Below are 144,179 nucleotides of genomic sequence, written 5' to 3'. Positions count from 1 at the left end.
GATTGTGCCGTAGACCACCCACGTCAGGGCCCGAGAGGGTTAACCCTATTACAATGGTTACTGAACATTCCGGAATGTGGGCGGAGTCAGGCTTGGGGGTGGGGTCTGTGTGGCTCCAGGCCCTTTGGGTGACACCCCAGTGTGGCCCCTGTTCACCCTCCAAGAGCAGTAACTTACTTTTTGGCCCTTCTGAGCCGTAGCGGGGGGCTGGGGGGCTCATCGCCACCATCTACGGAGCAGCGCGCTCTTGCTCACCTTCCTCCCTTGCATTTATGTCAGCATGGTGGGGTCACCGCCTCGCCATCCAGCCACAGGGCAGCAGGAGCGCCACGGTCACCCGCACATTCATGACCGCAGCTCCGGCAGTGACCGCAGCTCGTGGCCAGTCCTTAGTGTCTGTTCACACTCACCAGACGGCGTTCACACGGACTTGTTTACTCGCCAACTCTGAGCAGAAAGAAAATGGAGACTCATGAGGCCGTAACACCGCACTATACAGCTCCGCGTAATGTCGCCCTAGGGTGGCGGGTGACACCAGGGGTAACACTAACTAACCCTCATCAGATCTCCGGCCATCACTCACCCAGCGCCGCACACCTGGTTAGATGGTCCACCGCAGACTTGGACATACAGTAAGCGAGGACCCCGGGGAACTGCAAGATAAGGACAGCTAATCACATCCAAGTCTGATCCTCCAGTCACCCCCAGAGCTGCGGTCACTATCCTGCTGGTACATCATGTCTTATGCTCCAGTCACCTCCAGAGCTGCGCTCACTATTCTGCTCTTACATCGTGTCTCATCCTCCAGTCACCTCCAGAGCTGTGCTCACTATTCTGCTCTTACATCGTGTCTCATCCTCCAGAGCTGCACTCATTATTCTGCTATTACATCATGTCTTATCCTCCAGTCACCTCCAGAGCTGCACTCACTATTCTGCTGTTACATCATGTCTTATCCGCCAGTCACTTTTCCACTTCATCAGCTTTCTTGACTGGACCAGCCTCCTCAGAACATAAGAGCCCATTCGTAGAACCCTCAGGGGTCAGCGAGAACCCCCTAACACTCACCGATCTCTGCCCGGTCACGCTGGAGACATTGATGATGTTCCCTTTGGTCTTACTGAGATGTGGCACGGCCAGCTGGGTCAGGTAGAACAGGGACCTGTGGGAACAGGGGAGAATTAATGATCGCACCCACTTCCTGCTTCACCTGAAGCCATGAGAAGCCCAGGAAATGCCGGCCCCTCAGAGATGAGGAACAATATAGGGGGTCCCTTCCAGAACTAGTAAGGAAACACCTGGGGGACCGCACCCTCAGTGATCAGCAATGGAGTGGGCATCAGGGACACCATCGATTGATGCTGCCCCCTCACCGGGCCGTGTGTCACACGACGGCGGCCTCCCCCTCACCGGGCCGTGTGTCACACGACGGCGGCCCCCCCCTCACCGGGCCGTGTGTCACACGACGGCGGCCCCCCCCTCACCGGGCCGTGTGTCACACGACGGCGGCCCCCCCCTCACCGGGCCGTGTGTCACACGACGGCGGCCCCCCCTCACCGGGCCGTGTGTCACACGACGGCGGCCCCCCCCCTCACCGGGCCGTGTGTCACACGACGGCGGCCCCCCCCCTCACCGGGCCGTGTGTCACACGACGGCGGCCCCCCCCCCTCACCGGGCCGTGTGTCACACGACGGCGGCCCCCCCCCCTCACCGGGCCGTGTGTCACATGACGGCGGCCCCCCCTCACCGGGCCGTGTGTCACATGACGGCGGCCCCCCCCTCACCGGGCCGTGTGTCACATGACGGCGGCCCCCCCTCACCGGGCCGTGTGTCACATGACGGCGGCCCCCCCTCACCGGGCCGTGTGTCACATGACGGCGGCCCCCCTCTCACCGGGCCGTGTGTCACATGACGGCGGCCCCCCTCACACCGGGCCGTGTGTCACATGACGGCGGCCCCCCTCACACCGGGCCGTGTGTCACATGACGGCGGCCCCCCTCACACCGGGACGTGTGTCACATGACGGCGGCCCCCCTCACCGGGCCGTGTGTCACATGACGGCGGCCCCCCTCACCGGGCCGTGTGTCACATGACGGCGGCCCCCCTCACCGGGCCGTGTGTCACATGACGGCGCCCCCCCTCACCGGGCCGTGTGTCACATGACGGCGGCCCCCCTCACCGGGCCGTGTGTCACATGACGGCGGCCCCCCTCACCGGGCCGTGTGTCACATGACGGCGCCCCCCCTCACCGGGCCGTGTGTCACATGACGGCGCCCCTCCTCACCGGGCCGTGTGTCACATGACGGCGCCCCCCCTCACCGGGCCGTGTGTCACATGACGGCGCCCCCCCCTCACCGGGCCGTGTGGCACATGACGACGCCCCCCCCTCACCGGGTGTTCACGTTCATCACATGGTCATAGTCCTGCAGACTCGTGGTCTCTATCGTCCCCATGGCCAATATCCCTCCACTGTTCACCAGCACGTCCAGCTGCCCAAAGTGCGCTACCGTCCGCTCTACCATCCCCCGGAGCAGCGCCTCATCTGTCAGGTCTCCCGGCACCAGCAGAGGCTGCAGACAAGGAAGGGTTAATATCCTGCACAGGACGCACCTTGTAATACCACCTACTGCCACCAAGGAAACCAAGGTTTACCATAGAAATTAATGTAACAGCGCCCCCAGCCATGAAATATCCGAGAAAAACATCAGATAACGGGACAATTAAAAACGAAAAAATACAGTACAGACCAAAAGTTTGGACACACCTTCTCATTCAAAGAGTTTTCTTTATTTTCATGACCATGAAAATTGTAGATTCACTCTGAAGGCATCAAAACTATGAATTACCACATGTGGAATTATATAATTAACAAAAAAGTGTGAAACAACTGAAAATATGTCTTATATTTTAGGTTCTTCAAAGTAGCCACCTTTTGCTTTGATTACTGCTTTGCACACTCTTGGCATTCTCTTGATGAGCTTCAAGAGGTAGTCACCGGAAATGGTCTTCCAACAGTCTTGAAGGAGTTCCCAGAGATGCTTAGCACTTGTTGGCCCTTTTGCCTTCACTCTGCGGTCCAGCTCACCCCAAACCATCTCGATTGGGTTCAGGTCTGGTGACTGTGGAGGCCAGGTCATATGGAGTAGCACCCCATCAACTCTCCTTCTTGGTCACATAGCCCTTACACAGCCTGGAGGTTTTGTTTGGGGTCATTGTCCTGTTGAAAAATAAATGATGGTCCAACTAAACACAAACCGGATGGAATAGCATGCTGCTGCAAGATGCTGTGGTAGCCATGCTGCTTCAGTATGCCTTCAATTTGGAATAAATCCCCAACAGTGTCACCAGCAAAGCACCCGCACACCATCACACCTCCTCCTCCATGCTTCACGGTGGGAACCAGGCATGTAGAGTCCATCCGTTCACCTTTTCTGCGTCGCACAAAGACACGGTGGTTGGAACCAAAGATCTCAAATTTGGACTCATCAGACCAAAGCACAGATTTCCACTGGTCTAATGTCCATTCCTTGTGTTCTTCAGCCCAAACAAGTCTCTTCTGCTTGTTGCCTGTCCTTAGCAGTGGTTTCCTAGCAGCTATTTTACCATGAAGGCCTGCTGCACAAAGTCTCCTCTTAACAGTTGTTGTAGAGATGTGTCTGCTGCTAGAACTCTGGTGGCATTGACCTGGTCTCTAATCTGAGCTGCTGTTAACCTGCGATTTCTGAGGCTGGTGACTCGGATGAACTTATCCTCCGCAGCAGAGGTGACTCTTGGTCTTCCTTTCCTGGGGTGGTCCTCATGTGAGCCAGTTTCTTTGTAGTGCTTGATGGTTTTTGCCAATGCACTTGGGGACACTTTCAAAGTTTTCCCAATTTTTCGGACTGACTGACCTTCATTTCTTAAAGTAATGATGGCCGCTCGTTTTTCTTTACTTAGCTGCTTTTATCTTGCCATAATACAAATTCTAACAGTCTATTCAGTAGGACTATCAGCTGTGTATCCACCAGACTTCTACACAACACAACTGATGGTCCCAACCCCATTTATAAGGTGAGAAATCCCACTTATTAAACCTGACAGGGCACACCTGTGAAGTGAAATCCATTTCCGGTGACTACCTCTTGAAGCTCATCAAGTGAATGCCAAGAGTGTGCAAAGCAGTAATCAAAGCAAAAGGTGGCTACTTTGAAGAACCTAGAATATAAGACAGATTTTCAGTTGTTTCACACTTTTTGGTTAATTATATAATTCCACATGTGTTAATTCATAGTTTTGATGCCTTCAGAGTGAATCTACAATTTTCATAGTCAGGAAAATAAAGAAAACGCTTTGATTGAGGTGTGTCCAAACTTTTGGTCTGTACTGTATGAGTCCCCCATGTAATAGAACTGCAAGGATGTAACCACTACTATTATGGAAAGGAACTGTCCCTCTACTCTGCCCCTGTGATCAGGATTGGGCTCAGTGACTACAGACACTGTCAGGTCAGCGCTGATCCCAGGACTGGAGACCTCATTACAGAGCGCAGCTCTGGATGTCTTCACCTTCTGGTCACAGAACTCCTCACAGCCCCGAGCCGTCTGCATCAGCTTTTCTTCATTTCTTCCATTAAGGGCCAACCGGGCCCCTAGACGGGCAAAAAGCAACGCGGTGCCGGCACCGATCCCAGAGCTGGCCCCGGTCACAAGACAAACCTTCCCCCGAAGAGACACCACCTGGAGGGTAGAGGAGCGGGGTCAGACAAGAGGACGTCACCGATATCTACCGCCTGAGGGGTCAAACGGACCGCCGGTGTCCAGCATGTGTGCAAGTCCCCCATCCACCGCAGACCCTCAGACATCCCCCCGTGTCCTCCATACACCCCCCGTGTCCTCCATACACCGCAGCCCCTCATACACCCCCCGTGTCCTCCATACACCGCAGCCCCTCATACCCCCCCCCCGTGTCCTCCATACACCGCAGCCCCTCATACACCCCCCGTGTCCTCCATACACCGCAGCCCCTCATACACCCCCCGTGTCCTCCATACACCGCAGCCCCTCATACACCCCCCCGTGTCCTCCACACACCGCAGCCCCTCATACATCCCCCCGTGTCCTCCACACACCGCAGCCCCTCATACATCCCCCCGTGTCCTCCACACACCGCAGCCCCTCATACATCCCCCCGTGTCCTCCATACACCGCAGCCCCTCATACACCCCCCCGTGTCCTCCATACACCGCAGCCCCTCATACATCCCCCGTGTCCTCCATACACCGCAGCCCCTCATACACCCCCCGTGTCCTCCATACACCGCAGCCCCTCATACACCCCCCGTGTCCTCCACACACCGCAGCCCCTCATACACCCCCCGTGTCCTCCACACACCGCAGCCCCTCATACACCCCCGTGTCCTCCATACACCCCCCGTGTCCTCCATACACCGCAGCCCCTCATACACCCCCCGTGTCCTCCATACACCGCAGCCCCTCATACACCCCCGTGTCCTCCATACACCGCAGCCCCTCATACACCCCCGTGTCCTCCATACACCGCAGCCCCTCATACACCCCCCGTGTCCTCCATACACCGCAGCCCCTCATACACCCCCCCGTGTCCTCCATACACCGCAGCCCCTCATACACCCCCCCGTGTCCTCCATACACCGCAGCCCCTCATACACCCCCCGTGTCCTCCATACACCGCAGCCCCTCATACACCCCCCGTGTCCTCCACACACCGCAGCCCCTCATACATCCCCCCGTGTCCTCCATACACCGCAGCCCCTCAGACATCCCCCCGTGTCCTCCATACACCCCCCGTGTCCTCCATACACCGCAGCCCCTCATACACCCCCCGTGTCCTCCACACACCGCAGCCCCTCATACACCCCCCCCGTGTCCTCCATACACCGCAGCCCCTCATACACCCCCGTGTCCTCCATACACCCCCCGTGTCCTCCATACACCGCAGCCCCTCATACACCCCCCGTGTCCTCCACACACCGCAGCCCCTCATACACCCCCCGTGTCCTCCACACACCGCAGCCCCTCATACACCCCCGTGTCCTCCATACACCGCAGCCCCTCAGACATCCCCCCGTGTCCTCCATACACCCCCCGTGTCCTCCATACACCGCAGCCCCTCATACACCCCCCGTGTCCTCCACACACCGCAGCCCCTCATACACCCCCCGTGTCCTCCACACACCGCAGCCCCTCATACACCCCCCGTGTCCTCCACACACCGCAGCCCCTCATACACCCCCCGTGTCCTCCATACACCGCAGCCCCTCATACACCCCCCCCGTGTCCTCCATACACCGCAGCCCCTCATACACCCCCCCCGTGTCCTCCATACACCGCAGCCCCTCATACACCCCCCGTGTCCTCCATACACCGCAGCCCCTCATACACCCCCCCGTGTCCTCCATACACCGCAGCCCCTCATACACCCCCCCGTGTCCTCCATACACCGCAGCCCCTCATACACCCCCCGTGTCCTCCATACACCGCAGCCCCTCATACATCCCCCGTGTCCTCCATACACCGCAGCCCCTCATACACCCCCGTGTCCTCCATACACCGCAGCCCCTCATACACCCCCCGTGTCCTCCACACACCGCAGCCCCTCATACACCCCCCGTGTCCTCCATACACCGCAGCCCCTCATACACCCCCCCGTGTCCTCCATACACCGCAGCCCCTCATACACCCCCCGTGTCCTCCATACACCGCAGCCCCTCATACACCCCCCGTGTCCTCCATACACCGCAGCCCCTCATACACCCCCCGTGTCCTCCATACACCGCAGCCCCTCATACACCCCCCCGTGTCCTCCATACACCGCAGCCCCTCATACACCCCCCCGTGTCCTCCATACACCGCAGCCCCTCATACACCCCCCGTGTCCTCCATACACCGCAGCCCCTCATACACCCCCGTGTCCTCCATACACCGCAGCCCCTCATACACCCCCGTGTCCTCCATACACCGCAGCCCCTCATACACCCCCCCGTGTCCTCCATACACCGCAGCCCCTCATACACCCCCCCGTGTCCTCCATACACCGCAGCCCCTCATACATCCCCCGTGTCCTCCATACACCGCAGCCCCTCATACACCCCCGTGTCCTCCATACACCGCAGCCCCTCATACACCCCCGTGTCCTCCATACACCGCAGCCCCTCATACACCCCCGTGTCCTCCATACACCGCAGCCCCTCATACACCCCCCCGTGTCCTCCATACACCGCAGCCCCTCATACACCCCCCCGTGTCCTCCATACACCGCAGCCCCTCATACATCCCGGCAGCTGCTGCACTTTCTCCCCTCACTTCCTCCGGGTGTCCGGCGTCCGCCATGCTTTGCTCGGCTTCTCTCCTCGACGCCCCCTGCTGGACGCCCATGCGCCATTCATCTGGTTGCAGGTTAACCCCTCACAGAACAGGCGGATTTTTGCTTTTTTTCCTCCTTTGGGGGCCTATTTTAGATTATTATTATTATTATTATTATTATTATTATTATTATTATTATTCTGTGGTCCTTTACTGTTCCCTGACCCGTCGGCTTTCACCAGAATTAACCCCTGGTGGTCTCTCAGTGTCTGTCAGCGCCGGGGGACCCTCCTGCAGGGAGTAACGGGGGCAGATTTAGGCTGGGCGCACACGTAGCCATTTTAAAGCGTTTCCAGGGCGTTTTTTAACGCGCGATTCTGTAAAATAAGCGTGTCATGCATTTGTAATAGAAAACGCGCATGTTGTGCCAATGGTGCGACTTCTACCGCTGCGGAATCACCCGCGATTCCACATACCATCAATTATATGAGCGAAGACGCGTGTCAAATAGCGCATGCGATTTCCCTGGCCAGGGCATGCGTTTCTGCGTATGCTTCACTTATCGTGAGTCCGATGCTTGTCCCTTCCTCAGAGATGAAGCCGGCCGGTGCTGGGGTCTTCAGGCTTCCCTCTTCTGGCAGCAACAGGTGCTCACCGGTCTGACCCGATGACCCCCAGTCCATGACGCTGCTCTGCAATCGGGAGTCCCGCACAACAATCTCCCGCTCTGCAGTCAGGAGTCCCGCACAACAATCTCCTGCTCGACGTGCTCTGCAGTCAGGAGTCCCGCACAACAATCTCCCGCTCGACGTGCTCTGCAGTCAGGAGTCTCACACAACAATCTCCCGCTCGGCGTGCTCTGCAATCGGGAGTCCCGCACAACAATCTCCCGCTCGGCGTGCTCTGCAATCAGGAGTCTCACACAACAATCTCCCGCTCGGCGTGCTCTGCAATCAGGAGTCCCGCACAACAATCTCCCGCTCGGCGTGCTCTGCAATCAGGAGTCCCGCACAACAATCTCCCGCTCGACGTGCTCTGCAGTCAGGAGTCTCACACAACAATCTCCCGCTCGGCGTGCTCTGCAATCGGGAGTCCCGCACAACAATCTCCCGCTCGGCGTGCTCTGCAATCAGGAGTCCCGCACAACAATCTCCCGCTCGGCGTGCTCTGCAATCAGGAGTCCCGCACAACAATCTCCCGCTCGACGTGCTCTGCAGTCAGGAGTCTCACACAACAATCTCCCGCTCGGCGTGCTCTGCAATCGGGAGTCCCGCACAACAATCTCCTGCTCGACGTGCTCTGCAGTCAGGAGTCCCGCACAACAATCTCCTGCTCGACGTGCTCTGCAGTCAGGAGTCTCACACAACAATCTCACGCTCGGCGTGCTCTGCAATCGGGAGTCCCGCACAACAATCTCCCGCTCGACGTGCTCTGCAGTCAGGAGTCCCGCACAACAATCTCCTGCTCGACGTGCTCTGCAGTCAGGAGTCCCGCACAACAATCTCCCGCTCGACGTGCTCTGCAGTCAGGAGTCTCACACAACAATCTCCCGCTCGGCGTGCTCTGCAATCGGGAGTCCCGCACAACAATCTCCCGCTCGACGTGCTCTGCAGTCAGGAGTCCCGCACAACAATCTCCTGCTCGACGTGCTCTGCAGTCAGGAGTCTCACACAACAATCTCCCGCTCGGCGTGCTCTGCAATCGGGAGTCCCGCACAACAATCTCCCGCTCGGCGTGCTCTGCAATCAAGAGTCCCGCACAACAATCTCCCGCTCGGCGTGCTCTGCAATCAGGAGTCTCGCACAACAATCTCCCGCTCGGCGTGCTCTGCAATCGGGAGTCCCGCACAACAATCTCCCACTCGGCGTGCTCTGCAATCGGGAGTCCCGCACAACAATCTCCCGCTCGGCGTGCTCTGCAATCGGGAGTCCCGCACAACAATCTCCCGCTCGGCGTGCTCTGCAGTCGGGAGTCCCGCACAACAATCTCCCGCTCGGCGTGCTCTGCAATCGGGAGTCCCGCACAACAATCTCCCGCTCGGCGTGCTCTGCAGTCGGGAGTCCCGCACAACAATCTCCCGATCGGCGTGCTCTGCAGTCGGGAGTCCCGCACAACAATCTCCCGCTCGACGTGCTCTGCAGTCAGGAGTCCCGCACAACAGTCTCCCGCTCGACGTGCTCTGCAATCGGGAGTCCCGCACAACAATCTTCCACTCAACGTGCTCTGCAATCGGGAGTCCCGCACAACAATCTCCCGATCGGCGTGCTCTGCAGTCGGGAGTCCCGCACAACAATCTCCCGCTCGACGTGCTCTGCAGTCAGGAGTCCCGCACAACAGTCTCCCGCTCAACGTGCTCTGCAGTCAGGAGTCCCGCACAACAGTCTCCCGCTCGACGTGCTCTGCAGTCAGGAGTCCCGCACAACAGTCTCCCGCTCAACGTGCTCTGCAATCGGGAGTCCCGCACAACAATCTTCCACTCAACGTGCTCTGCAATCGGGAGTCCAGCACAACAATCTCCCGCTCGACGTGCTCTGCAGTCAGGAGTCCCGCACAACAATCTCCCGCTCAACGTGCTCTGCAATCGTGAGTCCAGCACAACAATCTCCCGCTCTACGTGCTCTGCAATCGGGAGTCCCGCACAACAATCTTCCACTCGGCATGCTCTGCAATCGGGAGTCCCGCACAACAATCTCCCGCTCGGCGTGCTCTGCAATCGGGAGTCCCGCACAACAATCTCCCGCTCAGCATGCTCTGCAATCGGGAGTCCCGCACAACAATCTCCCGGTCGGCGTGCTCTGCAATCAGGAGTCCCGCACAACAATCTCCCGCTCGGCGTGCTCTGCAATCGGGAGTCCCGCACAACAATCTCCCACTCGGCGTGCTCTGCAATCGGGAGTCCCGCACAACAATCTCCCGGTCGGCGTGCTCTGCAATCGGGAGTCTCGCACAACAATCTCCCGCTCGGCGTGCTCTGCAATCGGGAGTCCCGCACAACAATCTCCCACTCGGCGTGCTCTGCAATCGGGAGTCCCGCACAACAATCTCCTGCTCGGCGTGCTCTGCAATCGGGAGTCCCGCACAACAATCTCCCACTCGGCATGCTCTGCAATCGGGAGTCCAGCACAGCAATCTCCCGCTCGGCGTGGTCTGCAATCAGGAGTCCCACACAACAATCTCCCGCTCGGCGTGCTCTGCAATCAGGAGTCCCGCACAACAATCTCCCGCTCGGCGTGCTCTGCAATCAGGAGTCTCGCACAACAATCTCCCGCTCGGCGTGCTCTGCAATCGGGAGTCCCGCACAACAATCTCCCACTCGGCGTGCTCTGCAATCGGGAGTCCCGCACAACAATCTCCCGCTCGGCGTGCTCTGCAATCGGGAGTCCCGCACAACAATCTCCCGCTCGGCGTGCTCTGCAGTCGGGAGTCCCGCACAACAATCTCCCGATCGGCGTGCTCTGCAATCGGGAGTCCCGCACAACAATCTCCCGCTCGGCGTGCTCTGCAGTCGGGAGTCCCGCACAACAATCTCCCGATCGGCGTGCTCTGCAGTCGGGAGTCCCGCACAACAATCTCCCGCTCGACGTGCTCTGCAGTCCGGAGTCCCGCACAACAGTCTCCCGCTCAACGTGCTCTGCAATCGGGAGTCCCGCACAACAATCTTCCACTCAACGTGCTCTGCAATCGGGAGTCCAGCACAACAATCTCCCGCTCGACGTGCTCTGCAGTCAGGAGTCCCGCACAACAATCTCCCGCTCAACGTGCTCTGCAATCGTGAGTCCAGCACAACAATCTCCCGCTCTACGTGCTCTGCAATCGGGAGTCCCGCACAACAATCTTCCACTCGGCATGCTCTGCAATTGGGAGTCCTGCACAACAATCTCCCGCTTGGCGTGCTCTGCAATCAGGAGTCCCGCACAACAATCTCCCGCTTGGCGTGCTCTGCAATCAGGAGTCCCGCACAACAATCTCCCGCTTGGCGTGCTCTGCAATCAGGAGTCTCGCACAACAATCTCCTGCTCGACGTGCTCTGCAGTCGGGAGTCCCGCACAACAATCTGCTCGACGTGCTCTACAATCGGGAGTCCCACACAACAATCTGCTCGACGTGCTCTGCAATCGGGAGTCCAGCACAACAATCTCCCGCTCGGTGTGCTCTGCAGTCAGGAGTCCCACACAACAATCTCCCGCTCGGCGTGCTCTGCAATCGGGAGTCCCGCACAACAATCTCCTGCTCGGTGTGCTCTAACCTGCATACTCGGCGGCGCTCCCCTGTCCTTCCTGCACTTGTCCTCCTTTGCTGCCGTGCGGCCTAATGCTACCCGCAGCACGACGCTGGTCTGCACTCTCGTTTCTCGCTGGCGGGGACCCTCTCTCACTTCCCGCGCAAACAATCCTTATCCCCCTCTGGCTCAGCACGCCCCCTCTCTGCAGGTCATGGGTCTCCTCCATCCTCAGTTTCCTTCCCCCCTGCAACAAGAGGCGCGGCCCCAGCAGTTCTGGACCCGGTGCCCTGTCAGCACCTACAGCCCGGTCTTCTTCCTTACACCCCTGTTCTTTAACTCGCCATTCCACAGGCAAGAGCTCCTTCACCAGACGTTCACGTTCTTTCACTTCTTGGATGATTCGTTGCCAACTAAACTGATCTTGCTCATAGCAGGTAGGGAGCATTCCTGTCATTGTTCTCTCATATCGGCATAATCCAGGTTGACTGACAGGAGGTGAAGAACTACTTTGATCTGATGAGTCCACTACGCCTGTAGCTTCAGGCATTGGCGCTTCAGTGCTCACTTCCCTTGGGGCGGTAGACAGTGAACCCCATTGAGATCTGGTGGTGAGGCCGGCATCTCTTCTTCGTCAAAGTCGAGAACCATCGATGTGGGCGCCTTGATGACTTTTGGCTATTCTTTTCCATCCTCGGGCTCTTTGGACAGGCAGGGACGCAACATGCTTTGGTGAACAACCCGGGTAGGCGCTCCCTCTACCCGTTACTATGTACCGGCCCTTCAGAGCCAACTCAGTGTGTCACTCGATGCGGGGTCCTCTGCCATCGGTTTTCTAGTTTTCCTCGGGCCGCTTGTTTCGAATGAACACCCGGTCTCCTGATCTCAGAGCTGTCCCTCGAGTAGTCGCCGCTTCATGATGCCTGAGATCTTAAAACTTCGTCTGTACCAGTCGGCGCAGAGTCTGCATCCAATGTCAGTGCTCTCGAACCCAGGAAGACACCCCCGTCCGTGGGTAGTCCTCTTCTGGGTCCAACTCCAACTCGGTGATCTCTCGTCCTTTTCGCCCGAACAGTAAGGTATACAGAGTGAACCCCGTTGTACTGTGCACTCAATTGTTGTACACCCACACTAATTCAGCCACAAACTCAGGCCACCGTATCTTCCGATCTTCCTCTAACGTTCGAAGCATCTGGATCAACGTCCGATTAAAGCGTTCACAGTCCCCATTCCCTGAGGATGATACAGAGTAGTTCTTGATTTCTCAATGTGGTATAACATAGTAACATAGTTTTGAAGGCTGAAGGAAGACCTTATGTCCATCTAGTTCAGCCTATTTTTAGTGCAGCTGTTCTGCATTGTTGATCCTGGGGAAGGCAAAAAACCCACAGAGTAGAAGCCAATTTTCTCCATAGGGAAAAAAATTCCTTCCCCTAAGCTGGGTCACCCATCTACCTATAATATTCTGTTATTCGTAACCTTCTATACTGTTACTCACAAGAAAAGCCTCCATTCCTTTCTTACATTCATTCAGTGAGTTGTCCATCACCACCTTCTCAGGAAGAGAATCCCAGAGCCTCACTGCTCTTACCGTGAAGAACCCTCTTCTATGCCGGTGGAGAAATTGTCTTTCCTCCAAACGAAGAGAATGCCCCCTTGTTCTTGTCACAGTCCTTGGTACAAACAGTTCATTGGAGAGATCTCTGTGTTGCCCTCTGATATACTTGTACATATATATTAAGTCTCCCCTAAGTCTTCTCTTTTCTAGAGTAAATAGACCTAATTTTGATAACCTTTCTGGGTATTGTAGTGAACCAACTCCATTTATCATTTTAGTAGCCCGCCTTTGAACCCTTTCAAGTTCGGTAATGTCTTTCTTAAGCACCGGCGTCCAAAATTGCACACAATCCTCCAAGTGTGGTCTGACGAGTGATTTGTACAGAGGGAGAATTATGTTTTCATCTCGTGTCCCCAGACCTCTTCTAATGCATCCCATCACCCTATTTGCTTTGGTGGCAGCTGCCTGACGCTGGGCACTCCAATTTAGCTTCTTATTGACTAAGATGCCTAAGTCTTTTTCCATGTCTGATTTCCCCAGCAGTTTCCCATTTAGTCAGTAATTGTAGCATCTGTTTCTCCTTCCCATGTGCATAACCTTACACTTATCTGTGCTAAACCTCATTTGCATTTTTACAGCCCAATTCTCCAATTTACTCAAATCTGTCTGTAGTTGCAAAGTGTCCTCCTTTGTGGTAACTACCTTACATAGTTTTGTATCATCTGCAAATACTCATATTTTACTGTGTAAGCCATCCACTAGATCATTAAAAAATATATTAAATAGTAGGGGGCCCAATACAGACCCCTGTGGTCCCCCATTAGTAACCCTGGCCCAATCTGAGGATGCCCCATTAATAACTACTCTTTGTTTTCTATCACTAATCCAGCTACCTACCCATCTACACATATTTTCCCCTAGCCCAAGCTTTCTCCTCTTACTTACCAATCTTTTATGTGGGACAGTGTAACGATGTAACTCTTCCATCACTTGACCTTGGAAACAGGCGCCCTGGTCGGAGTGGCAACCATACACCTGGATGAAGTCTAGGCAGATGGCCTGTGCAGATGATTCAGCAGTCTGTTCTCGGGTCGTAGTCACTACAGCAAATTTGGTGAAATGGTCAGTCATCACCAATGTTCATACCCGAGATGCGCCGGGCCTACCATTATGTAATCGATCATCAAAACCTCCAAAGGGGCAGAAGTCACAATGGTAAGTATCGGGGCCCTATGTTCTGGTGATTTGGTTAGCTCACAGCTCTGACATTTTTGGCAGACCTCTTCCACCACAGTGCTCAATCAGGGGTGATACACCATCTTCTACAACCACTGAAATGTCTTCTCTGGACCGAATTGAGCTTCCCCCATGAGCACTACTTGCCAAGTGACCCCAATTCTTATAGCAGCAGCTCTCTTTGGGATAGCAACCCATTTCCAACTGAAGACTCTCCCACTGTCTCAGAATCCGCAGAGCCCCCGAGACAGAGCATCACTCTCTCTCTCTCTCTCTTTCGCCTGCTGGGAAGTCACTTCAGGGCCACCCACTGTCGCAGCTGAGCGAGTTCCCTGTTTGTTGAAGTCACACCCGGTCATCCTGGGTCTCCCCAGCACCTGCTCTTCAGATGCCTCTCCGATCTGTCCCTGCGTCGCCAAAAATGATTTGACAAAGTCACGAAAAACAGGAATCTCTTCTGCCTCCAGCTCCTCATCTCGGTCACGTTCGGGTCGCTCATGAGTTACCCTCGAGAGGGCATCAGTATGGGTGTTCTCAGCCCTGGCCTGGTAAGCGATCTTGTAAAAATATTTCGACATGCGGGCCACCCATCGTTGTTATAAGGCCCCAACTTTGCATTTTCGATGTGGGCTAGGGGGTTATTATCCCTCTGCACAAGAACATCTGACCCAGACAAGTAGTCTGAAAACTTTTCAGTCATCGCCCACACCAATACTAATAGTTCCAACTTTCAGCGACTATAATTGTCTGGGTTCCGCTCTGAGTCGTGACGAGACCGGCTCGCTTAGGCTATCACTCGTTCTTTCCCTCCCTGCATCTGTGATAGGACTGCCCCTAGCCCATGTAGACTTCCATCAGTGTGGAGGATGAAGGGCTGCGAGAAATCCACATACGCGAGTATTGAGGATTCTGTCAAGGCCATTTTCAAGGCTCTGAAGGCTTCTTCCTGACTGCTTTCCCATTGAATAGTTTGGTTCTTCGAGACAGATGGCACTCCTTTTAGCCGATCTAATAAAGGTTTGGTGATGAAGGTGAAATCTTTTACGAATCTTCAGTAGTACCCAGTAAGCCCCAAGAAGGCCCAAATGTCTTTCACTGTTGTTGGGGTGGGCCACTCTTGCACGGCTGCTACCTTGTCGCTCACAGGCTTCACTCCTTCACTGGATACAACGTGCCCCAGATACTTAATTTGCTTGCGGAAGAGGTTACGTTTTCCTTCAAGCTATGACTCTGCAGACTACCTAGCACTTTTTCCAGCCATTGAAGATGTTCTTCGAAGGTGGCCGCATAGACGATGATGTCGTCGAGATAAATAAGTTTTGCTTCAAAATTCAAGTCCCCCAGGCATCTCTCCATCAACCGCTGAAACGTCCTTGGGGCATTGGTCAGGCCAAAGGGCATCCGGTTAAGCTCAAACAGTCCCATGGACTATATGAACGCCATCTACGGTCGGTTGTGTCCAACCATGGGCACCTGCCAATACCCACTGGCCAGATCAAGGGACAAAAAGTACTTTGCCACTTTGCCTTTCCCAAGGCGGATAGGGATTCCTCAATTCTAGGCAACGGATAGGAACCTGCACTGTGCAAACATTCAGTCATCTGTAATCAACGCAGAAACGCAAGGTTCCGTCTTTTTTCCGTACTAAAATAATGGGAGCCGCCCGCTGACTCTGTCTTTCCCGTATTACTCCGCTCTGCAATGTGAGCTAGCATCTCCTTCACTTCTTTGTACATGTGAGGAGGCATCTGCCGATATGTTTTGCAAACTGGTGCAGCACATCCCTCAGGGATTTCAAGGGTGATGGCCTGAGTGCATCCAAAGTTATCTTCATGGCGGGCAAAGGCCTCCTGGTAGCATTCTAACACGACTTCCACTTGTTGCACCTGCTGAGGTAAGAGTCCCGTCAATTCAGCCCGCATCTGCTCCAAGATCCGACGACCCTCCTTCATGCTTCCAGATGAGTGTTCCAGTGCTATTGTGACGGCTAGAGTCCTGGGGTTTCCTTGCATTACTGCCAATTGTACGGCGTCAGGTTGTATCAATTTTTCCGGCATTTCCAGGACCTGAGCCACTTCACTCTTAGGCTAGAGGGTAAGGCTATCTTCTCCCACATTGACGCACCGCACTACAACATTATCGTCATGGACTGTGGCTAGTGTCCGGGCTATGAGGAGTCCCGGGGGTATCTGATCCACCGATGTTGGTTCTGTCTGCACCTCCACCCACTCAAGGGGCGTACAAGCTTGTACCGGCAACGTGAGCACCATCTGACTTGGCGGTAGTGTAAGTTTAGTAGCTGCAGGAACCATCACCTTCCCTAGGACTTTCCTTTCCCTTGAACCTGGCAAGCTCAAATCAATTGCTGGAACACCTTTCGTTGGGGAGTTCACAGGCTCCACTGGTTCAAAGAGGCCTCTTGTGGCTCACTGATCAGGAGACATCCAATCTCTCTCAGTACATTCATTCCGAGAGTCATTATGGGACCGCTGCCAACATCCCCAGCGACGAATGCGACCCCTTTTCGGCAAACATCCTTTCTGCATACTCTGATCTCCATCCACACCACCCCTGCGACCGGGATCGGCAACTGGTTGGCTGCTGTCAATCTGATTACCGGCCCCCTCTCTGGCCGCGACACTTCTGGGAAATAACGTCTAAAATAACCTTCTGGCATGGTGGTCACTTGCGACCCAGTATCAATTAGACTTCAGCCCGGATGGTAGGGCTCGTAGGGACTCTCGTCTCTCTTCCTTGGTCTTTCGGGCTCCTGGTTGCGTCCCCTAGCCACGGAGCCCACTAGTTTAACGGCTGCCATGGTAGAGACTGTCCTTGTCTCGCACAGCCTCGGGCGTAGTGTCCAGTGTTCCCACACCTGTAGCAAGTCGGATCCCATTCTCACTGGGTTGTCTCGTTCACTGGCGAGGCTCGATGGACAAACGGGCCTTGGAATCTCCTTTATCTCTCGATGTGGGGGCCGCTCTTGATGCATCTTGGGCCAGAGTAGGGATTCTTCTAAAGCTGGACCATTCTTCCCGCATTTCTTGTATTTGTCTCTGGATTTCCCGGGCCCACTCTGGCTCAGCTGCGGGTGTGGTGGGTACCTCATTTCTCCAGACCATCCCTGCCAGGGCCGTCATCCCGTTCCTGCTCTCTCACGCATGCCTCACCCCTATTTCTAAGAAAGTCATACGCGGGCTAGTATGCAGGCGCTCTCGCAAAGCCTGTTTAAGGGGCGCATCCCTGAGACCCTACACAAACTGATCCCTCAGTATCACATTAGCGGGTCCCACTCCGATAGCCCCCACATAATCCTGCAACATGATGCGTTCCCGTGTGGTCAGCGGGCACGTCAAAACGCCGCATGCAGACGCATCCGCATGCAACGCATGTCCCTGCATACCAAATGTTAAAGATAGGTACGCAGGACGTATGCGGAAGCAAGCAGAGCTTAATGGAGGACGTACGCAGCCATCCGCAGACCAGCCAATCGCAAATGTGAACTTAGCCTTAGAGATGCCCTTAATCTGGTTGACTGGGAAAATGTCCCCAGAAATAAGAATACAGATAATAAATGGGAAGTAAGAGGAGCGATTACCAGTAAGAAGAAAGCATTTACACTACTAAAGCAGGACGGCCCCGCTGAAGATCTAACAACTACAGGGAGGAAAATACTTCATCTAAAAAACTAATTAAAGCTGCCAAAAAGGAGACAGAGAAGCACAAAGGAGAGTAACACTAATCCCAAACTGTTCTATAATTGTATCAATAGTAAGAGAATCATAAGTGACAGTGTAGGAACCTTAAAGAAAGGTTGTAGATGACAAGGAAAAAGCGAATATATTACCCACCTTCTTCTCCACGGTGGAAAATGAAATGCCGAGAGACAAGAAAACCCGATATTAAGGGTCACCAATCTAACCCAAGAAGAGGCGCGAAACCGGCTAAGTAAGATTACAATAGATAAATCTCCGGGTCCGGATGGCATACACCCACGAGTACTAAGAGAGCTAAGTAATGTAATAGACAAACCATTATTTCTTATATTTAGGGACTCTATAGCGACGGGGTCTGTTACACAGGACTGGCGCATAGCAAATGTGGTACCAATATTCATAAAGGCTCTAAAAGTGACCTGGAAATTATAGGCCAGTAAGTCTAACCTCTATTGTTGGTGAGATATGTGAAGGGTTTCTGAGGGACGTTATTCTGGATGATCTCACTGAGAATAACTGTGTAACGCCACATCAGCATGGGGTTATGAGGAATCGCTCCGGTCACACCAATCTAAGCCGCTTTTATGAAGAGGTAAGCTATAGACTGGACCAAGGTGAGTCATTGGATGTGGTATATCTGGATTTTACCAAAGCGTTTGATCCCGTGCCACACAAGAGGTTGGTACACAAAATGAGAATGCCGGGTCTGGGGGAAATGTGTGTAATGGGTAACTGGCATAGGCTAGGTTGACGTTAGCATTTGAGTCCGCAGCGTATCATCCGCATGCAAAACACATGTTTACGCAGTGGTTTTTATGCGTGTCATCTTACGCATGGCGGGGAAAAAACGCTGCGTGTGCATGCGCTTTTGCATTTGTTTGCGTTGTTTATGCGCATGTGTTCGATATGACTCCAGACAAAAATGGGTGTGTCTCATGGGATTTCTATATGTATTTTGAATAACGCATGCGTATCGAACGCATGCGTACCAATACGATCCTATAGACAGTAATGCTTTTTTTTTTTACGCACTCATGCGCATGCCTGCGCATATTTGACAGATTTTTGACGCCTCAAAAAATGCAACATGTTGCGTTCGCCGGACACTAACGATCTGGTAGAAGGTTTACACAGTAAAATATCGATATTTGCAGATGATACAAAACTATGTAAAGCAGTCAATACAAGAGAAGATAGTATTCTGCTACAGATGGATCTGGATAAGTTGGAAACTTGGGCCGAAAGGTGGCAGATGGGGTTTTTAGCAATGATAAATATAAGGTTATACACATGGGAAGAAGAAATCAATATCACCATTACACACTGAACGGGAAACCACTGGGTATATCTGACCTGGAGAAGGACTTGGGGATCCTAGTTAATGATAATCTTACCTGGAGCAGCCAGTGCCAGGCAGCGGCTGCCAAGGCAAACAGGATCATGGGGTGCATTAAAAGAGGTCTGGATCCACATGATGAGAGCATTATACTGCCTCTGTACAAATCCCTGGTTACACCGCACATGGAGTACTGTGTACAGTTTTGGGCACCGGTGCTCAGGAAGGATATAATGGAACTAGAGCGAGTTAAAAGGAGGGCAACAAAATTAATAAAGGGGATGGGGGGGGACTACAATACCCAGAGAGATTAGCAAAATTGGGATTATTTAGTCTAGAAAAAAAGACAACTGAGAGGCGATCTAATAACCATGTATAAGTATATAAGGGGACAATACAAATGTCTCTCCGTGGATCTGTTTATACCAAGGAAGGTGATGGTCACAAGGGGGCATTCTCTGCGTCTGGAGGAGAGAAGGTTTCTCCACCAACATAGAAGAGGATTCTTTACTGTTAGGGCAGTGAGAATCTGGAATTCCCTGCCTGAGGAGGTGGTGATGTGAACTCAGCCGAGGGGTTCAGGAGAGGCCTGGATGTCTTCCTGGAGCGTAACAAGATTGTATCTTACAGTGATTAGGTTCTTTAGTAGGACGGAGATCTGGGGATTTATTCTGACGGAATATAGGCTGAACTGGATGGACACGTGACTTTTACCGGCCTTGATAACTATGTTACTATGTTGGCCTCTTCCCATCCGAGGAGTCTCTGTAACGTTCAGCGAAAACGATTGGAGAACTCCACCTCCACAACTGACAGCGGCGAGGAGACGGCCTCCTCCTTCAAATAAAACCTATCTATCCTAGACCTGCACTACCTCTAAAAAAGGTGAATCCCGTGTTGCCCGTGTTGTGCCGGATGTGGACATCTACCAGGCGTGCCTCACTTACTATCCTGTTTAGCGCGACGCAGTCGTAAGTCAGCCGGTCCCCGGAACCTCCTCTATCACAGGGTCTCGTGACGTTGTTGAAATCCCCTCCAAAGACCACCTGCCGACTCGAAAATAAGAAAGGTTTGATCTTCATGAAGAGACATTTGCGGTCCCACTTGGATTGGGGACCGTAGATGTTAATGACCCGAAGCTCCTGACCCCCCCATGGAGACATCTAGGATCAAGCATCTCCCCATTTCTAATTCAATTAATCCTCTTCATTCAATCGCTGTGGTCTTAAAAATGACCGCTACCCCGCTATGCAGCTCGGCCGCAAGAGACCAGTAGGAGGGCCCATGCCTCCACTCCCACCTTGCTTTATGCATGGTTGATAGGTCAGTCATGGTTAGTGTCAACAGGGTGGGTACTGCCGTCATGATTGACTGAATTAGATAGCCTTTTTCTTCCCACCCCTGACAATGATGAGCTTTCAGTGCGCTTAAGACACACAGATTCATCCATTCTCTCCTTACATTCTGTTACGGACTCAGCTCCTGCTGAGCCCATCTTTTGAGTGGACCCTCTGGGTCGTGGCACCCACCCACCTAGGGCGAGCTTACCTTGTGAGAAACCACCCCCTATACAGGGAGCGTCAGGGGCAAGACCAAGGGGGTGAGCCACCGCGACTGCTGGCACCAGACGGCCGGCTCAGGGGACACTAGACGAGTGTCTGAAGACAAGGACGAGCAGGAAGCAAGACGAGACGTAGGTGCAAGGTATCTTCATTAGGATAACTCAGGATCACATACAGTGCAAAAACTTGAGAAAGCAAACACGGAAAGGTGCGTGCATGGGCACGCCAAGGTCCATAGCATGGTACGTGCCAGGTGGCAAGCCTAGGTACAGGTAACAGCACGATGGCATCGGACTCCGGACTGCTGGCAACGATCGACATCATCAAGGCATCAGGCTGCGGACGTCAGGCCGCAGTCATCCAGCTCATGATCTCTGGCAGCGATCGGCAGGTTCCGGGCATCCGGCAGGCAAACCAGGTTTCAGGCAAGGAGGCACGACAGATATCCAGGCATGGTGCGTGTTAGGGAACACGCCAAGGTCCAAGGCTAGGTGCAAGGCAGGGTGCGTGTGTAGGGGACACGCCAGGGTTCAAGGCTAGGTGCGTGTGTAGGGGACATGCCAGGGTTCACAAAACAAGACAGGGTGCACGAGACAGAGTGCATGTGTAGACACGCCAAGGCACAAGACAGAGTCCTGAGCGTGCAAAGGGGCACGCCAGGGTCCAGGCGAGACAGAGGCCTGCACGTGCAGAGAGGCATGCCAGGGACAGGGTTCAAGGACCAGGTTAGGACCTGTGCGTGCAAGAGGGCACGACAGGGTACATGGCCAAACCTGCACGTACTTTTACAGAAGCACGGGGAGGTATGCCATGGGCAGGCGAGGGCCTGCGCGTGCTTTAGAGAGCACGCAGAGCACAGTGCGGAAACAGCATGAAGTGCAAGGGAGCACAGAGGGCACGGCTGGGGCACTGGCTAGCTGATCGGGCTGTGGCACTGACAGACGGGCAAGACTCCAGCGAGCCCGGCTGAGGCATGGCAGGCGACACAGCTGTCACTGACCGACGAGCACGGCTGAGGCACAAGCAGGCGGGCACGGCTAGGGTGGGCACGGCTGAGGCACAAACAGGAGGCTAGGAAGGCCAGGCGCATGCAAAGGGCACACGAAGAAACAGAGCAAGGGAAGACAAGACGAGAAACAAGGCAGAGCTTAAGCAGAGTAAAGAACCAGGAATGGAAGCATAGGCAGAAACACGGAATCAAGAACAGAGCTAGCAGCGTAGCGTAGGCCGAAGCCCAGAGCCGAGCCAAGGGAGAACCTTGGGACTGGCCTAGAAACGTGCAAGAGAGCATAATAGGAAAGAGTCTAGCAGTGGAGCGTAGGCGAAGCCCAGAGCCGGGCCAAGGCAGAGCCTTGGGACTAGACATGGAAAAGAACATGAAAGGAAAGAGAGGAGGGATGGTGCGTGAGCCAGGGAGCCCTACAGAGCACCATAGGAGAGAGCGAGGCAGAGCAAGCAAAGACTGAGACCATAGGGAGGAACAAGGCATAGCGAAAACAGGCAAGGCAGAGAATAACAGAAGGACTACAAGTCCAAGCAGGACAAAGACGAACATGGCACAACGGACAAACATAAGACAAGGCACGGGACAAGAGATGGAGTACGAGCACGGAGCGTGTGCAGAGACGCACGACAGAGCAGAGTGCAAGGGCACAGAATAGAGGGAGCGCCCCACCGACCAAGCAGCCATGCAGGGACACCACACAATACTCAGGCCCAGAGCATAGGAAGGGGCGGCCTGATATAGGGATAGCACCTCCTCTTCCAGGTCAGGACCATGGGAGAACTTCCGGGTTCAGATCCACAGGATAACAGAGCACAGTCACATGACCAGAGTTCCAGACATGACGAGACGACTGCAGATCCAGTGCTGAAACCTAGACAGGTCACATGATCAGCGTTTCAGACATGACGAGATGATTGCAGAACCAGATAGTGCAGGATCCAGGCAGGAACACATGATCAGGAATCCTAGACATGACGAGAAGATCACAGAAGGCAGAGCAGAAACGCAGGCATCCTGCAGCTCAGACATGAGGTGAGTGTGCACACTGCTCTAGGGAACATGCAGGACAGCAGACAAGATATGCACATGCACATCGCTCCAGGAGTTCTTGAGACAAAACAGACATGGCAGACATGACAAACATGGTGGACATGACACATACACTCTGGCCCTTGTCTGGTGGTCCTGAGGTAGTTAACCCCCCCCAAGAGGGCCCTTTATTTGCCCTCTGAGAGGAAGACCCAGTGACCTCCTGAGCCCCAACAACCTTGTCCGCAACCTCCAGCTCCGGGTTCCCGTCCTCCCCCTCTGGAGGGGAGTCCTGGAGGGCCCCGAACCGGTTGGAGAGATCCACCAGAGGGGGGGCGGCTGGACCTTCCAATGGCACCTGGATCAGGGCTAGAGAATCAGAGGGGTCGCACTCCAGAGCGGAGGCTCGAGACCCGGACCCACTCCTACCCTTGGTTGTTTTCCGGTTACCCTTTTCCCTTTGTTGTGACCATTCCCCCTCTCCCTCATCCAGACTGTCACCGGATGAGGGTTCCTGGGAGGACATGGCGTCCGCCTGCTCCTCCCTTTCAAGTCTCCTGACTTCTTCGCTCAATTCGCTGTCTTTAGGATCCTCAGCTGCGAGTGAAGTACCTGGGTCAGGGTTTAGGGTCATTACTCCCTGCCCCCTGTTCCCATGGCGTTGCTCCTGCCGCCTGATGTTGGATGGCGGCAGCTTGCTCCTCACCGGTTCCCTGCCTCCTCCGCCCCTACTGGTCCCTTCACCGGCAAGATTAGTCCCGGCTTTCGCCTGTCCCGCACTCGCCGCTTTCAGGACTGCATTAGCAAAGGAACGCGGACAGCGACTGAATGGATGACCGAGGTCACCACACAAGTTACACCTAATCCTGCCACAGGTAGCAGCGAGATGGCCAAGGTCCCCACACAGTGCGCATTTCTGGGTGGTGCACTGCGCACTGAAGTGTGTGGGGCTGCCGCACCTGTGACCGAGCTTAGGCCATGCCGGCCTCCCAGGAAGCCTGCCTCTCCCTGGGGAGAAGTAGACTCTGGTCCTCCTCCTGGAAGTGCCGGAGCTCCTGAGGCAGGTGCTGCTCCCAGCAGGAAGGAATAGACTGAGCTTCCCCTTACTGTCCTGTGATGGGTGATAATGGTTGGGTGGTGTTCTGACTGGGCAGCAGTAGTTTAGCAGGTTGCAGGCAGGGAAGAGGATGGGTGTGATCCTCCTCCCCTCCTCCAGCCTCTCCTCTCCTTTCACTTTCACTATGACTCTTATATCAAGTCTGCAGAGTAAAAGGGGTTAATGTACAAGAGTCACCAGAGACGGCTGGAGAGAAAACGAGGTAACGAGGTGCGGACCCCAAATTAGATGAGACATAGGCTAAAGAGACAGAAAAGGGAGGAGAGAGACAGAGACAGCAGGAGAAGGAAAGAGATAGAAACAGAGAAGAGGCAGAGGAGAGAAAAGAACAGAGGAAGGGGGAGCAGAGGGAGAAGACAGAACAGAGAAAGAGGGGAGCAGAGGGAGAACAGAGACAGAAGAAGACAGAGAACAGAGAGACAGGGAGAACAGAGGAGCAGAGAGCGCAAAACAAAGAGACAGAGAGAGGAAACCGTAGAGACAGAGACAGACTTCCTGCCTTCCCGCTCTCTTCTGTATATGATCTATACGAGGACTGCGGCCAGATTGTTATTTTCCCATCTCAGGAGGTGAAGGCACCCGATGCCCCTCAGCCCTCGCCCGGGGGTCCTGCAGTCCATACTCCGCCCCTCGGGATGTGGAGGATACATTAGTTACAAATATTAGTAAGCGTTGTATCAGTGTAACAATTTTCTGTAACTGCTGAGCTCCGTCTCCTCCTATTTCCTGCTGCAGGAAGAGGTGAGAAGTAACAAAGGCCTCCTCACCCCTCAGCCACCGCTGTCAGCCACCGCAGGAACAGCAGTGTACAAGCAAAATTTCTTATGTTACATTTGTTATACTCCAGAGCTGCAGTCACTATTCTGCTGTTACATCGTGTCTTATCCTCCAGTCACCTCCAGAGCTGCACTCACTATTCTGCTGTTACATTCTGTCTTACCCTCCAGAGCTGCACTCACTATTCTGCTGTTACATCCTGTCTTACCCTCCAGAGCTGCACTCACTATTCTGCTGTTACATCATGTCTTATTCTCCAGAGCTGCACTCACTATTCTGCTGTTACATCCTGTCTTACCCTCCAGAGCTGCACTCACTATTCTGCTGTTACATCCTGTCTTACCCTCCAGAGCTGCACTCACTATTCTGCTGTTACATCGTGTCTTATCCTCCAGTCACCTCCAGAGCTGCACTCACTATTCTGCTGTTACATCCTGTCTTACCCTCCAGAGCTACACTCACTATTCTGCTGTTACATCCTGTCTTACCCTCCAGAGCTGCACACACTATTCTGCTATTACATCATGTCTTATCCTCCAGTCACCTCCAGAGCTGCACTCACTATTCTGCTGTTACATCGTGTCTTATCCTCCAGTCACCTCCAGAGCTGCACTCACTATTCTGCTATTACATCGTGTCTTATTCTCCAGAGCTGCACTCACTATTCTGCTGTTACATCCTGTCTTACCCTGCAGGGCTGCACTCACTATTCTGCTGTAACATCCTGTCTTATCCTCCAGTCACCTCCAGAGCTGCACTCACTATTCTGCTGTTACATCGTGTCTTATCCTCCAGTCACCTCCAGAGCTGCACTCACTATTCTGCTTTTACATCATGTCTTATTCTCCAGAGCTGCACTCACTATTCTGCTGTTACATCATGTCTTACCCTCCAGAGCTGCACTCACTACTCTGCTGTTACATCCTGTCTTACCCTCCAGAGCTGCACTCACTATTCTGCTATTACATCATGTCTTATTCTCCAGAGCTGCACTCACTATTCTGATGTTACATCATGTCTTACTCTCCAGAGCTGCACTCACTATTCTGCTATTACATCATGTCTTATTCTCCAGAGCTGCACTCACTATTCTGATGTTACATCATGTCTTACTCTCCAGAGCTGCACTCACTATTCTGCTATTACATCATGTCTTATTCTCCAGAGCTGCACTCACTATTCTGATGTTACATCATGTCGTACTCTCCAGAGCTGCACTCACTATTCTGCTGTTACATCATGTCTTACCCTCCAGAGCTGCACTCACTATTCTGCTGTTACATCATGTCTTACCCTCCAGAGCTGCACTCACTATTCTGCTGTTACATCATTACTCTCCAGAGCTGCACTCACTATTCTGCTGTTACATCCTGTCTTATCCTCCAGTCACCTCCAGAGCTGCACTCACTATTCTGCTGTTACATTATGTCTTACTCTCCAGAGCTGCACTCACTATTCTGCTCTTATATCATGTCTTACTCTCCAGAGCTGCACTCGCTATTCTGCTCTTACATTGGGTCTTCTAATGCAGTCATGTTATTTGCTTGTCTTACAGATCCGCACAGCAACATGGACGCTCTAGCAGATCAGATCGGGAGAGGTAATAGTGGAGATCCGAGCAGTGGAGAATCTAACGAGTCCTCGGGGTTAGGGGGATAATGAGGAGGGGATGATGGATGATGGCGACCAGACAGACTTATAATCATTGGTTTAATTTTTTTTTTTTTGCAGTAAAATTCGGCCCCGTCCCCCTGACATTTGTAAGTGTCCGACGTTATTATTACTACTGGTGATAACAGGATTTGTCATATTTCTATTATGATGAGTGAAGGTTCTGCTGATACCAGGAGTAAGTGTATTACTAGCGGGGGTAAATTATAGTATTAGTGACTGTAGTGTTGGGAGTAAGTGTATTACTAGTGGGCGTAATTTATAGTATTAGTGACTGTAGTGTTGGGAGTAAGTGTATTACTAGCGGGGGTAATTTATAGTATTAGTGACTGTAGTGTTGGGAGTAAGTGTATTACTAGTGGGCGTAATTTATAGTATTAGTGACTGTAGTGTTGGGAGTAAGTGTATTACTAGCGGGGGTAATTTATAGTATTAGTGACTGTAGTGTTGGGAGTAAGTGTATTACTAGCGGGGGTAATTTATAGTATTAGTGACTGTAGTGTTGGGAGTAAGTGTATTACTAGTGGGCGTAATTTATAGTATTAGTGACTGTAGTGTTGGGAGTAAGTGTATTACTAGCGGGGGTAATTTATAGTATTAGTGACTGTAGTGTTGGGAGTAAGTGTATTACTAGCGGGGGTAATTTATAGTATTAGTGACTGTAGTGTTGGGAGTAAGTGTATTACTAGCGGGGGTAATTTATAGTATTAGTGACTGTAGTGTTGGGAGTAAGTGTATTACTAGTGGGTGTAATTTATAGTATTAGTGACTGTAGTGTTGGGAGTAAGTGTGTTACTAGCGGGGGTAATTTATAGTATTAGTGACTGTAGTGTTGGGAGTAAGTGTATTACTAGTGGGCGTAATTTATAGTATTAGTGACTGTAGTGTTGGGAGTAAGTGTATTACTAGCGGGGGTAATTTATAGTATTAGTGACTGTAGTGTTGGGAGTAAGTGTATTACTAGCGGGGGTAATTTATAGTATTAGTGACTGTAGTGTTGGGAGTAAGTGTATTACTAGCGGGGGTAATTTATAGTATTAGTGACTGTAGTGTTGGGAGTAAGTGTATTACTAGTGGGTGTAATTTATAGTATTAGTGACTGTAGTGTTGGGAGTAAGTGTGTTACTAGCGGGGGTAATTTATAGTATTAGTGACTGTAGTGTTGGGAGTAAGTGTATTACTAGCGGGGGTAAATTATAGTATTAGTGACTGTAGTGTTGGGAGTAAGTGTATTACTAGCGGGGGTAATTTATAGTATTAGTGACTGTAGTGTTGGGAGTAAGTGTATTACTAGCGGGGGTAATTTATAGTATTAGTGACTGTAGTGTTGTTTTTTCACTGTTAGTCTTAATGCTGTGGTCGTAGTGGTGGTAATGTCCCTTTCATTAGTAATAGTGATAGTACCATTTATATTACTAGTAGTGCTGGTAATGGCAGCAGTTTCTATAATGACCAATAGTTGTAGTATTATTATTATTAGTGGTAGTATTATTAGTATTATTAGTGGTAGTGTTATTAGTATTATTAGTGGTAGTGTTATTAGTATTAAAAGTGGTAGTATTATTAGTGGTAGTAGTATTATTAGTATTATTAGTGGTAGTAGTATTATTTGTATTATTAGTGGTAGTATTATTAGTATTAGTGGTAGTGGTTTCTATAATGACCATTAGTTGTAGTATTAGTATTATTAGTGGTAGTATTATTAGTATTATTAGTGGTAGTGTTATTAGTATTATTAGTGGTAGTGTTATTAGTATTAAAAGTGGTAGTATTATTAGTATTATTAGTGGTAGTAGTATTATTAGTATTATTAGTGGTAGTAGTATTATTTGTATTATTAGTGGTAGTATTATTAGTATTAGTGGTAGCGGTTTCTATAATGACCATTAGTTGTAGTATTATTAGTATTAGTGGTAGTAGTATTATTAGTGGTAGTAGTATTATTAGTATTAGTGTTATTAGTATTATTAGTGGTAGTAGTATTATTAGTATTAGTGGTAGTAGTATTATTAGTATTAGTGTTATTAGTATTATTAGTGGTAGTAGTATTATTAGTATTATTAGTGGTAGTAGTATTATTAGTATTAATAGTGGTAGTAGTATTATTAGTATTAGTGGCAGCAGTTTCTATAATGACCATTAGTTGTAGTATTAGTATTAGTGGTAGTAGTATTATTAGTATTATTAGTGGCAGTATTATTAGTGGTAGTAGTATTATTAGTATTATTAGTGGCAGTATTATTAGTGGTAGTAGTATTATTAGTATTATTAGTGGTAGTATTAGTGGCAGCAGTTTCTATAATAACCATTATTGGTAGTATTATTAGTGGTAGTATTATTAGTATTAGTGGTAGTGGTTTCTATAATGACCATTATTTGTAGTATTATTAGTATTAGTGGTAGTATTATTAGTATTATTAGTGGCAGTATTATTAGTGGTAGTAGTATTATTAGTATTAGTTGTAGTATTATTAGTATTAGTGGTAGTAGTATTATTAGTGGTAGTATTAGTATTAGTGGCAGCAGTTTCTATAATGACCATTATTGGTAGTATTCTTAGAGTCTCCATTATCAGCACTACCTTCTTCTGTTGATCTCTCAGATCTTCTGCGTCGTGCTCGTTCCCCTGTGGACGTCGTTCTCCAGCTATGACACCTCCTTGTTGTTTTCGGTAAGTATTACTTTTGGTGTTTTGGATAATGATGACATCATGGTGCACTTGGGTTCAGACCCGCCCCCGAGGAGCAGAGGATGCTCCTGGCCCCATGTCTGACACCAATGAGCACACTACAGGTTGACTGATAATTTAGGGGGACCTGGTCTGAGCTCTGGGTCTTCTCTCGTCTCTTCCTGCAGATGTTGATTGATTTTTTCCTTCTAGATGTTCGTGATCTTCACAGTCATAGTGAAAGGTTCTCTGCTCTCGTGCTGGATCCTGATCAGGACGGTGAGTGAGCGGTCACTGCTGACACATCAGGGCTCCAACATATGGAGCTCTGCTCATCCAGAGTCTCCTGGTGCATAGCGTAGGGGGATGATGTGACTCTGCTTAGGTGACACGCTGCGGAGTGTCCACCACCCCTTTCCCACCATGTGTGGCCTGGTGACACTGCGTTACTCCAGGGCTGATATCTTTCTCATTTCTCGGTTGCAGACGTCATGGATCCTGCAGGTGACCTCGGTGTTGGGTGTGATGATCGCTCAGATGTTTCTCCTTCAGTTCAGTCTTCACGCTTCTCTGTTCTCCGTAGTGAGTATGAGACACAGATCTGACCAAGCCGAGTAACATATAATCTCCGGCTCTGTAATAACGGCCTACTCTCTCATGTTTCCTCCTGAAGGTCGTCCTCGTTCCTCCATCCACCTTCACCGGGATCTGTGTCTGTAAATTACATCTATGTGGCCAGGGAGATGACAAGCAGGAGGTGAGCAATGAGCTGACGAACGTGACCGTGAGGAGGGCGGACGAGTGTGACGTTGAGAATCATGGACAGGTGTATCGTTGAGGAGGGTGGATGAGTGTGACGTTGAGAATCATGGACAGGTGTATCGTTGAGGAGGGTGGATGAGTGTGACGTTGAGGTTGGTCAACAACTATGGCGGTGAGGGTGACCGATGACTGTGAAGGTAAGGGGGCTATAGACTGACAGTGAGGGGACTATGAGTGTGGCAATAAGGGGGCCAATGACTGACGGATACAGGGACCCATGACTGTCGGTTAGGGGGACAGATGACTGTGTTAGTTAGCAGGATTGCTAAGTTCAACGGTTAGGAGAACCAATGATTGTGACTATGAGTAGTCTGACGACAGTGGCAGTGAGGGGGTTAGACCAGTGTGACAGTGAGAGGGTCGGATGAGTGTGCCGGTGAGGAACATGGACAGTGGACAGGTATAACGTTGAGGAGGGTAGATTGTTGTGACATTGAGGGGGTCAACAACTGTGGTGGTGAGGGTGACAGATGACTGTGAAGGCAAAGGGATCTATTGACTGACTGTGAGGGGACCGATGAGTGTGACAATAAGAGGGCAAATGACTGTGATGGTGAGGGGCATCCATGACGTGTTAGTTAGGGGGACCAACAAGGTCAACAGTTAGGCGGACCAATGATTGTGACTATGAGTAGACCGATGACTGTGGCGGTGAGGGGGTTAGACCAGTGTGACAGTGAGGTCAGGCGTCTGACAGTGAGGGAGACCGAGGACTGTGGCAGTGAGGGGGCTAACGAGTGTGGGAGACATACTGCGCACAAGAACCTTCATGAGATAGACAGCCAAACCCACCACTGGTCATCCATTTTTGGGATTCCCTAACTGTCTTCCTACAATAGATGTTGATTGACAGAAAGGGGTCTAGCAGATGTGTGGAGATAATCCACCATCAGAAGTGTCCGACAGTGGGTAAAGCTGGACATAAACTTCCTACCTTATACACAAAACTCCTTACACTTATACTCCCCTCTCCTCACTTAGATCGAGCGGCCGTGCTGACCATGGTCATGTGCGGGGGATGGTAGGGACAGCTGACCGCGATCTATTAAGTGCAGGCACCTCAACCTCACATCATGCAGCAGCATTGCTGACCCCAAAATATATCAGCAAAAAAGTCCATTCTAAACCCATTGAGTCTCCTCTGGAGGGATCATCAAGCTCGAGAAACCATCATTAGATAGATATAGCTCCGGAAAGGTGCCCCGACTGGTAGACATCACCATCAGTCTCAGTGTAAAGTATCAGAGGGCGGTAGCCGCGGACGAGCTGCTGCTCCATGAGCCCCCGGCGCTCTACAGGAGCATCGTGTCCCAGTCTCAATGTGCAGTCAGGTGTGGGGTGAATCAGACTCACTTGTAGGCCACAGGCCTCCACCATTTCCAGGCCTCCATCTTCATGGGCCGCAGCACACAACTCGGGGAACACGCAGTTCGCATTAACAAACAAAACTTTGCTGAACAGTTCCAGTTCACCAGATTGTAGCATCGGTTACAACACTTCTTGCTTCTCGCCCCATTAGTACAGTACGTTCTCAGCTTTACGGTCCGTTCCTCCTGGACTGCCTCTACATTTGTGGTTTCTGTCGGCCCAGGGATTTCCCGTCCAGTTCCGCAGTGTATCTAGGATCCTTTACCTTCCTTTTACGCGGTTCCACGTCCATCATCCCCTATGTGCCAGAGGATAAGGGTTAGGGTTAGAGATCTGGACTTTGCAGGAATATCTGCAGGGATTCCAGTAAGGCCTCCCACTGCCCCGAACGATAAGTCCTTGCTGCCGCCAGCAGCTCACTGCGCTTGAATTTCACCTTCATTACTGTACTTCCCTATCTAAACCCTACCACGAAATAGTCCCCTTTCCACTGGGGCTTGTCCTTCCCACTATGGGCTAGTCCTAAACTTTAACTACGTACTATCTACACTATAGAGAATTCCTGTCACATACTATGAATATTGTACTAACGACACTTATCACACTCTATGCACTAAACATATTACACTTACAATGCTTACCCTATAGTCACTAGAGGAAGCACAGTCCGGAAGTGGAACTGGTGGGACCCAGAACATGGCCACTAACAAACCTCAACTTGGATGGTACTGACTTTGTGGTCACCACATGGACTTTACTCTGTTTCTGATCAGCCATCTCCCTGGATGTTAGCTGTACTGGCACCCCCCATCTATGGAATATCTGTTCCCTCTTCACTTTTTCTCCAGGTCATGTTGCTTCATCTTGAGTTTTCTCATTTCATTCCAGGATCCTGTTCCCAGCCCCCGGAGCAGAGCGGTAATCGGGATATTCTCCCGGAATGCGCAGGAGGAGTACTCCTGGCTGGCCTCCATGCTGAGCAGAGCGGGGAGAGTAGTACCTTTCGGTATCACAAACTCCAATGCTCATCAGTTCAACCATCAGGTGTCTCAGTGCACGTTTGCCATATTGTATCACTCAAAGACGCGAGGACGTGTCAACATCACCGACGTTACGGACTCTCTGTACGATGAAGAGCTGAGCTTCATGTCAAAGGTGCTCGGTAAGAGGAATAAAAGTGCAATGCCAATCACAGCAGCCAATCAGGCCTTCTCTTCTGGTTATTCACATTTCCATATACACTGCCGGGCTTTGTTAAGGTGTCATGGGCATCTCCAGTGGGCATCTCCTGTGGGCATCTCCAGTGGGCATCTCTACTCGGAATCTTCTCTTGGGATCTCCACTAGGCATTTTGACTGGGTATCTCTACTGTGCATCTTCACATAGCATGTCCCTTGTGCATCTTCTCTTGGCTTCTTCTATGGGTATCTCTACTGCGCATGTCCATTGGACATCACCAGTGGGCGTCTACATTTGTATTCGACAATGAGCGTCCCCATTAGACTTCACTTGGTATCTCCATTAGGCTTCGCCACTGGTCATCTCTGGGCATCACTAACAGGATTCACACACAATGCATTGGTTACTGGTTTCTCCTAGAAGATCTTCACTGTTAGAACAAAAGGTCAGTACTGGGCTGTGTCTGGTCCTTTAAGGCAAGTGTAGATGGACTATCTACTCTGGAAGGCTGAAATATTTTCTTCCACATATTGAAGAAGAGCAGCACCATGGAAAATCTTGCCCCCATGCATTTTTCTCCTATTATATGCCAGTTTCATAAGATTCTGCACAGTTGACTCCACTCTTCTCATCTTTTGTAGTAGAGAATGGTGGACGCTTCTTCTGATTCTCCATTATTACACTCACTCTCTTTGATCATCAATGATTCCTTGGTCTTACTGGTCAAAGTTGAAGAGTTGAAGAGCCAACGGCCTGTCTGAAAGATATTTACATTGGAGAAAGTAGATCTGTGACAGAGTCGTCACATCCAAGGACCATTCTAATAGAAGGGGTTTCTTGGATTCGACAAACATATCTACTTTTTGCCCAAAACAGCACCCTCCCACTCCATGGGTCTTGTCCGGCACTGAGCTGTTTTTGGAAGACATCTGACAACTTTTTCTTCAAGGGATGGCCTCTTAAACCTGACATTACACATTCTCTGTACTATTAGGTCCATTTCATCCAAGATCTAGCCACATCGGGCTGGACAACCCTTGGAGGCAGGAGTTTTGCTTTCTGTGTCATATTGACTGTTTTCTGTCAATGACTTTGGGAGCTGTGGTCCAGCAGGAATGTGGAGTCTTCTCTGTTCCTCATATTCCCCCTCTTCTCCATTTGTAATTTATCTCATTCATCTCTATCGCCCTTAGGTAAGAGTAACGTGATTGTCGTGGCTGATGACATGGATGACAGCAGCCCCAGGGCAGCACAGAACATCTTGACTAAGCAGCCGTCCATTGCTCAGCTGACCAGCGGTGTCTATCTGTTTACCACCAAGGAGAAAATGGACAATGAACTGATAAAAGACAAAGTTCAGCCAATATATAATAAATTATCCAAAGGTATAAGTGGGGTGTTGGTCTAGAGACTACACGGTGGTGGTGCTGGTGGTGGGGGGAGAGGGCAGCCACAGAAGTGAATTCATATCGCTGTGCGGAACATTAGAATGTCATTGTGGTCAAGATCCAAGCATGACCTTCAACATGAAAACCTTTGGGGTTCACTGCATTCCTTTACAAAATGTCTCTGCTTTATTTGCTTCACTCTAGCCAAGGATTCATAGCTGTATTCAACCATGTAGATGAGATGCCAAAACAAGGTGGAGAATTCCCCAGTGATTGTACAAGTAGACAAGTCTCCACCCTACATGGTATCAATAAGAATCACTAAGATTAGTATCGATAAGAAGGATCAGAATGGTGGGATCACTTCTTTAATCATAGGGTTCTTCTTCCCGGGATCCTTGTAGAGTCACCCATGATTCTCCATTGAATTTTCGTCCTGACTCTGATCAGAGAATGATCCAGCTCATGTGAATCTGTCCGCTCTTTATTAAACATACATTAAAGCTGATTTTGATCTGAGCTCATGGTTTGGAATTTTCTGGCGACGGCCAAACTCTTGACTCTGTCCCTTAATGAAGCGTCTCCACACATGGCAAATCATCGAATGTCTTGTCTCCATGAATGCAAATGTCCTTTACAAAGTGGAAGGTGTAAGGTGTTGGTTGGCATGGTATTGATGAGGTTGGATGATAAATATAGACTGGTGATATTTCCACCATCTTCTACTCTACAAAACACAACCATTGATGACTATGTATAACTATATTCATATCGTCTGTGGTACCAGTATGGTAGAGTCTCTTCAACTGGGTCAATCTTTGTGTCTTCTTTGGTCATTGACCCTTAATGTCTAATTATTGGGATATTGGCGGCATCATCTACAATGAATGGACTATGTGCTCTGGGGTCAATTGTGGAAAATCAACGAGTAGGTAAGGATGGATGCTTGGAGGAGTACTGCATGGCACTTCATCGAGTACGTAAGGCTGGATGCTTGGAGGAGTACTGCATGGCACTTCATCGAGTAGGTAAGGCTGGATGCTTGGAGGAGTACTGCATGGCACTTCATCGAGTAGGTAAGGCTGGATGCTTGGAGGAGTACTGCATGGCACTTCATCGAGTAGGTAAGCATGGATGCATGGAGGAGTACTGCATGGCACTTCATCGAGTAGGTAAGGCTGGATGCTTTGTGACTACTGTATGGCACTTCATCGAGTAGGTAAGGATGGATGCATGGAGGAGTACTGCATGGCACTTCATCGAGTAGGTAAGGCTGGATGCTTGGAGGAGTACTGCATGGCACTTCATCGAGTAGGTAAGGATAGATGCTTGGAGGAATACTGCATGGCACTTCATTGAGTAGGTAAGCATGGATGCATGGAGGAGTACTGCATGGCACTTCATCGAGTAGGTAAGGCTGGATGCTTTGTGACTACTGTATGGCACTTCATCGAGTAGGTAAGGATGGATGCTTGGAGGAGTACTGAATGGCACTTCATCGAGTAGGTAAGGCTGGATGCTTGTGACTACTGCATGGCACTTCATCGAGTAGGTAAGGATGGATGCTTGGAGGAGTACTGAATGGCACTTCATCGAGTAGGTAAGGCTGGATGCTTTGTGACTACTGTATGGCACTTCATTGAGTAGGTAAGGATGGATGCTTGGTGGAGTACTTCAAGGAACATTAATGAGGAGGTAAGGCTGGATGATTTATGAGTACTATATGACACTTTGAGGAGGTAAGGTTGTATTCTTTGATTTAGTATACCCTCAGCAGGGAAGGCTTGGCGGATTAAAATTAGAAGTGAACACATCTCCACAAAGTTGTTTTGGGTAGATTTACTCATGTACAGACTGCAGGTATGGTTTAGTCAAAATAAATTTGCTCACTTCTAATAATACATCTTCACCAACTCTTCAATCCTTTCTTCTATTGCTACATTATTAGACCCTTGATTTGCCTCACGCAGTCATCTGGGGGCTCAACATGACTGCAAGAGGCCAGTTACAGGTCTCACACTGACCTTATGATGGAAAGTGTTATCATTGAGGAGGAAAAGCCGCATTCTTGGTGGAGTATGACACTTCCCCGAGGAGGAAAGAATGGATGATTGGTGGAGTATTATACTTACTGGAGGAGGTAAGACTCAATGCTTGGTGGATTATGGTACTTTTTCAAAGAGGTAAGGCTGTATTCTAAGTGGAGTGTGTTATCTTTGAGGAGGTAAGGTTGTATTCTTGGTGGCGTATGGCACTTCCTTGAGGAGATAAGACTAGATAGCTTAGTTGGGTATGGTTCTTCCTAGAGAAGGTAAGACTGGATTCTTGGTGGAGTGTGTTTCCTTTGAGAAGGTAACGTATTTTGGGTAATGTATGGCACTTCCTCGAGAAGGTAAGCTTGGATAACTTGGTGGAGTAAGGTACTTCTTAGAGGCAGTAAAACTGGATTCTTGGTGGAGCATCTTACTTGCTCGAGGAGGTAAAGCTGGATTTGTTGTGGAGTTTCTTACTTCTTCAAGGTGTTAAGGATGGATGCTCGGCAGAGTATGGTTCTTCCTTGAGGAGGTAAGGCTGGATTCTTGGTGGAGTTTCTTCTTTTTTGAAGTGGTAAGAATGGATACTTGGCAGAATATGGTAAGGCTGGATTCTTGGTGGAGTTCCTTCCTTCTTCGAGGTGGTAAGGATGGATGCTTGGCAGAATATGGTAAGGCTGGAATCTTGGTGGAGTTTCTTCCTTCTTCGATGTGGTAAGGATGGATGCTTGGCAGAATATGGTAAGGCTGGAATCTTGGTGGAGTTTCTTCCTTCTTTGAGGTGGTAAGGATGGCTGCTTGGCAGAATATGGTAAGGCTGGAATCTTGGTAGAGTTTCTTCCTTCTTCGAGGTGGTAAGGATGGATGCTTGGTGGAGTATCGTCACATCTTGAAGATCTTTTGATGAAATAAACTGTTTTCTTTTTCCCCTCAGGGTTGGCCAGTGACATTGTAGCTGATCTAGTAAGTACATATTCATAGAGATCAGGAGCAGGTGCACAGTTGATGGTGACCTCTCGCGACGGCCTCTGTAATTTCTCACTGCTTGTTTCTTGTGCTCAGGTCTTGATCTTCTTGGTTGTTGCTCCCTGGTTGTACTTCTTCTGTGTCATCTATGATGTGAGTCAGGGGAATTGAGTGGATGACTGAAGGCGTTTGTTGTGTTTAGGGTCGTTATTATCTAGTGGACGTGTACAGTATATGCACAGATGTATTAATCCTTATATAATCATTCATTGTGGCCATCATGGTCTCAGAAATTCACGAGGAACCTGTCCCGATCACTGGGGTCACTGATCTTCTCTTCTTTTGTCGTCAGGTGTTTTTCCTAATAACAACAAACCTGAGCGGATCGTTTCTCTTGTTTTATGCCACTCATGCTTCCAATCATGTGAGTAATGAGAATAAGTACTAGAAATGATGGGTGCAGGCTCCGACGTAATGATACGTACAGATAGACTGTAAATACTTAATGTAACAATTTTATTGCCCTGGTCCTATCCCTAATCCTAATCATAATCCTAACACTAAACCGATCCATAGCCCTAAACCCAACCCTAAAAAGGGTTAGAAAAAGTGTAAATCATAAAAGAATGAAAAGTATTCATACAGTTGTCATCACTAGCTGCTCATCTGTCTTTCAGTTGCTTCTTGTGCAGAATGCAGCAGTCCAGATGGGTTTATCGGCTGCTGCACTCTGCATCAGCAGCGACTGAGAATCAAAGCTCCTTCATTACACTTAGCTACTAGGGATGAGCGGACCCCTGGAAGTTCCGGTTTTGATACTTCACCAGAACTTTATTTCAGAGTTCATATCGGGTTCCAGAACACGACCCAAACTTTAACCAGAACCCCATTAAAAACAATGAGGGCCCAAACTGAGCTGAAAAATTCTCAATCTTTCTCTGCAATGGACTGCTTCCCCCGGAACTCCGAACAATGCAACGGGTGACTGTCCGATACAAACACCAAACTTTAAACTTCGGGTTCGCTCATCTCTCGTTGCTACTTATGCAGAGCGTAGCAGCTGATGACAATCTAATCTCGCCTGCTGCGATCTTCATGAGCTCCGCTGGACGGCCACTCACTGCACAACTCCAACAAGGAGCCACTGTTGCAGGCGCCAGTCATTTAACATTAGGGCAGGCATGGGCGATAGAGCAGAGGGAAATATTGTGCCCCCTTTAACGCCCCTGGGTCACCCGCACACGACACCACTGGGTCAGGTATGAATGAGTATTGGGGGCTGCCCATGGCTGGCGCCACATGTCGGGGTCTATACTGGGGGACACATTTACTTTTTCTTTTCGTTACACTTGGTAATTTTGCCCCCAGTGTGACTCTGTGCTTCCATCTTCGTATCCCATCAAGCGGCAGAGAAACTCATCCCATTCAAGGGGCAAAAAGAAGGTAGGTTGAAAAGTGAGGATGGAAATGGTGCTGGTAAATAATTCCTCTGACCTGAAACACGCAGTTCATGGAGGAAAGTTGAGGTACTACCAATTTGCAGAATAAAGAATTTCTCCGTATTCATGTCATCTCCTGAGATTTTTTTCCATGGGTGACACTGTCACGGGGTCCTTTTCTGATATCACACAATCAACAGAGCGAAGGAAGTATGAACAATCCCAAGACCTTTATTATAGGCAAAACTAAAAGGTCCATAAACAATCCACCCCACTGAGGATACAGTAGTCCAGAACACGAATGCAGTTCAGTAACAGGATAAAATGTCCAGGGAGACGAGAGTCCAATAATCCAGCAGCCAGAGGATAAAAAGTCCATATGCTTCCCATTCTCTCTGACGTGTTGGATTCACACGATGCTCTCCACACAGAAACTAACTTCCCCCCTCCTGTCCTTTCCAGCCCCCTCCCTATGTCCAGGAGTAGTCGGATGGGTTGGGGTGGTTTTTAGGCCTCCCAGACCTGACAACGGTGCCTGGGGGATTATGACACTACAGGGGGTCATCAAGAGACATAGATACAGTCAGGCTGCAGACATACAAGGCAACAAGAAAAACACTATGAAAATCAGTGAAATAGAAAAATACACAAAATGATACCCACATAGCCTATCAAACCATCACAGACACCCCTATGGATCACATCTATCCTCGATGAGGGTCTTTTCTTTTTCAGGGAGCCCGGATGGTGGGACTAGCAGTGGTACTGGTACTGATGGCGGTGGAACTGTTTTCCTTGTACTGGACAGAATCAAGTATAAACCCGGTGAGTGCGTCTGCGCCATCAGTGCCGTCCACCAGTGCCGGCCATCGGTGCTGTCCATCGGTGCCGGCCATCGGTACCCATCTGCTCCGCACTGACACTGTTCCCTACTCCACAGGTCTTGCTCCTCGCGCAGTCACTTGGCACAGGAATCTTCATCCAGATATGCTAGGACCAGGGATCCACCAGACTTACAGACATACAGGTTCGGGGTCTTGTCTGAATCTGGGGATACCTAAAAAAAAGGAATAATAAAAAAGGTTATGAAACCTTAGAGGGTTAAATAAATGACTGAAAAGGGGACAGTGACCAATCAGATTTCAGCTCTGGAATCTTTCCATTGGAAAGTAAATGCTACGTTCTCATTGGCTGTGCTGGGAATTGATCCAATCTGAAAGTTATTCTTCTCTTCTAGCAACTTCTGTAGGAATCATCCAGAAATCAGAACACACAGGAAATGTATGAAGGACCATAAAGTGCAATACGGGCGTTCACAAGCGATAATCTCATATAAAGACGTGTGACATTCACAAGACGAAACCATCATCCCGGATATTATCAATATATCATGTTCACATGTCCTCAAAATATGTGTATAAAATGTACAACACCTGTGAGAATAAAATAAAATGTGTATTATACAGCAGTATCAAAGTCATATTGTCATCTCTAGGGGGCAGTATTATAGTAGATATATTGTACATAGGGCAGTATTATAGTAGTTATATTCTTGTACATAGGGGCAGTATTATAGTAGTTATATTCTTGTACATAGGGGCAGTATTATAGTAGTTATATTCTTGTACATAGGGGCAGTATTATAGTAGTTATATTCTTGTACATAGGGGCAGTATTATAGTAGTTATATTCTTGTACATAGGAGCAGTATTATAGTAGTTATATTCTTGTACATAGGGAGCAGTATTATAGTAGTTATATTCTTGTACATAGGGGCAGTATTATAGTAGTTATATTCTTGTACATAGGGGCAGTATTATAGTAGTTATATTCTTGTACATAGGGGCAGTATTATAGTAGTTATATTCTTGTACATAGGAGCAGTATTATAGTAGTTATATTCTTGTACATAGGAGCAGTATTATAGTAGTTATATTCTTGTACATAGTGGCAGTATTATAGTAGTTATATTCTTGTACATAGGAGCAGTATTATAGTAGTTATATTCTTGTACATAGTGGGCAGTATTATAGTAGTTATATTCTTGTACATAGGAGCAGTATTATAGTAGTTATATTCTTGTATATAGGAGCAGTATTATAGTAGTTATATTCTTGTACATAGTGGCAGTATTATAGTAGTTATATTGTTGTACATAGGGGCAGTATTATAGTAGTTATATTGTTGTACATAGGGGCAGTATTATAGTAGTTATATTCTAGTACATAGGGGCAGTATTATAGTAGTTATATTCTTGTACACAGGAGGCAGTATTATAGTAGTTATATTCTTGTACATAGGAGCAGTATTATAGTAGTTATATTCTTGTACATAGTGGCAGTATTATAGTAGTTATATTGTTGTACATAGGGGCAGTATTATAGTAGTTATATTCTTGTACATAGGGGCAGTATTATAGTAGTTATATTCTAGTACATAGGGGCAGTATTATAGTAGTTATATTCTTGTACATAGGGGCAGTATTATAGTAGTTATATTCTTGTACATAGGAGCAGTGTTATAGTAGTTATATTCTTGTACATAGTGGCAGTATTATAGTAGTTATATTCTTGTACATAGGGGCAGTATTATAGTAGTTATATTCTTGTACATAGGAGCAGTATTATAGTAGTTATATTCTAGTACATAGGGGCAGTATTATAGTAGTTATATTCTTGTACATAGGGGCAGTATTATAGTAGTTATATTCTTGTACATAGGAGCAGTGTTATAGTAGTTATATTCTTGTACATAGTGGCAGTATTATAGTAGTTATATTCTTGTACATAGGAGCAGTATTATAGTAGTTATATTCTTGTACATAGAAGCAGTATTATAGTAGTTATATTCTTGTACATAGGGGGCAGTATTATAGTAGTTATATTCTTGTATATAGGGGTAGTATTATAGTAGTTATATTCTTGTACATAGGGGGCAGTATTATAGTAGTTATATTCTTGTACATAGGAGCAGTATTATAGTAGTTATATTCTTGTACATAGGAGCAGTATTATAGTAGTTATATTCTTGTACATAGGAGCAGTATTATAGTAGTTATATTCTTGTACATAGTGGCAGTATTATAGTAGTTATATTCTTGTACATAGGAGCAGTATTATAGTAGTTATATTCTTGTACATAGGAGCAGTATTATAGTAGTTATATTCTTGTACATAGGAGCAGTATTATAGTAGTTATATTCTTGTACATAGTGGCAGTATTATAGTAGTTATCTTCTTGTACATAGGGGCAGTATTATAGTAGTTATATTCTTGAACATAGGGGCAGTATTATAGTAGTTATATTCTTGTACATAGGGGCAGTATTATAGTAGTTATATTCCTGTACATAGGAGCAGTATTATAGTAGTAATATTCTTGAACATAGGGGGCAGTATTATAGTAGTTATATTCTTGTACATAGGGGGCAGCATTATAGTAGTTATATTCTTGTACATAGTGGCAGTATTATAGTAGTTATATTCTTGTACATAGGAGCAGTATTATAGTAGTTATATTCTTGTACATAGGAGCAGTGTCAAAGTAGTTATATTCTTGTATATAGGGGTAGTATTATAGTAGTTATATTCTTGTACATAGGAGCAGTATTATAGTAGTTATATTCTTGTACATAGTGGCAGTATTATAGTAGTTATATTCTTGTACATAGGAGCAGTATTATAGTAGTTATATTCTTGTACATAGTGGCAGTATTACAGTAGTTATATTCTTGTACATAGGAGCAGTATTACAGTAGTTATATTCTTGTACATAGTGGCAGTATTATAGTAGTTATATTCTTGTACATAGGAGCAGTATTATAGTAGTTATATTCTTGTACATAGTGGCAGTATTACAGTAGTTATATTCTTGTACATAGGAGCAGTATTACAGTAGTTATATTCTTGTACATAGTGGCAGTATTATAGTAGTTATATTCTTGTACATAGGGGCAGTATTATAGTAGTTATATTCTTGTACATAGGAGCAGTATTATAGTAGTAATATTCTTGAACATAGGGGGCAGTATTATAGTAGTTATATTCTTGTACATAGGGGGCAGTATTATAGTAGTTATATTCTTGTACATAGGGGCAGTATTATAGTAGTTATATTCTTGTACATAGGGGCAGTATTATAGTAGTTATATTCTTGTACATAGGGGGGCAGTATTATAGTAGTTATATTCTTGTACATAGGGGGCAGTATTATAGTAGTTATATTCTTGTACATAGGAGCAGTATTATAGTAGTTATATTCTTGTACATAGGGGCAGTATTATAGTAGTTATATTCTTGTACATAGGAGCAGTATTAGCGTAGTTATATTCTTGTACATAGGGGCAGTATTATAGTAGTTGTATTCTTGTACATAGGGGTAGTATTATAGTAGTTATATTCTTGTACATAGGAGCAGTATTATAGTAGTTATATTCTTGTACATTGGTGACAGTATTATAGTAGTTATATTCTTGTATATAGGAGCAGTATTATAGTAGTTATATTCTTGTACATAGGAGCAGTATTATAGTAGTTATATTCTTGTATATAGGAGCAGTATTATAGTAGTTATATTCTTGTACATAGTGGCAGTATTATAGTAGTTATATTGTTGTACATAGGGGCAGTATTATAGTAGTTATATTGTTGTACATAGGGGCAGTATTATAGTAGTTATATTCTAGTACATAGGGGCAGTATTATAGTAGTTATATTCTTGTACACAGGAGGCAGTATTATAGTAGTTATATTCTTGTACATAGGAGCAGTATTATAGTAGTTATATTCTTGTACATAGTGGCAGTATTATAGTAGTTATATTGTTGTACATAGGGGCAGTATTATAGTAGTTATATTCTTGTACATAGGGGCAGTATTATAGTAGTTATATTCTAGTACATAGGGGCAGTATTATAGTAGTTATATTCTTGTACATAGGGGCAGTATTATAGTAGTTATATTCTTGTACATAGGAGCAGTGTTATAGTAGTTATATTCTTGTACATAGTGGCAGTATTATAGTAGTTATATTCTTGTACATAGGGGCAGTATTATAGTAGTTATATTCTTGTACATAGGAGCAGTATTATAGTAGTTATATTCTAGTACATAGGGGCAGTATTATAGTAGTTATATTCTTGTACATAGGGGCAGTATTATAGTAGTTATATTCTTGTACATAGGAGCAGTGTTATAGTAGTTATATTCTTGTACATAGTGGCAGTATTATAGTAGTTATATTCTTGTACATAGGAGCAGTATTATAGTAGTTATATTCTTGTACATAGAAGCAGTATTATAGTAGTTATATTCTTGTACATAGGGGGCAGTATTATAGTAGTTATATTCTTGTATATAGGGGTAGTATTATAGTAGTTATATTCTTGTACATAGGGGGCAGTATTATAGTAGTTATATTCTTGTACATAGGAGCAGTATTATAGTAGTTATATTCTTGTACATAGGAGCAGTATTATAGTAGTTATATTCTTGTACATAGGAGCAGTATTATAGTAGTTATATTCTTGTACATAGGAGCAGTATTATAGTAGTTATATTCTTGTACATAGGAGCAGTATTATAGTAGTTATATTCTTGTACATAGTGGCAGTATTATAGTAGTTATCTTCTTGTACATAGGGGCAGTATTATAGTAGTTATATTCTTGAACATAGGGGCAGTATTATAGTAGTTATATTCTTGTACATAGGGGCAGTATTATAGTAGTTATATTCCTGTACATAGGAGCAGTATTATAGTAGTAATATTCTTGAACATAGGGGGCAGTATTATAGTAGTTATATTCTTGTACATAGGGGGCAGCATTATAGTAGTTATATTCTTGTACATAGTGGCAGTATTATAGTAGTTATATTCTTGTACATAGGAGCAGTATTATAGTAGTTATATTCTTGTACATAGGAGCAGTGTCAAAGTAGTTATATTCTTGTATATAGGGGTAGTATTATAGTAGTTATATTCTTGTACATAGGAGCAGTATTATAGTAGTTATATTCTTGTACATAGTGGCAGTATTATAGTAGTTATATTCTTGTACATAGGAGCAGTATTATAGTAGTTATATTCTTGTACATAGTGGCAGTATTACAGTAGTTATATTCTTGTACATAGGAGCAGTATTACAGTAGTTATATTCTTGTACATAGTGGCAGTATTATAGTAGTTATATTCTTGTACATAGGAGCAGTATTATAGTAGTTATATTCTTGTACATAGTGGCAGTATTACAGTAGTTATATTCTTGTACATAGGAGCAGTATTACAGTAGTTATATTCTTGTACATAGTGGCAGTATTATAGTAGTTATATTCTTGTACATAGGGGCAGTATTATAGTAGTTATATTCTTGTACATAGGAGCAGTATTATAGTAGTAATATTCTTGAACATAGGGGGCAGTATTATAGTAGTTATATTCTTGTACATAGGGGGCAGTATTATAGTAGTTATATTCTTGTACATAGGGGCAGTATTATAGTAGTTATATTCTTGTACATAGGGGCAGTATTATAGTAGTTATATTCTTGTACATAGGGGGCAGTATTATAGTAGTTATATTCTTGTACATAGGGGGCAGTATTATAGTAGTTATATTCTTGTACATAGGAGCAGTATTATAGTAGTTATATTCTTGTACATAGGGGCAGTATTATAGTAGTTATATTCTTGTACATAGGAGCAGTATTAGCGTAGTTATATTCTTGTACATAGGGGCAGTATTATAGTAGTTGTATTCTTGTACATAGGGGTAGTATTATAGTAGTTATATTCTTGTACATAGGAGCAGTATTATAGTAGTTATATTCTTGTACATTGGTGACAGTATTATAGTAGTTATATTCTTGTATATAGGAGCAGTATTATAGTAGTTATATTCTTGTACATAGGGGGCAGTATTATAGTAGTTATATTCTTGTACATAGGAGCAGTATTATAGTAGTTATATTCTTGTACATAGGAGCAGTATTATAGTAGTTATATTCTTGTACATAGGAGCAGTATTATAGTAGTTATATTCTTGTACATAGGAGCAGTATTATAGTAGTTATATTCTTGTACATAGGGGCAGTATTATAGTAGTTATATTCTTGTATATAGGGGCAGTATTATAGTAGTTATATTCTTGTACATAGGGGGCAGTATTATAGTAGTTATATTCTTGTACATAGGGAGCAGTATTATAGTAGTTATATTCTTGTACATAGGAGCAGTATTATACTAGTTATATTCTTGTACATAGGGGCAGTATTATAGTAGTTATATTCTTGTACATAGGAGCAGTATTATAGTAGTTATATTCTTGTACATAGGGGCAGTATTATAGTAGCTATATTCTTGTACATAGGAGCAGTATTATAGTAGTTATATTTTTGTACATAGGAGCAGTATTATAGTAGTAATATTCTTGTACATAGGAGGCAGTATTATAGTAGTTATATTCTTGTATATAGGAGCAGTATTATAGTAGTTATATTCTTGTACATAGGGAGCAGTATTATAGTAGTTATATTCTTGTACCTAGGGAGCAGTATTATAGTAGTTATATTCTTGTACATAGGGGCAGTATTATAGTAGTTATATTCTTGTACATAGGAGCAGTATTATAGTAGTTATATTCTTGTACATAGGGGCAGTATTATAGTAGTTATATTCTTGTACATAGGGGCAGTATTATAGTAGTTATATTCTTGTACATAGGTTCAGTATTATAGTAGTTATATTCTTGTACATAGGAGCAGTATTATAGTAGTTATATTCTTCTACATAGAAGCAGTATTATAGTAGTTATATTCTTGTACATAGGGGTAGTATTATAGTAGTTATATTCTTGTACTCTCGCTCACTCAGTGAGACAAAGTCTCACTGTGCAGCAGAGAGTTCATCGCAGAACATCGGAGAAATCTCTGACCGTGAACTGCGGAGAACTCAGTGCTGCACTGAGAGACATTTTCTCATTGTGGTAGCGGTGATCACCTTAGTTAGGAGCCGGCTCACTGCAGCTCATTCTTCCTTGATTCTCAGCATTAACCGTCGCATGATTCCACCTTTCATGCTGAGCGGCACATGTTGCAGAAATGGATTATGGCGTGGACCACTATGGATTCCAGCTATCCCTTCATGAAGCCACCAGTAAATCCATCACTTATCCATCCATCAAGGCATGCCTCCATAAATAACTCCATCCATCCCTCATGCATCCAGCTATCCCTTCATCTATCCATACAGTTATCCATCCATCCCTCATCCATTCGTCCGGCAAGCCATCTCTCCATCCCACGCAGTCTCAGTGATGGGTGGTAACGTTGATGAGGTCACCACTGCTCAGTGATGCTGTGCTCGCATCTTAGCACCGTCCAGGTTGAAAACTGTTTATCCCCCAGACATGGATTATGGTTTTGTACAGAACGACCAACAGGTATGTTATATTGTTGTTTTTTATTTTAGTTTTATTACAGGAGACGAGGGCTTCGGTGGAATAGGCGTTAGATGAGTATAACTGTGTTTGTTACTTTTATTTTTTTTATTTAAAAATATATTTTGTTTTATTTCTAATAAAGGACTTTATTCTGGATGTGTCTTTATTTACCATATAACTATAGGATTAGTAATGGATAGATGTGTTATAGACGCTTCTCCATTACTAAGCCAAGGGCTTGATGTCACCAGACAATACAAAGGTGACATCAACCTCACAAATATGAACCCCATTAGCTACCGCTACAGGGCACAGTGGGAAGAGCCGGGCAAAATGCCAGAATTGGTGCATCTAATAAATGTGCCTTTTCTGGGCAGCTGCGGCTGCTGTTTTTAGGTTGGGGGCTATTATCCATGGCCCCTTGCTAGCCTGAGAATACCAGCCCCCAGCTGCCTGCTTTAGCAAGGCTGGTTGTCAAAATTGGAGTGGACCCCCTCTATTCTTGATAGCCAGCTTTGCTGAAGCTGACAGCTTAGGGTTGCAGCCCCCAGCGGTCAGTTTTACCTGGCTGGATATAATAAAATACCGGGGAACCCACGCCTCTTGTTTTTTAATTATTTATTTAGACACCAACTGATGAATACTCCCATCATCCGCTCCTGGTCTCTCTGTTCCTAGCAGTAGCAGGCATTAGGCTGTTGGGAGCTGTAGGCCCAGCTGACACCTGTGAACCGAGGTAAGCTTTAAACCTCCAATCACAGCTGAGCTCTCACGCTGTCTTTTCACATTGTGGGAACCGCGGCTCTCTGACCGGCGGGGATGATTTTACCACCGATCAGAAGCGGTGTTTTCTGCGCTGTCATACACATGGCGGAGTGACAAACACCCGGTGTTCGGGGAGCTGAACCTGAACAGTAACACAGACTACCTGGTGAAATCCATGTTTGATGTCTGTGCCTGAACAGTAGGCGTTCGGTACGGACGCCGAGCTTTAATGTTTGGGTTCGCCCATCTCCATAAACTACGTCTATGTCATTATTTTGGGCACAAGTGGCCACCGTAGCTTTTTTACAGCCACATTCAGTCTTATTAGGAGTCTATATAATGTTCTGCTTATTGAACACTTTGCTGTTACCAGTGAAGCTGACTGTGACCACAGATGGTTAATCCTTCACAGAATGCTGCCAGTCTGGTATGTGAGGGTGTGTACTCGTGTTTTGTGCCCAGGTGAGCTGGTGACAGGGCGAGAATGAAGGTGCGGGGCCCAATATTTGTATACGGGGCCCCACCAGCTGGAACATTTATGAATCCCAAATTCCAACCCCAAGATCTGACATAAAGGGAGTCCTGACCAGACATTAGTGTTACGACAAAGTGAAAGTAAAAAGGGAGGAAACAAAAGTGAATGTAAGATCACATGAAACTGAGTGAGGACGACATCCACCATGGATCACCACCAGCTGAGAAAGTACATCCAGACCTTCAGCCTGGACAGTGGTCCTCGGGGGAGTCAAGGGTACACGCGGGTTCTCCTGCAGCTCATTGGTCACATGGGACACGGTAAATCGGCCCTTGTGAACTCTTGTAGGTACGTCCTGGATGATGGAGAGTTTACAGAGCATGCAAGGTCTGGGGATAAGGAGATAACGGATGGTGCGGTGACATTGACCCGAAAGTCCTATAACCTGACCAATAACATCACCATTGTGGACAACAGAGGATATGTCACGATGGAGAACTTCGAGACAGCAGAGGTCTATACTCAGCTTGGTGAGTGTGGAGCCTTCTTTACCTTTCCTTCATCATTATCTCAACGTCTACAATGTGTGAAAGACTGAACGATTGGATCAACGATGAAAGGGTTGTCCCATAATTGGGGCATCATGAGAGTAGCGAGAGCCCAGTGCTGAAAGTTCCCTATTCTGCCTGGTATTACATGGTCGCGTCGGCGTTTTACTGGGTTTTGTGACATGTATCATGATCGCTGGTTATATCAGCTCTTAGTTACATGTTACAACAGCTTTACCCAAAGAAATCAGTTTATTTTGGGGATAAATGCTAAACATACACTTGTACTGCTCTGATAGGATAGGTAAGAGGGGGTAGGGGTTCTCTTCCCTGTCTCAATGGGATACTTTGTATCTGCACATTTTATTATTTCTTCATTAACAATAGTTACAAATAGTTTAAAAGTGAAGAATAGATAATTATTCATAATCTAACATCCAATAACACCCAAATCAGGAAAAAACCCAGATAGCACAGACTGGACATGGATGAGGAGACACGGCCGGTCATGGGATAATCGTGAGCAGCGGATGCTCTAAGGCCAGATACAGAGAAGAAAACCCCCACAATGGTATCTAGCAGAGGGAGCAGGGTATCGGGGGGACACGGCGATTGATGTTACTCTCCCTTGTTATATGTACAGACCTCCGGCCTGATTGTGGAGGTTGACACCTAAGGCCTGTTTCACACTTCCGGCTTTTGGCATCAGTCAAAATCCGCCAATTTCTGAAAAAAACGGATCCGCCAAAAAAGGGGCAGATCCCTTTTTTTCCCCCATAGACTTACATTAGTGGCGGATCTTGACTGACGGTCGTCCATCACACCCGTTTTTTGACGGATCCACCAAAATTTTACCATCTCACGGGCGGATGAGATGGACTCTGCAACGTTTTTTTTGTTGTTGACGGTCCGCTATTTTGAACTGCGCATGGCCGGAAGCTTCACACCGGGATCATTTTTAACCCTGAATGCCTTTCCAGGAAAATCTTTCTCTCTCGATCCATTTTCTGCCATTTTCACGGATTGCAACTGACATCAAAAAACGTATGTGTGAAACAGGCCTAAATAAGAACGATATTGGCGCCGCTGCTCCACGACGGCTCTCTGGATATCACTAAGTCCCTCAACTTTATAGAAAATCTCTGTAGACAATCTAAATCTGACGACTAGAAATATATATTAGATACGATGACAACTCTTAACTCAGCAACATCCATAATTGGTTGAGAGAGGTGAGTCCATAACCTAAATACATTTACCCAACCAGCAACCAGACGAGAAGTAGAGTATGGCGACTCTTGTGGAAAGAATGATGACTAGACATTATACTCTCTAAAAAAGAAGGAATGAGGGACAAAGGAATAGCTACAACCGAAGTGGAGGTGTATACGATATGTGCAAAATAATTAAGATATATATTATAGATCAATGTCAAACCCTTCACCGCACTGAGCAGGACCATGATGACCCCATGTGGACAGTCGGAACAACTTCCTCCAAGGAAACAAAAAAAGAAAAAAACGACCATGTAGTCCAATAAAATAATTTGCATTATAATTCAGGTTAAAAACAATGGAACATACAAAGCTGAATGAATTAGTATACAGCAACATGGGACATAAAACCAGGAAGAGTATATACATGTAAAGCAACATGGGACGCAAAACCAGGAAGAGTATATACATGTACAGCAACATGGGACGCAAAACCAGGAAGAGTATATACATGTACAGCAACATGGGACGCAAAACCAGGAGGAGTATATACATGTACAGCAACATGGGACATAAAACCAGGAGGAGTATATACATGTACAGCAACATGGGACGCAAAACCAGGAGGAGTATATACATGTACAGCAACATGGGATGCAAAACCAGGAGGAGTATATACATGTACAGCAACATGGGACATAAAACCAGGAAGAGTATATACATGTACAGCAACATGGGACACAAAACCAGGAGGAGTATATACATGTACAGCAACATGGGACATAAAACCAGGAACAGTATATACATGTACAGCAACATGTGACACAAACCAGGAAGAGTATATACATGTACAGTAACATGAGACGCAAAACAAGGAAGAGTATATACATGTACAGCAACATGAGATGCAAAACCAGGAGGAGTATATACATGTACAGCAACATGAGATGCAAAACCAGGAGGAGTATATACATGTACAGCAACATGGGGCACAAAACCAGGAGGAGTATATAATTCAGGTTAAAAACAATGGAACACACAAAGCTGAATGAATTAGTATACAGCAACATGAGACACAAAACCAGGAAGAGTATATACATGTACAGCAACATGGGACATAAAACCAGGAGGAGTATATACATGTACAGCAACATGGGACGCAAAACCAGGAAGAGTATATACATGTACAGCAACATGGGACGCAAAACCAGGAAGAGTATATACATGTACAGCAACATGGGACACAAAACCAGGAGGAGTATATACATGTACAGCAACATGGGACACAAAACCAGGAGGAGTATATATGCAGCAGAGAGTTCATCGCAGAACATCGGAGAAATCTCTGACCGTGAACTGCGGAGAACTCAGTGCTGCACTGAGAGATATTTTCTCATTGTGGTAGCGGTGATCACCTTAGTTAGGAGCCGGCTCACTGCAGCTCATTCTTCCTTGATTCTCAGCATTAACCGTCGCATGATTCCACCTTTCATGCTGAGCGGCACATGTTGCAGAAATGGATTATGGCGTGGACCACTATGGATTCCAGCTATCCCTTCATGAAGCCACCAGTAAATCCATCACTCATCCATCCATCAAGGCATGCCTCCATACATAACTCCATCCATCCCTCATGCATCCAGCTATCCCTTCATCTATCCATACAGTTATCCATCCATCCCTCATCCATTTGTCCGGCAAGCCATCCCTCCATCCCACGCAGTCTCAGTGATGGGTGGTAACGCTGATGAGGTCACCACTGCTCAGTGATGCTGTGCTCGCATCTTAGCACCGTCCAGGTTGAAAACTGTTTATCCCCCAGACATGGATTATGGTGTTGGACAGAACGACCAACAGGTATGTTATATTGTTGTTTTTTATTTTAGTTTTATTACAGGAGATGAGGGCTTCGTTGGAATAGGCGTTAGATGAGTATAACTGTGTTTGTTATTTTTAAATAAAAAAAATAAAAGTATATTTTGTTTTATTTCTAATAAAGGCCTTTATTCTGGCTGTGTCTTTATTTACCATATAACTATAGGATTAGTAATGGATAGATGTGTTATTGACGCTTCTCCATTACTAAGCCAAGGGGTTGATGTCACCAGAAAATACAAAGGTGACATCAACCCCACAAATATTAACCCCATTAGCTACCGCTACAGGGCACAGTGGGAAGAGCCGGGCAAAATGCCAGAATTGGTGCATCTAATAAATGTGCCTTTTCTGGGCAGCTGCGGCTGCTATTTTTAGGTTGGGGACTATTATCCATGGCCCCTTGCTAGCCTGAGAATACCAGTCCCCAGCTGTCTACTTTAGCAAGGCTGGTTGTCAAAATTAGAGTGGACCCTCTCTATTCTTTATAGCCAGCTTTGCTGAAGCTGACAGCTTAGGGTTGCAGCCCCCAGTGGTCAGTTTTGCCTGGCTGGATATAATAAAATACCAGGGAATCCACGCCTCTTGTTTTTTAATTATTTATTTAGAGCATAGGCACCAACTGATGAATACTCCCATCATCCGCTCCTGGTCTCTCTGTTCCTAGCAGTAGCAGGCATTAGGCTGTTGGGAGCTGTAGGCCCATCAGCTGACACCTGTGAACCGAGGTAAGCTTTAAACCTCCAATCACAGCTGAGCTCTCACGCTGTCTTTTCACATTGTGGGAACCGCGGCTCTCTGACCGGCGGGGATGATTTTACCACCGATCAGAAGCGGTGTTTTCTGCGCTGTCATACACATGGCGGAGTGACAAACACCCGGTGTTCGGGGAGCTGAACCTGAACAGTAACACAGACTACCTGGTGAAATCCGTGTTCGATGTCTGTGCCTGAACAGTAGGCGTTCGGTACGGACGCCGAGCTTTAATGTTTGGGTTCGCCCATCTCCATAAACTACGTCTATGTCATTATTTTGGGCACAAGTGGCCACCGTAGCTTTTTTACAGCCACATTCAGTCTTATTAGGAGTCTATATAATGTTCTGCTTATTGAACACTTTGCTGTTACCAGTGAAGCTGACTGTGACCACAGATGGTTAATCCTTCACAGAATGCTGCCAGTCTGGTATGTGAGGGTGTGTACTCGTGTTTTGTGCCCAGGTGAGCTGGTGACAGGGCGAGAATGAAGGTGCGGGGCCCTATATTTGTATACGGGGCCCCACCAGCTGGAACATTTATGAATCCCAAATTCCAACCCCAAGATCTGACATAAAGGGAGTCCTGACCAGACATTAGTGTTACGACAACGTGAAAGTAAAAAGGGAGGAAACAAAAGTGAATGTAAGATCACACGAAACTGAGTGAGGACGACATCCACCATGGATCACCACCAGCTGAGAAAGTACATCAAGACTTTCAGCCTGGACAGTGGTCCTCGGGGGAGTCAAGGGTACACGCGGGTTCTCCTGCAGCTCATTGGTCACATGGGACACGGTAAATCGGCCCTTGTGAACTCTTGTAGGTACGTCCTGGATGATGGAGAGTTTACAGAGCATGCAAGGTCTGGGGATAAGGAGATAACGGATGGTGCGGTGACATTGACCCGAAAGTCCTATAACCTGACCAATAACATCACCATTGTGGACAACAGAGGATATGTCACGATGGAGAACTTCGAGACAGCGGAGGTCTACACTCAGCTTGGTGAGTGTGGAGCCTTCTTTACCTTTCCTTCATCATTATCTCAACGTCTACAATGTGTGAAAGACTGAACGATTGGATCAATGATGAAAGGGTTGTCCCATAATTGGGGCATCATGAGAGTAGCGAGGGCCCAGCGCTGAAAGTTCCCTATTCTGCCCGGTATTACATGGTCGCGTCGGCGTTTTACTGGGTTTTGTGACATGTATCATGATCGCTGGTTATATCAGCTCTTAGTTACATGTTACAACAGCTGGACCCAAAGAAATCAGTTTATTTTGGGGATAAATGCTAAACATACACTTGTACTGCTCTGATAAGATAGGTAAGAGGGGGTAGGGGTTCTCTTCCCTGTCTCAATGGGATACTTTGTATCTGCACATTTTATTATTTCTTCATTAACAATAGTTACAAATAGTTTAAAAGTGAAGAATAGATAATTATTCATAATCTAACATCCAATAACACCCAAATCAGGAAAAAACCCAGATAGCACAGACTGGACATGGATGAGGAGACACGGCCGGTCATGGGATAATCGTGAGCAGCGGATGCTCTAAGGCCAGATACAGAGAAGAAAACCCCCACAATGGTATCTAGCAGAGGGAGCAGGGTATCGGGGGGACACGGCGATTGATGTTACTCTCCCTTGTTATATGTACAGACCTCCGGCCTGATTGTGGAGGTTGACACCTAAGGCCTGTTTCACACTTCCGGCTTTTGGCATCAGTCAAAATCCGCCAATTTCTGAAAAAAACGGATCCGCCAAAAAAGGGGCAGATCCCTTTTGTCCCCCATAGACTTACATTAGTGGCGGATCTTGACTGACAGTCGTCCATCACACCCGTTTTTTGACGGATCCACCAAAATTTTACCATCTCCCGGGCGGATGAGACGGACTCTGCAACGTTTTTTTGTTGTTGACGGTCCGCTATTTTGAACTGCGCATGGCCGGAAGCTTCACACCGGGATCATTTTTAACCCTGAATGCCTTTCCAGGAAAATCTTTCTCTCTCGATCCATTTTCTGCCATTTTCACGGATTGCAACTGACATCAAAAAACGTATGTGTGAAACAGGCCTAAATAAGAACGATATTGGCGCTGCTGCTCCACGTCGGCTCTCTGGATATCACTAAGTCCCTCAACTTTATAGAAAATCTCTGTAGACAATCTAAATCTGACGACTAGAAATATATATTAGATACGATGACAACTGTTAACTCAGCAACATCCATAATTGGTTGAGAGAGGTGAGTCCATAACCTAAATACATTTACCCAACCAGCAACCAGACGAGAAGTAGAGTATGGCGACTCTTGTGGAAAGAATGATGACTAGACATTATACTCTCTAAAAAAGAAGGAATGAGGGACAAAGGAATAGCTACAACCGAAGTGGAGGTGTATACGATATGTGCAAAATAATTAAGATATATATTATAGATCAATGTCAAACCCTTCACCGCACTGAGCAGGACCATGATGACCCCATGTGGACAGTCGGAACAACTTCCTCCAAGGAAACAAAAAAAGAAAAAAACGACCATGTAGTCCAATAAAATAATTTGCATTATAATTCAGGTTAAAAACAATGGAACATACAAAGCTGAATGAATTAGTATACAGCAACATGAGACACAAAACCAGGAAGAGTATATACATGTAAAGCAACATGGGACGCAAAACCAGGAAGAGTATATACATGTACAGCAACATGGGACGCAAAACCAGGAAGAGTATATACATGTACAGCAACATGGGACGCAAAACCAGGAGGAGTATATACATGTACAGCAACATGGGACGCAAAACCAGGAAGAGTATATACATGTACAGCAACATGGGACGCAAAACCAGGAGGAGTATATACATGTACAGCAACATGGGACGCAAAACCAGGAGGAGTATATACATGTACAGCAACATGGGACGCAAAACCAGGAAGAGTATATACATGTACAGCAACATGGGACGCAAAACCAGGAAGAGTATATACATGTACAGCAACATGGGACGCAAAACCAGGAGGAGTATATACATGTACAGCAACATGGGACATAAAACCAGGAGGAGTATATACATGTACAGCAACATGGGACGCAAAACCAGGAGGAGTATATACATGTACAGCAACATGGGATGCAAAACCAGGAGGAGTATATACATGTACAGCAACATGGGACATAAAACCAGGAAGAGTATATACATGTACAGCAACATGGGACACAAAACCAGGAGGAGTATATACATGTACAGCAACATGGGACATAAAACCAGGAAGAGTATATACATGTACAGCAACATGTGACACAAACCAGGAAGAGTATATACATGTACAGCAACATGAGATGCAAAACCAGGAGGAGTATATACATGTACAGCAACATGGGGCACAAAACCAGGAGGAGTATATAATTCAGGTTAAAAACAATGGAACACACAAAGCTGAATGAATTAGTATACAGCAACATGAGACACAAAACCAGGAAGAGTATATACATGTACAGCAACATGGGACATAAAACCAGGAGGAGTATATACATGTACAGCAACATGGGACGCAAAACCAGGAAGAGTATATACATGTACAGCAACATGGGACGCAAAACCAGGAAGAGTATATACATGTACAGCAACATGGGACACAAAACCAGGAGGAGTATATACATGTACAGCAACATGGGACACAAAACCAGGAGGAGTATATATGCAGCAGAGAGTTCATCGCAGAACATCGGAGAAATCTCTGACCGTGAACTGCGGAGAACTCAGTGCTGCACTGAGAGATATTTTCTCATTGTGGTAGCGGTGATCACCTTAGTTAGGAGCCGGCTCACTGCAGCTCATTCTTCCTTGATTCTCAGCATTAACCGTCGCATGATTCCACCTTTCATGCTGAGCGGCACATGTTGCAGAAATGGATTATGGCGTGGACCACTATGGATTCCAGCTATCCCTTCATGAAGCCACCAGTAAATCCATCACTCATCCATCCATCAAGGCATGCCTCCATACATAACTCCATCCATCCCTCATGCATCCAGCTATCCCTTCATCTATCCATACAGTTATCCATCCATCCCTCATCCATTTGTCCGGCAAGCCATCCCTCCATCCCACGCAGTCTCAGTGATGGGTGGTAACGCTGATGAGGTCACCACTGCTCAGTGATGCTGTGCTCGCATCTTAGCACCGTCCAGGTTGAAAACTGTTTATCCCCCAGACATGGATTATGGTGTTGGACAGAACGACCAACAGGTATGTTATATTGTTGTTTTTTATTTTAGTTTTATTACAGGAGATGAGGGCTTCGTTGGAATAGGCGTTAGATGAGTATAACTGTGTTTGTTATTTTTAAATAAAAAAAATAAAAGTATATTTTGTTTTATTTCTAATAAAGGCCTTTATTCTGGCTGTGTCTTTATTTACCATATAACTATAGGATTAGTAATGGATAGATGTGTTATTGACGCTTCTCCATTACTAAGCCAAGGGGTTGATGTCACCAGAAAATACAAAGGTGACATCAACCCCACAAATATTAACCCCATTAGCTACCACTACAGGGCACAGTGGGAAGAGCCGGGCAAAATGCCAGAATTGGTGCATCTAATAAATGTGCCTTTTCTGGGCAGCTGCGGCTGCTATTTTTAGGTTGGGGACTATTATCCATGGCCCCTTGCTAGCCTGAGAATACCAGTCCCCAGCTGTCTACTTTAGCAAGGCTGGTTGTCAAAATTAGAGTGGACCCTCTCTATTCTTTATAGCCAGCTTTGCTGAAGCTGACAGCTTAGGGTTGCAGCCCCCAGCGGTCAGTTTTGCCTGGCTGGATATAATAAAATACCAGGGAATCCACGCCTCTTGTTTTTTAATTATTTATTTAGAGCATAGGCACCAACTGATGAATACTCCCATCATCCGCTCCTGGTCTCTCTGTTCCTAGCAGTAGCAGGCATTACGCTGTTGGGAGCTGTAGGCCCATCAGCTGACACCTGTGAACCGAGGTAAGCTTTAAACCTCCAATCACAGCTGAGCTCTCACGCTGTCTTTTCACATTGTGGGAACCGCGGCTCTCTGACCGGCGGGGATGATTTTACCACCGATCAGAAGCGGTGTTTTCTGCGCTGTCATACACATGGCGGAGTGACAAACACCCGGTGTTCGGGGAGCTGAACCTGAACAGTAACACAGACTACCTGGTGAAATCCATGTTTGATGTCTGTTCCTGAACAGTAGGCGTTCGGTACGGACGCCGAGCTTTAATGTTTGGGTTCGCCCATCTCCATAAACTACGTCTGTGTCATTATTTTGGGCACAAGTGGCCACCGTAGCTTTTTTACAGCCACATTCAGTCTTATTAGGAGTCTATATAATGTTCTGCTTATTGAACACTTTGCTGTTACCAGTGAAGCTGACTGTGACCACAGATGGTTAATCCTTCACAGAATGCTGCCAGTCTGGTATGTGAGGGTGTGTACTCGTGTTTTGTGCCCAGGTGAGCTGGTGACAGGGCGAGAATGAAGGTGCGGGGCCCAATATTTGTATACGGGGCCCCACCAGCTGGAACATTTATGAATCCCAAATTCCAACCCCAAGATCTGACATAAAGGGAGTCCTGACCAGACATTAGTGTTACGACAACGTGAAAGTAAAAAGGGAGGAAACAAAAGTGAATGTAAGATCACATGAAACTGAGTGAGGACGACATCCACCATGGATCACCACCAGCTGAGAAAGTACATCCAGACCTTCAGCCTGGACAGTGGTCCTCGGGGGAGTCAAGGGTACACGCGGGTTCTCCTGCAGCTCATTGGTCACATGGGACACGGTAAATCGGCCCTTGTGAACTCTTGTAGGTACGTCCTGGATGATGGAGAGTTTACAGAGCATGCAAGGTCTGGGGATAAGGAGATAACGGATGGTGCGGTGACATTGACCCGAAAGTCCTATAACCTGACCAATAACATCACCATTGTGGACAACAGAGGATATGTCACGATGGAGAACTTCGAGACAGCAGAGGTCTATACTCAGCTTGGTGAGTGTGGAGCCTTCTTTACCTTTCCTTCATCATTATCTCAACGTCTACAATGTGTGAAAGACTGAACGATTGGATCAACGATGAAAGGGTTGTCCCATAATTGGGGCATCATGAGAGTAGCGAGAGCCCAGTGCTGAAAGTTCCCTATTCTGCCTGGTATTACATGGTCGCGTCGGCGTTTTACTGGGTTTTGTGACATGTATCATGATCGCTGGTTATATCAGCTCTTAGTTACATGTTACAACAGCTGGACCCAAAGAAATCAGTTTATTTTGGGGATAAATGCTAAACATACACTTGTACTGCTCTGATAGGATAGGTAAGAGGGGGTAGGGGTTCTCTTCCCTGTCTCAATGGGATACTTTGTATCTGCACATTTTATTATTTCTTCATTAACAATAGTTACAAATAGTTTAAAAGTGAAGAATAGATAATTATTCATAATCTAACATCCAATAACACCCAAATCAGGAAAAAACCCAGATAGCACAGACTGGACATGGATGAGGAGACACGGCCGGTCATGGGATAATCGTGAGCAGCGGATGCTCTAAGGCCAGATACAGAGAAGAAAACCCCCACAATGGTATCTAGCAGAGGGAGCAGGGTATCGGGGGGACACGGCGATTGATGTTACTCTCCCTTGTTATATGTACAGACCTCCGGCCTGATTGTGGAGGTTGACACCTAAGGCCTGTTTCACACTTCCGGCTTTTGGCATCAGTCAAAATCCGCCAATTTCTGAAAAAAACGGATCCGCCAAAAAAGGGGCAGATCCCTTTTGTCCCCCATAGACTTACATTAGTGGCGGATCTTGACTGACAGTCGTCCATCACACCCGTTTTTTGACGGATCCACCAAAATTTTACCATCTCCCGGGCGGATGAGACGGACTCTGCAACGTTTTTTTTGTTGTTGACGGTCCGCTATTTTGAACTGCGCATGGCCGGAAGCTTCACACCGGGATCATTTTTAACCCTGAATGTCGTTCCGGGAAAATCTCTCTCTCGATCCATTTTCTGCCATTTTCACGGATTGCAACTGACATCAAAAAACGTATGTGTGAAACAGGCCTAAATAAGAACGATATTGGCGCCGCTGCTCCACGACGGCTCTCTGGATATAACTAAGTCCCTCAACTTTATAGAAAATCTCTGTAGACAATCTAAATCTGACGACTAGAAATATATATTAGATACGATGACAACTGTTAACTCAGCAACATCCATAATTGGTTGAGAGAGGTGAGTCCATAACCTAAATACATTTACCCAACCAGCAACCAGACGAGAAGTAGAGTATGGCGACTCTTGTGGAAAGAATGATGACTAGACATTATACTCTCTAAAAAAGAAGGAATGAGGGACAAAGGAATAGCTACAACCGAAGTGGAGGTGTATACGATATGTGCAAAATAATTAAGATATATATTATAGATCAATGTCAAACCCTTCACCGCACTGAGCAGGACCATGATGACCCCATGTGGACAGTCGGAACAACTTCCTCCAAGGAAACAAAAAAAGAAAAAAACGACCATGTAGTCCAATAAAATAATTTGCATTATAATTCAGGTTAAAAACAATGGAACATACAAAGCTGAATGAATTAGTATACAGCAACATGAGACACAAAACCAGGAAGAGTATATACATGTAAAGCAACATGGGACGCAAAACCAGGAAGAGTATATACATGTACAGCAACATGGGACGCAAAACCAGGAGGAGTATATACATGTACAGCAACATGGGACATAAAACCAGGAAGAGTATATACATGTAAAGCAACATGGGACGCAAAACCAGGAAGAGTATATACATGTACAGCAACATGGGACGCAAAACCAGGAAGAGTATATACATGTACAGCAACATGGGACGCAAAACCAGGAGGAGTATATACATGTACAGCAACATGGGACATAAAACCAGGAGGAGTATATACATGTACAGCAACATGGGACGCAAAACCAGGAGGAGTATATACATGTACAGCAACATGGGATGCAAAACCAGGAGGAGTATATACATGTACAGCAACATGGGACATAAAACCAGGAAGAGTATATACATGTACAGCAACATGGGACACAAAACCAGGAGGAGTATATACATGTACAGCAACATGGGACATAAAACCAGGAACAGTATATACATGTACAGCAACATGTGACACAAACCAGGAAGAGTATATACATGTACAGTAACATGAGACGCAAAACAAGGAAGAGTATATACATGTACAGCAACATGAGATGCAAAACCAGGAGGAGTATATACATGTACAGCAACATGGGGCACAAAACCAGGAGGAGTATATAATTCAGGTTAAAAACAATGGAACACACAAAGCTGAATGAATTAGTATACAGCAACATGAGACACAAAACCAGGAAGAGTATATACATGTACAGCAACATGGGACATAAAACCAGGAGGAGTATATACATGTACAGCAACATGGGACGCAAAACCAGGAAGAGTATATACATGTACAGCAACATGGGACGCAAAACCAGGAAGAGTATATACATGTACAGCAACATGGGACACAAAACCAGGAGGAGTATATACATGTACAGCAACATGGGACACAAAACCAGGAGGAGTATATATGCAGCAGAGAGTTCATCGCAGAACATCGGAGAAATCTCTGACCGTGAACTGCGGAGAACTCAGTGCTGCACTGAGAGATATTTTCTCATTGTGGTAGCGGTGATCACCTTAGTTAGGAGCCGGCTCACTGCAGCTCATTCTTCCTTGATTCTCAGCATTAACCGTCGCATGATTCCACCTTTCATGCTGAGCGGCACATGTTGCAGAAATGGATTATGGCGTGGACCACTATGGATTCCAGCTATCCCTTCATGAAGCCACCAGTAAATCCATCACTCATCCATCCATCAAGGCATGCCTCCATACATAACTCCATCCATCCCTCATGCATCCAGCTATCCCTTCATCTATCCATACAGTTATCCATCCATCCCTCATCCATTTGTCCGGCAAGCCATCCCTCCATCCCACGCAGTCTCAGTGATGGGTGGTAACGCTGATGAGGTCACCACTGCTCAGTGATGCTGTGCTCGCATCTTAGCACCGTCCAGGTTGAAAACTGTTTATCCCCCAGACATGGATTATGGTGTTGGACAGAACGACCAACAGGTATGTTATATTGTTGTTTTTTATTTTAGTTTTATTACAGGAGATGAGGGCTTCGTTGGAATAGGCGTTAGATGAGTATAACTGTGTTTGTTATTTTTAAATAAAAAAAATAAAAGTATATTTTGTTTTATTTCTAATAAAGGCCTTTATTCTGGCTGTGTCTTTATTTACCATATAACTATAGGATTAGTAATGGATAGATGTGTTATTGACGCTTCTCCATTACTAAGCCAAGGGGTTGATGTCACCAGAAAATACAAAGGTGACATCAACCCCACAAATATTAACCCCATTAGCTACCGCTACAGGGCACAGTGGGAAGAGCCGGGCAAAATGCCAGAATTGGTGCATCTAATAAATGTGCCTTTTCTGGGCAGCTGCGGCTGCTATTTTTAGGTTGGGGACTATTATCCATGGCCCCTTGCTAGCCTGAGAATACCAGTCCCCAGCTGTCTACTTTAGCAAGGCTGGTTGTCAAAATTAGAGTGGACCCTCTCTATTCTTTATAGCCAGCTTTGCTGAAGCTGACAGCTTAGGGTTGCAGCCCCCAGCGGTCAGTTTTACCTGGCTGGATATAATAAAATACCGGGGAACCCACACCTCTTGTTTTTTAATTATTTATTTAGACACCAACTGATGAATACTCCCATCATCCGCTCCTGGTCTCTCTGTTCCTAGCAGTAGCAGGCATTACGCTGTTGGGAGCTGTAGGCCCATCAGCTGACACCTGTGAACCGAGGTAAGCTTTAAACCTCCAATCACAGCTGAGCTCTCACGCTGTCTTTTCACATTGTGGGAACCGCGGCTCTCTGACCGGCGGGGATGATTTTACCACCGATCAGAAGCGGTGTTTTCTGCGCTGTCATACACATGGCGGAGTGACAAACACCCGGTGTTCGGGGAGCTGAACCTGAACAGTAACACAGACTACCTGGTGAAATCCGTGTTCGATGTCTGTGCCTGAACAGTAGGCGTTCGGTACGGACGCCGAGCTTTAATGTTTGGGTTCGCCCATCTCCATAAACTACGTCTATGTCATTATTTTGGGCACAAGTGGCCACCGTAGCTTTTTTACAGCCACATTCAGTCTTATTAGGAGTCTATATAATGTTCTGCTTATTGAACACTTTGCTGTTACCAGTGAAGCTGACTGTGACCACAGATGGTTAATCCTTCACAGAATGCTGCCAGTCTGGTATGTGAGGGTGTGTACTCGTGTTTTGTGCCCAGGTGAGCTGGTGACAGGGCGAGAATGAAGGTGCGGGGCCCAATATTTGTATACGGGGCCCCACCAGCTGGAACATTTATGAATCCCAAATTCCAACCCCAAGATCTGACATAAAGGGAGTCCTGACCAGACATTAGTGTTACGACAACGTGAAAGTAAAAAGGGAGGAAACAAAAGTGAATGTAAGATCACATGAAACTGAGTGAGGACGACATCCACCATGGATCACCACCAGCTGAGAAAGTACATCCAGACCTTCAGCCTGGACAGTGGTCCTCGGGGGAGTCAAGGGTACACGCGGGTTCTCCTGCAGCTCATTGGTCACATGGGACACGGTAAATCGGCCCTTGTGAACTCTTGTAGGTACGTCCTGGATGATGGAGAGTTTACAGAGCATGCAAGGTCTGGGGATAAGGAGATAACGGATGGTGCGGTGACATTGACCCGAAAGTCCTATAACCTGACCAATAACATCACCATTGTGGACAACAGAGGATATGTCACGATGGAGAACTTCGAGACAGCAGAGGTCTACACTCAGCTTGGTGAGTGTGGAGCCTTCTTTACCTTTCCTTCATCATTATCTCAACGTCTACAATGTGTGAAAGACTGAACGATTGGATCAATGATGAAAGGGTTGTCCCATAATTGGGGCATCATGAGAGTAGCGAGAGCCCAGCGCTGAAAGTTCCCTATTCTGCCTGGTATTACATGGTCGCGTCGGCGTTTTACTGGGTTTTGTGACATGTATCATGATCGCTGGTTATATCAGCTCTTAGTTACATGTTACAACAGCTGGACCCAAAGAAATCAGTTTATTTTGGGGATAAATGCTAAACATACACTTGTACTGCTCTGATAAGATAGGTAAGAGGGGGTAGGGGTTCTCTTCCCTGTCTCAATGGGATACTTTGTATCTGCACATTTTATTATTTCTTCATTAACAATAGTTACAAATAGTTTAAAAGTGAAGAATAGATAATTATTCATAATCTAACATCCAATAACACTCAAATCAGGAAAAAACCCAGATAGCACAGACTGGACATGGATGAGGAGACACGGCCGGTCATGGGATAATCGTGAGCAGCGGATGCTCTAAGGCCAGATACAGAGAAGAAAACCCCCACAATGGTATCTAGCAGAGGGAGCAGGGTATCGGGGGGACACGGCGATTGATGTTACTCTCCCTTGTTATATGTACAGACCTCCGGCCTGATTGCGGAGGTTGACACCTAAGGCCTGTTTCACACTTCCGTTTTTTGGCATCAGTCAAAATCCGCCAATTTCTGAAAAAAACGGATCCGCCAAAAAAGGGGCAGATCCCTTTTGTCCCCCATAGACTTACATTAGTGGCGGATCTTGACTGACGGTCGTCCATCACACCCGTTTTTTGACGGATCCACCAAAATTTTACCATCTCCCGGGCGGATGAGACGGACTCTGCAAAGTTTTTTTGTTGTTGACGGTCCGCTATTTTGAACTGCGCATGGCCGGAAGCTTCACACCGGGATCATTTTTAACCCTGAATGCCTTTCCAGGAAAATCTTTCTCTCTCGATCCATTTTCTGCCATTTTCACGGATTGCAACTGACATCAAAAAACGTATGTGTGAAACAGGCCTAAATAAGAACGATATTGGCGCCGCTGCTCCACGACGGCTCTCTGGATATCACTAAGTCCCTCAACTTTATAGAAAATCTCTGTAGACAATCTAAATCTGACGACTAGAAATATATATTAGATACGATGACAACTGTTAACTCAGCAACATCCATAATTGGTTGAGAGAGGTGAGTCCATAACCTAAATACATTTACCCAACCAGCAACCAGACGAGAAGTAGAGTATGGCGACTCTTGTGGAAAGAATGATGACTAGACATTATACTCTCTAAAAAAGAAGGAATGAGGGACAAAGGAATAGCTACAACCGAAGTGGAGGTGTATACGATATGTGCAAAATAATTAAGATATATATTATAGATCAATGTCAAACCCTTCACCGCACTGAGCAGGACCATGATGACCCCATGTGGACAGTCGGAACAACTTCCTCCAAGGAAACAAAAAAAGAAAAAAACGACCATGTAGTCCAATAAAATAATTTGCATTATAATTCAGGTTAAAAACAATGGAACATACAAAGCTGAATGAATTAGTATACAGCAACATGGGACATAAAACCAGGAAGAGTATATACATGTAAAGCAACATGGGACGCAAAACCAGGAGGAGTATATACATGTACAGCAACATGGGACGCAAAACCAGGAAGAGTATATACATGTACAGCAACATGGGACACAAAACCAGGAAGAGTATATACATGTACAGCAACATGGGACACAAAACTAGGAAGAGTATATACATGTACAGCAACATGGGACACAAAACCAGGAAGAGTATATACATGTACAGCAACATGGGACACAAAACTAGGAAGAGTATATACATGTACAGCAACATGGGACATAAAACCAGGAGGAGTATATACATGTACAGCAACATGGGACATAAAACCAGGAAGAGTATATACATGTACAGCAACAAGGGATGCAAAACCAGGAGGAGTATATACATGTACAGCAACATGGGACGCAAAACCAGCAAGAGTATATACATGTACAGCAACAAGGGATGCAAAACCAGTAAGAGTATATACATGTACAGCAACATGGGATGCAAAACCAGGAAGAGTATATACATGTACAGCAACATGGGACGCAAAACCAGGAGGAGTATATACATGTACAGCAACATGGGACACAAAACTAGGAAGAGTATATACATGTACAGCAACATGGGATGCAAAACCAGGAAGAGTATATACATGTACAGCAACAAGGGGCACAAAACCAGGAAGAGTATATACATGTAAAGCAACATGGGACGCAAAACCAGGAGGAGTATATACATGTACAGCAACATGGGACGCAAAACCAGGAGGAGTATATACATGTACAGCAACAAGGGGCACAAAACCAGGAAGAGTATATACATGTAAAGCAACATGGGACGCAAAACCAGGAGGAGTATATACATGTACAGCAACATGGGACGCAAAACCAGGAGGAGTATATACATGTACAGCAACATGGGATGCAAAAGCGGGAGGAGTATATACATGTACAGCAACATGGGACACAAAACCAGGAAGAGTATAATCATGTACAGCAACATGGGACACAAAACTAGGAAGAGTATATACATGTACAGCAACATGGGACACAAAACCAGGAAGAGTATATACATGTACAGCAACATGGGACACAAAACTAGGAAGAGTATATACATGTACAGTAACATGGGACATAAAACCAGGAGGAGTATATACATGTACAGCAACATGGGACATAAAACCAGGAGGAGTATATACATGTACAGCAACATGGGACATAAAACCAGGAAGAGTATATACATGTACAGCAACAAGGGATGCAAAACCAGTAAGAGTATATACATGTACAGCAACATGGGATGCAAAACCAGGAAAAGTATATACATGTACAGCAACATGGGACGCAAAACCAGGAGGAGTATATACATGTACAGCAACATGGGACACAAAACTAGGAAGAGTATATACATGTACAGCAACATGGGATGCAAAACCAGGAAGAGTATATACATGTACAGCAACATGGGACACAAAACTAGGAAGAGTATATACATGTACAGCAACATGGGACACAAAACCAGGAGGAGTATATACATGTACAGCAACAAGGGACGCAAAACCAGGAGGAGTATATACATGTACAGCAACAAGGGACACAAAACCAGGAAGAGTATATACATGTACAGCAACATGGGATGCAAAACAAGGAGGAGTATATACATGTACAGCAACATGGGACGCAAAACCAGGAAGAGTATATACATGTACAGCAACATGGGACGCAAAACAAGGAGGAGTATATACATGTACAGCAACATGGGACGCAAAACCAGGAAGAGTATATACATGTACAGCAACATGGTACGCAAAATCAGGAGGAGTATATACATGTACAGCAACATGGGATGCAAAACCAGGAAGAGTATATACATGTACAACAACATGGGACATAAAACCAGAAAGAGTATATACATGTACAGCAACATGGGACGCAAAACCAGGAAGAGTATATACATGTACAGCAACATGGGACGCAAAACCAGGAAGAGTATATACATGTACAGCAACATGGTACGCAAAATCAGGAGGAGTATATACATGTACAGCAACATGGGATGCAAAACCAGGAGGAGTATATACATGTACAGCAACATGGGACGCAAAATCAGGAGGAGTATATACATGTACAGCAACATGGGACGCAAAATCAGGAGGAGTATATACATGTACAGCAACATGGGATGCAAAACCAGGAAGAGTATATACATGTACAACAACATGGGACGCAAAACCAGGAAGAGTATATACATGTACAGCAACATGGGACACAAAACCAGGAGGAGTATATACATGTACAGCAACATGGGACACAAAACCAGGAAGAGTATATACATGTACAGCAACATGGGATGCAAAACCAGGAAGAGTATATACATGTACAGCAACATGGGACGCAAAACCAGGAAGAGTATATACATGTACAACAACACGGGACATAAAACCAGAAAGAGTATATACATGTACAGCAACATGGGACGCAAAACCAGGAAGAGTATATACATGTACAGCAACATGGTACGCAAAATCAGGAGGAGTATATACATGTACAGCAACATGGGATGCAAAACCAGGAGGAGTATATACATGTACAGCAACATGGGACGCAAAATCAGGAGGAGTATATACATGTACAGCAACATGGGATGCAAAACCAGGAAGAGTATATACATGTACAATAACATGGGACGCAAAACCAGGAAGAGTATATACATGTACAGCAACATGGGATGCAAAACCAGGAGGAGTATATACAAAGTATTCTACAATATGAATATAACGAATGCTGCAAGGTGATATTACCATACATACACTCACATTAAAGTGACATGTGCAAGTGCTATACTAAAATACATTGCCAATATTCCCAGAATTTAGTAATATAGTAGTACCGTTTGCAAAGTGACTTGTGCAAGGGATTTTCCAGAAAAACATTACACCTAATGTTGTCACAACAAAGTGGCCTGTGCAATTGTTTTCTAGAAAAAATATAACAACCTATTGCTATCATGGCAATTAAATAAATAAAAAATCCAGTGCATAGATTAGTTACGTGGTATAATATCCATTGTATGAGACCAGGATTTACCTAAGGTTCGAGAGTGACAGTATCAATATTTATACAAGCAACATTCATGCTGGGAGATATATATATATATATATGCACGCAGCAAAAGCAAGTTCAAGTGAAAAATAATGTGTAAAAAGTATCAGGGAGCTCACTGGTATTATGGCACGTCTGCTCCTGGATGGCGTCCTCCCCAACGCGCGTTTCGGCACGTACATTTGTTAATTGTTATTGATGGATTTTTTGAAAAACTTATCCTTGTAAAAAAAATTTGTCTCTATAAACCCTTATAGATCTCTCTTCTTGTATCGTACTCTGATATGAGTTTATTTGTAATTATTTGAGTCAATTTTGTTCATTATTTTTTTATGTTTTTATTAATTGCTAAATACTGTTTTTTATTTTTAAATGTTGACTCTCTGGATAGAAGCTCTTCCCAATAATTGTTGTATGTCCTTTTTGTATATCGTATAAAGTATATGAGATGAATTTAATCCCAAGGCCCGAACTGTGTGGGTGACATCTGGCACCCAGTTTATATGGTGAATGTTTGCTGGCATGTGCGTTTAGCCCATAGTGCATAGTGGTGACGCAGGGGGTTAATCCCCTCTGTGGTTGCTGTCTGTGTGCTGGTACTCCGCCTCTGTCCTCTAGGGGGCATGTGGCGCTTTGCTTGTGGCTTATGCACAGCCATTGCTGTGAATGCTTTGGGTGTCCAGTTCATCACTTAATACGATCACTACACGTGCCCTGCTCCATCCAAGTATTGAGACTTATCTGTTTGGTGAATAAATGCTGGTTTTTCTTATGAAATACTGTGTGGGCAGAGTTGCCAGCACTTGTAATGGTGGAGCGGGGCGTGGCAGTGCCTAGTGAGCGTGTGCGCTCATCACTGACATCACTGCCGAGTGGCCACTCGGGAGTCTCTGATTCCTGACCTGCTCAGCGGTGCTCTGAGAACGCTGTTGTGGTGGAACTCCACCATGATGTCGGGGCCGGAGTGCTCCGGGTGATTGTAGATATCAGACAGGGGTCTCACATCTTATAATCATTGATAATCGCGCTGGATCACTGATTGGAGGTGCGGTGGGATATGATGTTTTGCTGTCTAACATGCCCCTTATATATGGTAACACCGTGGCGAAGACTCTGCTGTGAGGGTGAAACGTTGCACCACTGGGCGCTGGATGAAAGTCCACAATTCTTCCTTGATTTGGAGGCGGCCGGATTTTTTTTTATTTATATTTTGCATTGGACAATCGCATTACTCAGGAAGTATTGCACCGAAAATCTGCTCAAGTCTGTGCTGCTATCTGTCTTTACTATTTAGACAGAAAGATAGAAAGATGTATCTATAGATCTATCTATCCCATATCTATCTATCTATCTATCTATCATCTATTATCTATCTATCTATCATCTATTATCTATCTATCTATTATCTATCTATCCCATATCTATCTATCTATCATCTATTATCTATCTATCTATCATCTATTATCTATCTATCTATTATCTATCTATCCCATATCTATCTATCTATCTATCTATCATCTATTATCTATCTATCTATCATCTATTATCTATCTATCTATTATCTATCTATCCCATATCTATCTATCTATCATCTATTATCTATCTATCTATCCCATATCTATCTATCTATCATCTATTATCTATCTATCTATCATCTATTATCTATCTATCTATCATCTATTATCTATCTATCTATTATCTATCTATCCCATATCTATCTATCTATCATCTATTATCTATCTATCCCATATCTATCTATCTATCTATCATCTATTATCTATCTATCTATCATCTATTATCTATCTATCTATTATCTATCTATCCCATATCTATCTATCTATCATCTATTATCTATCTATCCCATATCTATCTATCTATCATCTATTATCTATCTATCTATCTATCTATCATCTATTATCTATCTATCTATCTATCATCTATTATCTATCTATCTATCTATCTATCTATTATCTATCTATCCCATATCTATCTATCATCTATTATCTATCTATCTATCTATCTATCTATCACCTATTATCTATCTATCTATCTATCTATTATCTATCTATCTATCATCTATTATCTATTTATCTATCTATCTATCATCTATTATCTATCTATCTATCCCATATCTATCTATCTATCTATCTATATATTATCTATCTATCTATCATCTATTATCTATCTATCCCATATCTATCTATCTATCTATCTATCTATCTATCTATCTATCTATCTATCTATCTATCCCATATTTATCTATCTATCTATCTATCTATCTATCCCATATTTATCTATCTATCTATCTGTCTATCTATCTATTATCTATCTATCCCCTATCTATCTATCTATCTATCTATTATCTATCTATCTATCATCTATTATCTATCTATCTATCCCATATCTATCTATTATCTATCCCATATTTATCTATCTGTCTATCTATCTATTATCTATCTATCCCATATCTATCCGATAGCTATCTCATATCTATCTATCTATAGATAGATAGATATGGGATAGAAAATAGATAGATGATAAATAGATAGATAGATAGATGCAATGACATAGACAGATCTATAGATAGATAGATATCTATCTATATCTATCTATAGATACATCTGTCGATCCCATATCTATCCTCTATGATCTATCTATCTATCTATCTATCTATCTATCTATCTATCTATCTATCTACTATCTATCTATTTATCTATTATCTATCTATCATTATCTATCATTATCTATCTATCAATTATCTATCTATCATCTATCTATTATGTATCTATCTATTATCTATCTATCTATCATCTATCTATTATCTATCTATTATCTATCTATCTATCCTCTATCTATCATCTATCTATCTGTTATCTATCTATCTATCTATCTATCTATCTATCTATCTATCCTCTATCTATCATCTATCTATCTATTATCTATCTATCTATCATCTATCTATCTATTATCTATCTATCTATCTATCTATCTATCTATCATCTATCTATCTATCTATCTATCTATTATCTATCTATCTATCTATCTATCTATCTGTCTATCTGTGTGTGTAATGGAGTGTGGGTTGGACAGAAATGACATCAAATCTTTTTATTTTTAAATAATAGATCTTTATTTAGCTTTCACAAACGCAGACAAATCCGCATGAAAAAAACGCAGAAAGAGTGCAGGTGACCCGCCCGTGACCTCAGGTGCAGATTTGGTGCAGATTTTACCTGCGTTAATCCTGGGCCGCTCCTGACCGTGGACACAGACCCTGAGACCCTAGACATGGTAAATCATATAAAAGTCAATACAGGCTATGTCCCTCACCAGAAAGTCCTCTGACCTGAGCGGTCCATGCAAATAAGGCACACAGCCACCCGTCTGCTGGGGGCATAAAAAAACCTACAAGAAATGGCCGAGATCAATGGCACTTCCCAAAAAAACATGAAATTCCAATGAGAGCAAGGAAGCAAAAGCCATAAAATAAAAGACCTTTATCTAGACACATATAATAAAACAGGATTAAAACCAAGATACATATCCAATGATGAGCTGCCTGCCGGGCACGTAGACCCATATATAACCCACTAATGTGACCTATCTAAGAGTGACATATATCAAAGAAAGTCATATAGGTGGAGGCTTAGATCTCAGAAATGCCCTACCACAGCTAAGCATAAGCCTCCAAATGTTAATCTATAAAGCACAACATAAACATTTATAGTGTGCAGTCAGGGGCAATCCCCTATAATAATTGCTGCTGTGGATTATTAGACTTACAAGGCATAATACCTATAACAGGGCCTAATATACTTAAGACACATAGCACCAGACAGTAGATAATATAAAGATAGGTGAAGGAAATATGACCTTAAGTAAGCAGTGCTGGTCCCCGACGCGCGTTTCATGTGTAGCTTCTTCCTTGGGGGGTTTACCATGTGCATAAATATATCCAATGAAAAAGTTTATGCTGGGTCCTTGAATTAAAAATATCCTTGTCTTTATTTGGAAATCATTAAAAGATGAGGAGGATGATAATATTTGGGGACATGGAGGATTGTGTTTTTAAGTGATTGGACCAGATTCTGTAATTTATTACAACTTGTCGAAAACGCGTCAACCAGTTACTGACTACCCTGATGTGATCTTTTAATGATTTCCAAATAAAGACAAGGACCCAGCATAATTTTTTTTCATTGGATATGTGAACCCCTTTCTGCCATATGATGTACTATCCCGTCCATGTGCCATGGAACTTAATTCCCATGGTCAGGATAGTACGCCATGGCATTTAATGCAACATTGCGACTTAAGTCTTACCTCAGGGAAGATGGCCTCGGCATCCCAGGGTCTGTCGCCGCCCTCCCGATCACTGTGATTGGCTGTTCAATTCTGAACAGCCAATCACATCCTTTCTCATTGTTTCAGCCAATCGGAGCGGCTGAAGCAATGATGTCCCAGGCTAGGATTGAGTACCGATGTACCCAATCGTAGGCCGGTGCCTGGCAACGCCAGGCACTGGCAACCCCCCCCCCGAATTGGCGCAATCACCAATCGCAGGCCACAACAGCGGTATTACCGTGTTGTGCCTACCGGTACCAGCCTGGATTGATGTTATAATAGCACCGATACTAGGCCAGAGCCTAAGACAGCCCCAGCAGGGCCTTCCCCCTTCCCCCTCTTTTTACCCCCTCCACCCCCCTTTGCGCTGCCTCCGTGCGCACATTTAGCAGCTGCCCAGCATTGATTGGTGACGCAGTTCACCGATCAACACTCATGCTCGCTTTTTTCCTCAGCCCCCTTTGCGCCAACTCCGTACACACATCCCGCAGCCGCCAAACTTTGATAAGTGACACAGTTGACTTATCAGAGCTTGTGCCTGTCGTTTTCCTTTTTTTTCACGCCCCTTTGCGCCACCTGACTACAAACGTAAGTGTTAATCCCTGATCCCTGCCCGATCTCTCTTCATCTTCCCAAATCCCACCTTCCCCCTCTTTTTACCCCCCTCCACCCCCCTTTGCACCGTCTCCGTGTGCACATTTAGCAGCCACCAAATTTTGATAAGTGACAGTTCACTTATCAGAGCTCGAGCCGGCTGTTTTCCATTTTTCTTTTTCACCTCCCTTGCGCCACACCCGTGTGCACATCCAGCAGCTGCCAAATTTTGATAAGTGACGCCGCTCACTTATCATAGCTAGGGCCTGCTGTTTTATACTTTTCTTTTCACAGGCATTTTTTTCTTCCTATTTGCTTTTTTCTTTTAGCTTTTTCTTTTCAGAATAGTTTGCACCAATCACTATCCCCCCTCACATATACACATAGTTATCAATAAACTACACACAAGCAACATATTTACAAAAAAAGTCCCACTCGTCATGCTCGCCCCAACAGCGCTTTTCAGTGGAGGAGGCATATTCTTTCTTTGCCTCCAAAACTGATAGCGAGGGAGAGGCTCCCATATTTCTTTACTTTTCCGATTCTTCATCCTCTTCCTCCTCCTCATCTTCCTCCTCAGGTCTTGCGGAACCGCCACGCAGACGCCCCAGGACAGAAGCTGAGGCAGTGCCGCCATTCCAGAATCTTAACCAGCGCACCCCATTGTGGACCCAGTGTGGACCTCGCCCCCAAAAATTATGAGCCACTGATTCCTGATTTTGTGGCGGAATCAGGAATCAAGTTTAACACCACCGGCCTCACAGAAATAGACTTTTTCAAAGTCTTTTTCTCAGGATTTTGTTAACCTCATAGTGGAGCAAACTAATTTGTACGCTCGTCAGCTTTTGGCGCAAAACTCCAGTTTATTATATTCTAATTGGTCTCCTGTAGACGCAGTTGAAATGATGCAGTTTTGGGACCTGGTCCTCCACACGAGGATCCTGAAGAAGCCGGAAATTCGGCAACATTGGAGTGTTGATATTTTGATACTCCTGTGTTCCGAATAGTCATGGCCCAGACACGTTTTGAAGCCACCCACAAATTCCTGCATTATAACGATAATGCAAAGACCGCAACTTTGGCCGTCTGTTCGATGTTTCGGCCAGTCATCGGACACTTCAACGAAAAGTTTGCTAAAGTGTACGTGCCCCAAAGGGACATCTGCGTGGATGAGTCCTTAATTCATTTTAAGGGCAGACCCAGATTCCGTCAATAACTGCCCAGCAAGAGGGCCAGGTACACAGTCAAACTCTACAAACTGTGTGACAGTACCTCAGTTTACACCCACAGGTTTAAAGTTTACGAAGGAAAGGACACCAGGATTGAACCCCATGAGAGTCCTCCTTTCCTGGGAGTGAGTGGGAAAATTGTGTGGGATTTGGTGCACCCACTGCTGGATAAAGGTTATCACCTCTACACTGATAACTTTTATACCAGCGTCCCACTCTACAAGTCCCTCTCTGCGCGAGGTACCGCATCTTGCGGTACTGTCCGCAAAAATCAGAGAGGCCTTCCGAAAACGCTACTTGGGCAGATGCTCAGAAGGGGTGACAGCAGAGCCCAATGTAGCGACCACCTTGTACAAGGACAAGAGGGATGTCCTTCTCTTGACCACCATACACGGTGATGGCAGGGCCCTCAGCACTGTACGGGGTATCTCTACACAGGTCTGCAAACCGGACTGTGTACTGGGGTAGAACAAAAACATGGGGGCATTGATCTCTCCGATCAACTCCTCCAACCGTACAATGCTTTGAGAAAGGCCAAGGTGTGGTACAAAAAGCTGGCCGTGCAAATCGCACAAATGGCAATGCTCAACGCTTTCCTGCTGTCACAATGTGCACGCCACCCCGATACATCGTACCTTCAGTTCCAGGAGGTAGTGGTTAAGACCCAGATATTTGGCACTCCGGAAGGAGCAGGCCCCAGTACTTCCGGAAGTGAAAGTGCTCGTATTGTACCAGGTCAGCATTTTCCAGGGGTGGTCCCACCAACTGGAAGAAAAGGTAAGCCGCAAAAAAGGTGCCAAGTGTGTTACAAAAGGGGAATACGCAAGGACATCATTTATCATTGTGACACCTGCCCCAAAAAACCTGGCCTGTGTATGAAGGATTGCTTCAAATTGTACCACACCTCCATGCACTACTAATTTACTTTGCAGGAAACAGATTAGTTCCAAAAAGGAGGCACATCTAGATAAGTTCCTTGGGGGGGGGTCTAGTTTCCAAAATGATGTCACTTGTGTTTTTTTTACTGTTTAGGCACATCAGGGGCTCTGCAAATGGAACATGACACCGGCAGACCATTCCACCAAAGTCTGCGTTCCAAAACGTCACTACTTCCCTTCCGAGCCCCGACGTGTGCCAAAACAGTTTGTTCCCACATATGGGGTACCAGCGTACTCAGGACAAATTGGTCAAAAACTTTTGGGTTCCAATTTATCCAGTTACCCTTGGGAAAATTAAAAATTGGGGACTAAAAGATCATTTTTGTGGGAAAAAAATTGGATTTTTTATTTTCACACCCGGGCATTATAAACTTTAGTGAAACACTTGGGGGTTCAAGGTTCTCATCACACATCTAGATAAGTTCCTTAGGGGTCTAGTTTCCAAAATGGGGTCACTTGTGGGGGATTTTCACTGTTTAGGTACATCAGGGGCTCTGCAAACGGAACATGAAGCCCGCAGACCATTCCATCAAAGTCTGCATTCCAAAACGTCACTACTTCCCTTCCGAGCCCCGACGTGTGCCCATACAGTAGCTCTCCCCCACATATGGGGTATCAGTGTGCTCAGGACAATTTGGAGAACAACTTTTTGGGTCCAATTTCTCCTGTTACCATTGGGAAAATAAAAAAATTGTTGCTAAAAAATCATTTTTGTGACTAAAAAATTATGTTCATTTTTTCCTTCCACGTTACTTTTGCTCCTGTGAAGCACCTGAAGGGTTAATAACCTTCTTGACTGTGGTTTTGAGCACCTTGAGGGGTGCAGTTTTTAGAATGGTGTCACTTTTGGATATTATCTGTCATATAGACTCCTCAAAGTGACTTCAAATGTGAGGTGGTCCCTAAGAAAATGGTTTTGTAAATTTTGTTGGAAAAATGAGAAATCGCTGGTCAACTTTTAACCCTTATAACTTCCTAACAAAATAAAAATTGTTTCCAAAATTGTGCTGATGTAAAGTAGACAGGTGGGAAATGTTATTTATTATGTTTTTTGGGTGCCATATCTCTGTGATTTACGGGCATAAAAATTCAAAGTTTGAAAATTGCAACATTTTCCAAATTTTCACCGAATTTCCCTTTTTTTCACAAATAATCGCAAGTTATATCGAAGAAATGTTACCACTAACATGAAGGACAATATGTCACGAGAAAACATTCTCAGAATCACCGGGATCCATGGAAGCTCCAGAGTTATTACCTCATAAAGGGACAGTGGCCAGAATTGTAAAAATTGGCCCGGGCATTAACCTGCAAACCACCCTCCGGGGTTAGATCATATGTATACTTTTTATCATTAGAATATTATCATTTTACAGTCCCCCTGTTGGGGATATATGTAATTATACAACCTTGTGCGCGGTGTTTTGACATGGGACTGTGTACACACCTCCCTCTGCTCTTGGCACCCTTTCTTTGAAATTGTTTCTGTATCTATTCTAAACCGTGTATGTCTGGATTACCTCGCTATTTATGTATGGTGGTCCTAAAGGAGTTGGTGGACTCTGAAACGCGTCGACAATAAATCGACATTTTTACCTGCCACTGCCTCTGTCATAACTCCAGAGAGCGCAGACACTTCCATTCCTGATGCTTTAATCTGATAATTCTACGTGAGATCTATCATACTTATCCTGCCAACGCGTTTCCTCCCATGTGCGCCACGTCTGCAGAGTATGGACTCCGTATACCAGTTTCCTGAAGGACTGGTGCCATAATTGATTAGTCCCTGAAGATCCCTGATGAATCCAGAATACAGGGTGAAACGCGCTGCAGGATGAATATGATGGTTGTATAATAGACATGTGAAGATCACTGACGCACAGGTACAAGCCAGGTAACATGGTACAAATCGTCTCTGGTTGCTTTTCCAGGTAACTTCCTCCCTCTGGATGAGCCCGTGGAGTGGCACAAGAACTTCGAGTTTCTTGTTGATAGAGTGGAGGACATGCACATCGACACCAACGTCACCGATATACTTGTTCCCATCTTTGTTTACAGGTAAATGTTATGAGTTCTCACATATTCTGTGTAATTCACAGCAAAAGTATAAACTGGGAATTAGGTATTAGATTTCCAGGTACAAGGAGGATGATGAGGATGAGCATTCGGGTACAAGGAGGATGGTAATATCCAGGTACCCGGAGGATGGTCATATGCAGGTACACGGAGGCTGGTAATATGTGGGATACAGTCAGGATGGAATAATCAAGGTATACAGGGAGGATGGCAATATTTGGGTACATAGAGGATGAGGTGAATAGTAATATCTGAGTACACAGAAAATGGTAATATCTGAGTACACAGAGGATGAGGAGGAAGGTGTTATCTGGGAACACAGAGGATGATTGGGATAGTAGTAACCGGGTATATGGAGGATGGTAATATCTGATTACATGGAGGATGAGGATGATGATATTATCCGGGAACCCTGAGGATGAGGAGGATGACAATATCCGGGTACAGCAAAAGCACAAAAAGAGGACCTGAAAATCCTCCTAAAATCTATAAAAACCACCCGGAAAAAGGCAGGGATGCTTACCTGCAGTACCTAGGCCAATTTGAGGCCTAAGCAGGTAAGCGTCTCTGCCTTTTTCCTGGTGTTTTTTATAGATTTTTGGAGGATTTTCAGGTCCTCTTTTTGTGGTTTTGCTTCTAGAGTAGGACTCACAAGCTTGAGGACCCGTGACGTGGGTTGCCAGCTTCCGTATTTTGACCATAATATCAACTAATACCTCACATATATTGCTATGTGTTTTTTGCACTTTATTTATTTTTCAGGGTGCAGTCGGGCCCAGATGGCTCTGTAAGCTGTGGCCTCTGTTCACACAGGATGCATTTTAGTTATCACTGGGCAGCCCTCCTGATCTAAGAGTATGGGCATTATTAACAGTCTGTAAGCCAGAGGCTCTGCATCTTCTGTGTGTGAACAGTGCCGCATGCAGATTGTATTTTTTGGCACTGGTGAACCAAACGGCCGTTCCCTTATTGTAGGCTGGCTGTCTCATCGGTATTGCTGCACCTGCGTAGCCGCCATCTTTATTTGGGTAATAACTGAGCACCCCGAGGATGAGGAGGAAGGTGTTCTCCGGGTACACAGAGGATGAGGTGGATGGCAATATCTGGGTACATGGAGGACGATCCTCACCTTGCCCATATATGGGTTTTGCAGCTCTGTACTTCTGACATGTGAGATGATTTTCTTTATTTACCGTCTCCTTTACCAATTCTCCTTCTCTTTTCTAGCGTCAAAACCACCATTACCGAGGACATGAAGGACAGCCTGCCGGCGTTTTTCAGGAACTGCACGGAGTTAACAGGTGGTTATGATGATATTCAGCACCTCGGACATATGACAGGTCGCAGGTGTGAGAACTAAATGACCACCTCAGTGCTGGTGTTGTTATTCTCATTTGTCCCCAATCTCATGTTTTGCAGGGTTGTCCCCCATCATCGTCCTCACACACAGGTCCGGGGGAAATTACTTTGAGCTTGAGAGGCAATTTAAGCTTCTGGGAGCGGATAATATAATCATATTGGAGAACTACACAAGAGCGGACCATATAAAGACCCGACAAAGGACCATGGACTTCCTAAACTTCATGAAACTCGCCCTTCAGAATGTCGCCTTCCGAATGGAGCAGTGCATGAACCCAAGAAGAGAAAGAGTGGAGCACAAGAAATTCCTGCTCCGATACATCCACCAGTCCGTGCTGGAGGCCAGAAAGAAGGAGGAGGAAGCGGTCCTAAGAAACAAAAAAAGATAAGTCATTGCCCAACACCTGGAGTCTAGGGAAGAGATTTTGTTTGTGGCGTTAAATCAAAGTCAACCTTCATCACGGTTGGTTATTATCCTGGGAAGACTCTGCTGTCACCTCTCAATGTTTCTTCTAAACTTAGGGTCAGCCCTAACCCTAATCGGGGGACGTCTCTGAGTTTGAAGGGTCTGGATCTGGCCGCCTTCACACGCTGAGTATTTGGTCAGTGTTTTACATCAGTATTTGGAACCAGGAGTGGAGCAATCAGAGGAGAGGTATCATAGAAACACGGGCATATTAATGAGCAGCTACTTTTATGTGAGAGCAAAGATAAAGGTTCTGAGGGTGAAAAAGTAATGTCCTCGGCTGGGGCAGAACATGGTACATGGGTTATTATGGGGACTGCCATTGATGCCGTTTGTTACTAATCCGCCTCTTGATAGAATTCCACAGAAACTCCTTATTGGAAATTATAAGACAGGATAGTTTGACATGAGACTCTCAGGTTCTAGTTGTAGATAGAAGGGCACAACTCTGTGAACAGGAATGGACTGTAGACCCTCCTGACCGATTTTATCGGATGTGGAGAATTGAATTAAAAAAAATCTTCCTTCAGTCTCGGATGTGATCTGAGTGCGGTCCGATGTTTTCCGCAGGCCAATAGACATGAACAGTCGAATGCTAGCCAATTATCGTATCCAACTCATGAGGCCTAAAGGGAAGCGCTCCCATCTGTGCAGGCTTTATTGTGCGGCGCCCCCCCGCAGTCACGGCTGCAGAGCACAGACCTGACGTTGTGCTGCTTTCATTTTTTTTCCTGTATTTATTCCATTGTACATGGACGCTGCCCACCATCGCCTTTATTCTATCTTGTAAATTATCCAAGATGAAGGATTGACAATAAAAATCATTCTTTAACTTTTAGGACAGGGTTATCCGCTTGTCACGCTACGAAACTCCTTATTTAGAGGATGGCTTGGTACAATAACACAAGCTGCTCCATTCCCTTCCACAGTTTCTACTGGTGATTGTGGAGGGTCACTTCCTGTCTGCCAGTGATTGTGGAGCCTCACTTCCTGTCTGTCAGTGATTGGGTGGGTCACTTCCTGTCTGTCAGTGATTGGGTGGGTCACTTCCTGTCTGTCAGTGATTGTGGAGGGTCACTTCCTGTCTGTCAGTGATTGTGGAGGGTCACTTCCTGTCTGTCAGTGATTGGGTGGGTCACTTCCTGTCTGTCAGTGATTGTGGAGGGTCACTCCCTGTCTTGCGGTGATTGTGGAGGGTCACTTCCTGTCTGTCAGTGATTGGGTGGGTCACTTCCTGTCTGTCAGTGATTGTGGAGGGTCACTCCCTGTCTTGCGGTGATTGTGGAGGGTCACTCCCTGTCTGTCAGTGATTGAGGAGGGTCACTCCCTGTCTGTGATTGTGGAGGGTCACTTCCTGTCTGTCAGTGATTGTGGAGGGTCACTTCCTGTCACTGATTGTGGTGGGTCACTTCCTGTCTGTCAGTGAATGCTGAGGGTCACTTCCTGTCTGTCAGTGAATTCGGAGGGTCACTTCCTGTCTGCCAGTGATTGTGGAGCATCACTTCCTGTCTGTCAGTGATTGGGTGGGTCACTTCCTGTCTGTCAGTGATTGGGTGGGTCACTTCCTGTCTGTCAGTGATTGTGGAGGGTCACTTCCTGTCTGTCAGTGATTGTGGAGGGTCACTTCCTGTCTGTCAGTGATTGGGTGGGTCACTTCCTGTCTGTCAGTGATTGTGGAGGGTCACTTCCTGTCTGTCAGTGATTGTGGAGGGTCACTTCCTGTCTGTCAGTGATTGGGTGGGTCACTTCCTGTCTGTCAGTGATTGTGGAGGGTCACTCCCTGTCTTGCGGTGATTGTGGAGGGTCACTCCCTGTCTGTCAGTGATTGAGGAGGGTCACTCCCTGTCTGTGATTGTGGAGGGTCACTTCCTGTCTGTCAGTGATTGTGGAGGGTCACTTCCTGTCACTGATTGTGGTGGGTCACTTCCTGTCTGTCAGTGAATGCTGAGGGTCACTTCCTGTCTGTCAGTGAATTCGGAGGGTCACTTCCTGTCTGTCAGTGATTGGGTGGGTCACTTCCTGTCTGTCAGTGATTGTGGAGGGTCACTTCCTGTCTGTCAGTGATTGTGGAGGGTCACTTCCTGTCTGTCAGTGATTGGGTGGGTCACTTCCTGTCTGTCAGTGATTGTGGAGGGTCACTCCCTGTCTTGCGGTGATTGTGGAGGGTCACTCCCTGTCTGTCAGTGATTGAAGAGGGTCACTCCCTGTCTGTGATTGTGGAGGGTCACTTCCTGTCTGTCAGTGATTGTGGAGGGTCACTTCCTGTCACTGATTGTGGTGGGTCACTTCCTGTCTGTCAGTGAATGCTGAGGGTTACTTCCTGTCTGTCAGTGAATTCGGAGGGTCACTTCCTGTCTGTCAGTGATTGTGGAGGGTCACTTCCTGTCTGATTTTTGCTGGTCACTTCCTGTCTGTCAATGACTATGGTAGGTCAGCTTCCTGGAGTATTGCGTGGCGGGGGTGGGTGGCACTGATCTGCAGTACCGGGCACCGCCACAGCCGCACACGTGGTGCTGTAGACAATGAAGGGGCGCCATCACAATACATCACAATACAATGTAGCAGCTGCTGTCTACAATCTTACACAACATCCTCATATCCAACAAATACGACTCGTCCAGGATATTTTGCGACATCAATTTTGAAATGTGACTTTTTGAATTTATTGATTTTGTGGAATTACAGAGAGAAATTTCTGTGCTACAACATAAAAGCTGAAATATAATGAAGCCAAACGGCGGATGTGAGCTCAGCCTGGAACGTCCGGAGATGGAGGAGGCGTCAGCGGAGAACGGCGCTATCATCACACGATCTGCAGCGCTGCCACCCATCGGCTGCTCGTCGTATCTGATATTAAATGCCTTCAGCTGCCAGGATCACCGGGGAGTGAACAGCAAACTGAGAAATTTCCTGTAAAGTCTGGGATACAAGAATCACCATCAGTACAGTAATGATATCCCGGAAGCATTGCCTCAGAGGAGGTCACCATGATCGGGGGTGGGGGCTGAGGTTTCTCCTGGAGACAGAGAAATGAGCTACCCCATACATATACTTCTCTACATACGGGATCTATACCTGCATACATAACCTGTGCACATCTCCCATACTCACAGTTTCTGCATGTGATGGCCACCACATCTTCCAGAGTGTAAGTAGCACCGGCCCGTATGGTATCAGCCTCCAGAACAGTCGGCTCTACAAGACGACAGAGACAATGTACAAGAGCGGATATGGAGATGACTACTTAACCTCAAGAATATGCAATAGAGACTCTTCACTTTCTACAAAATTACCGAAATATTATATAACACCCAGAATGTTCCACAACCACAATTCCATCAAATGTGGACGTTTAGTAGAAGATAAAGAAAACCAGCATGTGATGAACTGGAAATCGCTTCTCCCCATATTTTATCACACAGAACAGAGAACAGATCAGACGTTGGACATTTCGAATGAAAAGAGCATGTGAGCGAGGCAGAGTCTTCCAGAAGCAAAGATGGTCAGAGGTCACCACTCTGTGGACACCTGCGTCTAATAATTGTGGAACTATTTAAAAAAATGTTCTGCAAAATTGCAAAGACTTTCCACCATTTACAGAAAATAATATTATCAAAAGATTCAGAGATTCTGGAAAAATCCATGTGCACAAGGTCAACATTGGACACGTGTGATCTCCACGCTCCACAGGAGAAGAGTTTGGGTAACAAACCAACCGCCTGCAGTTTGGACCTTTCACCAACAGAAAATTTTTGGTGCATTATAAAACAAAAGGTCTGGCAAAGACTCTGGACTGTGGAGCAATGAGAATCCAATATCAGAGAAGAAGAGGACAATATGCCTTTACCAAAACTACAGCAATTGTCTCCTCATCTTCTCGATGTTTACAGCGAAGAAGAGGGAATGCTCCACAAAGTTGGACATGGCCCGGGCACAATGGTGGACACAGCCTGAGCAGGATGGTGGACATGTCCCGGGCAAGACGGTGAACACGTCCCGGGCATGATGGTGGACATGGCACAGGCACAATGGTGGACACGACCGGGGCATGATTGTGGACATGGCTAGGGAACGATGTTGGACATGGCCCAGGCACAATAGTGGACATGGCCTGGGCACAATAGTAGACACACCCCTGGAACAATGGTGAAAATGGCCAGGGCACTGTAGTGGAAAGAGCCTGGGCATACTGGTGGACATTGCATAGAGTAGAGCGGAGCACTGTACACTGTAGAGAGGAGCACTGCCTACTGTTGACAGGAGAACCATACAGTGTAAAGAGGAGCACTGGAGGAAGGAGCATTGCATAGTGTAGAAAGGAGAACTGTACACTGTGGACAGGAGCACTTCATACTGTAGAGCACTGTACACTATAGAGAGAAGCATTGTACACTATAGAGAGGAGCACTATGAGAGGAGCACTTCATGCTATAGAGAGGAGCACTTCATACTGTAGAGCACTGTACACTATAGAGAGAAGCATTGTACACTATAGAGAGGAGCACTATGAGAGGAGCACTTCATGCTATAGAGAAGAGCACTTCATACTATAAAGAGGATCACTGTACACTATAGAGGAGCACTTCATACTATAGAGAGGAGCACTGTGCACTATAGAGAGGAACACTGTACACTATAGAGAGGAGCACTTCATACTATAAAGAGGATCACTGTACACTATAGAGAGGAGCACTTCATACTATAGAGAGGAGCACTTCATACTATAGAGAGGAACACTGTACACTATAGAGAGGAGCACTTCATACTATAGAGAGGAACACTGTACACTATAGAGAGGAGCACTTCATACTATAGAGAGGATCACTGTGCACTATAGAGAGGAGCACTTCATACTATAGAGAGGAGCACTTCATACTATAGAGAGGAACACTGTACACTATAGAGAGGAGCACTTCATACTATAGAGAGGAGCACTGTACACTATAGAGGAGCACTTCATACTATAGAGAGGAGCACTGTGCACTATAGAGAGGAACACTGTACACTATAGAGAGGAGCACTTCATACTATAAAGAGGATCACTGTACACTTTAGAGAGGAGCACTTCATACTATAGAGAGGAGCACTTCATACTATAGAGAGGAGCACTGTGCACTATAGAGAGGAACACTGTACACTATAGAGAGGAGCACTTCATACTATAAAGAGGATCACTGTACACTATAGAAAGGAGCACTTCATACTATAGAGAGGAGCACTTCATACTATAGAGAGGAACACTGTACACTATAGAGAGGAGCACTTCATACTATAGAGAGGAACACTGTACACTATAGAGAGGAGCACTTCATACTATAGAGAGGATCACTGTGCACTATAGAGAGGAGCACTTCATACTATAGAGAGGAACACTGTACACTATAGAGAGGAGCACTTCATACTATAGAGAGGATCACTGTACACTATAGAGGAGCACTTCATACTATAGAGAGGAGCACTGTGCACTATAGAGAGGAACACTGTACACTATAGAGAGGAGCACTTCATACTATAAAGAGGATCACTGTACACTATAGAGAGGAGCACTTCATACTATAGAGAGGAGCACTTCATACTATAGAGAGGAACACTACACTATAGAGAGGAGCACTTCATACTATAGAGAGGAACACTGTACACTATAGAGAGGAGCACATCATACTAAAGAGGAGCACTTCATACTATAGAGAGGAGCACTTCATACTATAGAGAGGAACACTGTACACTATAGAAAGGAGGACTATACAATATAGAGAGGAGCACTGTACACTATAGAGGAGCACTGTGCACTACAAAGAGCACTGTGCACTATAGAGAGGAGCACTGTACACAATAGAGAGGAGCACTGTGCACTATAAAGAGGAGCACTTCATACTATAGAGAGGAGCACTGTGCACTATAGAGAGGAGCACTACACACTATAGAGAGGAGCACTATACACTATAGAGAGGAGTACTGTGCACTATAAAGAGGAGCACTATACGCTATAGAGGGGAGCACTATACACTATAGAGAGGAGCACTGTGCACTATAGAGGAGCACTATACACTATAGAGAGGAGCACTATACACTATAGAGAGGAGCACTGTGCACTATAGAAAGGAGCACTGTGCACTATAGAGAGGAGCACGTCATACTATAGATAGGAGCATTGTGCACTATAGAGAGCACTACACACTATAGAGAGGAGCACTATACACTATAGAGAGGAGCACTGTGCACTATAAAGAGGAGCACTATACACTATAGAGTGGAGTACTATACACTATAGAGAGGAGCACTATACACTATAGAGATGAGCACTGTGCACTATAGAGAGCACTATACACTATAGAGAGGAGCACTGTACACTATAGAGAGGAGCACTGTACACTATAGAGAGGAGTACTTCATACTATAGAGAGGAGCACTGTGCACTATAGAGAGGAGCACTATAAAGAGGAGCACTATACACTATAGAGAGGAGCACTACACACTATAGAGAGGAGCACTATACACTATAGAGAGGAGCACTGTGCACTATAGAGAGGAGCACTATACACTATAGAGAGGAACACTATACACTATAGAGAGGAGCACTGTGCACTATAGAGAGCACTACACACTATAGAGAGGAGCACTATACACTATAGAGAGGAGCACTGTACACTATAGAGAGGAGCACTGTACACTATAGAGAGGAGTACTTCATACTATAGAGAGGAGCACTGTGCACTATAGAGAGGAGCAATATAAAGAGGAGCACTATACACTATAGAGAGGAGTACTTCATACTATAGAGAGGAGCACTGTGCACTATAGAGAGGAGCACTACACACTATAGAGAGGAGCACTATACACTATAGAGAGGAGCACTGTACACTATAGAGAGGAGCACTGTACACTATAGAGAGGAGCACTGTGCTCTATAGAGAGGAGCACTATACACTATAAAGAGGAGCACTGTGCACTATAAAGAGGAGCACTACACACTATAGAGAGGAGCACTATACACTATAGAGAGGAGCACTGTGCACTATAAAGAGGAGCACTACACACTATAGAGAGGAGCACTATACACTATAAAGAGGAGCACTGTGCACTATAAAGAGGAGCACTACACACTATAGAGAGGAGCACTATACACTATAGAGAGGAGCACTGTGCACTATAAAGAGGAGCACTATACACTATAGAGAGGAGTACTATACACTATAGAGAGGAGCACTGTGCACTATAGAGAGGAGCACTGTACATTATAAAGAGGAGCACTATACACTATAGAGAGGAGTACTATACACTATAGAGAGGAGTACTATACACTATAGAGAGGAGCACTGTGCACTATAGAGAGGAGCACGGTGCACTATAGAGAGGAGCACTGCACTATAGAGAGGAGCACTGTGCACTATAGAGAGGAGTACTATACACTATATAGAGGAGCACTATACACTATAGAGAGGAGCACTGTGCACTATAGAGAGGAGTACTATACACTATAGAGAGGAGCACTATACACTATAGAGAGGAGCACTGTGCACTATCGAGAGGAGCACTGTACACTGTAGAGATGAGCACTGTGCACTATAGAGAGGAGCACTGTACACTATAGAGAGGAGCACTGTGCACTATAGAGAGGAGCACTATACACTATAGAGAGGAGCACTGTGCACTATAGAGAGGAGCACTGTGCACTATAGAGAGGAGCACTATACACTATAGAGAGGAGCACTGTGCACTATAGAGAGGAGCACTGTGCACTATAGAGAGGAGCACTGTGCACTATAGAGAGGAGCACTATACACTATAGAGAGGAGCACTGTACACTATAGAGAGGAGCACTGTGCACTATAGAGAGGAGCACTACACACTATAGAGAGGAGCACTGTGCACTATAGAGAGGAGCACTGTGCACTATAGAGAGGAGCATTGTACACTATAGAGAGGAGCACTGTACACTATAGAGAGGAGCACTGTGCACTATAGAGAGGAGCACTGTGCACTATAGAGAAGAGCACTGTACACTATAGAGGAGCACTGTGCACTATAGAGAGGAGTACTGTACACTATAGAGAGGAGAACTGTACACTATAGAGAGAAGCACTGTGCACTATAGAGAGGAGCACTGCACTATAGAGAGGAGCACTGTGCACTATAGAGAGGAGTACTGTACACTATAGAGAGGAGCACTATACACTATAGAGAGGAGCACTGTGCACTATAAAGAGGAGCACTGAACACTATAGAGAGGAGCACTGTGCACTATAGAGAGGAGCACTGCACTATAGAGAGGAGCACTGTGCACTATAGAGAGGAGTACTGTACACTATAGAGAGGAGAACTGTACACTATAGAGAGAAGCACTGTGCACTATAGAGAGGAGCACTGTGCACTATAGAGAGGAGTACTGTACACTATAGAGAGGAGAACTGTACACTATAGAGAGAAGCACTGTGCACTATAGAGAGGAGCACTGCACTATAGAGAGGAGCACTGTGCACTATAGAGAGGAGTACTGTACACTATAGAGAGGAGCACTGTGCACTATAGAGAGGAGCACTGTGCACTATAAAGAGGAGCACTGAACACTATAGAGAGGAGCACTGTACACTATAGAGAGGAGCACTGTGCACTATAGAGAGGATCACTGTACACTATAGAGAGGAGCACTGTGCACTATAGAGAGGAGCACTATACACTATAGAGAGGAGCACTGTGCACTATAGAGAGGAGCACTGTGCACTATAGAGAGGAGCACTGTACACTATAGAGAGGAGCACTGTACACTATAGAGAGGAGCACTGTGCACTATAGAGAGGAGCACTGTACACTATAGAGAGGAGCACTGTACACTATAGAGAGGAGCACTGTACACTATAGAGAGAAGCACTGTGCACTATAGAGAGGAGCACTGTGCACTATAGAGAGGAGCACTGTGCACTATAGAGAGAGCACTGTACACTATAGAGGAGCACTGTGCACTATAGAGAGGAGCACTGTGCACTATAGAGAGGAGCACTATAGAGAAGAGCACTGTGCACTATAGAGAGGAGCACTGTGCACTATAGAGAGGAGCACTGCGCACTATAGAGAGGAGCACTGTACACTATAGAGAGGAGCACTGTGCACTATAGAGAGGAGCACTGTACACTATAGAGAGGAGCACTTCATACTATAGAGAGGAGCACTGTACAGTATAGAGAGGAGCACTACACACTATAGAGAGAAGCACTGTGCACTATAGAGAGGAGCACTGTACACTATAGAGAGGAGCACTGTGCACTATAGAGAGGAGCACTACACACTGTAGAGAGGAGCACTATACACTATAGACAGGAGCACTGTGCACTATAGAGAGGAGCACTGTACACTATAGAGGAGCACTGTGCACTATAGAGAGGAGCACTGTGCACTATAGAGAAGAGCACTGTGCACTATAGAGAGGAGCACTGTGCACTATAGAGAGGAGCACTGCGCACTATAGAGAGGAGCACTATACACTATAGAGAGGAGCACTGTACACTATAGAGAGGAGCACTTCATACTATAGAGAGGAGCACTTCATACTATAGAGAGGAACACTGTGCACTATAGAGAGGAGCACTACACACTATAGAGAGAAGCACTGTGCACTATAGAGAGGAGAACTGTGCACTATAGAGAGGAGCACTGTGCATTATAGAGAGGAGCACTGTACACTATAGAGAGGAGCACTGTGCACTATAGAGAGGAGCACTATACACTATAGAGAGGAGCACTGTACACTATAGAGAGGAGCACTACACACTATAGAGAGGAGTACTGTGCACTATAGAGAGGAGCACTGTACACTATAGAGAGGAGCACTGTGCACTATAGAGAGGAGCACTGTGCACTATAGAGAGGAGCACTACACACTATAGAGAGAAGCACTGTGCACTATAGAGAGGAGCACTGTGCACTATAGAGAGGAGCACTGTGCACTATAGAGAGGAGCACTGTGCACTATAGAGAGGAGCACTGTGCACTATAGAGAAGAGCACTGTGCACTATAGAGAGAAGCACTGTGCACTATAGAGAGGAGCACTGTGCACTATAGAGAGGAGCACGGTGCACTATAGAGAAGAGCACTGTGCACTATAGAGAGGAGCACTACACACTATAGAGAGAAGCACTGTGCACTATAGAGAGGAGCACTGTGCACTATAGAGAGGAGCACTGTGCACTATAGAGAAGAGCACTTTACACTATAGAGATGAGCACTGTGCACTATAGAGAGGAGCACTGTACACTATAGAGAGGAGCACTGTGCACTATAGAGAGGAGCACTGTGCACTATAGAGAGGAGCACTGTACACTATAGAGAGGAGCACTGTGCACTATAGAGAGGAGCACTGTGCACTATAGAGAGGAGCACTGCGCACTATAGAGAGGAGCACTGTACACTATAGAGAGAAGCACTGTGCACTATAGAGAGGAGCACTGTGCACTATAGAGATGAGCACTGTGCACTATAGAGAGGAGCACTGTGCACTATAGAGAGGAGCACTGCGCACTATAGAGAGGAGCACTGTGCACTATAGAGAGGAGCACTATACACTATAGAGAGGAGCACTACACACTATAGAGAGGACCACTATAAACTATAGAGAGGAGCACTGTGCACTATAGAGAGGAGCACTGTGCACTATAGAGAGGAGTACTGTACACTATAGAGAGAAGCACTGTGCACTATAGAGAGGAGCACTGTACACTATAGAGGAGCACTGTGCACTATAGAGAGGAGCACTGTGCACTATAGAGAGGAGCACTGTACAGTATAGAGAGGAGTACTATACACTATAGAGAGAAGCACTGTGCACTATAGAGAGGAGCACTGTGCACTATAGAGAGGAGCACTGTGCACTATAGAGAGGAGTACTATACACTATAGAGAGAAGCACTGTGCACTATAGAGAGGAGCACTGTACACCATAGAGAGGAGCACTGTGCACTATAGAGAGGAGCACTGTACACTATAGAGAGGAGTACTATACACTATAGAGCGAAGCACTGTGCACTATAGAGAGGAGCACTGTGCACTATAGAGAGGAGCACTGTGCACTATAGAGAGGAGCGCTGTGCACTATAGAGAGGAGCACTGTGCACTATAGAGAGGAGCACTGTACACTAGAGAGGATCACTGTACACTATAAAGAGGAGCACTGTACACTATAGAGAGGAGCACTATACACTATAGAGAGGAGCACTGTACACTAGAGAGAGAAGTACTGTACACTATAGAGAGGAGCACTGTGCACTATAGAGAGGAGCACTGTACAGTATAGAGAGGAGTACTATACACTATAGAGAGAAGCACTGTGCACTATAGAGAGGAGCACTGTGCAGTATAGAGAGGAGCACTGTGCACTATAGAGAGGAGCACTGTGCACTATAGAGAGGAGTACTATACACTATAGAGAGGAGTACTATACACTATAGAGCGAAGCACTGTGCACTATAGAGAGGAGCACTGTGCACTATAGAGAGGAGCACTGTGCACTATAGAGAGGAGCGCTGTGCACTATAGAGAGGAGCACTGTGCACTATAGAGAGGAGCACTGTACACTAGAGAGGATCACTGTACACTATAAAGAGGAGCACTGTACACTATAGAGAGGAGCACTATACACTATAGAGAGGAGCACTGTACACTAGAGAGAGAAGTACTGTACACTATAGAGAGGAGCACTGTGCACTATAGAGAGGAGCACTGTGCACTATAGAGAGAAGCACTGTGCACTATAGAGAGGAGCACTGTACACTATAGAGGAGCACTGTGCACTATAGAGAGGAGCACTGTACACTATAGAGAGGAGTACTATACACTATAGAGAGAAGCACTGTGCACTATAGAGAGGAGCACTGTGCACTATAGAGAGGAGCACTGTGAACTATAGAGAGGAGTACTATACACTATAGAGAGAAGCACTGTGCACTATAGAGAGGAGCACTGTACACTATAGAGGAGCACTGTGCACTATAGAGAGGAGCACTGTGCACTATAGAGAGGAGCACTGTACACTATAGAGAGGAGTACTATACACTATAGAGAGAAGCACTGTGCACTATAGAGAGGAGCACTGTGCACTATAGAGAGGAGCACTGTGCACTATAGAGAGGAGCACTGTACGCTATAGAGAGGAGCACTGTGCACTATAGAGAGGAGCACTGTGCACTATAGAGAGGAGCACTGTACACTATAGAGAGGAGCACTGTGCACTATAGAGAGGAGCACTGTACACTATAGAGAGGAGCACTGTACACTATAGAGAGGAGCACTGTGCACTATAGAGAGGAGCACTGTGCACTATAGAGAGGAGCACTGTGCACTATAGAGAGGAGCACTGTGCACTATAGAGAGGAGCACTGTACACTATAGAGAGGAGCACTGTACACTATAGAGAGGAGCACTGTGCACTATAGAAAGAAGCACTGTGCACTATAGAGAGGAGCGCTGTACACTATAGAGAGGAGCACTGTGCACTATAGAGAGGAGCACTATGCACTATAGAGAGGAGCACTATACACTATAGAGAGGAGCACTACACACTATAGAGAGGAGCACTATACACTATAGAGAGGAGCACTGTGCACTATAGAGAGGAGCACTGTACACTATAGAGAGGAGCGCTGTGCACTATAGAGAGGAGCGCTGTACACTATAGAGAGGAGCACTGTGCACTATAGAGAGGAGCACTGTGCACTATAGAGAGGAGCACTGTGCACTATAGAGAGGAGCACTGTACACTATAGAGAGGAGCACTGTGCACTATAGAGAGGAGCACTGTACACTATAGAGAGGAGCACTGTGCACTATAGAGAGGAGCACTGTGCACTATAGAGAGGAGCACTGTGCACTATAGAGAGGAGCACTGTACACTATAGAGAGGAGCACTGTGCACTATAGAGAGGAGCACTGTGCACTATAGAGAGGAGCACTGTACACTATAGAGAGGAGCACTGTGCACTATAGAGAGGAGCACTGTGCACTATAGAGAGGAGCACTGTGCACTATAGAGAGGAGCACTGTACACTATAGAGAGGAGCACTGTGCACTATAGAGATGAGCACTGTGCACTATAGAGAGGAGCACTGAGCACTATAGAGAGGAGCACTGTACACTATAGAGAGGAGCACTGTGCACTATAGAGATGAGCACTGTGCACTATAGAGAGGAGCACTGTACACTATAGAGAGGAGCACTATACACTATAGAGAGGAGCACTTCATACAATAGAGAGAAGCACTGTACACTATAGAGAGGAGCACTGTGCACTATAGAGATGAGCACTGTGCACTATAGAGAGGAGCACTGTGCACTATAGAGAGGAGCACTGTACACTATAGAGAGGAGCACTGTACACTATAGAGAGGAGCACTGTGCACTATAGAGATGAGCACTGTACACTATAGAGAGGAGCACTGTGCACTATAGAGAGGAGCTCTGTGCACTATAGAGAGGAGCACTGTACACTATAGAGAGGAGTACTGTGCACTATAGAGAGGAGCACTGTGCACTATAGAGGAGTACTGTGCACTATAGAGAGGAGCACTGTGCACTATAGAGAGGAGCACTGTGCACTATAGAGAGGAGCACTGTACACTATAGAGAGGAGCACTGTGCACTATAGAGAGGAGCACTGTGCACTATAGAGAGGAGCACTGTGCACTATAGAGAGGAGCACTGTGCACTATAGAGAGGAGCACTGTGCACTATAGAGAGGAGCACTGTACACTATAGAGAGGAGCACTGTGCACTATAGAGATGAGCACTGTGCACTATAGAGAGGAGCACTGTGCACTATAGAGAGGAGCACTGTACACTATAGAGAGGAGCACTGTGCACTATAGAGATGAGCACTGTGCACTATAGAGAGGAGCACTGTACACTATAGAGAGGAGCACTATACACTATAGAGAGGAGCACTTCATACAATAGAGAGAAGCACTGTACACTATAGAGAGGAGCACTGTGCACTATAGAGAGGAGCACTGTACACTATAGAGAGGAGCACTGTGCACTATAGAGATGAGCACTGTGCACTATAGAGAGGAGCACTGTGCACTATAGAGAGGAGCACTGTACACTATAGAGAGGAGCACTGTGCACTATAGAGATGAGCACTGTGCACTATAGAGAGAAGCACTGTGCACTATAGAGAGGAGCACTGTACACTATAGAGAGGAGCACTGTGCACTATAGAGATGAGCACTGTGCACTATAGAGAGGAGCACTGTACACTATAGAGAGGAGCACTATACACTATAGAGAGGAGCACTTCATACTATAGAGAGAAGCACTGTGCACTATAGAGATGAGCACTGTGCACTATAGAGAGGAGCACTGTGCACTATAGAGAGGAGCACTGTACACTATAGAGAGGAGCACTGTGCACTATAGAGATGAGCACTGTGCACTATAGAGAGGAGCACTGTACACTATAGAGAGGAGCACTATACACTATAGAGAGGAGCACTTCATACTATAGAGAGAAGCACTGTGCACTATAGAGATGAGCACTGTGCACTATAGAGAGGAGCACTGTGCACTATAGAGAGGAGCACTGTACACTATAGAGGAGCACTATACACTATAGAGAGGAGCACTTCATACTATAGAGAGGAGCACTGTGCACTATAGAGATGAGCACTGTGCACTATAGAGAGGAGCACTGTGCACTATAGAGAGGAGCACTGTACACTATAGAGAGGAGCACTGTGCACTATAGAGATGAGCACTGTGCACTATAGAGAGGAGCACTGTACACTATAGAGAGGAGCACTATACACTATAGAGAGGAGCACTTCATACTATAGAGAGAAGCACTGTACACTATAGAGAGGAGCACTGTACACTATAGAGAGGAGCGCTGTACATATAATCTAGTGGGTAGTGGATATGTATAACTCTACTTACTGACTGTCTTCTGGGCAGGAAATATCTGTAGGAGGATATCATCCACAGCACACTGCCGGTCACCTAAGAGTCAATGTAAGGTCCACGTCAGATACAGAGAAGCACGACGTCTTGCAGTTAGTGCGCTCCAGCCAGATAACGCCGGAGAGGACGACGCTGACGTGGCTGTAATGAGCCGTAGTTATAATGGCATCACTCACATTGGGAGCGCTGGGTCTGTGGAACGTGTCATAGATGGAGATCATCGTCATGGCGGAGGACAGAAGGAGGCATTCCCCGGAGCCCTGCGACAGGAGAAGACGTTACCAGCACCTGATGTCATATTATCACCATCGTTAGTCCGGGACGGTAACCGGTACTCACCAGCGGTAGCACGGGCTTAGATACAGGGATACAGAACACCCTCAGTGTCAATGTTGCCCAGAGCATCAGGAGAAGACCCTGCCAGGAAGAATAACCCAGTGTGATGGTGGACAGAAAGGAGAATTACAGCTATTCATAAATATGTCACCCCCTGGGATGTACCCTACGCTGTATCCCATAAGCTGCTGCAGGACCTTACTATATTTGGTGGCCAGGACCCTGGGACGTAGATATAAGGGATGGCGAGGACGTTGTATCACGTGGCCCTGGTGACTGCGGGGCCCAATAGATACGAGTCCTCCAGTGTGGAGCTGGGGTAACCTCACAGACGGTGTTCATGCACCTACAGATCTACCATGGGGTCCAGTGGAGGAGCTATCACGGTCCTGGGTGGGCTACCATCCCCAGTCATGTATTAGGGGATGAGCTGCGATGGAGGACCATGATTTACGTCTTTCCATTCTGCTGATGATTGGGAGCACTGAGGAGGTGACACGTAACATTCACTGCACATTCTCACTTTTGGCCCCAATTTCTCCACATTTGTGACACTTCTCCTGAATTAGACACAGAATGTCAGCTTCTTCTTACATTACATTTCTTACATTTCTGTAGTTTGGATCGTGGTATGTATTCCAGAAAGTGACGATCGATAGCGCCGATATCACAAGCTTCCTCGCTGGCCCCTGAAAACAGAGCAGTCACGTTACATACAGTATATACAAGGGATGGAGTGTAGACTGAGCGCTCAGGTTACAGCCCCCCACTCTACTCCATTCTGGTGATGTGTCCTAGATGGAGAACGCAGCTAACCCCAACCCAATGCTCAGAGACACATCCAGGAGACCGGCCAATATTAGACCATTGGTGTAGATATGAAGAATCCAATGTCACCAGGAGACTTTCCGTCATTTCATGGAGTCTCCTCGTTATAAGGAGACCTAATGGATGTGTCGTCCACTGTACATGTGAGAAATGGGGGATGATGGTGTGCTAGGTCACAGGCCAGAGCAGTACATGGACATGGAGCTGGAATCATCCACAAACCGTGGAGGAACCACCACCCCAGCGCGTGGCATCAAACCTTCCACGTTATCATTCATGACTGTGAGACTGAGACGGATCTGATATTCAGGATCCCAACAAGCAATGAGCAGAGACCTCAAGAGCACCGGACTGGCCCGTCTTCCTAGGACGACCTTCATCTGCACCCTGCACGCAATCAAAAGAAGAAGGAGATTTAGTGCTTAGCAAATATATATATATATATCTATCGCTGGCGCTGATGGACAAGGAGAGCGGAAATCAGAAGAGAGTTCTTTATTCATTACACACAATATTACAATATTTCATAACTAATGTATGGTTGACAGTGGAACTTCTATAAGAGACCACTCACCTGTATGGGGACATTGAAAGAGGCGGCATCATTCTGGAAATAGGAGAAAATATTCCGGATTAATGCTCATGTATAATAACAATTGAAACTTCTCCCTCCTGCTCCTGTAGATGTGGGTCAGACATTGCTCCTGCAGATCTGGGGTCTCACTTCCCTCTGCTGTTCCTGCTCCTGCAGATCTGGGGTCTCACTTCCCTCTGCTGTTCCAGCTCTTGCACAGTCTCTCTCTCTTCCTGTGCCCGCTGAGTGGGCGGGGTCATCATGATGTCAGAGGTGTGCTGTCTGCACTGAGCCAATGCTGTCTCCTCATGCTGCCCCGCCCACTACAGTATGCATCTCACTGTAGGATGAGTCTGATGATGACATCTGACTGCCGCACCCAGCAAAGACCAGAAAGAGAAGCTGCAGCTTCATCCCCCTCCTCTCCCCAATGTCTTATATTCACTGTGTAGCTCTAACTGCTTTATTCTAATATAACAGGGTGATGTGTGATTAGTACTCACCTGTATGGGCGATGGTCTCACACCTGTAATAAGCAAGGACGTGATTATTACATGTCTCATGATAACCCTCTATTACGCATAGAAGCCCATATTAGACCACCCACACACCTCACTGATACCACCGGGTACATGATCCATAACAAGCACCTATAGTGTACTACTAGCTCATTATCTATTACTGCTGACAACCAGCCTGTATACACGTGTGAGAGGTTGTCAGCCCCGTCCCCTGATAGATCAGTAACCTACTGTTAGCAATGACGCTTTTGATATTTCCTATTTTTTGTCTGAGAAGTGTATGATTCGCCTTGTCTTGGGTAGTGACCAAGAAGATCTCTTGGGTCCGGATCTTCAGACTGTGCTGATGTGTCAGGATCCGATCCTTCGCCTTGTCGCTGCTGTCATCCAGGTCATCAATAACGACGATCAGCCTTGCTTTACCTGCATTACACAGAGAGGCCAAGGTTCTGCATCAGCTTCACAATGGAACCAGTAATGGACCCAGTAATGGACTCAATAATGGACCCAATAATGGACCAAGTAATGGACCCAGTAAAGGACCCAGTAATGGATCCAATAATGGACCAAGTAATGGACCCAGTAATGGACCCAATAATGGACACAATAATGGACCCAGTAATGGACCCAGTAATGGACCCAGTAATGGACCCAATAATGGACACAATAATGGACCCAGTAATGGACCCAGTAATGGACCCAGTAATGGACCCAATAATGGACCCAATAATAGACACACTAATGGACACAGTAATGGACCCAGTAATGGAGCCAATAATGGACCCAGTAATGGACCCAATAATGGACCCAGTAATGGACCCAATAATGGACCCACTAATGGACCCAATAATGGACCCACTAATGGACCCAACGATAGACCCACTAATGGACCCAATAATGGACCCAATTATTAACCCAATAATGGACCCAGTAATGCACCCAATAATGGACCCAATAATTAACCCAATAATGGACCCAGTAATAGACCCAACAAAGGACCCAATAACAGAACCAGCAATTGTCCCTATAATGGACCAAATAATGGACCCAGTAATGGACCCAATAATAGACAAAATAATTGACCCAGTAATGGACCCAATTGTGGACCCAATAATAAACTCAATGATGGATGCTTGAGATGTCCATCATGTACAGTGGGATGAAGAGGATGGGTGGTCTCCTGTCTATACCTTGTATCTGGTATGACAGTAAGACTGCTCTGCAGTACCACACATGGCCTGTAGATATTTGAGGCATTGTGTATGGGTGAAAGTAGTTGTGTTATTCTCTTCTTATATCAAGAAACATTTAGGAGTCTTCTGAAACTCAAGAGTACAGAAGAAGATTATTTCTGGACCTTATCCACCACAGAGGTTTCCCGATAAGAAGCTGCCCCCTCTGTGGAACTAGATACTACTCTGTATGTCGCCATGGTCTTACCCAGCCCCTCGGATATGGCCTTTACTTCATCATCATACAAGGAGTCGGTGACGTCGGTGATGTTGACTCGCCCACGGTTTCGGGAGTGGTAGAGGATTGCAAAGGAACATCTGTAGATCTGATCATAGAAGGCGCCGCTGTTACTGTTGGTGATGGTGAATGCAGACACCGTCCACTCTTCTCTCAGGCCGTCCAGCAACCATCTGTACTCAACCTCTCCAGATCGAGAAAATATCTGCACAGTCTGACGGCCCACCATGATGTTCTGCTGAATATCAAAACAAAAAGAATTCTAGGAGAGTCAACACTGGCACAGTGTCTGTCTTTACAGCAAATTTAGCATTTTATTCATGGATACAGTCAACTTCCAGATAAATGAGAGCTGCAGATCAATAGGCCCCTCCCAGATAGAGGAGCGCTGCAGAGCTAGAGACCCCTCCCAGATAGAAGAGCGCTGAAGAGCTAGAGGCCCCTCCCAGATAGAGGAGCGCTGCAGAGCTAGAGGCCCCTCCCAGATAGAGGAGCGCTGCAGAGCTAGAGGCCCCTCCCAGATAGAGGAGCACTGCAGAGCTAGAGGCCCCTCCCAGATATAGGAGCGCTGAAGAGCTAGAGGACCCTACCAGATAGAGCGCTGCAGAGCTAGAGGCCCCTCCCAGATAGAGGAGCACTGAAGAGCTAGAGGCCCCTCCCAGATAGAGGAGCGCTGCAGAGCTAGAGGCCCCTCCCAGATAGAGGAGCGCTGCAGAGCTAGAGGCCCCTCCCAGATAGAGGAGCGCTGCAGAGCTAGAGGCCCCTCCCAGATAGAGGAGCGCTGCAGAGCTAGAGGACCCTACCAGATAGAGCGCTGCAGAGCTAGAGGCCCCTCCCATATAGAGGAGCGCTGAAGAGCTAGAGGACCCTACCAGATAGAGCGCTGCAGAGCTAGAGGCCCCTCCCAGATAGAGGAGCGCTGAAGAGCTAGAGGCCCCTCCCAGATAGAGGAGCGCTGCAGAGCTAGAGGCCCCTCCTAGATAGAGGAGCGCTAAAGAGCTAGAGGACCCTACCAGATATAGCGCTGCAGAGCTAGAGGCCCCTCCCAGATAGAGGAGTGCTGCAGAGCTAGAGGCCCCTCCCAGATAGAGGAGCGCTGCAGAGCTAGAGGCCCCTCCCAGATAGAGGAGCGCTGAAGAGCTAGAGGCCCCTCCCAGATAGAGCGCTGCAGAGCTAGAGGCCCCTCCCAGATAGAGGAGCGCTGAAGAGCTAGAGGACCCTACCAGATAGAGCGCTGCAGAGCTAGAGGCCCCTCCAAGATAGAAGAGCAGTGAAGAGCTAGAGGCCCCTCCCAGATAGAGGAGCGCTGCAGAGCTAGAGGACCCTCCAAGATAGAAGAGCACTGCAGAGCTAGAGGTCCCTCCCAGATAGAGGAGCACTGCAGAGCTAGAGGTCCCTCCCAGATAGAGGAGCACTGCAGAGCTAGAGGCCCCTCCGAGATAGAGGAGCACTGCAGAGCTAGAGGCTCCTCCCAAATAGAGGAGTGCTGCAGAGCTAGAGGCCCCTCCCAGATAGAAGAGCGCTGCAGAGCTAGAGGTCCCTCCCAGATAGAGGAGCACTGCAGAGCTAGAGGTCCCTCCCAGATAGAGGAGCACTGCAGAGCTAGAGGCTCCTCCCAAATAGAGGAGTGCTGCAGAGCTAGAGGCCCCTCCCAGATAGAAGAGCGCTGCAGAGCTAGAGGTCCCTCCCAGATAGAGGAGCACTGCAGAGCTAGAGGTCCCTCCCAGATAGAGGAGCACTGCAGAGCTAGAGGCCACTCCGAGATAGAGGAGCACTGCAGAGCTAGAGGCCCCTCCCAGATAGAGGAGCGCTGCAGAGCTAGAGGCCCCTCCCTGATGTCCCTACCACTATTGATGTTTCTTGAGGTTGATACAATATTTCAGTTTCTGGGAAATGTCTACGACAAAGATACACAGTGCAATTCTCAATCTGATACTGATAAGAAGTTATTTACTCAGCGCAGAGCAGGGCGCCATGATAATCGGTAATCAGCCCGAGGAATGATCACACATCACACTTGACACATAACACGCAGAAAGTAACACACATATCACTCAGCCCACTGAGTGCACATCACACTCTGCATGCATCACACATAACACACATCACACACACATCTTACACTGAACACATCACATACACAGCACACATCACACACATAGCACATACAGTACACAGAGGCGTATCTGGGGGGGGACAGCTGGGGCATGTGCCCCGGGCGCAGCAGGCAGGGGGCGCAGTTGGGCTGCCTAATGTGGCGGTCCGCAGTGTCTCCCCCGGCGGCTGCATTCTGCGGCCCCCCGGACTGGGAGTCGGCTGTTCTCTGTGTCGGCTGTCAAGCTGACAGCTGGCACAGAGAAGCTGCAGTGCGCCGGCTCCCAGGGATCAATTGTACTGGTGTCTGCAGCGTGATCATGTCATGTGATCACGCTGCTGATGTCACTCGCCGGTGCCCAGAGCGAACGCTGGTGTTAAGTGCTCCACTGTGGGGATAAAGACACCGAAGATGGGGGGAATTGGAGTGGGGGCGTACATTATGTGGGGGGGGGGATTTGGAGTGGGGACAGGGGGTTATTTAATGTGTGGGGGGATTTGGAGTGGGGATGGGGGGGATTACTTTATGTGTGGGGAGATTTGGAGAGGGGGTGTACATAATGTGTGGAGGGATTTGAAGGGGGGGATGGGGGGGTTATTTAATGAGTGGGGATGGGGGGTACTTTATGTGTGGGGGTGTCACGGGGTCCTTCTCCGATACCACATAATCAACAGAGCGATGGAAGTGTGAACAATTCCAAGACCTTTATTATAGGCAAAATTAGAAGGTCCATAAACAATCCACCACACTGAGGATACAATAGTCCAGAACACGAATCCAGTTCAGTAAAAGGATAAAATGTCCAGGGAGATGAGAGTCCAGCAGCTGGAGGACAAAAAGTCCATGCGCTTCCCTTTCTCTCTGATGTGCTGTGTTCACACGATCCTCACCACACAGGAACTGACTTCTCCCCTCCTGTCCTCCCCGCCCCCTCCATATGTCCAGGAGTAGTCAGATGGGTTGGGGTGGTTTTCAGGCCTCCCAGACTAGACAAAGGTGCCTCGGGGATTAAGGTACTACAGGGGGTTCATCAAGAGCCATAGATACAGTCAGGCTGCAGACAGTAAGTGAGCTAATTCAATTATCAGACTTTTGGAAGGTAATTGAGACTCTTGACAATATGGGGAATACACGGAATGATACAGGGCAACAAGAGAACACTATGGAAATCCATAAAATATAAATAGGCACAAAATGATACCCACATAGCATATCACACCATCACAAGGGAGATTTGGAGTGGGGGTGTACATAATGTGTGTGGGGATTTGGAGGGGGGATGGGGGGATTTAATGTGTGTGGGGGGATTTGAGACATACCATGACATACAAAGCCATCCACAACCTGTCTCCTCCATACATCTGTGACCTTGTCTCCCGGTACTTTCCTGCACGCAACCTCCGATCCTCACAAGATCTCCTTCTCTTCTCCCCTCTTATCTCCTCTTCCCACAATCGCATACAAGATTTCTCTCGCGCATCACCCCTACTCTGGAACTCTCTACCACAACATATCAGACTCTCACCTACCATCGAAACCTTCAAAAAGAGCCTGAAGACCCACCTCTTCCGACAAGCCTACAACCTGCAGTAACCACCGATCGACCAAACCGCTGCATGACCAGCTCTACCCTCGCCTACTGTATTTTCACCCATCCCTTGTAGATTGTGAGCCCTCGCGGGCAGGGTCCTCTCTCCTCCTGTACCAGTTATGACTTGTATTGTTCAACATTATTGTACTTGCTTTTATGTATACCGCTCCCTACATGTAAAGCGCCATGGAATAAATGGCGCTATAACAATAAATAATAATAATAATAATAATAATAATAATAATAATAATAATAATTTGAGGACACAAAATGAAGAGTATGATTGTATGAGGGCCTGCATGAGGAAACAGTATGGGGGATGGGTGCAGACACAGTATGGTGAGTGGGGGATGGGTGCAGACAGTATGGGGAGCGAACAGGTAAATGTATGTGGACACAGTATGAGTAGCGATGGGAAAAATGTATGTGGACACAGTATGGGGAGTGAGGGTGATGGGATGTGTGCAGACATAGTATGGAGAGTCAGGGGTATGTGTGAGCAGACAGTATAGAGAGTGAGGGGGTAAATATATGAGGAGACAGTATGGTGAACAGGTGGGATGTTAGAGGAGACAGTATGAGGAGGGAAGGGAATAGTGTGAGGTGACAGTATATTGCAGATATTTTTATTTAGGAGCATTATAATAACACTTCGATACTTAAGGCTGTGTGCCCACGTAAGCGTTTTTTTCGCGTTTTTCCTGGTAAAAACGCTTCAAAATCGCTTACAAGAAGCACCCCATTCATTTTAAATTCCACACTTTTTGTGTACATTGATGCGTTTTTTCCACGAAAAAAAACGCATCACGGTAAAAAACGCAGGATGCTCATTAATTTTGCGGAAAAGTCCGTGTTTTTAGCTATTTTCCATGAGATTGAAGATGCGCGGAAAAAATTGCGTCAAAAACGTGCGGAAAAAAACGTGTGTTTTCTGGGAAGGAGTCCGGTTTTCATGCAGAAATTTTCTGCATACGCGGGCACATCGCCTTAGGGCGTCGTGTAGAGATTTGCTGCAGAAGACCGGAGAAGATGGAAGTCTGCAGAGACGAGATGTGGATGAGAAAACTCATCAAGGGATCTGGACAAGAAGAAGAAAAGGAGAACGACTCCAGAGACGACATCATCTATAAGGTACCTGGATGTAAATATTATTTGTGATACTGACTAATTCTCATGTTTTTATTTGTTAGGAGCATTACAGGGGTTGTCCAGGCTTGTGCTGAGTCTGCAGACATTCTATGTGACTGCAGACTTCTGAATTCTCACAGTGCTCACTGAACGCTGTTAGGATTCTCTCGTGCCGGTAATTTACATACATGCAGTCACATGCTGACCAGACGTGTGTGGCCTCACTCAATGAAAATGAACGGAGCGAGGCCGGGCACGTCTAGTCGGAATGTGGCCAGAAGTATACAAATCACATACTTGTGCTGACATGACTGTACATCGGCAAGGGAGAATCCTAAATGTGTGCAGTGCATTCGTTGTGAGAATCCAGAAGCTGCAATGTCAGGATTCAGCTCTGCAGGTTCCAGCAGTCATCACACGGACACTTCACTCATATGCGACTCTCATAGTTATGGTCCTGTGACAACGAGCTTCTCTTCTGCTTCTCTCAGTCTTTCACTGACCATTGAGAGCAATAGGAGGAGCAGCTCGTCGGTACAGGACTAAGTGTGCAAATCGCCGAACCAAATTCTTGCCCCGGGTGCCAGAAAGCCTAGATACACCTCTGAACACACGGCACACATCATATACACAGCACACACGGCTCTCACTGAACCCTGCACATAAGGCACAGCACATATACCAGTACAGATCAGACATCACACAGGATATATAATACAGGACAAATCCCACACAGCCCCCAACTCTCAGCACACACATCACACACGGCCCCGACAGCCCCCATTTCCCCGTTACCCGTTTCTCGCTCCTTTCTGCTCCTCGTCCTTCCTGGAACTGAACTTAACATCTCACAATGAAACTGAAAGCAGCAGCCTCAAAGCTGCAGGGCAGGGGGGCACATACTTTCACTTTCACCATGCTCCATGTTAGGTAAGGAAGGTGAGGAGGCGGCATAGACGAGCAGAGTACAAGGCAAAATGGGGGAATTAGAGATTAAGTGCTACAGATTTTCCCCTTCAATGTTTTCCCTCCAGCCTTCAGAACCTATGAGAGCCTAGCTTCTGCCCCTACCACACACTCTCCACCGTGCCCCTCACAGAGCTCTCCCCTATAGTGTGCCCCCTGCCCCTCACAGAGCTCTCCCAAATAGTGTGCCCCCTGCCCCCCACAGAGCCCTGCCACCTAGTGTGTCCCCTGCCCCTCACAGAGCCCTGCCACCTAGTGTGCCCCCTGCCCCCCACAGAGCCCTGCCACCTAGTCTGCCCCCTGCCCCTCACAGAGCCCTGCCACCTAGTGTGTCCCCTGCCCCTCACAGAGCCCTGCCACCTAGTGTGCCCCCTGCCCCCCACAGAGCCCTGCCACCTAGTGTGTCCCCTGCCCCTCACAGAGCCCTGCCACCTAGTGTGTCCCCTGCCCCTCACAGAGCCCTGCCACCTAGTGTGCCCCCTGCCCCCCACAGAGCCTGCCACCTAGTGTGCCCCCTGCCCCTCACAGAGCTCTCCCCTATAGTGTGCCCCCTGCCCCCCACAGAGCCCTGCCACCTAGTCTGCCCCCTGCCCCTCACAGAGCCCTGCCACCTAGTCTGCCCCCTGCCCCTCACAGAGCCCTGCCACCTAGTGTGTCCCCTGCCCCTCACAGAGCCCTGCCACCTAGTGTGCCCCCTGCCCCCCACAGAGCCTGCCACCTAGTGTGCCCCCTGCCCCTCACAGAGCTCTCCCCTATAGTGTGCCCCCTGCCCCCCACAGAGCCCTGCCACCTAGTGTGCCCCCTGCCCCCCACAGAGCCCTGCCACCTAGTGTGTCCCCTGCCCCTCACAGAGCCCTGCCACCTAGTGTGCCCCCTGCCCCCCACAGAGCCCTGCCACCTAGTCTGCCCCCTGCCCCTCACAGAGCCCTGCCACCTAGTGTGTCCCCTGCCCCTCACAGAGCCCTGCCACCTAGTGTGCCCCCTGCCCCCCACAGAGCCCTGCCACCTAGTGTGTCCCCTGCCCCTCACAGAGCCCTGCCACCTAGTGTGTCCCCTGCCCCTCACAGAGCCCTGCCACCTAGTGTGCCCCCTGCCCCCCACAGAGCCTGCCACCTAGTGTGCCCCCTGCCCCTCACAGAGCTCTCCCCTATAGTGTGCCCCCTGCCCCCCACAGAGCCCTGCCACCTAGTCTGCCCCCTGCCCCTCACAGAGCCCTGCCACCTAGTCTGCCCCCTGCCCCTCACAGAGCCCTGCCACCTAGTGTGTCCCCTGCCCCTCACAGAGCCCTGCCACCTAGTGTGCCCCCTGCCCCCCACAGAGCCTGCCACCTAGTGTGCCCCCTGCCCCTCACAGAGCTCTCCCCTATAGTGTGCCCCCTGCCCCCCACAGAGCCCTGCCACCTAGTCTGCCCCCTGCCCCTCACAGAGCCCTGCCACCTAGTGTGTCCCCTGCCCCTCAGAGCCCTGCCACCTAGTGTGCCCCCTGCCCCCCACAGAGCCTGCCACCTAGTGTGCCCCCTGCCCCTCACAGAGCCTGCCACCTAGTGTGTCCCCTGCCCCTCACTGAGCCCTGCCACCTAGTGTGCCCCCTGCCCCCTACAGAGCCTGACACCTAGTCTGCCCCCTGCCCCCCACAGAGCCCTGCCACCTAGTGTGTCCCCTGCCCCTCACAGAGCCCTGCCACCTAGTGTGCCCCCTGCCCCCCACAGAGCCTGCCACCTAGTGTGCCCCCTGCCCCTCACAGAGCTCTCCCCTATAGTGTGCCCCCTGCCCCCCACAGAGCCCTGCCACCTAGTCTGCCCCCTGCCCCTCACAGAGCCCTGCCACCTAGTGTGTCCCCTGCCCCTCAGAGCCCTGCCACCTAGTGTGCCCCCTGCCCCCCACAGAGCCTGCCACCTAGTGTGCCCCCTGCCCCTCACAGAGCCTGCCACCTAGTGTGTCCCCTGCCCCTCACTGAGCCCTGCCACCTAGTGTGCCCCCTGCCCCCTACAGAGCCTGACACCTAGTCTGCCCCCTGCCCCCCACAGAGCCCTGCCACCTAGTGTGTCCCCTTCCCCTCACAGAGCCCTGCCACCTAGTGTGCCCCCTGCCCCTCAGAGTCCTGCCACCTAGTGTGTCCCCTGCCCCTCACAGAGCCCTGCCACCTAGTGTGTCCCCTGCCCCTCACAGAGCCCTGCCACCTAGTGTGCCCCCTGCCCCTCACAGAGCCTGCCACCTAGTATGCCCCCTGCCCCTCACAGAGCCCTGCCACCTAGTGTGTCACCTGCCCCTCACAGAGCCTGCCACCTAGTATGCCCCCTGCCCCTCAGAGTCCTGCCACCTAGTGTGTCCCCTGTCCCTCACAGAGCCCTGCCACCTAGTGTGCCCCCTGCCCCTCACAGAGCCCTGCCATCTAGTGTGTCCTCTGCCCCTCACAGAGCCCTGCAACCTAGTGTGTCCCCTGCCCCTCACAGAGCCCTGCCACCTAGTGTGCCCCCTGCCCCTCACAGAGTCCTGCCACCTAGTGTGCCCCCTGCCCCTCACAAAGCCCTGCCACCTAGTGTGCCCCCTGCCCCTCACAGAGCCTGCCACCTAGTGTGCCCCCTGCCCCTCACAGAGCCCTGCCACCTAGTGTGCCCCCTGCCCCTCACAGAGCTCTGCCACCTAGTGTGCCCCCTGCCCCTCACAGAGCCCTGCCACCTAGTGTGTCCCCTGCCCCTCACAGAGCCCTGCCACTTAGTATGTCCCCTGCCCCTCACAGAGCCTGCCACCTAGTGTGCCCCCTGCCCCTCACAGCCCTGCCACCTAGTGTGCCCCCTGCCCTCACAGAGCCCTGCCACCTAGTGTGCCCCCTGCCCCTCACAGAGCCCTGCCACCTAGTGTGCCCCCTGCCCCTCACAGAGCCCTGCCACCTAGTGTGTCCCCTGCCCCTCACAGAGCCCTGCCACCTAGTGTGCCCCCTGCCCCTCACAGAGCCCTGCCACCTAGTGTGTCCCCTGCCCCTCACAGAGCCCTGCCACCTAGTGTGTCCCCTGCCCCTCACAGAGCCCTGCCACCTAGTGTGCCCCCTGCCCCTCACAGAGCCCTGCCACCTAGTGTGTCCCCTGCCCCTCACAGAGCCTGCCACCTAGTGTGCCCCCTGCCCCTCACAGAGCCCTGCCACCTAGTGTGTCCCCTGCCCCCCACAGAACCGTGCCACCTAGTGTGCCCCCTGCCCCTCACAGAGCCCTGCCACCTAGTGTGTCCCCTGCCCCTCACAGATCCCTGCCATCTAGTGTGCCCCCTGCCCCTCACAGAGCCCTGCCACCTAGTGTGTCCCCTGCCCCTCACAGAGCCCTGCCACCTAGTGTGTCCCCTGCCCCCCACAGAGCCCTGCCACCTAGTGTGTCCCCTGCCCCTCACAGAGCCCTGCCACCTAGTGTGTCCCCTGCCCCTCACAGAGCCCTGCCACCTAGTGTGTCCCCTGCCCCTCACAGAGCCCTGCCACCTAGTGTGTCCCCTGCCCCTCACAGAGTCCTGCCACCTAGTGTCCCCTGCCCCTCACAGAGCCTGCCACCTAGTGTGCCCCCTGCCCCTCACAGAGCCCTGCCACCTAGTGAGCCCCCTGCCCCTCACAGAGCCCTGCCACCTAGTGTCCCCTGCCCCTCACAGAGCCTGCCACCTAGTGTGCCCCCTGCCCCTCACAGAGCCCTGCCACCTAGTGTGTCCCCTGCCCCTCACAGAGCCCTGCCACCTAGTGTGTCCCCTGCCCCTCACAGAGCCGTGCCACCTAGTGTGCCCCCTGCCCCTCACAGAGTCCTGCCACCTAGTGTGCCCCCTGCCCCTCACAGAGCCCTGCCACCTAGTGTGTCCCCTGCCCCTCACAGAGCCCTGCCACCTAGTGTGTCCCCTGCCCCTCACAGAGCCCTGCCACCTAGTGTGCCCCCTGCCCCTCACAGAGCCCTGCCACCTAGTGTGTCCCCTGCCCCTCACAGAGCCCTGCCACCTAGTGTGCCCCCTGCCCCTCACAGAGCCCTGCCACCTAGTGTGTCCCCTGCCCCTCACAGAGCCCTGCCACCTAGTGTGCCCCCTGCCCCTCACAGAGCCCTGCCACCTAGTGTGCCCCCTGCCCCTCACAGAGCCCTGCCACCTAGTGTGTCCCCTGCCCCTCACAGAGCCCTGCCACCTAGTGTGTCCCCTGCCCCTCACAGAGCCCTGCCACCTAGTGTGCCCCCTGCCCCTCACAGAGCCCTGCCACCTAGTGTGTCCCCTGCCCCTCACAGAGCCCTGACACCTAGTGTGCCCCCTGTCCCTCACAGAGCCCTGCCACCTAGTGTGTCCCCCTGCCCCTCACAGAGCCCTGCCACCTAGTGTGTCCCCTGCCCCTCACAGAGCCCTGCCACCTAGTGTGTCCCCTGCCCCTCACAGAGCCCTGCCACCTAGTGTGCCCCCTGCCCCCCACAGAGCCTGCCACCTAGTCTGCACCCTGCCCCTCACAGAGCCCTGCCACCTAGTGTGTCCCCTGCCCCCCACAGAGCCGTGCCACCTAGTGTGCCCCCTGCCCCTCACAGAGCCCTGCCACCTAGTGTGTCCCCTGCCCCTCACAGAGCCCTGCCACCTAGTGTGCCCCCTGCCCCTCACAGACCCCTGCCACCTAGTGTGTCCCCTGCCCCTCACAGAGCCCTGCCACCTAGTGTGTCCCCTGCCCCTCACAGAGCCCTGCCATCTAGTGTGCCCCCTGCCCCTCACAGAGCCCTGTCACCTAGTGTGTCCCCTGCCCCTCACAGAGCCTGCCACCTAGTGTGCCCCCTGCCCCTCACAGAGCCCTGCCACCTAGTGTGTCCCCTGCCCCTCACAGAGCCCTGCCACCTAGTGTGCCCCCTTCCCCTCACAGAGCCCTGCCACCTAGTGTGTCCCCTGCCCCTCACAGAGCCCTGCCACCTAGTGTGTCCCCTGCCCCTCACAGAGCCGTGCCACCTAGTGTGCCCCCTGCCTCTCACAGAACCCTGCCACCTAGTGTGCCCCCTGCCCCTCACAGAGCCTGCCACCTAGTGTGTCCCCTGCCCCTCACAGAGCCCTGCCACCTAGTGTGTCCCCTGCCCCTCACAGAGCCCTGCCACCTAGTGTGTCCCCTGCCCCTCACAGAGCCCTGCCACCTAGTGTGCCCCCTGCCCCTCACAGAGCCCTGCCACCTAGTGTGTCCCCTGCCCCTCACAGAGCCCTGCCACCTAGTGTGTCCCCTGCCCCTCACAGAGCCCTGACACCTAGTGTGCCCCCTGCCCCCCACAGAGCCCTGCCACCTAGTGTGTCCCCTGCCCCTCACAGAGCCCTGCCACCTAGTGTGTCCCCTGCCCCTCACAGAGCCCTGCCACCTAGTGTGTCCCCTGCCCCTCACAGAGCCCTGCCACCTAGTGTGCCCCCTGCCCCTCACAGAGCCCTGCCACCTAGTGTGTCCCCTGCCCCTCACAGAGCCTGCCACCTAGTGTGCCCCCTGCCCCTCACAGAGCCCTGCCACCTAGTGTGTCCCCTGCCCCTCACAGAGCCCTGCCACCTAGTGTGTCCCCTGCCCCTCACAGAGCCGTGCCACCTAGTGTGCCCCCTGCCCCTCACAGAGCCCTGCCACCTAGTGTGCCCCCTGCCCCTCACAGAGCCCTGCCACCTAGTGTGTCCCCTGCCCCTCACAGAGCCCTGCCACCTAGTGTGTCCCCTGCCCCTCACAGATCCCTGCCACCTAGTGTGCCCCCTGCCCCTCACAGAGCCCTGCCACCTAGTGTGTCCCCTGCCCCTCACAGAGCCCTGCCACCTAGTGTGCCCCCTGCCCCTCACAGAGCCCTGCCACCTAGTGTGTCCCCTGCCCCTCACAGAGCCGTGCCACCTAGTGTGCCCCCTGCCCCTCACAGAGCCCTGCCACCTAGTGTGTCCCCTGCCCCTCACAGAGCCCTGCCACCTAGTGTGCCCCCTGCCCCTCACAGACCCCTGCCACCTAGTGTGTCCCCTGCCCCTCACAGAGCCCTGCCACCTAGTGTGTCCCCTGCCCCTCACAGAGCCCTGCCATCTAGTGTGCCCCCTGCCCCTCACAGAGCCCTGTCACCTAGTGTGTCCCCTGCCCCTCACAGAGCCTGCCACCTAGTGTGCCCCCTGCCCCTCACAGAGCCCTGCCACCTAGTGTGTCCCCTGCCCCTCACAGAGCCTGCCACCTAGTGTGCCCCCTGCCCCTCACAGAGCCCTGCCACCTAGTGTGTCCCCTGCCCCTCACAGAGCCCTGCCACCTAGTGTGCCCCCTTCCCCTCACAGAGCCCTGCCACCTAGTGTGTCCCCTGCCCCTCACAGAGCCCTGCCACCTAGTGTGTCCCCTGCCCCTCACAGAGCCGTGCCACCTAGTGTGCCCCCTGCCTCTCACAGAACCCTGCCACCTAGTGTGCCCCCTGCCCCTCACAGAGCCTGCCACCTAGTGTGTCCCCTGCCCCTCACAGAGCCCTGCCACCTAGTGTGTCCCCTGCCCCTCACAGAGCCCTGCCACCTAGTGTGTCCCCTGCCCCTCACAGAGCCCTGCCACCTAGTGTGCCCCCTGCCCCTCACAGAGCCCTGCCACCTAGTGTGTCCCCTGCCCCTCACAGAGCCCTGCCACCTAGTGTGTCCCCTGCCCCTCACAGAGCCCTGACACCTAGTGTGCCCCCTGCCCCCCACAGAGCCCTGCCACCTAGTGTGTCCCCTGCCCCTCACAGAGCCCTGCCACCTAGTGTGTCCCCTGCCCCTCACAGAGCCCTGCCACCTAGTGTGTCCCCTGCCCCTCACAGAGCCCTGCCACCTAGTGTGCCCCCTGCCCCTCACAGAGCCCTGCCACCTATTGTGTCCCCTGCCCCTCACAGAGCCTGCCACCTAGTGTGCCCCCTGCCCCTCACAGAGCCCTGCCACCTAGTGTGTCCCCTGCCCCTCACAGAGCCCTGCCACCTAGTGTGTCCCCTGCCCCTCACAGAGCCGTGCCACCTAGTGTGCCCCCTGCCCCTCACAGAGTCCTGCCACCTAGTGTGCCCCCTGCCCCTCACAGAGCCCTGCCACCTAGTGTGTCCCCTGCCCCTCACAGAGCCCTGCCACCTAGTGTGTCCCCTGCCCCTCACAGAGCCCTGCCACCTAGTGTGCCCCCTGCCCCTCACAGAGCCCTGCCACCTAGTGTGTCCCCTGCCCCTCACAGAGCCCTGCCACCTAGTGTGCCCCCTGCCCCTCACAGAGCCCTGCCACCTAGTGTGTCCCCTGCCCCTCACAGAGCCCTGCCACCTAGTGTGCCCCCTGCCCCTCACAGAGCCCTGCCACCTAGTGTGCCCCCTGCCCCTCACAGAGCCCTGCCACCTAGTGTGTCCCCTGCCCCTCACAGAGCCCTGCCACCTAGTGTGTCCCCTGCCCCTCACAGAGCCCTGCCACCTAGTGTGTCCCCTGCCCCTCACAGAGCCCTGCCACCTAGTGTGCCCCCTGCCCCTCACAGAGCCCTGCCACCTAGTGTGTCCCCTGCCCCTCACAGAGCCCTGACACCTAGTGTGCCCCCTGTCCCTCACAGAGCCCTGCCACCTAGTGTGTCCCCCTGCCCCTCACAGAGCCCTGCCACCTAGTGTGTCCCCTGCCCCTCACAGAGCCCTGCCACCTAGTGTGTCCCCTGCCCCTCACAGAGCCCTGCCACCTAGTGTGCCCCCTGCCCCCCACAGAGCCTGCCACCTAGTCTGCCCCCTGCCCCTCACAGAGCCCTGCCACCTAGTGTGTCCCCTGCCCCCCACAGAGCCGTGCCACCTAGTGTGCCCCCTGCCCCTCACAGAGCCCTGCCACCTAGTGTGTCCCCTGCCCCTCACAGAGCCCTGCCACCTAGTGTGCCCCCTGCCCCTCACAGACCCCTGCCACCTAGTGTGTCCCCTGCCCCTCACAGAGCCCTGCCACCTAGTGTGTCCCCTGCCCCTCACAGAGCCCTGCCATCTAGTGTGCCCCCTGCCCCTCACAGAACCCTGTCACCTAGTGTGTCCCCTGCCCCTCACAGACCCCTGCCACCTAGTGTGTCCCCTGCCCCTCACAGAGCCCTGCCATCTAGTGTGCCCCCTGCCCCTCACAGAACCCTGTCACCTAGTGTGTCCCCTGCCCCTCACAGACCCCTGCCACCTAGTGTGTCCCCTGCCCCCCACAGAGCCCTGCCACCTAGTGTGCCCCCTGCCCCTCACAGAGCCTGCCACCTAGTGTGCCCCCTGCCCCTCACAGAGCCCTGCCACCTAGTGTGTCCCCTGCCCCTCACAGAGCCTGCCACCTAGTGTGCCCCCTGCCCCTCACAGAGCCCTGCCACCTAGTGTGTCCCCTGCCCCTCACAGAGCCCTGCCACCTAGTGTGCCCCCTTCCCCTCACAGAGCCCTGCCACCTAGTGTGTCCCCTGCCCCTCACAGAGCCCTGCCACCTAGTGTGTCCCCTGCCCCTCACAGAGCCGTGCCACCTAGTGTGCCCCCTGCCCCTCACAGAGCCCTGCCACCTAGTGTGCCCCCTGCCCCTCACAGAGCCCTGCCACCTAGTGTGCCCCCTGCCTCTCACAGAACCCTGCCACCTAGTGTGCCCCCTGCCCCTCACAGAGCCTGCCACCTAGTGTGTCCCCTGCCCCTCACAGAGCCCTGCCACCTAGTGTGTCCCCTGCCCCTCACAGAGCCCTGCCACCTAGTGTGTCCCCTGCCTCTCACAGAGCCCTGCCACCTAGTGTGCCCCCTGCCCCTCACAGAGCCCTGCCACCTAGTGTGTCCCCTGCCCCTCACAGAGCCCTGCCACCTAGTGTGTCCCCTGCCCCTCACAGAGCCCTGACACCTAGTGTGCCCCCTGTCCCTCACAGAGCCCTGCCACCTTGTGTGCCCCCTGCCCCTCACAGAGCCCTGCCACCTAGTGTGTCCCCTGCCCCTCACAGAGCCCTGCCACCTAGTGTGCCCCCTGCCCCTCACAGAGTCCTGCCACCTAGTGTGCCCCCTGCCCCTCACAGAGTCCTGCCACCTAGTGTGTCCCCTGCCCCTCACAGAGCCCTGCCACCTAGTGTGCCCCCTGCCCCTCACAGAGCCCTGCCACCTAGTGTGCCCCCTGCCCCTCACAGAGCCCTGCCACCTAGTGTGCCCCCTGCCCCTCACAGAGCCCTGCCACCTAGTGTGTCCCCTGCCCCTCACAGAGCCCTGCCACCTAGTGTGTCCCCTGCCCCTCACAGAGCCCTGCCACCTAGTGTGTCCCCTGCCCCTCACAGAGCCCTGCCACCTAGTGAGCCCCCTGCCCCTCACAGAGCCCTGCCACCTAGTGTGTCCCCTGCCCCTCACAGAGCCCTGCCACCTAGTGTGTCCCCTGCCCCTCACAGAGCCCTGCCACCTAGTGTGCCCCCTGCCCCTCACAGAGTCCTGCCACCTAGTGTGTCCCCTGCCCCTCACAGAGCCCTGCCACCTAGTGTGCCCCCTGCCCCTCACAGAGCCCTGCCACCTAGTGTGTCCCCTGCCCCTCACAGAGCCCTGCCACCTAGTGTGTCCCCTGCCCCTCACAGAGCCCTGCCACCTAGTGTGCCCCCTGCCCCTCACAGAGTCCTGCCACCTAGTGTGCCCCCTGCCCCTCACAGAGTCCTGCCACCTAGTGTGTCCCCTGCCCCTCACAGAGCCCTGCCACCTAGTTTGTCCCCTGCCCCTCACAGAGCCCTGCCACCTAGTGTGCCCCCTGCCCCTCACAGAGTCCTGCCACCTAGTGTGCCCCCTGCCCCTCACAGAGTCCTGCCACCTAGTGTGTCCCCTGCCCCTCACAGAGCCCTGCCACCTAGTGTGCCCCCTGCCCCTCACAGAGCCCTGCCACCTAGTGTGCCCCCTGCCCCTCACAGAGCCCTGCCACCTAGTGTGCCCCCTGCCCCTCACAGAGTCCTGCCACCTAGTGTGCCCCCTGCCCCTCACAGAGTCCTGCCACCTAGTGTGTCCCCTGCCCCTCACAGAGCCCTGCCACCTAGTGTGTCCCCTGCCCCTCACAGAGCCCTGCCACCTAGTGTGCCCCCTGCCCCTCACAGAGCCCTGCCACCTAGTGTGCCCCCTGCCCCTCACAGAGCCCTGCCACCTAGTGAGCCCCCTGCCCCTCACAGAGCCTGCCACCTAGTGTGTCCCCTGCCCCTCACAGAGCCCTGCCACCTAGTGTGTCCCCTGCCCCTCACAGAGCCCTGCCATCTAGTGAGCCCCCTGCCCCTCACAGAGCCCTGCCACCTAGTGTGCCCCCTGCCCCCAATTGCAAAACTGTGTGAGGAACGGTGCTGCAGCACACCCAGTTAGACCTTCCAGTCACATGACTTTCTGCAGAACATTTAGCAGCAGATGTCTTCGGTATGAATGGGAGCTTTCCGGGCACATGCCTGTGAGTGCATCCTGCAGATTGGGATGTTCCCAAGGTGCCCTACATGTGATATGGCAGTGGGGATTAATAGGCAGAATGAGTGCTGAATTATTTCCTGGCTTTGTGAATATAGTAGGACCAGCCAAGCACTGGGTACGATGAAGCGTTGTAGACTCTACTATTATTCACTTTTAATGCTCCTTACCAATAGTAACTATGGTGATAGAGCCTCTGGAGCCAGGCGATGATTCTCATTGTCCAATAGTCTTCTTTGTCTCTTCTTCTACATGCATTTGGTCACTGACCAGAAGCAAAGTTGTGAGGACCACAAGCCGAATAGGGAAGGTGTCCCTGACTGCAGAGGAAAAGTGTTCAAAAGGAGAGGGGTAAACATTCCTCCCTCCCTCGCACTCTCCCTTCCTCTTGTGGCTGGTTAGGTTGGGGTTAAATTTTGATCCAGCACATTTGTTTCTAACAAGAGGTGGTCAGAGTCTTCTTCTGACTCACACCAAGTGTTGTCTATCTGGTCATTGGTGGAAATTCATGTTGGCAGTGGATTTATCTCTGTACTGTCCAGCCGTTCAACAGGAAACATATAATTATTCAGGAATAAAGATAATAGCTTACAACTGGAATTTCTTATAGCTTAGGATCTTAGCATCTTGTCTGTCAGCTTGCAAAGTGAAAGTAAAATGTGCTCCAGTTACACACAGCGAGCAGGAAGGTCCTGTTTTTTTTTGTTTTTGTTTTACAGTGAATTATCTGCAATATCACATTATTTCTGGAGACAGAAACTCATGCAGTATTAAACAGTAGTAAATAGTAATTGATGCAATATCTCTATATATAAAAGTGTATGTATGTGTGTGTATCACCAACCAATCACAAAGCATCAGAGTGGGACACCAACCAATCACAAAGCATCAGAGCGGGACACGGATGGAGAGCGGGGCTGTGGAGGAAGAGAGCGGGGCTGTGGAGGGAGAAAGCGGGGTTGTGGAGGGACAGCGAGACACGGATGTAGAGCGCGGCTACGGAGGGATAAAACGGGACAGCGGGTGGAGAGCGGGGCTGCGGAAGGAGAGAGCGTGATGGTGGGTGGAGAGCAGGGCTGCGGAAGGAGAGAGCGTGATGGTGGGTGGAGAGCAGGGCTGCGGAAGGAGAGAGCGTGATGGTGGGTGGAGAGCGGGGCTGTTAAGGAAGAGAGTGGGACCCACAGTTAAGTACTATGCCCGGGCCACGCTGGGCTCTTCAGCTAGTATACAATAATAAGCATTATTCCAACACCCACACTCAACAACTACTTAAGCCGCATTCTATCATATCACGCAGGTGATGATGTTTAACATCAATTTTAGCTGGATTGGTCCTCGCATTGATCTTCTCACTGCATGCAAGTTTAATGCATCCTTGGTAGAGTTGAGCGACTTTGGTCGGATCGGGTTTCATGAAACAAAATTTGTTTCAGATGAAACTCGTCCGACTAGGGCAAAAAAAGTCGGAGTTTCGTCCGCTCAATGCCGACTTTTATTCCCCATTGACTTGCATTGGGGTCGGGTTTTGGACGAAACTCCGACTTTTTTTGCCCTAGTCGGACGAGTTTCATCTGAAACAAATTTTGTTTCATGAAACCCAATCCGACCAAAGTCGCTCAACTCTAATCCTTGGTTCTCTTCATAAATCGTTGAGTTGATGACTTACTTGCGTGGGCTGCAAACACATACTCTGCTTCTGTAGATGACAAGGCTACAGACACCTGTTTTCTGCTAGATCAAGAAATTGAACTTTCTCCAAGCTTGAACAAATTTCCGTTTGTCGATTTACGATCACTTAAGTCACCAGGCCAATCTGCATCCACATAGCCTTTGAGTTTTAGATCTCCTGTTACAGATATTCTTAAGTTTATGTCTTTTGTCTCTTTCAAATATTGAAGAACTCTCTTAACTGCATTCCAGTCCTTTCCACATATCTGTAGAGAATTCCAATTGTTGCTGCGATATCGGTCGAGTCTTAGTTTTTATGTATAGAGGTGACCACACTGCCTGTCTGTATTTCTCATTGTTAGGTTACAGATCATCTTCTTTAGGATGGGTCCATTGGGGGTGATATACTTTTGGCTTCTGACATTCCAAACTGATTCAGACTTGAGTTGCTTTTTGCACTTTGGTTTAGAGGAAAACTTCCATCTTCTCTTTGGACCTGGATTCATAAAAAATAGGTCTCATTTCCAAGGTCTTTAGTTTCAAAATGTTGATTCTGAATTTTAGTCATCTTTATAACTTCTGTTTCCTCTTGATGAACCATAATCACATTGTCCACATATAACAGAATATACATCCACTTTCACCTGGATCTGCTTGACCTTTTTCAAATCCTTTTTCTTATAAGACTCCTGATGAAGACACGGTGAAACGCGCGAAGGGGTGGCAGGCTGGGATCCTCTTACTAGTTTAATTCAGTAAGTACTTAACAAGTATATGCACTTTATTACACCTAAATGCTTTGCATTAGCACTTTACTTCACATAGCCACATGTATACAGCTATGTGCTGTCATCTACTCCATCACATGAGGGTATTGCCTTACATTAGGCTAATGGAGTAGCTGGTCAGCTTCAAATAGCGTCCCCTGGTGGCCTTATACATTTTTTCATATAGACTCTTATAATTTTTTCCTCTTTTAGTGCATATACATATGGAGTATTTGTTCTGCTCCTGATATTTGTATACGTACAAATGTACAATTTTCTTGCATGGTTGAAAATACTCTGGTTCCCCATTTTATACTCTAATCAGCTTTTCGGAGTTGTTGTAATTATAGTACATGTCATTGTCTGATTACACAGATTGACTGTAATACCTTCAGCAACATGTTTCTTTTAATAACTTTCTCATTGCTTATAGATCTCTGTGTTCAAGATGCCGGTTACAATTATGTGCTGTTCATGTTAGTGTATACACTTTCCATGCATTTTAACTGGTACAACTCATCTTTGATTTTTCCTTCTGCTAGTGTGTGACTTTCTTTTGAGATGATACATCTGTCATCTTAAAATGTAACTTCATTTCCTTGTCTTGTGAGTTTCTTCACGGGTAACAGATTGCTTTCAAGACTATTGACATAGAGCACGTCATTTACTGGGATCTCTCTGCTTTGTTTTAGGGAGATTTGACAATCCCCTGATTTCTTGCAGACAAAACCCTCATGTGTTTCCTTCAGATTACTTTTGTTTTTGGGTATATCTTGGGTTTTTAAGCATATTCTGCATTAGATACCCTACTGCTACTTGCACTTTCTGTCTTTTGCTTTTTCTCATCTACAAGCTTTCCTCTGACATATTCCAATGTAAGCTCGTAATCTGGGCGCTCATCTAGTGCAGTTACAAGTGTGTCATTGTTTTCTGGTAGTCAGTTTAGTTGATGCAATACATACAATAATAACAATTATTCAAACAATTCACCTTCCTGTTTCCACCCCCCTCCTCCCTATATTTGATTGCTTGGCACTGTCCCATTAGGGGGTGTGCACACGCTGCGGATTCTGCTGCAGATCCGCAGCGGTTTTGGTCCTGCGGATCCGCAGCAGTTTTTGCTGCGGTGTACAGTACCATTATAACCTAGGTAAAATGAAAACCGCAGTGCAGACACTGCAGAATTTTCTGCGCGGTTTTTCTGTGGTTTCAAATCCGCAGCATGTCAATTCTTTGTGCAGATTCCACTGCGGTTTGGCACCTGCTCCATGGCAGGTGTCAAACCACAGGCTAAACCGCAGAAAAACTGCAGATTTATCTGCGGTTTTCATCAAATCTGCGTGGAAAATTCCGCAGAGCAATCCGCAGTGTGTGCACACACCCTTATGAATACCCTCTTTTTGGGCTCGATCTGAATTTTCACCGATACCTGCTGACTGAACTTCCCTCCTCTGATATGGTTGTTGATGATGTTGCCTGTTTATTGATAGAGTTTTTTATGTTTTAGTGAGTTGAATAAAGTCACTGCTGGCGGTAAAATTTATCGGTTTGGAAAGTATGAAACTGAAGACGAACTTGCCCTTCGTGAGTCGGTGGTGCATTCCGTTTTGGATCCTGGATGTTACACGTTTTGTGGTTCAATGGAGTGGTTATTAGAAAGATTAAAAGGAATAATAAAGCTGTGGCCAACCCGTCCATCAAAAGAGTTATGTGTTCCTTATTGGAGCATTTTATTATCGGGAGGGAGGCATTTTAGTTATTTAAGGAGCTTGGTGTCATGGTCTGAGCAGTCTACCATGTGAGGTCAAGCTTGGTTGGTAGGCAATATAGCTCTCCTGTCAAAAGGGCTAAGTGTTTTTTACTGCAGCGGCCAGCCCCTCTCACTACATGAAGACATTTACGGAAACATCCTACAAGTTCTACCTGCTCGTCTCCCCCAAGCTCTGCTGCTTTACCATTTAGATTTAGTTTCGTAACAGCATGGTATCAGGGTCTTCCGTCCCTGTCAGTTCATCATCGGTGAGGCAGAAGAAGCTTCCACCAGGATGAGAGATTGGACATTCACGCTACAGTTTATCCCCAGCTCCGGTTGCTCCTCTCTCTGTCAGTGGAGTTTTAGGCTTCCAATTAGAAATCGTCCAGACCTGAATATGTAAGATGATTAGTTCTTTATTGATCATGCCGGCACGGAGAGAGAATGACAGCTGCACCTGGTGTCAGCGCAATCACCTGTCTGCCCCAATACAGATTCTTTCAGTTTAAATAGTCAAAGGAATAACAATACAATGTGGTACACATGGTAATGATTTGCTTGACCATCAGCATTGTTTATCTAGTTACCAGTAAAGTAAAGGGATGACTCCATTAGACAAGAAAAAACAGCTAGCACTGCTGAGAGATACACACAGGGCCGGACTGGCCATCTGGCAATTCTGGCAAATGCCAGGAGGGCCTTTCTGGTTGTGGGCTGCTTTGTCTGCTACATTGTTAACAGAATCCATGTCTAAAGACACCTATGCTGTTACGAGTTGTGATTGAGCACAAAGTCGCTGACTCCGTCACTTACCTCAGCAGCCATGGGTATCATTAGACATATCGGTCTTGTAGTAAATCTTCCTTTCCTCCATCCAGGGTAATATTAGTGATATATCCCATCTGGTGCTCGGGGACAGCGTGGGCCGGTGTGATTTCACATGGCAGGGCTGAATTTCTGTCCCAGTCCGTACCTGGATACACACGTGTCTAGTCTAACCACTTACAGGTCATACATGCAATCATACACGTATATGAAGAGAGAGAATATTTATTACAGTTATTATAGCACTCCCCCATCAGTGTCTGTGTAAGAAGAAGAACCGGACCGGGGGTGCCTCTCTTGTGCCCGGTCCGGAACTGTCGGGGCTGCCTCCCTTGTTCGGGGGAAAGCTTAGAAGCCCGGACCGACCTTTGCCCTGTATCGCGCGCATACCGCTTAGGAAAGACCGGGTGACTCACCGTGAATTGTGCTCTTATACCCCGGTGTACATCTGTCGGGCCACGATAGGCTCCGACAGTGGTGTGGACTGTACTACACCCCGCACAGCAAACTCTGGACCAAGGAATCCATTAAAGACATCGAGGACATATTGCTGCCGCCGGAATTTGGCTCCACAACACCTTCAGGACGACCCTGGATCTACCACGCGCTGGCTGCGTTGGCACCATCGTTCGTGCTGTGGACTTTGCAGTCAGGAAGCCATCGGACTGATAAGTTAACCCTTGAGAACTGTTTCCATCTCCATTATATTCATCATTTCACCCTGTACACTATCTGAGTCCATATCATCTGTTGTTCCCCGGTTTTATCCTTTCTCCTCCCTTCGTGGAGTATACGTTCAAGTACAATAACGTTAACCCTTGCTCTGCCTCCTGTCCGTTACTGCATCCCGCAACCTGCTCACATCTGTTTCAAAAGTGTCCTCCCTGCTCCACCATATTGAGCAGAATTACATGGCTGCCTCATTCTGCTCCTCATACACTCCCCACATTCACCATCACAACAATGCTATGAGGAAGCTGTAGACATTACACGTGGGGTATAATACATCGCTGTATGAGGCATCAGCAATGTCTGCAGTGTGAACACAGGGGAGGTGAGTGAGGCTGTTACATAAGGGAGCTAATGGGGGGCACAATGTCTAAGGTAAAACTTCCCTCTGTATGTGAGGAAGACGACCCTAGACCAGTACATGACGTAGATAATGGAGGAGCGCAATGTCTGAGGTAAAACTTCCCTCTATATGTAATGCAGACGACGCTAGACCAGTACATGACGTAGATAATGGAGGAGCACAATGTCTGAGGTAAAACTTCCCTCTGTATGTGAGGAAGACGACCCTAGACCAGTACATGACGTAAATAATGGAGGAGCACAATGTCTGAGGTAAAACTTCCCTCTATATGTAATGCAGACGACGCTAGACCAGTACATGACGTAGATAATGGAGGAGCACAATGTCTGAGGTAAAACTTCCCTCTATATGTAATGGAGACGACACTAGACCAGTACATGACGTAGATAATGGAGGAGCACAATGTCTGAGGTAAAACTTCCCTCTATATGTAATGCAGACGACGCTAGACCAGTACATGACGTAGATAATGGAGGAGCACAATGTCTGAGGTAAAACTTCCCTCTATATGTAATGGAGACGACACTAGACCAGTACATGACGTAAATAATGGAGGAGCACAATGTCTGAGGTAAAACTTCCCTCTGTATGTGAGGAAGACGACCCTAGACCAGTACATGACGTAGATAATGGAGGAGCGCAATGTCTAAGGTAAAACTTCCCTCTATATGTAATGGAGACGACACTAGACCAGTACATGACGTAAATAATGGAGGAGCACAATGTCTGAGGTAAAACTTCCCTCTATATGTAATGGAGACGACGCTAGACCGGTACATGACGTAGATAATGGAGGAGAACAATGTCTGAGGTAAAACTTCCCTCTATATGTAATGCAGACGACGCTAGACCAGTACATGACGTAGATAATGGAGGAGAATAATGTCTGAGGTAAAACTTCCCTCTATATGTAATGGAGACGACACTAGCCCAGTACATGATGTAGATAATGGAGGAGAACAATGTCTGAGGTAAAACTTCCCTCTATATGTAATGCAGACGACGCTAGACCGGTACATGACGTAGATAATGGAGGAGCACAATGTCTGGGGTTAAACTTCCCTCTGTGAGGAAGACGACCCTAAACTAGTACATGACATAGATAATGGAGGAGCACAATGTCTGAGGTAAAACTTTTCTGTGTATGTGAAGTAGATGATGCTACACTAGTAAATGAGGTAGATAATGAAGGAGCACTGTAATGATAGAGTAGCTACTCACTCGGGAATATAGGTAGCAAACTAAAAACTGCAACTGACCCTGCCTATTCCTGCACAGACTAGAGATCCTGACCCACAGTCCCTAATGGATCCTGTGTGAGCAGAGATAGCCGTAACTGTAGACTAGAAGATGGCAGCATTGACATATGATGCCTCAAAGGCCGTTGAGCTATTCATATTCCTCCTAAAGGGCCGGAGGGCAGAGCAGAGTGTGAATTACCTACAAAAGGGAATGTGTGCTGAAAAAAGGAAAGATGCCAGAGTGAGTAAAGTAAACCACAAAATAAAGTATAAAGTCTGTACTGTTAGATTCTATGCCTCCTACTGCCTAAAAAGAAACAGAAGGTAGGTGCAGAGTAAGGAACAGAAACAGAAAAGAGATAAACCCTAGCTGGAATTTCACTGGCTGGCTTTAAGCTACTGCACAATGGCCGAACATTCACAAGAAACTATCACCAGCAGGAAATGCCAGCAGGGAGCCAGCAAATGAAGCCGCACCTAAAAGCCATTAGGGCAGACAAATGAAAACACCTGTGTTATGCTAAACCGACTACATCCAGAATGTCAGAACCTAAACACCTGGAAGAAAGGTGTGCCCGCTACGGCTCGTCAGACAGAGAAGCATGACAAGCACACAATGTCTGAGGTATAACTATCCTCTGTAAGTGTGGTAGACGATGCTACACCAGTCCCAGAGGTAGATAAAGGAGCAGTGCACCATGTGCGAGATATAACTATCCTCTGTATATGATGTAGACAACACTACACTAGAAGGTGAAGTATAATGGAGCAGTACACCATGTCCGAGGCACAAATATCCTCTGTATGTGAGGTAGACGACACCACACCAGTACATGGAATAAATTATGGAGGAGCACACAATGTCTGAGGTATAACCATACGTGAGGTAGACAACACTACACCAGAACATGAAGTAGATAATGGAGCTGCACGTCATGTGTGAGGTATAACTATCCTCTGTATGTTAGGTAGATGACACTACACCAGTGCATGAGGTAAATAATGTATCACGCCGCCTGTCAGGTCGCTCTCACCTGACGGCGGGACCTCGGGCCTGACGTCACCTCTTCCGGTGTCGCAGCCACTCCGGGGGGGTCCCATCGGGTGCGCACGTGCACTTCTCGTACTTAGTTCCATGTCTGCACAAGGTTCTTTGTGCGCAAGCGGGCTCTTCTCGTGGTGGGCTCACGCGTGCAACAGATATTAAGTGCAACAGGATCAAGTGCAGTTAGACATTGCATTGAAGCTGATGTTCCTCTCTTCTCTTCTTCACACAGGTATTTAATTCCATCATCCATGTGTGCTGTCTGACAAGTGTGAACTGCATCATATGTAGCAAGATATTTTCATGGTATTTAATTCCATCACTCCTATGGTGGGTCTTTCGTTATTGGTTTCTGCTTTAAAGTGTTGAATGGTTTTTTTTTTTTTCTCTTTTCTTTCATTGTTTTATGGCCTTGTCCAGCATTGGTTGTTTACACTGCGTAGTAATGCCTGCTCTGGCCTTGTGCTGATTGGTTAATTACTGATTGTGGCCATTTGGTGGCAGAAGCTAGGAGACATTTCATGTCATATATATTTAGCTCTGGCTGGGATAGCACGCGTGTGGGCTCACGCGTGCAGCAGATAATAAGTGCAACAGGATAAAGTGCTTGCAGTTAGACAATGCAGTTGGACAGGGCAGGAGACAGGTAAGGTGCATAACTTTTTCATACACATATGCATCTTGGTCAGTTGTACTACATTATGCATTGATCATATCAACCTGCTGCTTATTTGTCTTATCTTCTGCTTTCTCATAACTCGCCCGCCCTTTAACACAGTCTGTGCACTCTCTGCATATCCACCCCTCCCTTCTCCCCTCTCTCCTCTCCCATGTATAACTCTGAGGCTCTACTGACATTTCTCACCCACTCCAAACCATCCAATACCTCCATGCAGCACTCAAATCGTTCATACAAATCATCCCACCACCTGCTCCTTCTGTTTTTTCTCCTTTAACTAGTTGCAGGCGACATCTCCCCCAACCCTGGGCCTCCCTCCACCAGTATACATTACTCTCCTCCAGCTGCATATAGAAACCCTGCTAATCTTATTAACATTCAGTGCATGCCTTCTCCTATCACTCTCCAATGTGCTCTCTGGAATGCACGGTCTGTGTGTAACAAACTGACTTACATTCACAATTTTTTTCTCTCTAATTCACTTAACCTTCTGGCTATTACAGAAACCTGGATCCAGCATTCAGACACCACCGCTGCTGCCGCTCTCTCGTTTGGTGGGCTGAAATTTTCACATACCGCCAGACCTGAGAACAGACAGGGTGGAGGTGTAGGTCTGCTCCTTTCATCTCAATGTTCTTTCCAGGTCATCCCCCCGGTTCCCTCACTTACATTTCCTTCCTTTGAAGTCCACGCCGTCAGACTCTTTAAGCCCTTCTCCTTACGAGTGGCGGTTGTCTACCATCCCCCAGGCTCCTCCCGCCAGTTTCTAGACCACTTTGCCACCTGGCTTACTCACTTTCTATCCTGTGACATCCCCACCCTCATCATGGGAGACTTTAACATCCCCATCAATGATCCCCTCTCCCAATCTGCCTCTCTTCTTCTTTTTCTAACTTCTTCTTTCGGCCTCTCACAGTTTACTAATTCTCCTACACATGAGGACGGGAATACTCTGGACCTGGTTTTCTCACGTCCCGGCTCACTGCACGACTTTACTAACTCCCCTCTCCCGCTCTCGGACCACAACCTTCTTTCCTTCTCAGTCAAGAATTGTCTCCTCACCCGGGACACCCCCACTTACCACACTTATCGGAATACACGTAACATTAATACCCAGCAACTTATGGACAATCTCCACACATCTTTAGCCCCCATCTCCTCCCTCTCCTGTCCAGACTTAGCAATGTCACACTTCAATAATACACTGAAGAATGCCCTAGATCAAGCAGCACCTTCTACACACAGAAAGACCCGACACAGACAACGGCAGCCCTGGCACACAATGCAAACACGCTTTCTTCAGCGCTGCTCAAGGTGTGCAGAGCGGCAGTGGAGAAAATCTCTCTTAGCAGAAGACTTCATCCACTATAAGTTCATGCTCAAAACCTATAACTCTGCCCTTCATCTGGCCAAACAATCCTACTTCACCACCCTCCTCACCTCTCTATCCAACAACCCAAGACGACTTTTTGAAACCTTAAACTCCCTCCTGAAACCTAAAGTACAGGCCCCCATCACCAACCTCAGCGGTGAGGATCTGGCCACTTATTTCCTAGAAAAAATCAACCACATCCATCAGGATATCTCAGCCCAATCTCCTCAGTGCCTGTATCCCCTTCCCTGCCGCACCTCAAGCTCACTAGCTATCTTCGAGCCTGTTTCAGAAGAAGAAGTTTCCAAGCTCCTCGCTTCTGCTCGACCTACTACCTGCAACAGTGACCCCATTCCTTCACAGCTCCTGCAGTCTCTCTCACCAGTGGTCACCACTCACCTGACTAAAATATTTAACCTCTCTCTTTCTTCAGGTATATTTCCCTCCTCATTTAAACATGCCATCATAACCCCTTTACTTAAAAAGCCATCCCTGGACCAGAACTGCACTGCTAACTACAGACCTGTCTCTAACCTTCCCTTCATCTCTAAACTCCTGGAACGCCTGGTCCACTCCCGTCTAATTCGCTATCTCTCGGATAACTCTCTTCTCGGTGATCAAGTTAAATAAGGCACGGATAAAGGTCAATCGGGCAGTGTCTGCATTCGTTGTTAGGAACGGGGGGGTGGTGGTTCGGCATTTTGATTTGGAAGGGGGGAGTTTTGGCGGGCTGACGGCGTTCATTTAAATGATGTGGGAATGGATCTTTGGGCTTTGGGGCTGCAGGATGGGATTGAGAGGGCCATGGCTTTTCGGAATGGGGGGTCTCAGGCAATCGAGGTCTTCAATTGCCTTCGTTGTGGCGTGTGGGGGGAGGGGGTCCTTGAAGTTGGTGCTAAATTGGTTTTGGGGGATCTGTGGTTATATGGATTCCTCAATGTTTATCCGTGGTTTGGGTCTGGTGAGTTGGGGGGACTTCCGGCAGTGGTTGGTCGGATCCCCAGGGATTAAGTGGACAGGGTAACCCCGATGGGGGTTTTGGTGCTCCCGAGCCAGTGAGGTAACGGCTGGGAGTAATTTATGGTATGTGTTTGTCCACAGAAAGTATTATTTACGTTTTGGTCACCAGATTTGGAGCTTCAAGGACCCTCCCCAAGGTTGCGATATATTTACAAATTACTGTATGTTATTTAAATAAAAGGCTGCTGTGGCCATTATATTCCATTTGGGTGTCTTGTTATTATTGGGAGTTTAAGTGGGTGGGGGAGTTTCCCGGGGGTTAGGGGTTGGAAGAGGTAATACAACCGCACATCGCCAACTCCAATGTCATGGAGGAGCACATCGCCAACTCCAATGTCAAGACAAGGGCTGGAGCGAGCCGCGGAACCCCCACCCCACAGCGGCTAAGTGGAGGCCCTGCATGACGGTGGGTTGGAGGGAAGGGGTTAATGTTTTCAAGAGGGTGAAGGAGGGGGGTGGGGGGGTATATTAAGGGGCTTCAGGGGCGGTTACCTTACTTCCCGCCCTGGAGCCACGAGGAATTGTCCCGCCCGCCCGCCCTAATTTTTTTTGCAGGGGGGGTTTGCAAGGGGTTGGTTATTTCAATGTTATGGGTCATGGTGGCTGGTGGGGGTTTTGGTGCTCCCGAGCCAGTGAGGTAACGGCTGGGAGTAATTTATGGTATGTGTTTGTCCACAGAAAGTATTATTTACGTTTTGGTCACCAGATTTGGAGCTTCAAGGACCCTCCCCAAGGTTGCGATATATTTACAAATTACTGTATGTTATTTAAATAAAAGGCTGCTGTGGCCATTATATTCCATTTGGGTGTCTTGTTATTATTGGGAGTTTAAGTGGGTGGGGGAGTTTCCCGGGGGTTAGGGGTTGGAAGAGGTAATACAACCGCACATCGCCAACTCCAATGTCATGGAGGAGCACACAATATCTGAGGTAAAACTTTCCTCTGTATGACAAGTAGATAACACTACAGTAGTACATGGTGTGAAATGAATTACACTCCTTGACAATTATGACGGTGATGGGTGTGAACGCACTGCGTCACTGGCCGGGCTTTCCCGGGAGGGACATAACTAAGTGACTACCAGGTCTTCACTAGAGCTTCTTATGGTGAGGATTGGCTTGAACTGCTAGAGTAGTCACCAGGTGCCAGACCAGTGCAGTCCACGGATCTGCAGCAGGTGACAGAAAGGTCAGAGGCACAACTTGAAGCACAGAAAGCACAGATAGAGGCATAGTCAGACAGTCCAAAGTGCTAGGGAGGAACTGAGGTTAGGAACCTAAGTTCTGGAACGTAAGTTCAGCCAATGTGTGGAGGGTGGAGCTGCCTAATATATCCCCTACTGGCAAGGAATAGGCCAAGGAAGCAAAACTCTGCAATACACAGCGGGTTAAATTCCTGCAGTCTGGTCATGACCCCCTATATCCAGGTGGGGAAACTCCAGCAACAGGAGGATGCAGCAGTGCTGGGAATGCTGTAAGAGGCAGTTTAGCAAGATGGCCTGACACTGGGAGGAGCAGAGCGTTTAATACAGTAAGGAAAGATGAAGCCCAGTAACTGTGTGAGTCACCGGTGTGACAGACAGTAGAAATGTTTCTGCCATTTCTTCTGATAGGAGAGAGGCAGAGACAGTGTGACGTAAAGTCAAATATTTCCTTAAATTCCACCCTGCCAACAATAAAAAAAACCATTCACACAGACCACTCCTGTATCTAAAAGGTGAAACACCTGGTCTAATAGCATCAAAACAAATATTGATACTAACTATTCTAGGAGCTTAGGGTTCCCCTTTACTACAGTCTTGTGTCCCTTTTGCTTAGTACTCTGAGTAGTTCATGATGTATGGTGGCCACAGACTGTGTGGGGTCTTGGTATCTTAGTAAAAGGGTGGAGAGATGGGAAAATATCTTTCTCAATTTGGCCTCACATCCATGTTGTAAAGAATTAATGGCCATTCTGCACCTATGTGACTCCTAACCACATGTACTCTTCCCACATATGTCTTCTTTCTCCTTTAGAGGTTTACCCATACTCAAACCTTAGACTTACGGGGGGGGGGTATTTAGTCAGCCACCAAATATGCAAGTTTTCCCTCTGAAAAAGATGAGAGAGGCCTGTATTTGACATCATAGGTAGACCACAACTATGAGAGACAAAATGAGAAAACAAATCCAGAAAATCACCTTGTCTGATTTGGTAAGATTTATTTTGCAAATTATGGTGGAAAATAAGCATTTGGTCACCTAAAAACATGCAATATTTCTGTCTCTCACAGACCTGTAACTTCTTCTTTAAGAATCTCCTCTGTCCTCCACCCATTACCTGTAGTAATGGCTCCTGTTTGAACAACCTGTCCACAACCTCAAACAGTCACACTCCAAACTCCACTATGGTGAAGACCAAAGAGTTGTCGAAGGACACCAGAAACAAAATTGTAGCCCTGCACCAGGCTGAAAGACTGAATCTGCAATAGGCAAGCAGCTTGGTGTGATGAAATCAACTGTGGGAGCAATAATAAGAAAATGGAAGACATGCACAACCACTGATAATCTCCATCGATCTGGGGCTCCACGCAAGATCTCACCCCGTGGGGTCAAAATGATCACAAGAACAGTGAGCAAAAATCCCAGAACCACACGAGGGACCTAGTGAATGAACTGCAGAGAGCTGGGACCACTGTAACAAAGGCTACCATCAGTAACACAGTACGCCGCAAGGGACTCAGATCCTGCAGCGCCAGATGTGTCCCCCTGCTTAAGCCAGCACATGTCCGGGCCCGTCTGTAGTTTGCTAGAGAGCATTTGGATTATCCAGGAGAGTATTGGGAGAATGTCATATGGTCTGATGAATCCAAAGTAGAACTGTTTGGTAGAAACAAAACTTGTTGTGTTTGGAGGAGACAGAATGCTGAGTTGCATCCAAAGACACCATACCTACTGTGAAGCATGGGGGTGGCAACATCATGCTTTGGGGCTGTTCTCTGCAAAGGGACCAGGACATCTGATCCATGTACATGAAAGAATGAATGAGGCCATGTATTGTGAGATTTCGAGTGCAAACCTCCTTCCATCAGCAAGGGCATTGAAGATGAAACGTGGATGCGTCTTTCAAAATGATAATGATCCCAAGAACACCATCAGGGCGATGAAGGAGTGGCTTCGTAAGAAGCATATGAAGATCCTGGAGTGGCCTAGCCAGTCTCCAGATCTCAACCCCATAGAAAACCTTTGGAGGGAGTTGAAAATCTGTGTTGCCCAGCGACAGGCCCAAAACATCACTGCTCTAGAGGAGATCTGCATGAAGGAATGGGCCAACATACCACCAACAGTGTGTGCCAACCATGTGAAGAAACGTCTGACCTCTGTCATTGCCAACAAAGGATATATAACAAAATATTGAGATGAACTTTTGTTAATGACCAAATACTTATTTTCCACCATAATTTGCAATATAAATCTTGACAAATCAGACAAGGTGATTTTCTGGATTTGTTTTCTCATTGTGACTCTCATAGTTTTGGTCTACCTATGATGTCAATTACAGGCCTCTCGCATCTTTATAAATGGGAGAACTTGCACAATTGGTGGCTGACTAAATACTTTTTCCCCACTGTATGAGTATGTTTTGGCTTTCTTCCATCACTGCCACATTACCAATTCTTTCTGGAAACCTTGTAAATACTTTTACCAATGTTCAAAGTCTATCTATATTGGATGGACAATACAACGTATCATCTGCGGGGGGACAATAATCCTGCATCTACAGTGGATCGAATGTTGGTTCCACTACTCGGGTATACTGTTTTGCATTGGTTTTTTCTTTTTTGGTGTTTTTTTCTTTAAATTTCTTGTTGCATTTTTGTCTTTTAATTAATTGGTTTCTTTGTACCATGTATCTATGTGAACTTTTATTGGCTGTGATGGGTATATAACCATATCACTTTCAACTTGGAGCAGCTTTGAGAAAGAACATTTGACAGTTCTGTTGGAAACGCGTTGCTGTTTGCTGATATGTGCACTCTGTCCGTTACTCTCTGTTTTTAATATGCTACAATAAATTTTGGGTTATTTTTTGGAAGCTGGATCATCCTCTCTTTAATAACGATTGTTCCAAGATGATCTCCCCTATAGAGCGGTTTCATCAGCTGATGTGACCGCTCTATAGGCCTCCTGTGACACACTGACTGGAGATAACCCTCCAGCAGTGTGTCATTGGAGATAAACCTCTCCCTTTACGGCACTACAGCGAGAGAAAATTCTCACGCTGTAGTGCCGCAAAGCGACCGGTGAACTCAGATGACCTGGCGGCGGCAGAGTGATACAATCCAGAGGATTATCTCCGTCATTGTATCACCGGAGCCCCTGGAGAGCGGTTGCATCAGCTGATGTGACAGCTCCACGGATCGTCGTAGGACAATCATATTAATTGGATTACGTCGGACACAGGGAGTATAGTGTTTCTTTATTTTTGTCATTCGGATTAGGTGTAGATGGTGAGTATGAACTATATGTGTGTGTATGTTTATTTTTTTTTACATTCAACACATTAGCCGGATATTGGGACTACTACTGTCCCATCATTGGCTAATGTGTCATTCACTGTCACTGTAGCAGGCATAGCAACCTCCTGGTGAGGTTGTAGGTTTTTCACTCCATTGTTATTATTTTATCATCTTCTCCAACTTGAGCGCACTTTAAGAATTCCTCTACCTCATCCACCACATACTTACGGGAATTGATGAAGGTGGATTTCCCATGAACAGTGAGGCCGAAGAGCTGTAGAAGAACCTGGGAGTATCCCTGATTATCCCGAGGCCCTTCATCCAGTCTGAAGTTGAGAAAGCTTTTTTTGAGTTGGTCAAGATCCTTGTCTCCTGGACTGTTCCTTCTCTTACCTTGTTTTGTCTTCTCTTCTGTTCCTTCTCTTCTTTTGTATTTTTTTTGTTTGTCTTATCTTCTTTTCTTTTCTTTCCTGGTTTTGAATTCTTTTTTTTGTCCTGTCTTCTTACACTTGTTTATATAAAAGATCTACAGATTTCTACTCCCAATACTTCCTATCCAGATGAATTACTGATGCTGAGCTATGATTTCCGAGAAATAAGATCAGGGAGTTGCAAGGTGACATACGGTAAATTGTCATATAGAGAATATTTCTAAGAGCACAATTGACAGAAAACAGGAAGAGGGCAGAGAAGTTTCCGATGCATCTGTTTTTTGTGCCGTTATGTAGAGATCACAAATGGTGACGAGTAGAATAAGATCCTGCGGCACGGAGTACTGACTGCCATTCTGCAGTAATCACCTCCCCAGGTGTGCACTTTATTTACCAGCTTGTTCTTGGTGCTGTGGGAGAGGGACCTCATCCTGGAAGATCAATTTTTATCGACAGATTGTGTCCTCTTTTGAACTTGGTAAATTGATGATCTTTTCTTGTACTGGCATGGTTCCACCACTTCACTTGCCAAATTCATGACAACTTTGAATTCCAATAATCTCAATATTTATCTTCATTATCATGTCGTTGACACCTCTTCTATTGATTTTCTTGATGTCGCCATCAATCGTGATCAATACAAGACCCTTCAAACAAATATTTTCTGGAAACCTACATCAATAAATTCACAGTTACATGCTACCTAATCTCAACTGTCGTTCATGATCAGATAGGTTCTCATCGGTCAATATCTCCACTTCCCAAGCATTTGTTCCTCAGACAGTGATTTTTAACAACGGGCCCATGATCTAAAAATGAGATTGTACGACTGTGGCTATAGTCACCGCATGGTTAAAAAAAGCTTACCATAGGGCAAAATATACACCACGTCACCAACTTCTCTATAACACAACCCCGTCTTCCCCAACACTCAAGTGTGCTTTATTACTAACTTCCACTCACGCTTCAGCCATGAGACAATATCTGGCTAAATCATGGCTGATTCTTCTAGCACCTCCAGTATTATCACAATTTTGTGTTTTCCATGAAAACTCATACTTTTATTAATCTCATGAGTTGCCAAATGAATGTAAAATCTCGTCCTGACATTGACAAGTTTCGAAAATTAGATTTTTATTTGAAATAATAATTTTCTCCTTCAGACTTTGCTTTCGTCACAGAATGCTCCTTTGCAGCAATTCCAGCATTGCAGGCCTTTGGCATTCTAGCAGTTCATTTGCTGAGGTATCTGGAGAACTTTCCCCCCATGCTTCCAGAAGCCTCTCCCACATGTCGGTTTGGCTTGATGGGCACTTTTTGCGCACCATACGGTCAAGCTGCTCCCACAACAGCTCAATGGGGCTGAGATCTGGTGACTGCGCTGGCCGCTCCATTACAGATAGAATACCAGCTGCCGGCTTCTTCCCTAAATAGTTCTGGCATAATTTGGAGGTGTGCTTTGGGTCATTGTCCTGTTGTAGGATGAAATTGGCTCCAATCAATCGCTGTCCACAGGGTATGGCATGGCATTACAAAATGGAGTGATAGCCTTCCTTATTCAAAATCCCTTTTACCTTGTACAAATCTCCCACTTTACCAGCACCACAGCAACCCCAGACCATCACATTACCTCCACCATGCTTGACAGATGGCGTCAGGCACTCTTCCAGCATCTTTTCAGCTGTTCTGCGTCTCACAAATGTTCTTCTGTGTGATCCAAACACCTCAAACTTGGATTTGTCTGTCCATAACACTTTTTTCCAATCTTCCTCTGTCCAACCAAGTCTTTTCCAGTATTTATAATGTCATCTGTCGCAGGTGATGACACTTTCGACTTAATGACGGCACACACAGTGACATGGGGCAATGATAAGTAATATACTAGAATATGATAAGGTGTAAGATTCACAGTTCTCACACACCCAATTGGTTGTAGATTTCCACGGTCTGGAAGCTGCTCATGGTTGTGCTCCCTCTGTTGTCCACCATGGTGATGCTCCTGGTGGGGTCGTAGGCTTTTCTCTCCATTGTTATGATTGTATCATCTTCTCCATCTTGAGCATACTGTATGAATTCCTCTACCTCATCCAGCACCTACTTACAGGAATTGATGAATGAGGATTTCCCATGACCGGTGAGGCCGAAGAGCTGCAGGAGAACCCTGGAGTTTCCCTGATTATCTCAAGGTCCATCATCCAGTCTGAAGTTGAGAAAGCTTTTTTTGAGTTAGTCAAGATCCATGTCTCCTGGACTGTTGCTTCTCTTACCTTGTTTTGTCTTCTCTTCTCTTCCTGCTCTTTTGTATTTTTTTTGTTTGTCTTATCTTCTTTTCTTTTCTTTCCTGGTTTTGTCTTCTTTTTTTCTTTGTCCTGTCTTCTTACACTTGTTTATATAAAAGATCTACAGATTTCTATCTCCAAATACTTCCTATCCAGATGAATTACTGATGCTGAGCTATGATTTCCGAGAAATAAGATCAGGGAGTTGCAAGGTGACATACGGTAAATTGTCATATAGAGAATATTTCTAAGAGCACAATTGACAGGAAACAGGAAGAGGGCAGAGAAGTTTCCGATGCATCTGTTTTTTGTGCTAATATGTAGAGATCACAAATGGTGAGGAGTAGAATAAGATCCTGCGGCACGGAGTACTGACTGCCATTCTGCAGTAATCACCTCCCCAGGTGTGCACTTAATTTACCAGCTTGTTCTTGGTGCTGTGGCAGAAGGACCTTATCCTGGAAGATCAATTTTTATCGACAGATTGTGTCCTCTTTTGAACTTGGTAAATTGATAATCTTTTCTTGTACTGGCATGGTTCCACCACTTCACTTGCCAAATTCATGACAACTTTGAATTCCAATAATCTCAATATTTATCTTCATTATCATGTTGTTGACACCTCTTCTATTGATTTTCTTGATGTCGCCATCAATGGTGATCAATACAAGACCCTTCAAACAAATATTTTCTGGAAACCTACATCAATAAATTCACAGTTACATGCTACCTAATCTCAACTGTCGTTCATGATCAGATAGATTCTCATTGGTCAATATCTCCACTTCCCAAGCATTTGTTCCTCAGACAGTGATTTTTAAAGACCGGCTCACGATCTAAAAATGAGATAGTACGACTGTGGCATGGCGTTGCAAAATGGAGTGATAGCCTTCCTTATTCAAAATCCCTTTTACCTCCTACCAATCTTCCACTTTACCAGCACCACAGCAACCCCAGACCATCACATTACCTCCACCATGCTTGACAGATGGCGCCTGGCACTCTTCCAGCATCTTTTCAGCATCTGTCTCACAAATGTTCTTCTGTGTGATCCAAACACCTCAAACTTGGATTTGTCCGTCCATAACACTTTTTTCCAATCTTCCTTTGTCCAATGTCTGTGTTCTTTTGCCCATATTAATCTTTTCCTTTTATTAGTCAGTCTCAGATATGGCTTTTTGTTTGCCACTCTGCCCTGAAGGCCAGCATCCCGGAGTCACCTCTTCACTGTAGACGTTGACATTGGCATTTTGCGTGCACTATTTAATGAAGCTGCCAGTTGAGGACCTGTGAGGCATCTATTTCTCAAACTATAGATTCTAATGTACTTGTCTTGTTGCTCAGTTGTGCAGCGGGGCCTCCCACTTCTCTCTCTACTCTGGTTAGAGCCTGTTTGTGCCCTCCTCTGAAGGGAGTAGTACACACCGTTGTAGGAAATCTTCAGTTTCTTGGCAATTTCTCGCATGGAATAGCCTTCATTTCTAAGAACAGGAATAGACTGTCGAGATTCACATGAAAGTTATTTTTTTCTGGCCATTTTGAGAGTTTAATGGAACCAACAAATGTAATGCTCCAGATTCTAGAACAACATGGGAAGGGAAGCAAAAGACCAGAAAAAGCCATACACCTGACAAATGCTATTGAGAACTCTGCTAATAGAAGTGGAAAGGAAGAACAAAGACGAAAGAATCTAATTAATAAAAATATTGGAGACAGAGAAACCAATCACAAACTAAAATGTTTCTATACTAATGCACAAAGCATGGGCAACAAACAAGGAGAATTGGAACTACTAACACAGGAAAAGAAATATGATGTCATTGGAATCACTGAAACTTGGTGGGACGATACACATGATTGGAATACAAGACTAGAAGGATACAACTTATTTGCAAGAAACAGACTTGATAAACGAGGAGGGGGTGTTGCATTGTATGTTAGAAACGCGTATATCTGCACAGAGATTGAAGCTTCAGAGACTGGGAGTTCTGTGGAAACTGTTAGGATAAGAATACAAGGACAGAACAATGGAAAGGACACCATTGTAGGCATTTACTACAGGCCGCCTGTGCAAGCTGAAGATATGGATGAACTCTTTATGCATCAAATGGCCAAGTTCTCCAAAAAATATGACATAGTTGTCATGGGAGATTTCAACTATCCAGACATTTGTTGGGAATCTCTCTCAGGCAAAACTAACAGGTCAAGGAAATTCTTATCCTCTCTTGCTGACAACTTTATCTTCCAAAAGGTAGGGGAGAAAACAAGGGGAACTGCTACCTTGGATCTAATCCTTATAAACAGGGAGGAAATGGTTGAGGAGGTAAAAGTGGCTGGAACCCTAGGAGGTAGCGACCATGCTATTTTAGAATTTTGGATAACTAGAGGCGGAAGACCTGTGAAGACTCAGACGTCAAGGTTAGATTTCAGAAAGGCAGATTTTAAGGGATTCAGAAAGATAATTGGAGGGATCCAATGGCTGGATATCCTTAAAGACAAAAATGTCCAGGAAGGATGGGAAATCTTGAAAAATGAAATTCTCAAAGCACAGTTGTTAACAATTCCGAAAAGAGGGAAGAATAGGAAGCATTTAAGGAAACCAGGATGGGTGAACACAGAACTTAAGCACATGCTAAAAAGGAAGAAAAAAATGTTTATAAAATGGAAAGAGGGAGGCATATCTAAAGAAGAATATAATGCTGTCTGCAGAATCTGCAGGGCACAAATCAGATTAGCTAAAGCTGAAAATGAATTGAGGCTTGCAAGAGATGTCAAAAGCAATAATAAAGGATTTTGGGGATATGTCAAAAGTAAAAGAAAAGTCAAAGATGCTGTAGGATTTTTACAGGATGAAAATGATGAAATGGTAAGACAGGATGTTGAGAAGGCTGAACTTTTAAATTCCTATTTTGCATCTGTTTTCTCTCAGAAAGGAAATGTAACACCAACTGTTATTCACTGTCCTATTAAGGGAATAGAAGAATCCAGGATATCTATAAATAGAAAGATAGTGAGGAAACACTTAGCTAACCTAAATGAATTCAAGTCTCCAGGTCCAGATGAATTACACCCCAGAGTACTGAAGGAGATAGCAGAAGAAATTTCTGAACCACTCTCCATAATCTTTGAAAATTTTTGGAGAACAGGAGAAGTGCCAGAAGACTGGAGAAGAGCAAATGTTGTTCCTATCTTCAAAAAGGGGAAGAAGGTGGACCCAGGCAACTATAGGCCGGTGAGTCTGACTTCTATACCAGGAAAGATCTTTGAACAAATTAATAAACAACATGTAAGTCAATACCTGGATAAGAATGAAGTGATCAAACAGAGTCAGCATGGGTTTGTAACTAATAAGTCATGTCAGACTAACTTAAGTTCCTTCTATGACGGTATCACTGATTGGGTGGATCAAGGAAATGCTGTAGATATAGTATATCTTGACTTCAGCAAAGCATTTGACAAAGTCTCTCATACTATCCTTATTGAAAAAATGACTAAGTATGGAATGGACAAGGCAACTGTTAGGTGGATTCATAGCTGGCTTAGTGATCGGACCCAAAGAGTGGTCGTAAATGGCTGCACATCCAGTTGGAAGAATGTCTCAAGTGGGGTACCACAGGGCTCTGTCCTGGGCCCTGTATTGTTCAACATCTTTATCAACGATTTAGATGAAGGAATTGAGGGTAAACTGATTAAATTTGCTGATGACACAAAGCTAGGAGGGATAGCTAATACTAGAGAAGAGAGAGAGAGGATTCAAAAAGATTTAAATAAACTGGAGAAGTGGGCAGTAACTAACAGAATGGTTTTTAACAGGGAGAAATGCAAAGTACTACATCTGGGCAATAAAAATGAAAAAAGCATATATAGAATGGGAGGAATAGGGCTAAGTGACAGCACATGTGAAAAAGACTTGGGTATACTAATAGATCACAGACTGAATATGAGTCAACAGTGTGATGCAGCAGCAAAAAAGGCAAATGCAGTTCTAGGATGTATTAACAGAAGCATACAGTCTAGATCACGTGAAGTCATTATTTCCCTCTACTCCTCTTTGGTCAGACCTCATCTGGAATATTGTGTCCAGTTTTGGGCACCACATTTTAAAAAAGACATCAACAAACTGGAGCAAGTTCAGAAAAGAGCGACCAGAATGGTGACCGGTCTGCAAACCCTGTCTTATGAGGAAAGGTTGCAGGATTTGGGAATGTTTAGTTTGCAAAAGAGAAGACTGAGAGGAGACTTAATTGCTGTCTACAAATATCTAAAGGGCTGTCACATTGTAGAAGGATCAACTTTATTCTCATTTGCACAAGGAAAGACTAGAAGCAATGGGATGAAACTGAATGGGAGGAGACACAGATTAGATATTAGAAAAAACTTTTTGACAGTTAGAGTGATCAATGAGTGGAACAGGCTGCCACGAGAAGTGGTGAGTTCTCCTTCAATGGAAGTCTTCAAACAGAGGCTGGACAGACATCTGACTGGGATGATTTAGCGAATCCTGCTTTGAGCAGGGGGTTGGACCAGATGGCCCAGGAGGTCCCTTCCAACTCTACGATTCTATGATTCTATGATTCTATGATTCTCAACTAGCTCAAAGGAAGGTCAGGTTTATAGCTTCTGTAATCAGCCAAACTGTTTTCAGCTGTGCTAACATACTTGCACAAGGGTTTTTAAGGGTATTCTAACCATCCATTAGCCTTCTTACACAGTTAGCAAACACAAAGTACCATAAGAACACTGGAGTGATGGTTGTTGGAAATGGGCCTCTATATACCTATGAGGATACTGCATTACAATCCAGACGTTTGCAGCTAGAATAGTCATTTACCACATTAACAATGGATAGAGTGTATTTCTGAATCATTTAATGTTAGCTTACTTGGAAAAAACTGTGCTTTTCTTTAAAAAATAAGGACATCTCTAAGTAACCCTAAACTTTTACATGGTAGTGTATATACAAACATAAATATACAGTATATATATACCGGTATATATATATATAGAGAGAGAGAGACATGTAAATAATTATAGGGAGCTTTACGCACACTTGCTTACATAATACTGTTGCAGCTGTTTTCATTTAATATACCCTTCCTTTTTCATGTCATTTCTAGTTAGCTTTTTTTATATGAATAAAAGTTAAGTTTTATCTGCTTTAGAGACCCCTAGAGAATCCCTAACATGCTCCTTGAAGAAGCCAAAAGGGCGAAACGTTGGATTGGGCAGGACGCTGAGCATACAGCTTTGTTTTCCAATACTGATGTTTTCCAATACTGATGTGCTGAGTATCCGGTGCTATTTTGTGAGAATGCTAATTGCATTTTGCATAAAAATGTATTCTTGGCTTTACACAATGTTTTTGACTGCTCTGCTTTAGAGAGGACTGTACTGCTTATTTAGAGAAGAACGACTTACGCATTACAGAATTACAGCATTTTTATAAAAGCCAGTGGTCTGCCAGGTTTTATACTATTCAGTCTGGGATAGTAGTGAGTGACCCTAATTTCACCTTTCTGTCTGCTGTGGAATTCTTATTGGACTTCTGTTCTTACACAGGACCCGTTCGTCTGAAGATTTGATATATAGTTTTTATATGTGTAATACTTTGGACTTTTACTGAGATTTTTATTGCATTCATTTTTACATTTTTTCAGCTCTTATTTTATTGTGCTGTGAATATCCTATAATCTCAGTACGTTAGCGGTTCTGTCTCCCTCTTACTGTGTGGCTGCTGGTTGCGCTACCACAGATACAGCTGGAGACTAGAGTTGAGCGACTTTTGGTTTTTTAGGGTCGCGTTTCGTTTCGTGAAACCCGACTTTTGCAAAAGTCGGGTCGAGCAAGATCGTCCGATTATAGGGAAAAGTCGGGGTCGTCCCGAAACACGAAACCCAATGTAAGTCAATGGGGAATAAAAGTCGGCAGTGAGAGGACAGGAAACACACCTACAGTGCCCATTTGAATGCCAAAAGCATCAATTCTTCTTACTTAAGCTTGTCAACCTTAATTAACTTCATAATATAAGTTACGCACTGAAAAATGGGGGTTATTTGGCTAAAGTTGTGGGGGGGGAGGGCTGGCTGCAGGTTTTCATGTGCCCTGGGCGAAAGAGCGCCCCCTTAACACATACCACAACTCATCATGCTCCGATACGGCAGAGAAATAGCGGTATAGTACAATGAAAAATACCTCACTTTTTACATCTCATGACGAGGCCCATCTATTTCTCCATACAGAATCATTGGTCCCATATAATGTTTGAAACAGTATATGATGAGCTCCACATAATGCTACAGTATATGTTGGTCCCCATGGATGAAGCTCCACTGTCTTATGGGCCCAAATAATGCTCCAAACATAATGGGCCCCATTTCTAATGCTCTAGTGTATAATGGGCCCTGTAAATGCTGCTCCAGTGTCTGATGTCCACCTTTGGAATGTTCCAGTGTATGGTGGGCCCCATCTATCATTCTCCAGAGTATAGTGCTCCCCAAAAATTGCTGTCCCAACATTGAAAACAATCAAATAAGTCTCCTCGCTAGGGAATCCCTGTACTTGTCTGGACAGGTGCTGTAGCTTGCTTAACAGCTCGCCAGCCGTTCTCACACCCAGTATGGATTGCACGTGATTGCACAAAGGTTAGAAAGGGTACCGTATCCCTGGATAACATGTATGGATAGCGTACACATTCAAAATATATGTCTATACAGCATGAGGCAGGCTCAGACGGTGTTAGGCCCAGTATGGATTGAACGTCATTGCACAAAGGTTAGAAAGGGTACCGTATCCCTGGATAACATGTATGGATAGCGTACACATTCAAAATATATGTCTATACAGCATGAGGCAGGCTCAGACGGTGTTAGGCCCAGTATGGATTGCACGTGATTGCACAAAGGTTAGAAAGGGTACCGTATCCCCGGATAACATGTATGGATAGCGTACACATTCAAAATATATGTCTATACAGCATGAGGCAGGCTCAGACGGTGTTAGGCCCTGTATGGATTGCACGTCATTGCACAAAGGTTAGAAAGGGTACCGTATCCCTGGATAACATGTATGGATAGCGTACACATTCAAAATATATGTCTATACAGCATGAGGCAGGCTCAGACGGTGTTAGGCCCAGTATGGATTGCACGTGTTTGCACAAAGGTTAGAAAGGGTACCGTATCCCCGGATAACATGTATGGATAGCGTACACATTCAAAATATATGTCTATACAGCATGAGGCAGGCTCAGACGGTGTTAGGCCCAGTATGGATTGCACGTGATTGCACAAAGGTTAGAAAGGGTACCGTATCCCTGGATAACATGTATGGATAGCGTACACATTCAAAATATATGTCTATACAGCATGAGGCAGGCTCAGACGGTGTTAGGCCCAGTATGGATTGCACGTGATTGCACAAAGGTTAGAAAGGGTACCGTATCCCCGGATAACATGTATGGATAGCGTACACATTCAAAATATATGTCTATACAGCATGAGGCAGGCTCAGACGGTGTTAGGCACAGTATGGATTGCACGTGATTGCTCAAAGGTTAGAAAGGGTACCGTATCCCCGGATAACATGTATGGATAGCGTACACATTCAAAATATATGTCTATACAGCATGAGGCAGGCTCAGACGGTGTTAGGCCCAGTATGGATTGCACGTGATTGCACAAAGGTTAGAAAGGGTACCGTATCCCCGGATAACATGTATGGATAGCGTACACATTCAAAATATATGTCTATACAGCATGAGGCAGGCTCAGACGGTGTTAGGCCCAGTATGGATTGCACGTGATTGCACAAAGGTTAGAAAGGGTACCGTATCCCTGGATAACATGTATGGATAGCGTACACATTCAAAATATATGTCTATACAGCATGAGGCAGGCTCAGACGGTGTTAGGGCCAGTATGGATTGCACGTCATTGCACAAAGGTTAGAAAGGGTACCGTATCCCCGGATAACATGTATGGATAGCGTACACATTCAAAATATATGTCTATACAGCATGAGGCAGGCTCAGACGGTGTTAGGCCCAGTATGGATTGCACGTGATTGCACAAAGGTTAGAAAGGGTACCGTATCCCTGGATAACATGTATGGATAGCGTACACATTCAAAATATATGTCTATACAGCATGAGGCAGGCTCAGACGGTGTTAGGCCCAGTATGGATTGCACGTGATTGCACAAAGGTTAGAAAGGGTACCGTATCCCCGGATAACATGTATGGATAGCGTACACATTCAAAATATATGTCTATACAGCATGAGGCAGGCTCAGACGGTGTTAGGCCCAGTATGGATTGCACGTCATTGCACAAAGGTTAGAAAGGGTACCGTATCCCCGGATAACATGTATGGATAGCGTACACATTCAAAATATATGTCTATACAGCATGAGGCAGGCTCAGACGGTGTTAGGCCCAGTATGGATTGCACGTGATTGCACAAAGGTTAGAAAGGGTACCGTATCCCTGGATAACATGTATGGATAGCGTACACATTCAAAATATATGTCTATACAGCATGAGGCAGGCTCAGACGGTGTTAGGCCCAGTATGGATTGCACGTCATTGCACAAAGGTTAGAAAGGGTACCGTATCCCCGGATAACATGTATGGATAGCGTACACATTCAAAATATATGTCTATACAGCATGAGGCAGGCTCAGACGGTGTTAGACCCAGTATGGATTGCACGTCATTGCACAAAGGTTAGAAAGGGTACCGTATCCCTGGATAACATGTATGGATAGCGTACACATTCAAAATATATGTCTATACAGCATGAGGCAGGCTCAGACGGTGTTAGGCCCAGTATGGATTGCACGTGATTGCACAAAGGTTAGAAAGGGTACCGTATCCCCGGATAACATGTATGGATAGCGTACACATTCAAAATATATGTCTATACAGCATGAGGCAGGCTCAGATGGTGTTAGGCCCAGTATGGATTGCACGTGATTGCACAAAGGTTAGAAAGGGTACCGTATCCCTGGATAACATGTATGGATAGCGTACACATTCAAAATATATGTCTATACAGCATGAGGCAGGCTCAGACGGTTTTAGGCCCAGTATGGATTGCACGTGATTGCACAAAGGTTAGAAAGGGTACCGTATCCCTGGATAACATGTATGGATAGCGTACACATTCAAAATATATGTCTATACAGCATGAGGCAGGCTCAGACGGTGTTAGGCCCAGTATGGATTGCACGTGATTGCACAAAGGTTAGAAAGGGTACCGTATCCCCGGATAACATGTATGGATAGCGTACACATTCAAAATATATGTCTATACAGCATGAGGCAGGCTCAGACGGTGTTAGGCCCAGTATGGATTGCACGTGATTGCACAAAGGTTAGAAAGGGTACCGTATCCCCGGATAACATGTATGGATAGCGTACACATTCAAAATATATGTCTCAGGAGGCAGGCTCAGACGGTGTCAGGCACAGTATGGAATTGACGGCCCAGATTACACAGCGGAGGAGCAGGGAGAGGTAAAGATTGCAAATGCTGGGGCCCTGCCCAAGCAAGGGGGGCCCACTCGTGGGCGTCGGTACTGGCACTGGGCCCCTCATAGTACAGCGGTGTGTCTGACGGCGGGTGTGCACCACCACCATCAGAGACACTTGATTGCACTATGAGGGACCCTGTACCAGTGCCCGCGCCCAAGAGTCGGCCTACCCACCTGTCCAGGGCAACGGCACTCGCACGGTGTCGTGCACTAGGTGGTTACCCCGGCCATGGGGGGGAGGCAGCACAGTTAGGGAGTTTTAGGAAGTGGCATATGTTGATGTTGGACATTCAGCTGATGCAAAAGGCGAAATAGGTGAAGTACCAGGAAGAGGTGGACCAAAGCAAGCCATTTTTCTGTCACCCTATGTGTCATCAGGGGAAGGTGGGACAAAATCCTTGGAAACCCATGCGTGGTTCATTTTAATGAAGGTTAGATCATCCACATTTTGGGTTGACAGACGGGTCCTTTTTTCTGTCAGGATTGATCCAGCTGCACTGAAGACTCTTTCCGATAGCACACTTGCAGCTGGGCAAGCGAGCTCCTGTAAGGCATATTGGGCCAATTCAGGCCAGGTGTCCAGTTTAGCGGCCCAATAGTCAAAGGGGAATGACCTGTGTGGGAGAACATCGATATGGGAGGAAAAGTAGTTTGTAACCATAGTTGACAACTGCTGTCTCCTGTCACTTTCCATCGATGCAGTATTACCAGTTGTGTGAGCGGTATTTGAAAAATCAGTCCACAACATTGTCATGAAACCCCTGTCTCCAACGCCACTTCTGCTGTGTGCACCACGAACACCTCTGCCAAGCTGCCCCCGGCCCGTACGGCTCGTGTGAGAACCATCACCGCTGCTGTGTGCTGGGAATGCCTCAAGCAACCGATTTACCAGAGTTGCTTGTTTATTAGCCAATATTAGGTCAAGGTTCTCCTGTGGCATGATGTTTTGTAATTTGCCTTTATAGCGTGGATCCAGGATGCTGGCCAACCAGTAGTCGTCATCGTTCATCATTTTGGCAATGCGGGGGTCCCTTTTTAGGATCCGCAAGGCATAATCTGACATGTGGGCCAATGTTCCCGGTGTCAATGATGCACTGCGAGTGCTGGGTGGAGGAGCACTTTCTGGCAAATCCACATCCCTCCAGTCACGCACAAACCCTGTACCAGACCTTGCCACGCCAACATTGTCACTTGCCCCACGAGATGCATCCTCCTCCCCTAAGTAATCATCCCCATCATCCTCCTCCTCCTCCTCTTCTTCCTCCACCTCGTCCAGGAGAGGTCCCTGAGCAGACAATGGCTGAATGTCATCAAGGATTCCCTCCTCCTCTCCCTCCTCATCAACATTGGCTGCAGATGCCTGCTCCTTAAGGTGCGTCAAAGTTTGCATGAGCAGACGCATAAGTGGGATGCTCATGCTTAGGATGGCGTCGTCTGCGCTTACCAGCCGTTTGCATTCCTCAAAACACTGAAGGACTTTACAAAGGTCTTTCAGCTTCGACCACTGCACGCCTGTCAACTCCATGTCTGCTCTCAAAGTGCCTGGCCGTGTATCCTCCCACAAATGCATTATGGCCTGCCTCTGCTCGCACAGCCGCTCCACCATGTGCAGGGTGGAGTTCCACCTTGTTGCAATGTCGATAATGAGGCGGTGGTTGGGAAGGTGGAGCAATCGCTGCAGCTTCTGCATACGAACGGAGTGTACAGGCGACCGGCGGATGTGCGCGCACAGTCTTCGCACCTTCTGGAGCAGGGCTGTTAACTCCGGATAATTTTTGAGGAAGCACTGCACCACCAGGTTCAAGGTGTGAGCCAAGCAAGGTATGTGGCTGAGTTTTGAAAGGGCTATGGCTGCCACAAAATTACGGCCGTTATCACTAACTACCTTGCCTGCCTCAAGATGTACACTGCCCAGCCATGACTCAGTTTGTCGCTTCAAGTACTCGGCCAGCACCTCGGCGGTGTGTCTGTCGTCCAAACACAT

The 144,179-nt window shown here is 47.3% G+C and overlaps 4 protein-coding genes across 13 annotated transcripts in view; 2 read left to right on the top strand and 2 right to left on the bottom strand.

Annotated features, from left to right (window-relative positions):
• LOC141073116 (3-oxoacyl-[acyl-carrier-protein] reductase FabG-like) overlaps positions 1-7,460 on the bottom strand; it is an 11,892-nt gene extending 4,432 nt beyond the window's left edge. Inside the window, exons 1-6 of one of the 2 annotated variants that reach the window (XM_073560455.1) lie at positions 7,319-7,460; positions 4,545-4,715; positions 2,392-2,570; positions 1,069-1,162; positions 584-653; positions 411-447 (exon numbers count right to left, since the gene is read on the bottom strand). In XM_073560455.1, coding sequence (XP_073416556.1) covers positions 411-447; positions 584-653; positions 1,069-1,162; positions 2,392-2,570; positions 4,545-4,715; positions 7,319-7,390 — 623 coding nt within the window. In that variant the 5' untranslated portion in view covers positions 7,391-7,460. Of the gene's footprint in view, positions 1-410; positions 448-583; positions 654-1,068; positions 1,163-2,391; positions 2,571-4,544; positions 4,716-7,286 lie in introns of both variants that reach the window. The other variant, XM_073560454.1, reaches the window with a different exon arrangement.
• Positions 7,461-22,859: 15,399 nt separating this feature from the next.
• LOC141073115 (uncharacterized) lies at positions 22,860-39,876 on the top strand. Of its 5 annotated transcripts, none has more exons than XM_073560451.1 (16): positions 22,860-22,983; positions 26,430-26,474; positions 26,606-26,634; positions 29,148-29,216; positions 29,427-29,492; positions 29,700-29,795; positions 29,887-29,970; positions 32,292-32,565; positions 33,776-33,967; positions 36,938-36,966; positions 37,066-37,122; positions 37,322-37,393; positions 38,338-38,412; positions 39,144-39,233; positions 39,349-39,435; positions 39,646-39,876. In XM_073560451.1, the coding sequence occupies exons 2-15, from the start codon at positions 26,444-26,446 to the stop codon at positions 39,400-39,402; spliced, it is 1,218 nt and encodes a 405-aa protein (XP_073416552.1). In that variant the 5' UTR covers positions 22,860-22,983; positions 26,430-26,443; the 3' UTR covers positions 39,403-39,435; positions 39,646-39,876. The 5 variants fall into 5 exon arrangements, with proteins under 5 accessions (XP_073416552.1, XP_073416550.1, XP_073416554.1 ...); XM_073560449.1 differs by lacking the exon at positions 22,860-22,983 and adding an exon at positions 24,181-24,299; XM_073560450.1 differs by lacking the exon at positions 22,860-22,983 and adding an exon at positions 24,185-24,307.
• An 18,022-nt stretch (positions 39,877-57,898) lies between these two features.
• On the top strand, positions 57,899-80,039 carry LOC141073114 (uncharacterized). Of its 2 annotated transcripts, none has more exons than XM_073560446.1 (4): positions 57,899-58,516; positions 77,232-77,358; positions 78,604-78,677; positions 78,796-80,039. In XM_073560446.1, the coding sequence occupies exons 1-4, from the start codon at positions 58,192-58,194 to the stop codon at positions 79,122-79,124; spliced, it is 855 nt and encodes a 284-aa protein (XP_073416547.1). In that variant the 5' UTR covers positions 57,899-58,191; the 3' UTR covers positions 79,125-80,039. The 2 variants fall into 2 exon arrangements, with proteins under 2 accessions (XP_073416547.1, XP_073416549.1); XM_073560448.1 differs by lacking the exon at positions 57,899-58,516 and adding an exon at positions 62,843-63,459.
• Positions 80,040-81,840: 1,801 nt separating this feature from the next.
• On the bottom strand, positions 81,841-119,574 carry LOC141073112 (uncharacterized). Of its 4 annotated transcripts, none has more exons than XM_073560444.1 (12): positions 119,423-119,574; positions 97,842-98,106; positions 96,633-96,824; positions 96,384-96,406; positions 95,881-95,913; positions 95,643-95,693; positions 95,087-95,167; positions 94,482-94,559; positions 94,319-94,402; positions 94,119-94,181; positions 82,313-82,396; positions 81,841-82,120 (listed from the first exon to the last, which is right to left on the bottom strand). In XM_073560444.1, exons 2-12 carry the CDS (start codon positions 98,098-98,100, stop codon positions 82,055-82,057), a joined length of 1,014 nt encoding a protein of 337 aa, XP_073416545.1. In that variant the 5' UTR covers positions 98,101-98,106; positions 119,423-119,574; the 3' UTR covers positions 81,841-82,054. The 4 variants fall into 4 exon arrangements, with proteins under 4 accessions (XP_073416545.1, XP_073416543.1, XP_073416544.1 ...); XM_073560442.1 differs by lacking the exon at positions 119,423-119,574 and adding an exon at positions 103,481-103,599 and having other exon boundaries at positions 97,842-98,109; XM_073560443.1 differs by lacking the exon at positions 119,423-119,574 and adding an exon at positions 103,481-103,555.
• Between the last annotated feature and the right edge of the window lie 24,605 nt (positions 119,575-144,179).

Source organism: Dendrobates tinctorius, unplaced genomic scaffold (genome assembly GCF_039654945.1).
Source record: "Dendrobates tinctorius isolate UK_male_01 unplaced genomic scaffold, ASM3965494v1 ptg000297l, whole genome shotgun sequence".
Taxonomy (NCBI): Eukaryota; Metazoa; Chordata; class Amphibia; order Anura; family Dendrobatidae; genus Dendrobates; species Dendrobates tinctorius.
The sequence above is the reverse complement of the archived record's forward strand: the minus strand, read 5'-3'. Positions and strand labels throughout refer to the sequence as shown.

Excerpts from the sequence above, each read along its gene's own strand:
- LOC141073115 (XM_073560449.1), top strand. The coding sequence starts at position 24,260 with ATGTACAAGAGTCACCAGAGACGGCTGGAGAGAAAACGAG. Across the intron at positions 29,796-29,886 it reads ACGCTTCTCTGTTCTCCGTA|GTCGTCCTCGTTCCTCCATC; the intron begins GTGAGTATGAGA and ends TTCCTCCTGAAG. Across the intron at positions 29,971-32,291 it reads AGGGAGATGACAAGCAGGAG|GATCCTGTTCCCAGCCCCCG; the intron begins GTGAGCAATGAG and ends ATTTCATTCCAG.
- LOC141073112 (XM_073560444.1), bottom strand. The coding sequence starts at position 98,100 with ATGGTGGGCCGTCAGACTGTGCAGATATTTTCTCGATCTGGAGAGGTT. Across the intron at positions 96,825-97,841 it reads GGCCATATCCGAGGGGCTGG|GTAAAGCAAGGCTGATCGTC; the intron begins GTAAGACCATGG and ends TGTGTAATGCAG. Across the intron at positions 94,560-95,086 it reads ACGATCCAAACTACAGAAAT|GGTCTTCTCCTGATGCTCTG; the intron begins GTAAGAAATGTA and ends TCTTCCTGGCAG.
- LOC141073114 (XM_073560446.1), top strand. The coding sequence starts at position 58,192 with ATGGATCACCACCAGCTGAGAAAGTACATCCAGACCTTCAGCCTGGAC. Across the intron at positions 58,517-77,231 it reads AGAGGTCTATACTCAGCTTG|GTAACTTCCTCCCTCTGGAT; the intron begins GTGAGTGTGGAG and ends TTGCTTTTCCAG. Across the intron at positions 78,678-78,795 it reads GAACTGCACGGAGTTAACAG|GGTTGTCCCCCATCATCGTC; the intron begins GTGGTTATGATG and ends CATGTTTTGCAG.